The sequence below is a fragment of the Sarcophilus harrisii genome, chromosome 1 (assembly GCF_902635505.1).
Source record: "Sarcophilus harrisii chromosome 1, mSarHar1.11, whole genome shotgun sequence".
NCBI classification, from domain to species: Eukaryota; Metazoa; Chordata; class Mammalia; order Dasyuromorphia; family Dasyuridae; genus Sarcophilus; species Sarcophilus harrisii.
Genome location: NC_045426.1, coordinates 276,387,454 through 276,509,349, shown reverse-complemented (window position 1 = coordinate 276,509,349; position 121,896 = coordinate 276,387,454). Strand labels below are relative to the sequence as shown.

The following is a 121,896-nucleotide window of genomic DNA, read 5'->3' as shown; positions in this document are numbered from 1 at the left end:
TTACCAAATAGGGTAACGCAGTCCAGCGCGCATGCGCCAATGCGAATCACGCGACTCTAGGTCTGTAGAGTGAGGCTGCGCACGGTCTGCTTTCCGAGAGAGTTGGGGCGGAGTAAGGGGAGGGGCGAGAGGAGGGCGCATGCGCCCTGGAAGTTGGTGGGGGGAACAGGGCGGGGCTTGCGCTGTCAGCGTCCGGAGGCGGAAGGAGCGGCTTCTCCTTTTCAGCGCCGGGCTGGGCGGGGCGGGCGCCCGAACTGCGGCGGCTCTGCGTTCCGGAGCGGCGCTGGGGGCGGAGGCCGGGGCCATGCGTGCGGGTCGCGGCTCGGGGATGCTGCCGCCGCTGGCGGCCGCCGCCGTGCTGCTGCTGGTGCTGGAAGGCGGTGCGCAGGTGCGCGGCTCGGAGGACATCGTGGTGGGCTGCGGCGGCTTCGTCAAGTCCGAGGTGGAGATCAACTACTCCCTGATCGAGGTGAGCTACGGGCTGCCCCGGCTGGGGGGAGGGGGAGGGGCGGGGGGGGGGGGGGGCCCCGGCGGACTGCAAGCGCCCGACCTCCCCTCCGTGGCCGTCGGGGGGAGCCCTTAGCCAGCCCCGCGCGGGGTCACACCGCAGGTGGCCGAGCGAGAGATTCGACTCCACAGCTTCCTAATTCTCAAATTCGTGGCCGCCTTAGAGCCCAGGTACCATCGAGATGCTGAAAACGTCCTTCTGCCAGACTCTTATTAAGTTACCCTCCCACCTGCCTCTTGCTACCTGCTGAGGAGGGAATAAGCGGAACGGAAAGATCCAGACCCGTTTTTCGGCTAATTGAATGCATTATGTATAGTTCTTAATGTTTCTGAGCTGGCAAGGCAGAGTTCTACCTCGGTGCCAAAGGTAACTTTTAAAGGTCCGTTTTCACTTTTTTTTAAAGCTTTGTACAGATTTTAGCTAAGTACTAAGCAAAGGTCTTTGAAATACCAGAAACTGCCCTCATCAGCGGTCTCTTTGTGATTCCTGTGCTCAGAATGACGTTTTTAAATGCAAAAGCATAGGGTTGCCCAGGAAATCAAACATATTGAAATGGGAGCTCCTGTGACCAGAGAAAATGAGCGAGATGAGAAGGGGCAGCTGATGTATGGGGGGAGGGGATTAGTGACAGGAAGAGTGAGGGGTGTTTTCAGTTGTTTTGGGAGAAGTGAAGGTGAAAGAAGAGACCTGGAGTTGTGGGAAAACGGACTAGCCAAAATGAGACGTTGCTATCTTTTTGAGAAAAATAACTTTTTTATACTTGGTCAGTTTATTAAGTGGGCACTTTATATGTGCCAGGCACTGCGCTAAAAACTTGGGCATATGTAGAAAGGCAAAAGTCAGCAAGTCTCTGGTCCCAGGACCAGAAGGAAGTCCCAGTATAATGCTGGAAGGAGCATGTGGAACAACTATGTACCAACGACGTCGCTATCCTTATCTATATCTCATATCTATGTTATTTATAAATATATAATTTACCATATTTATATGTATTTATGGAAGTGTGTGTATGTGCTAAATTGGAAATAATAAACACAAGCAAGACGCTACCATTAAACTGTTTTGGTTTTCTTTTGTTTTGTTACTGAGGGAGGCTTGTAGTATAAGAAAACATATATATTTTCATTGTAGCTTGGAAAGGTAATCTGAGAGTAAGTGGGTAGCATAGTGGATAAAGTGCTGGGCCAGAAGTCAGGAAGACTCATTTTCCTGTGTGCTGATATGACCTCAGATTCCTCTGTGACTCTGGGCAAGTCACTTAACCCTCTTTGTCTCAGTTTCCCCATCTAAAAAATGAAACTGGAGAAGGAAATGGGAAACTACTTTAGTATCTTTGCCAAGAATGCTCCAAAGGGGGTCAGTAAAGAGTTGGACACACCTGAATAGCAAAGGTTCTGGGCCATGCCTTTTTTGACCTTGAATAAATTGTCTACTATTTGTCTCGATTTTTCTACCTGTAAAATGGCAGACATGTCAGGAGATAATAAAAATAAAATATTCCATTTTTTTTAAAAGAAGTTATTTATCAGCTCTAGGTTGTAGCTGAACATGGTGAGCAGGTCCTTGGAATAAAAAAAATAAACCACTTGGTTTCAAATCCCATTTCTACTTATTATTTATGTGACCGTAGGCAAATCACACTTTTAGAATGTGTGTTCTCGCAGAGTACAGTGTTTCATTGTTTGTATTTGTATCTTGCTCATAGCATAGTATCTAGTAGGTACTTAATGTTTCAAATTAATTTTTAGGCTTTTGCTTCCTCATTTTAAAAATGGGTTTTAATATTCCTATCTTACAAGGTTGTTCTGAAGTTTAAATGAGAATGTATATATTATGTTCCTTAGAGAACTGTATAAATGTCTATGATTGTATCTCTGGGATCTCTGACCCTAGACCTTTAGCCATTACAACTTTTTTTCTTGAAGAGATACATGGAGAGCTCTACCTAGTTGCTTGATACTTAAGTCAGGGATTCTTAAATTTGTTCCTCTGACAACTCCTTTTTGCCCGAGCAAGTTTTATGTGATCCAGGGCATATAAAATATGTATACAAATCAAACATTTACCGATAATAAATTATAATTTCGCAACTCACAGTTATATGATTCTATATAGAGTTGCAGTTTAAGAAGCTGGATCTTAGGTAATAGCAATATACGTGATGTCAGAATACTTAAATGTACTCCTGCGAGTTTATTTTCAGCATACATATATATTTTAAAATAAAAAATATTTTATTGGATGCAATCTTTGCCAGTAATTCAAAAATATAGTTCCTTTTGGTTTGCAAGTGAGGCAGAAATTTTCTGCTCTGTTGTGGGGAGCAGCAGAATTTAAAGTTTAAAGTTTGTTTATACTTGAACCATATGGAGAGGAATTACCAGCTTGGGAGTCAACAGGCCTTTGTTTTCCTTAGACTCTGCCAACTAGCAGTGTGACCTTAGGCTTTATTTTACCTATTTGAGCCATGCTTTCCTTTTTTTTTTTTTTTTTTTTTTTTTTTTTAAATGAGAGAGTTGAATTAGATGCTTTCTTTTTTTTTTTTAATTAAATTTTATTTGTAATTTGCGGAATAAAACAAGCATTTCCCCATCAATATAATATAATAAAAAGTACAATAAAAAGATGATTGCACATGAAACTGCAAATTTATGCACAACCTGCCATTCCTTTCAAATATCCAACAAAATTATCATGCAAATTACTCCCTCATCCCCCTTGGCTCCAATTAGACACAAATGGGTGTGTTGTGGGATGTGTGTATATGTATGTAAAATTATTCTATACATTCTATAGAATAAAATGTATTCTATACATTCTATACATCTTCTATTATCAGTTCTTTCTCTAGAGATGCAGATAACATCTTTCTTCGTATAATCATATTTATTTAAGATATTTATAATGATCAAAATAACCTAGTCATTCAGAATCATTCTTAAAGACAATATAGCTATTATTGTATACAATATTCTTTTGGTTTTGCTCATTTCATTCTTCATTATTTTGTATAAGTTTTTCCATGTTTTGTTAAACTCAATGAGCTTACCATTTCTTAAAGCACAGTAATATTCCATCATAATCATACATCATTATGTTCAGCTATTCCTCAAGTGATGGGCATCCCTGCAATTTCCAGTTCTTTGCCACCACAGAGTGAGCTGCTATAAACATTTTAGAGTATATGGGTTCTTTTCTTTTTCCTTTAATTATCTTTAGAAATAGACCAAGTAGTGGTATGGCTGAGTCAAAGGATAATTCTGTAGATATAATCTCCAAAATTTAAAAAAAAAAAAAAAAAGAGAGAGAGAGAATTAGAATGCTTTTCAAGGCCTTTCCTGCCTTAAAATTTTCTTAAGTTTATGTGTTTCCCATTCAGTTGAAAGCAAAAAATGATAACTCTTGAAACAGAAATTCTCTATCTTTTCTCACTAATCTGAACTAAATGACTTTATTATTACTTATTAAGTTTGATGTGGTTACTCTTGTATGTGTTTTTTTTTTTTTTTTTTTTTTTTTTTGTTAAATTGTGAATTGGTCTATATTTTTATGCAATAAAATCAAATGATTTTTCATTTCAATCATTGATTTGGTTCTGTTCTTTTCCTAGTTTTTAAATACAAACATACATAGTATTTATGTGTATAAATGTATACATATATACATGTATTCTTTTACATATTTCATGTTTCTTTAAAAATCCTTTACGTGGCATATTTAATTACTATTATGACTGGGAATCCCTAAACACTCTTATTCTTCATAATATCTATGAGAAGTTAGTTAACATAAGATTAATTTTCCAAGTGAAAAATTAAACTTAATGAAAAATTAAAGAATCCAGGATTTACAACATGTATATATGTATGTATGCATGTATGTGTGTATACATATATATATATATATATATATATGTATGTATGTATATTGATTTAGAGAATGGCTTTCTACTTGGAGAAGATTTTTATTGTTTCTGCAAGACTTGTACTGTGGACCAATTAATAAACAAAACTGAAGGGTATAGACCCATAGTGAAGTGGTTTGTATGAAATGGTATATGTGATAGAAAAAAAAAACTATGAAAGTATTTTAAGTTATGGAATGTTTTACATAGGCTTTAGATTGTTTCTGAGCTGAGCAAGATAAATTTAATTCAGATTTTTGTGTCATCAGAGTATCAGTGCAACTTTTTTTCCCCTTTTCCCATTTTTTTTTATCTTTGTATAGATTAAGTTATACACCAAGCATGGAACTTTGAAATACCAAACGGACTGTGCCCCAAATAATGGGTACTTTATGATTCCTCTGTATGACAAGGTAAGAGGTGAAAATGTTTCTGTCTATGATAGGAAGCATTGTGCCACAGGATTGATCATAGTAATAGGTGATTATTGGTTTTGACTTTTGTGACATTAGACAAGTTTTGCAAGTTTATTTTCTTAATTATATGTAGATCATAGCAGTTTTAAATAAGTATGATAACTGACAACAATACTAAAGCCATTCATTTAATTTTAGTTCTTTAATAGATTCTTGATTCCTTTAGAAGAGACCTCTTTCCCATTGTCTTATATTGTCCCCTAAATCCATCATAGAGGAATTGTACATTGTTCTGCAGGCCTTACCTGGGAATGCAAATGCCTAAACATATAGATTATTCATTTTATTCTTCCTCTGTGACTGACTTAACTCTTGTTTCCTTATAAGATAGCTTTGGATTCTTGAAGGTGATACTGGCAGAACACAAGTTTTGGCTGGTTTTGCTAAGTTGGAAAAGTGACAGGTGTGAGCCTAGCAAGACACTATTGTTTGATACAGTAGAAAAAGTACTGTCTGGGGCGTCAGAGAACCTCCATCTGTGGTTTACATCCAGTCTCTTGAACTATCAGTTTGATTTTCACTAAGTCAGTTACTCTTTTGAGACCTCAGATTCCTCATCTTTATAGTGAAGGATTTGGACTAAATGTACAACTTTTAAGTTCCATTGCAACACTCAATCCGTGATCCTGTTACCAGAAGGTTGCTCATGATAATGAATGAATGGAAAAAGTATTGAATGTTCTTACTATATGCCAGGTCTTGTGCTATACAAAATAATTCCTGTTCTTAAAGATTTTACATTCCAATGAGGGAAGCAATAGCTATAGTTATTGGGACTAGGAAAGGGCATTTTGGGCTCAGAAGTCCTAGGAATAGTGCGTAGGAATGCTAGGGCAATCATTTTGATTGCTATTTTCCAGAAGTAGTAGTCTTGTGTATTGGATTATAGTTCTGTAGCTTCTAGTAATCTCATCAGTCAGGAAAAACCAGCCTAACTCCACAGCTCTGCCTCCTAGGGTGTGGTCTTTGGAGATGGGAGGAAGGGTACAGCAGCCCAGAATAAGGGGTAGAGAAGAGGAAAAGGGAAAATAGGAACCTACTAAGTCTAGTGAAGTTCATTCATTCATTCATTTATTGGAAATTGACAGGTCATTTAGCATTAGCAGTAAAAAAAAAAGTCAAAGAAATCTGGGTACTTGATTCAATGGCTATAATTTAGTACAAGAATCATATTTTATTTTTAAAGAATTTATTGATCCGTTTATTCAGCAAGTAGTAAGAGTCTTGCTTTGCTCAGTTCAATGTATAAGGCAATAGAAGAAATACAGATGTTTCTTCCTGTGCTCAAGGAAACAGGTCTAAAAGAGTAAGTAAATTACTGTGTCAAAATAAGTGACAGAGACAGGTTTAAAAACAAGATTCCAGATCCAGAGCTCTAAAACATAATACAAATTAAATAATAAATACATAAGAAAAATGGTGAAGTGTTGTAGATTAGATGAGGGAAATATCACATCTGACTGAATTGAAGTAATTTTTTTTTATTATATATAGTGATCTTGTTACTAGATAAATGATTACATGGATATCACTTATTTAGCAAATAGTTGTAAAAAATCTAAGAGGTACCAGTACTTCTGATATTTTATATCAAAATTGTACCATATGTTAAGTCCAGTACTTTGTTTTTTGCATAGGGTGATAGAAGCAAATAATTTGATACAGTTTTAGAGTAACTGGTCTGAGTTCAGATTCTATCTGATGTTTATTCTCTTTGTGATATTCTGTAAGTCATGTAACTATTATAAGTCCAAGTTTCCTCATCTGCTTGATAGAGGAACTCTGAGGTCCCTTCCAAGTCTAGCTCTATGGTCCTATGTTGTTGCTTTTATATTTTCTTTCATGTTTAAAATTTTTTGGTTGAATTACAGCATTAAACCTGACAGTGTTATTGAAAACTTTTTTTTTTTATACACATAGGGGGATTTCATTCTAAAAATTGAACCTCCCCTAGGGTGGAGTTTTGGTAAGTAAAAGAGTGAAGAGATGTCTTCCGTTACTGAATAATTATCTCTACTGAATCTTCATGAAAAGGGGACTTGAACTGCTTAGAGTGCTTAAGTAGTAAGGATTCATTTCTAGTTGTAGTCATCTTTTATTTGAAAGCTTTCTATCAAGTCTGTTATGGACAAGCCAACTCCACTAGATAGCTTGGCAACTTTAGCTACTCTTCCATTTCAGTGAACTACCTTTTCTGAAAAAAAAATTATGATTATTTCTACACTTTTTCTCTCTTCTTTTTCTTACTTTGAGTGACTAGAGAAGTAGGGAGCGCTGGGATGCCTTTTTATATCTCTAACATTTGTGTGGAAGAGGAAAATAGATTTTCTTCCAGATATAGTTGGAATAGCACTTTTGGGGACTATATTGCTCCCACTTTTCAGTTTAACAGTGAGACATGACTATGGCTTGTTGTAGTCTTATTTTTATAAAATACTTGATACCCTGTCCTGTAATGAAAATTTGGGTTTAGCCATTTTGAAGGGATATATTTCAAGGACTATAATGAAATTGCCATTTGAAAATTCATTGTTCTCTGACACTAGACTTTATATAAGTTCAGAATCTGAGATGGTGACATTTTCCTCTTTTATGCCTATAAAGGTGCATTAATAGTGTTTTTCCAAAAGAGCAAGAATCAGATCTATTTGAAAAGTAGAGTTGAATCTTGTTTAGTGTTGAAAGTTTCTGAATTCTAGTGTACATAAAGTTTTAGTACTCCAAGTGGATTCTTTGGTGATGTTTACCAAATTGCAAATGATATTTTGATCTAAAACTCAATATGAGAGACCAGTTGACATTTTACTTAGGAAGTTTTTTTTAATATATTAAAGATATAGAGCTGTTCTGTTAACTTTTTTCTTATCACTTTCTTTGTTCCCAGAACCAACAACTGTGGACCTTCATGTTGATGGTATTAATGATATCTGCACAAAAGGAGGCGACATTAACTTTGTATTCACAGGATTTTCTGTTAATGGAAAGGTTTGAGTTTTTGTTGTTTTCTTAATAATATGCAGTGAACTCCTCTTTTGCTCTGAGAACATATGTTGGATTAATGTGTGTTTTTTATGGCAGGTACTCAGTAAAGGGCAGACTTTGGGACCTGCTGGAGTTCAGGTTATGTTAAAAAGTATTGGGAATGAAGCTCATATACAATCTACTGTGACTCAGCCTGGTGGAAAGTAAGTTATGCCTTTTTTTTTTTTTTTTTGCTTTGTTTTCTAGGTGTATAAACTTTTCCTTTTTTAGCTTAGAAATCTTTTGCAATTTGAATCAGTCAGTAAGCACTTGTCAAATACCTACTGTGTGCTAGTAGTAAGCTACCTACCTAGTAGGTACTAGGGAGACAATTTAAAAATGAATCGGTTTCTATTCTTATTCTCTTCAGAGTAGGAAATGTAGAATTTTGATGTATGTGCTTCCAGTAATATATTGAATGACTTCAGGAAGGTTTTTTAAAATAATTTTTAAATTAGAGAGGTGTTTCTTCCTTGGAATTACTTTTAATCTATAATGGTAAAAGTGTTTTGAAAAAAAGTATTAAATACATCAGTAGCTCTTGTTTGGCCTTTCTTACTCACAAGAGATTTTCTAGTCCAAAATGTAATGTAATTACTATCATATCCTTTTTCAAACATTCTTTCAAACATTACTGTTTTGGAACCTTTGGGTTCCTTTTGAATGCACATAGATCCTTAATAAATATTTAAATGAGATACTCCAATATACAGAGGAATACAAAGTGCAAACAGGATATAGTCTGTGCTGTCTTTGATTTTATGATTTAACAGTCAAGAAATGATGTCAGAGAGCCCCGCTTCTAATTTGTTTTTTTCCCTTGGCACCTTTGTTTTAATTCTGGAGCCATAATTTTGTGAGGAAAACCCCTTCTACCATTGCTGACTGATAACTATTCTAGAGCTTAAAGTCTTAGTTGATTGCATCACTGAGAAGTTAAGTTTCTCATCTAAAGTCACACAGACAGTATGTATCAGAGGCATGACCTAGCTCAAGGACTTCCTCACTCTAACCAGCGCGAATTTAGCCATCTATCCTCTAGCCATGCTGCTTCCTACTACCACTTGTGTGACCTTAGACACAATATTTCATCTGTTTCCTCATCTATTAAAAAAAAAAATTAGATAACATCTTTATTATCTCTTAAACATAATATAAACCTAAGATTTTTATGGTTATTGCCCTAATACTAGAAGTACTTGAAGATGAGTAATTGTTTTTTCTTTTCAGCATTTGGTATAGTATTTTGTTCACAATAGGTGTTAAAGCAATTCCTGCATAGTTACTGATGGAAAACTTGTGAAATTGTTTTTTCATGCTGTCAACATGATTGCTTTCTCTGTGGTGAAGATTGGGAGGTATTATTGAGAATTATTGTGGTGTAGTGGAAAAATCTTGCCTGATTTCAAATCTTGCCTCATCTACTTAGTAGGAATATGATCATTGGAAAGTCTCTTAACCTCTTATGATATGTTTTCTCATCTGTAAAATGGGCAGAATAACACTTATTCAGCCTACTTCCTGAGTTTGTTGTGAGAAACTTTAAGATGTTATATACAATACAAGTGTATTCATAGATTAAGAAAATGATAAATATAATTTCATATTTCATAGGTTTGCATTTTTTAAAGTTCTACCTGGGGAATATGAAATATTTGCATCTCATCCAACCTGGACATTGAGAGAAGTAAGTATTTTAAACATGTGATTTAAATGAATAAATGAAAAAAAAAATTTGAACACTAATGGGAAACAACATACATAGGGGAATGATGACTAGGGAAGGATAAAGTTGCAGAGATGTTGAGTGAAGGCAAAGATACTTTATCTGGAAGCAGTAGTGGTATTGAGTTGATCATTCTTCTCAGAGCAAAAGATGGAAAGAGGATGATTTTGTATGCTAGAAAGATATCATTCAGGCAAGGGTGAAGGTAATATAAGGAGTTATTTTCATTGAGCACAGGCTCAGAATAAGAATTGGGGATCTTGGCAAATGAAATTGAATAATTTCTACAACAGTTTGGATTAATAAGGTTATTTTGTATAAATTTAAGAGCATTTGAGTTAAAAAGGGAATTTCATTTTTTTGGGAAGTCTTCTCTAGATGAAAAAACAAACAAATATGATCTCTCTCGAGTAATATTTAAATGGGTACTGTCTAGGCTCTAAAAAAACTTTTCTTTAGCAGTGGTATATGTTATTTGTTAAAGCTTGCAAGATAACATTCTTTTTCCTGATGCGAAATGATTCTCTTTTTAATTGGAGCTGTTTAAAAAAGCAAATATTTCACACACTGCACAGAATGTATACAATTCAGTTGTATTTCTCTTAAGGCAAAACTAAAAATTTAGAACAATTAAAATATATATATGTAATATATATATACATTTTTTTTTTCTCTTCCCATAGCTATTTAGGTTACTTATAATAGAATTTAAAACAAATTTGAAATATTCCAATTTTTGTTTTTGTTCTGATACCTCATAGCTTATCTGTTAAGAAAATCATTAGACAAGATTGAACTCAGATTTATGTCTATAAGTTTTTTGTAAATGTAAGTTATGACATACATAGGCTTAATTTGACATCTGATACTGTTGTGTGATATTTTAAGTTTTGAATGTAATTATCTTATGATAGAATGCTTAGTTTTAGACTTGAGTTCTTTGTTTTGCATTCAACATGTACATTTTGTTAGAAAGAGGAATAGGATATTCAGATACAGAATAATTTTTAACTGTGTTGAATATGTTGTGCTATAACTGTGTATACTGAAAAATGAAATAGAACCATTAAGTTTTTCTTTTTCTTTTAGGCTAGTACTACTGTTAGAGTAACTAACTCCAATGCTTATGCTGCTGGTCCCCTAATAGTTGCTGGTTATAATGTTTCTGGTTCTGTTCGAAGTGATGGGGAACCTATGAAAGGTGTTAAGTTTCTCCTCTTTTCCTCTTCAGTAGCCAGAGAGGTAAGGAAAAGTCTGACACTTAGAATAACAAAGAAAATAAAGGAAAAATGGAGACTAAGAAAATAATGCTCATTTAAATTTGTAGATTCTATAACTGTCACTGAATTACTATTTAATGAGAAATCTAAGGTATATATATGTAGGTAATTATTTATATTATCTCAAGTTTTCTGGAAATAGTAATACTAAGTAATAATTATGATATTCTATAATATCCTAGTAATTGTGATGGAGAAGGAATTACATAAATTTTTTTATAGTGACTTATGAGTTTTGGGATATAGAAAAGAAATAATTTTAATTTTTTTCCTCCACAGGATATACTGGGTTGCAATAGTTCTCCAGTTGATGGATTCCAGTCTCAGGATGAGAAATTGATATTTTTATGCAGTGTTATCTCAAAAGAAGATGGCTCTTTCTCTTTCTTTTCATTGCCAAGTGGGAGATATACTGTGGTAAAGGAAGCTGAATTTCATTTATCTTTTTTCTTTAAGAACTTGATAAAAACACAATCTGATACTTTAATGTTAAAAATAAATTTTTTAATACCTGGTTTTGTATGCCATTTTCTTTTTCTGTTATTTGTAAATAGATATGATGCTCTTTGTTAATGGCTATTACGTTCATGTTAAAAAAATGTTACAATGATTTCTCTGCCTATGTAACTCAAGAAAATTTTTTTTCCTGAGTTACTTAGGTTGTTATTCTTGGTACTGAGTAGTAAAGTGTGTGTGTGTGTGTGTGTGTGTGTGTGTGTGTGTGTGTGTATGTATGTATCTCCTTTTTACATCTGAAACATTTCTCTTGGCAGCATTTGTTGCTATGTTGTGAAGTCTTTCAGTCCTTTCCCCATTTTCAAGTTGATAAATAAGGTTGAATGTTTTTGGTGGCCATGGCTTTTTAGAAGTAAAATTTTGTGCTTATGCTAAATTAAAAACATTACTATTGTTTTAGGTTCCATTCTACAGAGGGGAGAGGATTACTTTTGATGTGGCTCCTTCTAGGCTGGACTTCACTGTGGAACATGATAGCTTAAAAATAGAGGTGTGTAGTTGATATGTAATTTGAGAAAAAGTCCATGGATTAGTCTTCCTTCGGCTTTGAGTGCTTAAGTGAATAATGAATTTTCTGTCTTTTCTAGCCTGTTTTCCATGTCATGGGCTTCTCTGTTACTGGCAGGGTTTTGAATGGCCCAGATGGAGAGGGTGTTTCAGATGCTATTGTCATTTTGAATAATCAAATCAAAGGTGAGTGATGAATGTTGGAATCTGATAGTTTCAACCAAATGAAGAAAATAGAACTCATAAATGAAAAGTTATTTCTAATTTGTTATATGAAACATGGAAAAGTTTAATTGACTGTCATTTTCTTAATTTGTGCAGATTGTGTATGCACACAGGATTGATTTGCTTAATTTATTTTTCCAATGTATTACAGTAAAAACCAAAGGTGATGGCTCTTTCCGCCTGGAGAACATAACCACGGGAACATACATGATTCATGCTCAGAAGGAACATCTCTACTTTGATCCTATTACAGTCAAAATAGCACCTAATACTCCTCAGCTAGCTGACATCATAGCCACAGGGTAAGATTGTGATTCATTTTAGTGAAAAATATTAGGGCAAATAGTCTTATATTTGAAGAGTTTTTAATACCGAAATAGGAATTTTTAAGGTGCTTTTTTCTGCATTGACTTTTGGTTTAGGTAGTTATGGAGGAATTCAGGATGAATTTCAGTTTTGAATATTAGTCTAGCATTCTTTCTGAAAAAGTAGTCATTTATTGGATGCTTTATAAACAATTATTTGGCCCCAAAAGTCAAAATAGGTTTGATTATGTAAGTAAATTGAATAACATTTTGTATGGCTTCTTCCTGTGACATTGAATGTAAATTGGCACTTCTATAAATGGAGTCATTTTATAATCTCTCTAAGTAGCTGTCAAATACAGAATTATGGTCAGTGTTTATTTAACCTTTGTGCTCTTCTGAAAATTATACTGTTGATTGAGAAACATTGTAAGGTGTTTTTGGATAATTAGATTGGGGTTATTGCACTTTGTTCTGCTTTGTCATGAGGTAGTTTCATAGTTACACTATCACATAATTGAACTTAAATAACAATATACAAAGGATTTGTGATTTTGTTAGTATGGGAAGCTCCTGCTATGGGAACACATCAGCAAAGATTGCAAGCCATCTGTAATTTAATAGACAGGGAGATTGAAGTGCATGAAAGCTAAGTAAATTGTCCAAGGCCACAGGGCTAATAACCCATGGCAGAGGCAGGATTTGATCCTAAGAATACCCCATACTCTATTGATGATGCTATCTTTTGGACATAAATAATAATTTGAAAAGTAGTCACAAGTAAATTTAAAGAACTCTTGAAAACAAAAACACAAAGAGGTTACCTACTTAAAGACTTAGATTGTACATACCTATTCTGTACCAGGATGCATTTCTCAGAATAGAGTTGCCTAAACTCATCCTATTTCTTCTGATTTGGTGTATAATTTTTTGTTTTTGTTCCTAAATTTCCATTTTTAGTACTTTAACTTCAGCTCTGCCTCCTTCATTGTTAACTTCTTTGAACTTCAGACATTTTCAGTTTCTTCATTGAAAAGAGAAATTAAAAAAAAAACAAAAAACTTCTTGTTTCCACTGTGGATTTACCAATTCCAGGCTGCTTTATCCTAATGACAAAATGTCATAGAACCAGATTTCTTTATTTTCTTTTGACTCTAAATTCTTTATGCCTTTTAGCACATTATGTTTAGCAGTATTATGTTTTGTTCTCCATGTAATATGCCTGCCCCAAATTCCTTTGTAATATTTTGGGAGATTTGTTAAACTACTTAAAATCAAACTAGAATTTTTTGGAATTCTTTTACCAGTAAGTGAAAAAATTAGTGATTACTAATTTGTCTTCTTACCCTTAGCCCTTCTTACCCTTATACCCTTACCCTTGCTTTTTGGTGGTGGTGGGATGTGATTCTAGAGCGGTGATTTTACCTAGATGAGGAAGTCCTGGTGAAAAAACTCCCTTCACCATTGCATTTCAACAACTGTTTTGTAGCGTGTAGTTGTGCCTTTTTAGGGCCCCAAGCAGCTTTCTAGGGGACTGTTATTTAAAGCCCTTTATGATCTTTTTCTTTTCTATCTTTCTAGTCTTAAAACATTTCTTTCTTTATTGTACTCTGTGATTCATTTGAATTGGCCTATCTGCTTATAAACTCTCCTTCCTTTTCCTTCTTTCCCCCTTCTAGCTTTCCTGGCTTTCTTCCTTTAGGATTTAGTTCATATTTTTCCATTTAAAAGAAGGTTGTGCATCCCCTCTCACCTTTCCCTCACTGCTTCAAGCATCTGCCCCAGTCTAGTATTTTTTCTGAGATTACCTTTCACTTATATATCTGTCTTACAGGTACAGGTACAGGTACAGGTACCTAGTTATTTGCACTTCGGGAATCATGTTTTTATCTTTCTTTGTACTCTAGCACCTAGCATAATACGATTTAGAAGCACTTAATAAATGTTTGTTAACTGGCTTTTAGACTTTGATACTAATTTTTTCCTCATTGGCATCCTGCTTCTATGACCATTCCTTTTCAGTGTTTCTTTGCTAGTTTTTCTCTATATACTGCCTCTTTTGACAATCTTGCCTACTTTCATTACTTCATATATCATCTCTATGTAGCTGACTTGCAAATCTATCTCTAGGCCCCATTCTTTTCTTAGAGAGCTCCAATTCTGTATTTCCAGTATTAACTTGACACATCTTAATTAATGTTCTGATTGGTCAGCGTGCACCAAATTGAATGCATCATTTCATTTCTCCCTCTTTTTGGTTCATTGAAGGGTGTTCATAATCTAGTTCCACTTAGCTTTCATTTTCTGCCAGCCTTGGCCAGGAAATTTGGTTCTTTCAGTTATAAAATGAAGGGATTAGACTAGGTGATATATATGTTTTCTTCTTGCTCAGAATTAATAATTCTGTCAGACCTCAGTTTAAATCCTGGTTTCTATCACTTATTGGCTGTGTTGACCTTGACTGAATCTTTCTCTCCTTTAGTTTCATTCTTCACCTGAAAAATAGGGTTAGTAATACCTATTGCCACATTGTAGGTGTGAGTATTTATGGCTATGTTTGTAACTAGAGTCAGTTCTTGCAAGTAAATGTTAATAAATGATACATCATATATACAGATCCTGACAGCAATGTTCCCAGAAAAGAACATATTTTTTAAGCAGTGTAAATTCTGAAATTAGCAATTTCAATTTGTCATTCTTTGTGGTGATGTTAACCTTGCTTGGAGAACTGCGTGCTATATTATTTAGATGTTACTCAGTTATATTCCCTTGTGTTTTCCAGCATTTAAATATTTCCTGTAGGCTACAGTTCTTTTGCAAATAATACTACTAAATTTACTACTTATTAATTATTAAATAATTTTTAGATATGCATAATAATATAAAATATAACAATGTGGAAGAATTTTAAGAAAAGTAAATTTAGTCTCAGCTCTTTCAAGAGATTTTAAAAATCATTATTACACTATATTGGTTTGTAATAATAAGTTATGCATTTATTATCTTTTTTATAGAAAACTTCTGAAACTTTAAGTATAACTGTATCACAGAAAGATGATTTACTATTTATTACTATAGTTATTCATTATTATTTAAAAACACATAAAATGCTTTGAGAAATACAGAGTAATTTATGATTTGGAGAATTTCTGAGCTTTTTCATTTTTCATTCCCAAATCATGACAGTTATTATGATGGATTTTCAAATACTCAAAATATTTATACTATCTGTCTTACAAGATGGTTGTGATATTGTGATGAGATTTTATGTATAAATTGTTTTCTAAACCTTGCTATTAGAGAAGATAGTATTTCAAACTTTATAGGTAGATTGGACTTTTAGCCATTACCCAATGTTATCGTGGCCTCTGTCTGCATTTAGAATCTTAGGCTAAGTAGCATTTTAAGAGACAAAGTGTTTAGAACTAGTAAGATAATTATTTTGCCATATCTATTCTTTACCATATCATACTATATGAGGCAATATTATGGTAATACTGAATGCAATTGAGAAGTTAGGCAATGTTTAGAAAAAGGTAAATGGAGGATAGGGTGGGGAGGACAGACTCAAGATTATCTCTCATGAGATTTGGTTGAAGGAAATAAGGATATTTAGTTTAGAGTAGAAAAGACCTGGAGATTATTTGCATCATTAAGCATTTGAAGGCTGGCCTGAACTTGTACCAAAGGGCAGAATATGAAACAATGGGTGAAAGTTGAAAATTTAGGCCTGAAGAGAAATTTCCTTACCATTAGAGTTATCCTTTTCCTTGAAGTTTTCCTCAGTTCCAGCTATCTTCAAGAAAGACATGTGATACAGATAGTTTAATGACTTGGGGCATAGATCTGGATTGATTTCCAGGAAGGCTAGACTAAATTATAGCTCCATCTACAGTGCTTCAATGATCCTATCCTATGTACTTTGTGCATTTTGACTTATAATATAGTTACTTTTGTATAAATTATCTCCTTAATTGTAAATTTTTTAGGTTAGAGGTAATGTTTTTCTTGTTTTGTTTAATCAGCATTTTTGGGTTTTTATCTGGGAATCTTACCTGGACCAAGCAGGATTAAACATTAGGGAAAGGAACTCAGAACGCAGACCTGGGGACTAGTGCTGATACATGTTAATAAGGGGATGGAATCTGACTTTAGGCCCTTATTGTTGGTCTTAGTCCCACAGAGTGACTTGGATCTCTCCTGGGTTTTCTTCGTTTAAGGAATTTTGAAGCTACTGAATTCCTTTATGTTGCTGCTCTAGAAATGCCAGAGTAGGTGAGATGCTACTGGCTCCTCAACTGTGTTAAGACAGAAGTTTCCTGATGCAATTTCCTTTATTCTGATGTAGCTTTTCCTCCTAGTGAAGCTTCGTTCCCCAAGGCAGAAGGTCCTGGATTTTCTGACAAAGCTCTCTGGCCTGAGGCCAGTAAAAAGCCCAACCCTGTTGGCTCTCAGACTTGGTGGATAGACAAGACCATGTATATCATTATGTCTTGATGACAGACATGTTTCCTGATGGGAGATGAAGAGGGACATGTCCAGAGGAGCTAAGTGCCAATGTATCCTTGTTGCACATCCTTGCTGTGTTAGGGCAAAGTATACTTCCTCTCTTGTTAAATTTAAGTTCAGTCTCTCACTAGTACCTTTTTTTGTCGCAATACCAAATCTGAACCAAGAGAGGATTTTAGCTTTAGAACAGTGCTCAAAATACCCAGTGTTGCTTAGTTTTTCCCTTTATCTTGTAAATGAATCATAGGATGTAATTTTTGGCATATCTGTCTCTCTTTGGATGCTTGTGTATGGTACTAGTTATTAATAGTAATATATGTATAAGAGTGTGTAAGCTACACATTACTTTTTTATGCCTTGAACTTGACATTGTATGGTAACTGTTTTTCTTTATCTCCTTTCCACCCCCAAATCCCCAGTGCTGAACATTAAAGGTTGTTATGCCTCCAACATGACATACTAATGCATCTGGGTACACTTAGGTGATCATTTATTAAGCATCTATTATGTGCAAAATCCTCTGCTAGGTGATTTAGTAATTATCAAGCTAAATAAGACATGATCCCTTTCCTTGAGGAGTTCAAAAACTTACCTGTAAGAGAGACAAAAGAAAAGTCCTTTGAGGCTTTTGGGGTGACACGACAATTTCTGACATGGTGGTTTCCTAGAATGAGTGATATGTGGGTTGGCCTTAAGGTGAGCATGAATGATTTCAGTACATAAGAAATCCTGGTGGGAGAGTGTTCCAATAAGAGGAAAAAAAATGAAAAAGGGTGTAATGGTTGAAAAGTACATGACATATGTGGGAAAAGACAAATATCCCAAATTGGCCAGAAGATAGGGGATATGAAAGAATAGTAGAAGATAAAATCAGGAAGATAAGTTGAATTTGGATAGTGGAGGGCCTTGAATGCCATTCTAAGAAGTTTGAGTTTTATTGAGTAGATAGTAAGGTAGGAAAAATGTTAGAGTAGGGTTGTGATATCAAAATAGATTTTCTTTATGTTTTCAAAGATATTCTATTAAATTATAATTCAGATGAGCTTTTGTCCTTTCTTCCCCAACATAGATATATTGTCTCTAGTATCTTAGAAAGAGATTTTATATATATATATATATTTTTTTTTTTTTTTTTTTTTAATTTGAGAGCTATAATATTAAAGCATTATTGATGAATAAGTGACTTTCTGCTCCTCTGTCCCTGGAAAGCAGAGTTCATTTTATTTTATTATTAGTTCTCTTGTATTATCGGGAGGGTCTGTTGCTTGCTGTTATCATTGCTATTTCTAGTTAGTTGCTGATCCTCTTGATATCTACCATCCTAACCCTTTATTTTCATTTTTGTCTTTTCTTTTGCCCATTGTTTCTCCTTACTTACTAGCTTTGGGAAAAAAAAAAAGTTTAGCTTTTTATAGAAATCTTGTTATTAGACTATCTTTATTTCAGCAAGAAGAATTGGCCAGTCATAGATTGTGGGATCTTTGTCACTTCATGGTTATGTTTGTTGGAGTATACATGTGGGCTGCTGCTTCTCTGTTAAATTTTTTTGTGGAGTAAGGGTAGGTGAAGTTAGGATTAATTATTGTGTTTCCTTTTTGAGGGTAGTGTCCAGATAGACAAATTTTGATCACATTCTGAAGCTCTTTTCTTCTGCTGAAGTTGGTGCTGATTCACGTTTAAGATAAACCCCCAGACTTTAACTTAAATTTGTGAAGAGCCCTTAAATTTATGTCTTCCTTGGACAAATATGCTGCATTTTGCCACTTAGGTTGTTATCATTTCTTTTGTAGCTTTGATTTGTTGATAGAATTACTAAAATTGAGTGTGCCTTTAAATCTAAGTGTTACATCATGCCTTTGAAGCTGTGAGTTTCTTTGGAAATGGATTGATTTTGTGATTTGGTGTGATTTCTACCCTCTAAACTCAATTCACATATTGGAATGAATGGCTTTTTTTTTTTTTTTTTTTTTTTTGACAGGTTCAGTGTCTGTGGTTATATATCTATAACTCGCTTTCCTGATTCAATCAAGCAGATCAATAAATACAAAGTTGTCATGACATCTCAGGGCAGGGAAAAGTCTTTGATCACAGCAGAGACTGACTCACGTGGAGAATTTTGTTTTAAAGCAAAATCAGGGAACTATAAAGTGCAGGTAAGATACAATTTTAGTTTTAATTAAAAAAGAATAAAGGAAACGCATAGTTTTTAAAGGCCCAGTTAAGATTAAATTCAGGATAACATACTAGTTTTGGGAGACCCTTGTAAACTTTGTAATACCTTTACTTTTTAGTTTCTCAAAGGTAACTTCCTACATTATTATTATTAGTACAATCATGATTTAATGTAAATTCTGATATGGCCTTAAATGCTTACTAAATTGACAACTAGTTCTCAAAAGTATTATATTTTTGACCCCCCAGTATTATGGATTTATAGCTTTTTAAAAAATTCAAACAATCCACTTTTCTAAAGCTGGAACCATTTACAATTTGTCCACGAACATAATGAGAAGTGGACATTGATTCTTTAAAGAATAGTGGTTTTTTATGTGATCTTTTTCTTATGAGTTAAACATTATTTTTGTGCTTATTTTAAGAACTGCTCAAAAAGAAAAGGACAATGGAAATATTCCAAATAGAATCAGCCAAATGACATTAAAATGCTCTGATTTGTATTTAGTGTTAATGATGTGATGACTAAGAATCATTTTAAGGATAGGAACATGCACTTTATTTTATTTCACATTAGTAAGATGAGTTACATAGTGAACATGTTTTTGTCATTTAATAATAATTTAAGATCATAGATGAGTATGGGTTGTTTATGAATGTGGTTGTGAATGTCATAGTAAGTTCCTTGGAATGAATATTTAGCATTTAAAAATCTATATTATGCTGGGCACTGTCATGTAGTTTGTGATGTACTAAAACTTAACTTTATAATGTTCTGTGAATTTATATAGGTAGTTGTTCCTGAGGCAGAAACCAGAGCAGGACTTTCTTTGAAACCCAAAATGTTTCCTGTTGTTGTTAACAACAGGCCAGTGATGGATGTGACCTTTTCCCAGTTTTTGGCCTCAGTTTCAGGGAAAGTCTCTTGTTTGGGTAAGTTGTGAATTTAGAGACCAAATAGATAATTATGAAAAAGCAAAAGGGTTCTATTTATGAAATTCTCTTCAAATGGGGAAGTATTGTATAATAATGTTCTTAGGAATGATTTAATTAGTACAAGTCAACTAGGCCTTTGTCCCCGAATAGTGAAATTTAAAGATCACTTTTAGAATATATTCCTTTATCTTAGAAACAACTTGGCTTAGCACTTAGCAACTTAGTTAAAATTGGAAGTTATCAAATGACAAATGCTTCCTCTCCCATACTGTCATTCCCCATCTTGTGCTCCCCATCCCTGAATTTATCTCAGTTCATTTTGAGAGTATGTTTTATGAAACTTGCCTTAGGCTCAGATTGTGAAGCTGGTTATGAAAACTACTAGTTTGGGTATGTTCTTAGAGAGGATTTTATGAAATCTTATTTTTCTTAATATATATTGAATAAAGTCTAGTAATAAGCCATTTAGAATATTCTCCAAGGCATTTGTTCTTATCATCTTTGGCTCCCAGGGTTATTGGCTTTGTCTTAATTCTTCAGATAAGCTTTCTGATTTTTGACAGCATGGATTATGCTTTCCTTTGGGATCTTATTGTCTCATTTTTCTAGTCTTTACTAAAATGGCATTTACTAGTATTTGGTTCTACTGACTTGTTTGGTGATAGATTAGAAAAGTATGTGCTAACATGAATTCTAAAGGGATTTTTATACTAATTTCTTTCGAAGAATTAAATTGTCATAAATAATAGAGTGGAAATTTGAAGAGAGAAATAAATGTTTTCAATTTTTGAAACTTTTTGCAAAACTTGACTTTCTTCTTTTGTTTTATAGATACTTGTGGTGACCTGCTGGTGACTTTACAATCCATAAGTCGTCAAGGGGAGAAGCGTAGTCTACAACTATCTGGCAAGGTCAACTCCATGACTTTTACTTTTGATAATGTGCTTCCTGGAAGATACAAAAGTAAGATACATTTGAACTTTTTTAGGTTTAGTTAATATATCTTATATTTTCTTCCAGTCTTATTTTTTTAAAAGTTGAGTTTGTCTTTTAAAATATAATATTCAAAATCCAGTTAAAGTTTAATACCTTTACTTAATTCTTTCTTGTCCTTTGGTGCTGCATATATAATACATTATTAGGCATTAAAGAAAATGTTATCACGGGACGAACTGGTTGCTATCTTTATGTGGGATAATATATCCTTTACCTTTTGATAAGTCTGAATTTCATGTCATTCCATTTCCAACAATAAACAGTGGTTTCATTGTTGTATAAACATTAGGGTGTTAGCTTACTATATTTGTTACGAAGTGACATTGGCTGTTTGCACTTTTACTTTTTCCAAAATACTTATCTTATTGTAGTTTATAACTGTGTTTTTTAAGAAGTACAGGATATATTTTCCATTATTTTCAACTTCTCAGATCTGTAGTTTCATTGATTTACTCTCTTCAGAAACAGATCACATTCCTTCCATGTTTTAGTTAGTGGTCTTCTAGGTAATAAATGAGAATAGATTTACCAACATTAAGTTTAAAGAAATCCTCATGTTAACTGCCAAAGTTTCATGGGTTATTAAGGCTAAAATAAGCCATCAGCTAGTAGCTGGTTTCTCTGAACTTGCAGTCTTATTCTTGTATGTTATTCTTTTGCTGGGCTCGTACTTTGAAAACTGTTTGACTTGGTATGAGCCTTCTAGTTTTGTACTCTGTTTGCATAGCCCTTTTGCATGAACTGTCTCAAGGTTTCAGATGGGTACATGAGGATAATTAGTGGGGAAATGATGCTATAGTTATGAATTTTAGTAGATAAGCTCAAATGTCTTCCATTTCTGAGATTATCTGATGTTTTTGAGAAGCCAGAACCATAATGAGGTATCTAAATAGGATTTTAGTACAATTTAATTAAAATTCATTGAAATTCTAAGAATGATTTTTTTTTTAAACTAGACCAAGTTTGATTTATTTTTTGTTAATTTTAACTACAGAAGATCATTATGCTATTTTTTTTTCATATTCCAATAATCAATCATAAATTCTTGGGAAATAATTTTATATATGATATTGGGTACTATGCTTTTTTTCCCCTTCCAGTAAGTATCATGCATGAGGATTGGTGCTGGAAGAATAAAAGTCTGGAGGTGGAAGTTACAGAAGAGGATGCATCAGGGATTGAATTTAGGCAGACTGGCTATATGCTAAGATGTTCACTTTCTCATGCAATTACCTTGGTATGTTTGGGATGTGGGACATGTTAGAATGGAAAGAACAATGAACTGCTGTTACTAAGAATTTTGTTTCTTTGGGTATATATATTATGTTCCAATATCATTGTCATTTTACGTACTTCTCATAGGTATTTTGAGAAAAAAATTTAAAAAAAACCAGGTTATTACTTCCCATTGTTTTAAACTCTAAACCACTTTACTTGTTCTTAAAGCTTGAGAAAGATTAATATTAGAAATTAATTTGTTTCTGTAGGAATAGATACTTTTTTTTAACATTATAAGCAAATACAAGTTCTTAGGTACAGGTAACAAATTTAATTCTCTTTTCATTGTTTTGTACAGAGTAAAGAAAAGTTTAAAAGGATCAGAGTGGTGCATCTTCCTTTGATGGCCCTAGTTTCTGGACTACTGGGCATTAGTAAATCTGATTCCAACTAGGAAAATAATACCATTCCATTTGTGAAGCTTAGATTGTCCCAAATTCATTAGCTTTTAACATTTTTTGACACTGATAGGTGACAGATAACTGAGATGTGAAAAAAGTAAATAACTAGTCACACCATGCATTGCAGAAGTTGAAAGTGGAAACTAGTATCTTAATTTCTCTCTCTCTCTATTTTTTTTTTAATTTAGCAACACAATCAGAGAGTTATAATGATAGAAATTAATAAGAGTAATTATTAACCCATCATTAGAGAATGATATAGGTGTACAAGAAAAGAGGTTATAAAAGAGTTATATTTTTGTGGGAGTCTATAAAGATGTTAAATTTGGAATTGCTTCAAAAATTTTTGTGATAAATAAACATAATGTAAACATGTATCAATAAATCTTTAATATAAAGAATCTACCTTTCTATATAAACATTATTAATTGTCATAGCGTCCCTCTATCCCCTTGTAAATCATTTTGTGGTTTTTGGTCCCTTAGGAATTCTATCAGGATGGAAATGGACCTGAGAATGTGGGAATTTATAACCTATCCAAAGGAGTGAACCGATTCTGTCTGTCGAAGCCTGGTAAGTTTAGGAAGGGTAATATTGCTACTAGGTAGAATGATTGAAATTAACCAGAGAGTGATCTTAAAGGCAGCTTTCTTAGCTTTGTGTTTTAACTTTCAATTTTCAGTGGCTTTAAGTTTTCTATCTAATTTTTTTTCCTGGAAGGGATGATCCCATTAATAGATTAAATTAAATAATTTGCACTGGACCCTTTTACTTTTATTTACATAAAAATTAGTACCACATGTTTAAATGATCATAATATTTAAGACTAGTTGTATTATTCTTCTAAAGGTTAACTGTACCAATAATTGACTAACTGGTGAGTGTGGCAAAAAAGTAATTTTGATTAATCTTATTTAGGTTTGGGAATTAATAATCAAGAAATTGGTTCTTGAAGGTATAGCCAAGGAGTTGGCAGATATTTTCATCCTTCTGAAATGGGTTTTATTCTTTTGCTAAGTCAAGAATTATATTCTGCTTCTAAATTTTAGAGACTATTATTGCAAAAGCATTTTCTATGGCTATTTACTACGAAATTGCCTACATATTTCTAAGACAGAAAATCTTTGTGAAAAATCACACAGTACAAATTTGTTTTAATTTCCAAGTTAAGAAAAGGATTTTTAAAAGTTGAAATTTCTTTTCAAGTATTTTGCAATAGAAACGTGTCTGGGAGTTATATTGTGTTGTTGTTAAGTTACAGAAAATCAAAACTATGTTACTGAACTATTTAAGTGTTTAAGTCATTGGGAATTCTAGTTAGATAGTAGGGATGATGCTTAGTTGGCTTTTTGAATTCTATTATCAAATCTGCAATATGTTGCAAGTTAGAGATGCTAACTCTGGATTTAATATGTTAACACAGAAATAGATTATTATTTTGGGAAATAGTTTTTTCTTTGTTTTCAAAGGTGTATACAAAGTGACCCCACGATCCTGTCATCGGTTTGAACATGGGTATTATACTTATGACACGTAAGTTTGACTTTCTTATTAAATATTTAATAGTTTGCAGGTATTAAAGAGAAGAACATATACTTTAATTTGCAGTCTGAATCCATCAGCATTCTTTCTGGAGGGAAGCAGCATGTTTCATCATTTAGGAACTGTGGTGGATCATTATGTTGATCAGAGTTCCATCTTTCAAAGTTGGTTGTTATTATTCACTTGTTTTTCAGTTGTCTCTCCTTCCTTGAGACCCCCATTTAGGATTTTCTTGCAAAGATATTGGAATAGTTTGCCATTTCCTTCTCTAGCTCATTTGACAGATGAGGAAACTGAGGCAAACAGGAGCGTTGTTTAGAAACATAGAGCTAGTTAGTATCTGAGGCCAGATTTGAACTCATGAAGATGAACCTTCCTGATTCCAGACCCAGCACTGTATCATATCTTTATAGTACTATTTTTCTTGTATAACTTATTCTCCTAGTTCTTCTTCCTTCTCTTTATACCAGCTCATAAAATCTTTTCAGGTTTTTCTGAAACCAGGTTTTTTTTCCCCTTTATCATTTCTTACAGTAGAGTAGTATTCTATCACATTCATATAGTTTAACTTGTTCAACCATTCCCCAGTTGATGGGTATCTTCTCAGTTTCCTATTCTTTGCCACTACAAAACTATAAATATTTTTGTATATATAAGTCCTTTCTTTTGATCTATTTGGGATTAGATCTAGTAGCAATACTGCTATCTTAAAGGCTAGTCAGAACAGTTTGACTATTTTACAGTTCTGTCAGTAATGTATTAATGTATCTGTTTTCCCACAGCCCCTCCAGCATTATCATTTTTCTTTTTTGTCATTTTTGTTAATCTGAAGAATATGAAGTAGCACTTCATGTTTTAATTTTTACTCCTTCAGTTATTAGTGATTTAGAGCATTTTATTAAATATGACTCTTGATGTTTTGGATTTCTTTTTCTGAAGATTACATTTGACCATTTAAGAACTGGGGAATTGCTCTTTTTCTTTTAAATTATCTGCAGATTTTAGAAAGGATACCTTTGTCAGAGAACTGTGCAAACATATCTTAAGAAGATAATGAGCAGGGTTTCTGTTTCCATTAGGAATAGAAGGAATTGTTTTATTTGCAATAGAAAGAATTTATTTATTTCTTCATTTAAAAAAATATTTAAAATTGTAGAATAAGAAAAAAGAAAAACAAAATGAACACTAAAACAAAATAAAACAAAAGAGAACATTGTTATGTGTCCAGCAGAACATCAGGGAGGATTCAAAGTATATAACAACAAATTACCAGTTCAAAAAAACACATATATATTAGTAGAAGAAATTAGATTTATGAATGTTCATCTTTTCTTCCTGTAAATTGTTCTTTAGTTCTCTACTGCACACCTTTTATATTTGATTCTTTTCCCCCCCCCCTTTCCTTTTTTCTCCCTACCCTCAAGCAAGGTATGGTTAAGAAAAAAGATATATTTATGTATACATATGTAGATATATACATACATCACCTCCCCTTCTCCCCCCTTTTCTATTTCTTAGCTTTAATTCTGTTCCTTAACTTGTCTTGCTATTACTTAACCTCCCCCCATCCATGGATCCCTCACTTGTCTCCTCTCATCCTTTGCTTCCCCACATGCTCATCCCCCTTTATTTCTATATAGATTCTGTATAAAAGGATGTTATATATATCCTTCATTCCTAATGTAAGTCGGTTTTCAGAGCTACGAGCCCTCCTCCCTGCTCTAATACCTCTGTATCTATTCTTCCTCTATACCTCATTTATATAATATAGTTACTATTTTTACCTTAACTTTGCCACAATCTTTTTTTTTTTTTTTTTTTTTTTGAGCTACCCTATTGTTGATGTCAGTGTTAAACATATGGTATACATTTCCCATGTAAAAAAACAAAAAACAAATAATTTGTCCATGTTGAATTCCTTGAAAATTATCTTTGCTCTTGGCTCTTATATGTTACATTTTCTAATAAGTTAGGGTTTGGTTGATAAAAAGTCCTGAAAATCAATTGGCAAGTTCATTGAATGTCCATTTTTTCTCATTCAGTATTATAGATAATTTTGCTAGATATGATATTTTTGGAGGCACATCTAGTTCTTTTGATTCTTGGTAGATATGATTACAAGATCTGTGATCTTTTATTGTGGCTGCTGATAATTGTAGCTCCTGTGTATTTGAATTGTTTTTTTGTTTGTTTCTTGCAAAATTTTCTCTCTGATTTGGGGGTTTTGAAATTTGGCAATAATATTCCTATATGTTTTTCACAAAGGATCTTGGTGAGATGGTGATCAGTGGATTTTTTCTATTTTTACTTTCTTCTCATGTTCTGTTACTCCAGGACAATTTTCTTGCATTATTTCTTGCACTATTGTGTCAAGGTTCTTTATTTTAGTCACAAATTTCAAGTAGCTCAATATTTTCGCTTCTTGATCTGTTCTTCAGATCTGTAGTTTTTCTTATGTTTCACATTCTGTTCAATTTTCTCATTCTTTATAATTTGTTTTGTTATTTCTTGATCTCTCATAGCTTCCCTGGCTTTCTCTTGTCCAATTCTAATTTTCAAAGAATTATATTCATCTTTGAGACTCTATCTCCTTGTTGGTTAACTTTTTTTTTTTATAATCTTGTTTTTTTTGGATAGTTTTTGTTTTTATCTTTTTTAAATTTTTCTTCAGTGTGTCTCATTTGACTTTAAAATTCTTTTTTGAGTGCTTCTATAAATTCTCTCTGGGCAGGGAGCCTTTTCATGATATTCTTTGGAGTAGATTTTTTTTTTTTTTTTTTTTTTTACTTTAGTATTCTTCTCTGAAGATGAACCCTGGTCTTTCTTATTACCATAGTAAATTTCTTTGGTTGGAGTCTTTCTTTCTTGCCAGTTCATCTCTTTAAATAAGAAGTATTAGTGTAAGCACTTTTATTTGTGGGGTGGGGAGATGGTCTCTAGCTTCCCTTTAGTTCTCCCCTCTGATCTGGAACCCCAGACCAAAAGCTCCACCCTCTTGTAAGAGCTTGCAAGCAGCATCGTCCCTGCCTCAGCACTCAGAGATATGCTGATTTCTTAGGGCCTAGGACTCTGGCTCTTTAGCATAGTTCATCCCAATTGGTCAAGACTTCCATCCTCCTGGACTCAAATCCCCAACTCTTCAAGCTGCCAGGGAGGTAAAAGTTTCTGTGGTTCCTGCTGAAGCTCCAGCCAAATCCAGCTAGTCCCTGGACTCCCTACTTGATATTTCTGTGGAGGTTGCCTGGAGGTGTTTGCACTTTACTCGACTTTATTCACATGTTTTTGGGTTGTATCTGGAGGACCCCTGTTCTGCCATAAGTCTTCTTGATTTTTCACCAATCTGTGTTTTCCCTAAGGCACAAATTTTTTCTATTGGTGGGGCAAATCTGGAGAACTTGAAATTTACCAACCTACTCCTCCATCTTCCCAGAATCTTTCACCCAATAGGAAGAATTTAAACCAATTACTGGAGTTTTTCAGACAAGGGTTGTAAGATGTTAGTACATATTACTGAGAAAATACCTTATGAATCTATTTTCTTGGATTTTAAGAAAAGGGTAGAAAAATCTATGAGGCATGGTTTAAATTCAAGCATTTCTTTCCAGGGGAAGATCTGAGAACTTTTTAAGTCTTTTCAATTCATGTCTACAAAACTCACTGGAAAAATCTATTCAGCTCATTTTTTTTTTATGTTTTCAAGTTATGTCTAGTTTTGGGGCTGTTTTGACATTGAAAAAAATTTTGTTTAGAATGCTTTTCATTTTTGTGTTGTATTTCATTTAAGAGAAATTTTATTTTAAACAAAATAAGCCAACAAGATAAGAAGGGACAGCTAAGAAGGATTACTGGAAATGGGTTAGTCTTTCTGGAGTTACTAGGTGTTAACCATTTGCTTCAACTCTTCTCTTTGATTTCTAGGTCTTCACCCAGTATCCTGACACTTACAGCCATTCGGCACCATGTTCTCGGAACTATCACCACTGACAAACTATTGGATGTTACTGTGACCATTAAGTAAGGGTAATATGGAGTTGACTGGTTGGGAGAAAGGAACTGGGGAGTCTCATATTTACAGAATTTTGGGCTGGAAGGGAGTTTTAGAGACAATCCCAATAGCCATATCAATTTAGAAATGACAAAAATAATGCTAGAGAACTTAAATGGCTTGCTATCCAAAGTAATAAGTAGCTAGCGTCATATTAGAATCCAGGTTTCTACCTTCCATATCCATTGTTCTATTACCCTACTTTTCTTAAATAGAATCAACATTTTTTCAGCCATTAAGACAAGTCATTTGTATCTTGTTTCATGTTGAATTCTACTTAATCATGGAATTATACAGTGTTTTCATTCATCTTAGTTCAGATTTTAGGGCAGACTATTCTCTTAATTTTCCTTTCTTTAAATCTTCTGTTTTAAAGCTTGTGAAATGGAGAAGATGACTCCTGGCTAAGGAAAGTTTATGAAAATAAAAGTATAGCTCTAGTTATATCTACTTATCTATGTTGTTCAAAAGGGAACTCTGATTTTCTATTGTTAAAGTATTGATATATAGTCAATAATGCACATGTGATCCTTCAGTTTTCTAGAGAATTTAAGAGCTAGGTTTTTTGTCAAATGAAATTTAAATATAATCTTTTTGTCTTTCTTGGAAACCTGTTTTTGACTAATACTTTATACTTTTTCTCAGTAGTGGTTGTAGTAGCTTTTAAATTCATTTTCACTTCTTTAAAATAGCATTTGTATGTCCTCTGAATTTTTGGTTTTTTTTTTGGGTAATATGAGTTATATTCCAGAAGAGAAAGGTCAAAGTCATAATAAGATGGAAGCAGTGTACCAAAGATAATGATATAATTAAAAATGGATAATTCCAATAGACTTGTGATGGAGAGAGCTATCTGCATCCAGAAAGATGACTATGGGGACTGAATGTGGATCGCAACATAGCATTTTCCCCTTTTTTTGTTGTTGTTTGCTTGCTTTTTTTTCCTTTTCTCATTTTTTTTCTTTTTGATCTAATTTTTCTTGTGCAGCATGATAAATGTAGAAACAATGTTTAGAATAATTGCACATGTTAACCTATATTGGATTACTTACTGTCTAGGGGAGGGGTGGGATAGGGGGAAAGGAGGGAGAAAAATTTGGAATATAAGGTTTTGCAAAGATGAATGCTGAAAACTATCTTTGCATGTATTTTGAAAATAAAAAACTATTATCAAGATTTGTAAAAAATGGATAGATTCAGTTTCTATCAAGTACAATCTAGGCATACTCACCAATATATTTAGCATTTTTTAATGAAAAAATATAATAGAATTTCAGAGTTGGTCTATCCTGTATTTAAACAAGAATCTTTCTATAAAACACCCAATCTGTGATTATCTAATCTATGCTTGAAGACCTACAATGAGGTAGCACCTACTTCTTTTTTTTTTTTTTTTTTTTTTTTTATTTAATAGCCTTTAATTTACAGGATATATACATGGGTAACTTTACAGCATTAACAATTGCCAAACCTCTTGTTCCAATTTTTCACCTATTACCCCCCCCCCACCCCCTCCCCTAAATGGCAGGATGACCAGTAGATGTTAAATATATTAAAATATAACTTAGATACACAATAAGTATACATGACCAAAACATTATTTTGCTGTACAAAAAGAATCAGACTCTGAATTATTGTACAATTAGCTTGTGAAGGAAATCAAAGATGCAGGTGTGCATAAATATAGGGACTGGGAATTCAATGTAATGGTTTTTAGTCATCTCCCAGAGTTCTTTTTCTGGGTATAGTTAGTTCAGTTCATTACTGCTCCATTAGAAATGATTTGGTTGATCTTGTTGCTGAGGATGGCCTGATCCATCAGGACTAGTCATCATCTAGTATTGTTGTTGAAGTATATAATGATCTCCTGGTCCTGCTCATTTCCTTAGCATCAGTTCGTGTAAGTCTCTCAGGCCTTTCTGGAAATCATCCTGTTGGTCATTTCTTACAGAACAGTAATATTCCATAATTTTCATATACCACAATTTATTCAGCCATTCTCCAACTGATGGACATCCATTCAGTTTCCAGTTTCTAGCCACTACAAAAAGGGCTGCCACAAACATTCGTGCACATACAGGACCCTTTCCCTTCTTTATAATCTCTTTGGGATATAATCCCAGTAGTAACACTGTAGCACCTACTTCTCATTCTGCTTTGAGGTAGCTCTGTTTATGAGGAAGTTGCTTTCCTTTCTCAATCACTCTTAGAAAAACCTGTCTACATTCACTTGCATCTACTTCTCTTTTCAAATTTTTCAATATGGTTTCTGACCTCATTGCTCAGTTGAATCTGCTTCTCATCAGCTTTATTCAGTCCTTGTTTCTTAAATTTCAAACTACCTTGTTCTATTAATTTTCAGCTTTTTTGATGTTTCTTCTCTATGGATTTCTGTGATTATTTTCTCTCTAAATTTCTCTTTTACCTGACTACTTCTTTCCAGTCTCCTCTGCTAAATTAGAATCCCAGGTCAGTTCTCCTAATTGTATATTTCAAGACTCTACCCTGGGCTCTTTCTTTCTCGTTATTCTTTGTTTTGGTAATATCATCAGTTCACATAGGGTCAATTATCATCTCAGCAAATGATGCTGAGATCTATAGATATCTAGTCTTTGTCTCTTTTCTGAGGTCTAGTCTTGGTTGGGTATTTCAAATTCAATGTTCGTTTAAAAATCAACATTTACCAAAACAAAACAAAACAAAAAAAACCTTATTATGTATCCCACCAGACCTACCATCTTCCAAATTTCTTTATTTTGATTGCCACCATCCTGCTAGTCACTCATATACAGTCAGTGTCATCCTTCATTGGACATTCATTTACTCAGCAAAGTCAGACCACCAGATCATGTTGTTTTTATCTTCATAGGATCACAGCATCTCCCATCTTATTCTTTTTCAAGTATCTTTCCCCAAGATAATCATGTGAATCTGAATTACTTTCCTGTTTTAAGTCATCCCTCTCTACTCCTCATCCCCTGACCCCCTTCCCTCACTCCAATTTTCCACACAGCTGCTAAAATGCTTTATCACCAAGTTTAACTATATCACTTTCCAACTCTACTCCAATGAGTCCCTACTACCTCTTAGTAACTCATTTGTTACACTTTATAACCTGGCTCCAATTTTCTTTTTCAGCCTTTTTATGTGTTACCTTTCATAGATATATTACAGTTCAGCCAAACTAATCTTATTTTCTTCACACATCCGACATAATTTGCCATTTTGGTTTCTTTGTGTTGGTTGTACTTTACTGCCTCTATTATCTATAATTCTCTTTTTCCTTACCTCTTCTTGGAATCCTTAATCTCCTCAGAATTTCAGTTCATGGGCTACCTTATTTACGAAGTCATGCCTGATTCCCCTTCTCTCTATGTGTCTGTATTGCATATTTTGAAACATATTTGTTATCTGCCCAGGTTAAATTATAAGCTTTTTGAGTATAGGGATTATAGCCACTTTTCTTTATATCCCCAGTATCTAGCATTGTTCCTAGTGCATACATAGTAGATGCATTGTTAAATGCTTGTTGATTGATAGAAATCTTACTTCTTAGTTGTAAAACTGATCAGCAGTCTCTAGCTACTTCTGATTTACCCGTGGATTAAAATTTATAGAAGCAAGGTCCCTAAACACTCTGCTGGTAAGAGAGATTAAATCACTCAGTTTGTACCCTATTCTCTTTCTTTTTTCCAGGTCTTCAATTGACAGTGAACCTGCCTTAGTTTTAGGCCCCCTAAAATCTGTGCAGGAGCTCCGTAGAGAACAACAACTAGCTGAAATTGAGACTCGCAGGCAGGAAAGAGAGAAGAATGGGAAAGAAGAAGGTGGAACAACAAAGCCCCCAGTACAGGAGATGGTGGATGACCTTCAGGGTCCTTTCTTATATGATTTTTCTTACTGGGCACGGTGAGTTGTATTAATCTATGTCCCTGTTTTTCTGCTAAAAGGGGGAAGAAAAATGACCAATATTAATTCTCTTAATTATTTTAGATCTGGAGAGAAAATCACTGTTACACCTTCATCTAAAGAACTCCTCTTCTATCCTCCATCAGTGGAAACAGTTGTCAGTGGAGGTAAAATAAAATCTATTGTGATATACTGGATATATTGCTTTATAGAAAGGGTTGATTCTTTTTTTGAAATTATAATTTATCAAGTAGTGCTAGTAAGAAAAGTCGCCTTTAATTTATGTTCTTAAATTTTTTTCTTAAAAGTGAAGAGAAAATAAATAATTCCTTTTTATGGAAATTTTGTCCCTGTCAGCTACTACTAGTTTCTCTTTTGCTGTTAGCATGTTAGCAATGATCTACCTGGCTGAGGCTTAAGAACTGTATAAATCCATCCTTATTTAATATGATTGCTACATTTCTTAGATGTTATAAAAACATAGAATTATCTTGTTCATCTTTTCTTCCCCTTTAGAAAGCTGCCCTGGGAAATTGATAGAGATCTATGGAAAAGCAGGCCTGTTCTTGGAAGGCCAGATTCACCCAGAGTTAGAAGGAGTTGAAATAATCATTAGTGAAAAAGGAGCCACTTCTCCACTTATAACAGTGTTCACTGATGACAAAGGTAGCTATAGGTAAGTAGCTGAAAGGGAAACATTTGTATCTGTACAGTTTTTTCATGAACTATATTTCCAAAGAAAAGAGGAAGTGGAGTTCTCTTGGATTAGCAAATCTGCATTTTATTTTCCTTCTCGTTTTTTGTTCCTTTTTGATTTGATTTTTGTTGTGCAGCAAGATAATTATTTAAATATATAAATATTATTGGATTTAACATATTTTTGCCATGTTTAACATAAAAAAAAAGATTAAAAGCAAATCCTTATGTTTTTTTGTCTTTAAGTGTTGGCCCATTGCACAGTGATCTGGAGTATACTGTGACATCACAGAAGGAAGGGTTTGTTTTGACTGCCCTTGAGGGAACTATCGGAGACTTTAAAGCTTTTGCTTTGGCAGGAGTAACTTTTGAGGTATTGTTCTGGTTTCTTGGTCTTGACTTAATGTTATAAATAAGTTAGGGCTCAGCTGATATATAGTGTGTTTTTAAGCTACTGAATTCAGAATGTTATTAGTAAAGTGACATTGAATTTAGAATATTTTCTGAATATTTGGAAAGTTTGTCATCTCCAGTCCTTCTGTGCCTTCTAATATTAGATTGTGCTTTGTCCTTTTACTGTAATTTATCTTGCCATTTTAATTGTTATTTTAGTGAATCATTAAATGATTCATTAGCAGTATGGAATAGTAATGTATAGTGATAAATAACAATGGAATAGTAGTATTCCATTATAGTTCTATAATACAATTTATTCAGACATTTCTTAATTGATAAGTACTCTCTTAGCTTTCAGTTCTCTGCCACTACCAAAAAAGCTGCTATGAATATTTTTGTAGATTAAGGTCTTTTTCCTCTTTTTTTTTGATCTTTTTCAGGGTACACATCTAGTTAGTGGCAATATTGGTCAAAGGACAATATGCATAGTTTAATATTTTGGGGGGCATAGTTCTAAACTGATTTCTAGAATGGCCAAAGCATTTTAGAGCTCTACACAAACACATTAATTAGTATTTGTCACTTTCATTTTTTTGTCAGATTTGACATTTTGGTGGATATGAAGGAGTACCTCAGGATCAATAAGTCAGTCAATCTCTGTTAAGTTCCTGCTGTGTGCTAAGCACTGGTGATATAGAGAGGCAAAAGACAGTCCTTGCTGATGAGGAGCTTACAGTCTAAAGGGGGAAGATAAGATGCAAATACATATATAACAAAGAAAGCTATTTACAGAAGGAATTTTAGAAGGGAAGACATAAGAATTTAGAAGGTTGGGGAAGGCTTTCACTAAAAGATGAGATTTTTAGATGGGACTTAAAGGACTAGAAGTAGATGATAGTTGGAGCTGTTTTTAATTTTACTTTTTTCTACTTATTTGTGATTAAGAGCACGTTTTTAATGTGGCAGCCTTCAATTTACCAGCCATCCTTTAGTCTTATCTCAAATACCACCTTCTGCAGGATAACAGTCCCAGCATTCTCAGCAATTAAAGCTTTCTTCTCTTGAGATTACTTTCTCTCTACTCTTAATATATCTAGTACATATATATTTATTTACTTCTCGCCTCATTTTAATGTGAGAGTCTTGAGGGCAAGAACCATTTGCCTTTCTTTTTATTCTTAGCACTTGGCACAGTTCTTGATAGAGTAAGTGCAAAATAAGTGTTTTTTATTTCCTGATTGACTCATTCAGGGATAAGACTGCCCCACAACAATAATAATATCAAAAATAATAGCATTTACATAGTACTTTAAAGTTTGAAAAGTGCTTTACATATGTTATCCAATCCCCAGAATAACCAGATAGATAAATGCTATTAACCTTTGACCTTTGCTTCTGCTTCAGCAAAATTTCCCCATATATTTCTTCCCATTTTCATTAAGAAAGTAGTTAATATGGTTAGTATGGTTAAGTATGGTTGTATGAAATAACATTATTTTGATGTTACTTTATTCCAACAGATAAAATCTGAAGATGATCAACCACTTGCTGGAGTCCTCTTATCCCTCAGTGGAGGTGTGTTCCGATCAAACCTTTTGACTCAAGACAATGGGATGCTGACTTTTTCAAATTTGGTAGTGTATTCATTTATAATTTGCTGCTATTGCCTTTAGGAGAGGATAGGGTTAGAGTATTCATCTTGTAAAAAGAAAACCAATCTGTAGTTTTTTAGGTACTCTGGAGAACAAATTCAATTAGAACATTGTTAGTACAAGTATTTTAGCGGCTGATTCATGTTTCTTGTACATAATCATTGTGTTTTTCTTGCCTTCCACCTGTCACAAAGATGTTGTAATTAATTATCCAGGCCACGGCTCCTTCTCCTGTATATCTCCCATTGTTTCACAGCAGGACTACAATGTTTATGATCTTGAATATTGTAAGGTAGTTATTTTTTGTGTTTCTTTTCTTGAATATGTACCACATATTGGAGAAAAAAAAAAAAACCATGCAGGGGAATCATTAGTGTATCCTCAGAGAGAATACATTTATAGCCATTATGTAAGTCCTGTGAAAAGGACTAACTGTCCACAAAGGTAGGATAGGTCTGATCTTTCTTAGGCTGTTAAAAGCTGGAGGAGCTATGTTAGAGGTAGTTCTGGTCTAGCTGACAGCAATTCTCTTCATTCCCACTGGTTTGAAAATGTTATAGCACTAACTTCCCAGTTTTGGTTGTTTCTTGGCAGAGCCCAGGGCAGTATTATTTTAAACCCATGATGAAGGAGTTTCGTTTTGAACCTTCCTCACAAATGATTGAAGTACAAGAAGGACAGAATCTGAAGATTGCCATCACTGGTTATAGAACAGCTTATAGGTAAGTCTCTAGGCCTCAAATAATGATGGCTAGACTGTAAGACCTGAGTTAGAGTTATGCTCATGTGCTTCTTTCTTTTTCTCCTGCTCTCTCTAGTTGCTATGGTACAATTTCTTCCCTAAATGGGGAACCAGAACAAGGAGTTGCAGTGGAAGCAGTAGGACAGGGTGATTGTAGTATTTATGGGGAAGATACAGCAACTGATGAAGAAGGAAAATTCAGACTTCGAGGATTATTGGTAAGAATCAAAACTACTTTATCATTATTTCAACATTTTATTTGACTAGATGTTTTCTTTATTAATGAAGTATTTTTTTAAGCATTTACCCATATGTAGGGTATTTGTCTTAGGGTCAGGATGCTAATAGAGCATCAGAAATTATAGTTGGATATGCATCCTACCTCTGGAAAGACTTCTCAGATACGGAATGAGGTATTTATTTTCAGATTTAGCCAATATATGGATTTGATTTTCCCCTCTCAATAATCTATATATTTAAATATATGTAAAATGTAAAAATAGTTTTCAACATTCATTTTTGTAAGTATTTGTGTTCTATATTTTTCTCCCTCCCTCCTCCTGAAGACAATAAACAATCTGATATAGATTAAATATGTGTTAATCTGATATAGATTAAATATCCTTTTAAATGTGTTTTCATGTCTGTCATGTTGTGCAAGAAAAAAACCAGACTAAAGGTGGGGGGAACCCAAGAATGAAAAAATGCAAATAATAAAAAAAAAGGTGAAAACAGTATGCTTTGATCTACATTCAGTCTCCAGAGTTTTCTCTCTGTATGCCATTAGCATTTTTCATCCCTAAATCTATTGGAATTGCCTTCAATCACTGCATGTAAATTGGTTTTACTTAACTGTTGAAAGAAGGTTCTATTGCAGGTACCGTGGGGGGAGGCCAATGGGAAATGATGGGTAATTTTAAAAAATAGCATTAACAAAATATTTAAAAAGAAAAAAGAAATCAAAACTTCAGGTGTGCTATTTTGCCCAAGATCATTATGGATGGAGATATGTTGTTCAAAAGCTTTACAAAGAATTGTGAGTTAAATTTATGAATGAAATCAGATTTTTGCTGAATCTTTTTATGAGGCATGCCCTTTGTCCAAGTCTGGAAGACTTTATGCAGTTAGACAGTGTTCGTGAAGGATAAAAGCAAATCCCTGTAGGTTTTTTGAGCCTGGGCCTGGGTACTTAGTGTCTTTTCCTGGCACAAAAATGATAAGGTACCATCCATTCCACTCTGACTTTGTGATAGTATCTTTAAAAAAATTGATATCTAAATATGTCCCTCCTCTACCCAGTGAAGTATCCCTTATAATAAGCATTGAAAAAAGAAAGAGGAAAAAAAGGACAGTTCAGCCAGACCAATCAATACGTTGACAATATGTGAGAGTATATACACAGTATTCTATACCTGTAAGTATAGAATATACCCAGTTCTGCAATGGAGATTACAGTTATATATGTTCTTCAAGTTTTTAAAAATTTCCATTGTTCTAGTTATTCTGTATATTGTTGATTTGGTTTACTTCATTCCATATCAGTTTGTGTAAATGTTCCCATGTTTCTCTGGATTCTTTTTTGTTATTTTTTGGAGCACAGTAGTATGTATTCTATTATATTTGTGTTTTACAATTTGTTTAACTATTCCCCAGTTGATGGACATCTGCTTTGTTTCCAATTCTTTGCTTACACAAAATGCAACTATGAATATTTTATTTTATATCCCTTTCTGTCTATCCACTTACCTATTTTTCTATCTATTGCTTTTGCTTCTGTTTTTGAAGTTTTTAACTTCTGGCAGTTGCATCTGGGTTAAAGAGTATGGAATTTAAGCCATTTTAAAAAGCATTCCAAGTACTTGGGTTGGAACAATTCACTGCTCTTATTGTGGTAGCTTTCATCTTGTTCTTGTCAGAGTTATAATGTTTCAGAATTTTTTTGTTCAAAGATAAAAATAACTATTTAAATGAGACTACTTCATATCCCTGGTAAAGCACAAAATGTGTAACTAGTGATCAGAAATTGGTTGGTTCCGTGGATGGTTTTAAGATAACTTTTCTAGTGATGATAATTTATATTTATATAGTACTTTTCAAAGTTTACAAAGTGATTTCTTCACAACTGTATATTATTCCCAAAGATGTTAAACAACTTTTCTCAAAGTCATCTAGCTGTTAAATTTCTGAGCTGGGATTAGATTGCATGTTTAATGCTTTTTCCACTCTACTGGAGTATCTTTTTTTTTTTTTTTTTTTTTTTTTTTTAATTTAATAGCCTTTTATTTGCAGGTTATATGCACGGGTAACTTTACAGCATTAACAATTGCCAAACCTCTTGTTCCAATTTTTCACTTCTTACCCCCCACCCCCTCCCCCAGATGGCAGGATGACCAGTAGATGTTAAATGCATTAAAATATAAATTAGATACACAATAAGTATACATGACCAAAACGTTATTTTGCTGTGCAAAAAGAATCAGACTCTGAAATATTGTACAATTAGCTTGTGAAGGAAATCAAAAATGCAGGTGGGCATAAATATAGGGATTGGGAATTCAATGTAATGGTTTTTAGTCATCTCCCAGAGTTCTTTCTCTGGGTGTAGCTGGTTCAGTTCATTACTGCTCCATTGGAAATGATTTGGTTGATCTCGTTGCTGAGGATGGCTAGGTCCATCAGAATTGGTCGTCATATAGTATTGTTGTTAAAGTATAATAATGATCTCCTGGTCCTGCTCATTTCATGGAGTATCTCTCAATAGAAGGTTAACAGATTTTATGCAATGGGGGTGAAATGGTATTTTTTTTAGTTAAGGCTAAAAAACATTGCATGCACTGAACTCTTTCAGGATTTGTAATTGCTTTTATTTGTAGCCTGGGTGCATATATCATGTCCAGCTCAAGGTTGAAGGTAATGAACATATTGAAAGAGCCCTCCCTCAGCATCGAGTAATTGAGGTAAGGCATTTAACTCTGTAGTGAATCTTTTAATGATGAGCTCATATTCTAAAAAATTTGAATTAGCTACCTGCATTTCACTTATTTGTGGAACTATAGATCCTAATAAAAGGTTCTCTCAGGATAATATTTCTGTAGCTATAGAATGAAAAAATACATTATCAGCATCTTTAGAACCATCAGTTTTGATAAAAAAATTTGGACAACTGGTCTCTTATTATCCCTCAAGCTGCTGGTTCCTCAGAGAACTTCAGGTATATGTTTATGGAGCTTTTCATATCAAAGACATGAAAGAGAACATCATTTTACATGGTAAAGGATTTTTTCATTGTTGTTATCCAATTTTTCCTTATCCAAATGAACTCGCTTATCTCTTGACTCCTTGGAAAGGTTAATTAGACTTTTATTAGATGGGCAGTCTTTTTGCAAAGAAGGTCATTATTCAAGCTAAATTGTCAAAATATTCAATTAAGTAAAAAACAGGCCAGGATTTTCATATAGGGAATTCTTCTAATCTCTCCTGCTTCTGGTCCTGCAATAAGCCTAATTTGCAAAGTTTAAGAGAATAGTTAAAAGAAAAGTAACTTTGATTTAGAATGGGCCATTAAGATAACATCTAAGGTAACAAAGTAGAATGTGGTACTCTGATTTGAGAAAGAGTGGTGCTAACAGGACATTTAAGTAGTGTTTCATACTCAAATTTTGTACCTTCCCTCTCCCTCCCCCCCTCCCCCGAGAATGAAATAAATATGTTATGTTCTCTTAGCATAAGCAGCTATTTTGGTCTAAAGTAAATTTCAAGAATTCGTACAATTAGAAAAAGTTGTTTTCTTTGATTAACTCTAAGTGTTGTGCATTCATTCTTTAATATATTTTAGGTTGGTAATTCTGATATTGATGATGTAAATATCATAGCTTTCCGGCAGATTAACCAATTTGATTTAAGTGGAAATGTGATCACTTCCTCTGAATATCTTCCTTCATTATGGGTAAGCTCAAGTTTGTTTTTAATCTAAATTTAATTTTGACTTTAAGATGAGTGGGAGCCAGGTTATTAAGTGATGAAGTACTAAGTATATTCTTAAATTGATCAGGGAAATTGATATATAAAACATGACAATAGTTAAAGTTAGGATTTTAATAAGTTTGATTACAGCACTCAGAATTAATATAGGAAGTTACTGAGATTTAAAAAATAAAACTGATCTGATCTCAGATGACCGCATTTGTCTACAGTTAATCTTTGTGCAGATTGTAGAGGAAAGCTGATGAATAATCAATATAGCCTGGGGCTTAAAAGCAGAAAGACAATGTTAATATGATTTAATACCATTTGTTCACTTAGCTTTTCCTCCAAAAGAGCCTTTTCATTCCCTTAGTGTTCTTGGGGGTGTTTATTTAGTGTTTTTGCAGTTTTATAATTGAACTTCAAATTTGGATTGATTAGAAAGGAGTTTTGAGATGTATTTTTCATAAAATGATGAAAAACTGACAGTGTAGGTTTACAGAAAGTAGGCTGCTTGCCTTATTGGATAGGTATAGCTAGAGCCTTCACCGTACTTAGCATCTGTCAGGACTGTGCACAGCTTTTCCTTATGCTCATGTGCTCATAGTTCTGAGGATAAAAAGTGTTTCCTTTAGCCTGAGAAATGTAAATAATATTTTAAAAAACCTATGAAGTGTATCTTGAGGCAACAGAGGGAGCTAAATGCAGGATAGAAGTACTTTTTTTAGGTTTTAACAAATAATTTAACAAATAAGGAGAGAAGAGATTGAACTTAATTTTGAAGCAAAGAGATGAGGAAGCTTTAAATTTCTATGAATCCTCTCCTTGTCAGGGCCTCAAATGATTGTTGAGGGTATTATAAATAACTTGCTAGTCTGAGTATTTTCTCTTTCAAATCTCTATGCTTTTAAAGAATCTTTTCTCTTAAGAATTAAGATATCCCCAGGATGTACAAAGTGTGAGTCCTATTCTGAATTCAAAAGCATATTGAAATGCTTTCCTTCTTTGATTCTTTATTGTTTTTACTCTCACAGGTAAAGCTTTACAAAAGTGAAAACCTTGACAATCCAATTCAGACAGTCTCTTTGGGCCAATCTCTCTTCTTCCATTTCCCACCATTACTTAGAGACGGAGAGGTAATATAGATTGCTTGATTTTAGGCATTTGTTGTTGTTGTTTCCTCTCTTATAAAAATTATTATGATCATAAAATACAAGATTTTATGGTCCTGCTCTTCCATTCCTTTGGATGGGATAGCCAAAGAATTACTGAGTGCTTTGTAATCAAGAGGGTTTGTTATCGTGTTAATATAAAAATATTATTTTTTAATAAGAAATAGGCCACCTCTGGGGGATTAAGAGAATAAACCAAGGAGTTTTGGGGATCATGTGAGTGATACAGACTCATACTTTGGGATCTCTTAAAAGATTCTCAATTGAGGGAGACAGTAATTTCCAGTTGATAAGATCACATTTATTGGCCATTTCCAAAGCTAACCCCACCATATTCTGTGGAATGATATAGTAATACTTTTTTGTATGCAATATAGCTATAAAATAATTTGATAGGTTGGGGAAAAAAGGGGATTTCAGAATGTATATATTCCAAGTAAATATTTTTCTTAAATTAGTGTCCTTGGGACTCTATATACTTATTCCAGCAATACAGCCATTAGTTTAAAACATTTACTTCAAAGAAAAAATTAAATCTATCCTCTTTGGACAAAATATGGCCACTATTAAAGATCTTTGAGAAAATGTGCTGAATGCCCTCTACTTCCATTCCTTCTACTATTATGACCTCTCTGCTATCATCCAAATGGTGTTCAGAGAGACTAAGGAATAATGAAGAGCTGTTGTTGTATGCTAACCCTGTTTTTGTTAAACTAGAATCCAGACCTGGAAAACTTCTTGAAAAGAATATAGAGATGTTAACCACTCTCTGGGTCAAAGGGTTTGGACATTAGAGTCCCATTCCTCCTCATCCTTTTTCTCTTTCTCCCCCTCCTCTTTTTATGCATAATTCTACATTACTTTTTAAAGTGGTTTTTGCCAATTTACAGTTCAGTCAACAGTGTGTTAATGTGCTTGTCTTCTCATAGGTCCTACAAAACTACATGTTCTTATCTTTTGCCATTGTTGCCAGTTTGTGGGGTGTGAAACAGAATCTTAAGACTTGTTTTGATTTTTGTTTCCTTTTTTTGATGATTTAGAACAGTCTCTTTTTATGTTGTTTTAAATATGTTGATAGTTATTGATGGTGTTTTTTTTTTTCTTTTTTCTTTCTTTTTAATGGATAGAATTATGTTGTTTTACTGGATTCTACACTATCCAAATCCCAGTATGACTACACCTTGCCTCAGGTTTCTTTCACTGCTATTGGATATCACAAACATATTACTCTGATTTTTAATCCTACAGTAAGTAAAAAAAGGGAAATTTCTTTTAATGGGAAAGAAAAACATGAAAATGTAGAGATTTTAGCTGTTTAATATAGATTCATTAAGTCTCAAATGAAAATGTTAATTTGTGGGTTTTCTAAGTCAGTGTGTTGAGTTTGAACCTATTATACTGTCATGCCTCTTAGGGAGCCGCTAATATTTTATTTTAAGCCTTTTATACACATTGTCTCTTTTGCATCTTTAAATATCTGTGGGATTATAGGGATTATGATAGCTGTGAAACTAAGGCCCACAGAAGTGAAATAATTTGTAGCCAAGAAGTGTCAGAGGTGAGATTGGAACCTAGGACCCCCCTGACCCTAAATACAGTGCTCTGTTTTCCTTGACTGAGGAGTAGAGAGTCTAATCAGATCCCTAACTTTGCAAAGGTAGCTTTGCAAAAATGAATTGTTTTTAGCAGAGCCTCAAATTCTGGGATTTTGGAAATTGAAAATACAATTTCATCTAAATCATCTAAAAGACATGGAGCTGAAATGTCTAACAGCTTCTTCTCAGTCCCAGCAGTGTTAGAAAATGCCAGAGATGATCATTTAGATAAATTTTTTATTTCTGTCTTCATGTACATCCAAACTCTTGGTGAAATGAGAGGGCCTTTATGAAGTGTTACTGACAGGTTAAGGTTGCAAATATGCTCTAGTGCTTCTTTGCCAATAGAGCAGAAGCAGAATGATCTCTGGAACCTAGGACACTGGGGGAACTGGTGTCAGGTAAATAGAAATAGTTTTTGGTGATAACCCCACAGTCAAGCCCAAATTATAATATATCACCTTTGCAAAGCTGGAAAGGTGAGCCAAGCAAAGACCATCTATAGAAGTGATAGACATAGTAACTAGATTTCTCTATTGTATGAATCAGGTGAAGGTAACTGTGTTAACCTGTTGAGCCCTTAAAATCAGCAAGTATATAACAATAACCAGTATAATATCATAATTTCTTTTAATTCATTCATTTGATTATATTTACTTTAATGGAGGTGGCATGGTTTATATTGACCAGTGTTATTATAAATACAAATTTCTTGGCATTGGGAGATTGGAACCTAATTCTTTTGGCCTTGTCTTTTTAAAAATATGTACTTTTGGGAAATATTAGTTCATTTATCTGAGACTCACTTTATTCGTCTATAAAATGGGGTTGAAAATGTTTTTCACCTGGCTATTTTGAAAAGTATTGATTGGTAATGTCTATACAGGAAATTTCACAAGTCTTAGTAAAGTTTGAACTATTAAAACTTAAATCTACACTAAGAATTTGGAGATATCCTGTATATTGCTTGAAGCTCTTGGAAGGATAGGAATGGGGCCTGAAATTGTGATTTCATTAGAAAATAGGGAACTCATGGATGAGGAAGCTCTCAGTACATTTTGGCACCTTTTCTACAATTAAGTAGGTCTTAGGGACCTACAGCTCTGAATAGGCTCATACAGCCATGCCTTCTTGACAATAAGGCCATATCTCTGTCTGGTATCCATCACACTGTCTATAGGCAGAAGATAAATGTGTATGGTATTATGGATAATTTAGTAATGAACTTTTCTCTTGATGTTTTCAGAGGAAATTGCCTGAACAAGATATTGCCCAAGGTTCTTACATTGCATTGCCCCTAACATTGCTTCTGTTGCTAGCGGGTTATAACCATGATAAGGTAAGAGTTCTTTAATTCATCAAGAGTAGTTAAGTGTGATGGGCTACAGGTTGAGTTAAGGAGAGCTTTCTTTCTCAGTTGCTGTAGAAATATCAGCTAAAAAAGACCCATACTGAATAAGATGTAAAAGTTCCCAGTAGCCTTCAGAGAGTCGAGAATGAAAGAAGTGCACTTGTGTATCTGTGGTTTGTGAATCTGTATTATTGAATGTAAATCTTGGCTGAAGAATTTGGATTCCTTTTAGGTTTTTTATTCCCATCTTTTTCTCTGTCTCCTCTAGCTTATTCCTTTGTTGTTGCAATTGTCAAGCCGACTGCAAGGAGTGCGAGCCCTTGGTCAAACTGCCTCTGACATTGGTGCCCCAGAGGAGGTAAAGAGACAGGCAAAGAAGCAGAAGACTCGGCGGACGTGAAGAAAAAGACATGTTACCTAAATTTGGACCTAGGCCAAGCAGGGGACTGGGGCATTTTGGAAGCAAGGCCTTTGGCTGTATGATGCTTTGGATAAATGATGAATTGCAGAAAACTTGAGAAAAATTTCTGTTTGTTCCACAGCCCTCCCTCAGTACAGCTTACTTTTTCTTCCAATTCTCTATGACTCCTTATTGTTTTGAAATTAAGAGTTACACGAATGGATCTCCTCTCATCTCACTCGACTGAGCACATATTTTGGAATTGAAGATAATTTATTTTTTGTCATGGAAATATTTTAAGCTCTGCTGGTGATGTGAGAATGTAACTCTTATTTTTGGCATTATTTTGCAAGAGGACTTCTAGTTCAATAAATAATATTCTCAGTTTCTTTAAATGTGTAATTTTTTTGGCAGGGGGAGGGGGATTTTTTTTTTTTTTTTCTGAGTTTATTTTACATTTGGGACCTATTTAAGAAATAACCTATCTCCTGTTCCAGGAAGTTGTGATGATTTCAGGAAAATAGTAAATCTGAACTCACCTATTACATCTAATTTAAAATATAATTTTGATATTATTATATAAGATGTATACAGGAATTTTATGTTCTGAAGTTTACAAAACTTTTAATAGCATTGGTCTCATGTTTCTTGGAAAGTAGTTGATTTGTTTTAAGCACAGCCTTATTAGGAGATTAAGATCCAAAAAAAGTAAGGTTAAATATATTTATAGCATGTGAATCAATGGCAGATAGAATAGAATGGAAGTTTTCTGCCTGTTGATGACTCAGTCCACTTAAGTGGCTGTTAACACCCAGTTATAGGCTAGTTTTACATGTTAACTGCTTTCTACCTTAGAAGATCATGAATTATATTCAAAATCTTGGGAAAGATGCAATATATGTCCCATTTCTGAAAGTGTTTTGTTAGTATTACTTCATATGGATGCCCAGAAACATTCCTTTTAAATGTTAATGGTGCTTTTTATTGACATGGTGTAAAGGTTAAGAGCTTTGTGAAAGATACAAGTGAATGAATTTTTTGCAGTTCCTGATACTGCCATCGAGTGGCAGTGTTCAACTTTTTAATGACTAGAAATTGTGCTGGACTTTTTTTTTTTTTTTATACTCCTTTAAAAGGAGAGATGTTTGAATTTGAAAGTTTGAAATTTGAACTAAATCACGTAAAAATTTTCTGCCTTGGGTTATACAAACTTTGATTGTCTTTGATCCTCCTGTCAGAAACAAGATATAATTAAAGATAATGATTATAGATAACCATTTCTCACACTTAGGTCATATATTTTCTTTGTAAGTAACTCCATGAGGTTGGTAATACAAATATTTTAATCCTTATTTTATGGATGAAGAAACTAGATACTCAGGAAAGTGATGACCTCAATCACGCAGCTAGTAAATGTTCAAGCCAGAATTCATACAGGTCTTCCAAATCTTAAGTCTAGTTGTGAATACTTCTTTTAGGAAAATATTTTGCTTCAACAGGAAATCTTGAACAATATCTGCACTCTGATGTATTGACTCATCAGGACCTACTTGTGCCTCTGTGTGTTTAGGGGGCTTGTCAATAGTAAGATTACAATCAGTGTACAGAACTCACTCAGTACTGGTGTCTAGGTTTTTGGAAACAATTCTCAGATGATATACATGCTTCTTCCCTGGACCTCTAGATAATAGGGAACTTTTATAAGGCCTTTTTGTTTTCACTTAATAGTATTTTATTTTTTCCCCAATTACAAATAATTCATAAGTTCTCGATAGCATGATTAAATTCTTTTGATTCTCCTTAGAAAGCAAAAATAACATTTCTTTATTGAGTAATAATTGCTTATATCTTTGTAGCACTTTATGGTTACAAAGTACCTTTCTTATACATTAGCTTATTTGATCCTCCTAACAGCTTGGTGATAAAGTAATCTCATATTGTGTCATTAGGGGCTAAGTGACTTTTTAAGGTTACATTCTTGCAAATCAGAACTTGATTCTTAAGTCTGCTGACCTACTATGTCGAATGCTTTTCTGTTGTGAACTATGGAAAGGGATTGTTACTGACAAAGCTGTTTGCTAAATGTGGTTCTGTTTTTAGAAGTAGAGTCTGGGGTGCTCACTGGTTACCCTATAGATTCTGGACAATATGGCCTCTTATCTCTTTGGGCTTAATTTCCTTATGTGCAAATTGAAGGGAACTCTATTTCCTCAAGATTAATCCTCATCATACCTTAAATAAAAACTATGTACTATTTTCAGTTTCAAAGCTTTCCATTGCAGTTTTACTGGCTACTTGACCTGGCCATAGTTGTGCCTCTAATTTCTTTGTCAAACTATCCCCTAAAGACCTTGTCTTGCTGATAATACTTAGAATATCTGTTTTTTGCCTAAAATACCATTTCCTTCTTTTAAAGATTTGAAATCATTTCTCTGTAAAGTTTTTCCTGATTATGAAGAGATTGTTGTATATTTATGTGGGTTATTGCCTCTTGCCATAGCTTTGTATTTTTTTTTTTTTATGTCAACTTCTAAAAGGGATTTTGTTTCTAAAATTGATGTACAAAATAATGTACTATATTAGTCTGATATAGATTAATGGGTACTTTTGGTGATAGTGATGATTCCTTATCTCACAGAACCAAAGAACCTGTTGGAAGGGAAGTAATACAAATGAAGTTTAGTTCTGAAGTTCTCAAGAAGGCTAGCATATTTACTTTATGATGCAATGATTAGTCTTGAGATTATATTAAAAAATAATTTTAGGAGGATCTTTAGTTTCTTTTCCTGCTGAACTTATGAACATCTCAAAATTGTTGTAGCAAATTTTAACATCTTTAAGGAAAATGTTAAAGGAAGTTGTATCAAATGGACAAGATAGCAGTGATTGTTACTTTTGGTAATTTCAATATTCTTGAAACTAAAATCGATATGACATATCTCTAGTGTATCTACAGAGATCATATTTGTGAGCCTGGATGCTTTTTCTTACCCTCACCGGTGGGATAACTGGACAAAGTAAGGACATTTAATTTAATTTTTCTGTAATTTTCCTTGTAAAAGAGAGTAAGTGTTAATGATTAAAGGAGCAATTTTAGGCAAAGTAGAGATTTGCTTATTTTTATTTCTGACGTGGCCAACATTGGTAGATGTATTGCAAGATACTGTCTTTTAGCAAATTCTCAACATAAAATCCATAGATTACTAATAGTTTTTGTAGTGTTCTCTTTTCTCAAATATAATCGTTCTCTGGGAGCAGGTTTCTTGCAGAGCTTCTGGAGGTAGCCTTAATTTCAGTTTCATGTAATAATCACCTCAAATGCATCTAGCTGTTAAAAGTTCAGTCCTTTATTGTTTCCTTCAAAATAGCCGGTTAGCTTTCCTTGGTTCCGAGAGTTCTTGCTACTAGTCCTTTGTTTCTTCCAGCTTCAGCTTCAGCCTCTGGCTCCCTCTGAATCCTGGCTCCGAATCTCCTACCTGAATTCTGGCTCCCAATCTCCCCAATAGACTCCTGGCTGAGGCTTGTCCTTCTATATGTTCTTTTAGAGATGTGAACTCAAAGGTTGACTCCTCCTCTGAGAGTGGTATTGTGGGAGCTGTGACTTGTGAATCTCCTCCACTGAACTTGTGAATCTCATACTGAATCCTGACTTGTGAATCTCGAAAGCTAATGTATGAACTCTGAAAGGTGTGAAAGGTGTGAACTCTGAACTAGAGAACTGCTAAGCACAATGCTAAATTAGACAACTGACTTATCACTTTGTAAGAATCTTAACAGTTTTTATTTTTGTTTTTTTTTTACTAAATCATTAGAAATATTTGTAGTAGACACTTAATTTTTTTTGTTAAATACAAAATGATAGTGATAAAATCAATCTATCAAGATGGTGCTATCGTAAGTATATGTTTGTACTGACTTTGTAACCAATCATCTTATATAACATTGGACAAGTCTTTTTAACTTATTGAATCTATTTCTTCATCTTTAAAATGGGAATTTAGATATATCTCTAAAGTTTCCAATATCCCTGAAATCATATATTCTATCAGAGGGACATAGACTTGGCACTTTTTTTTTTTTTTTTAATTTTTAAGAGCAAGACTTGGTTTGTCCTAACAACTGTGTTTCCCCTGTTTCCCTGTGTTTCTGCCCTTTGTCCTCCCACCCTCTAGTTAGGGGTCTGTGATGATTGGAGCATAATGAATTAGCTGAAATCACAAGAACTGTGACCACTAATCTTAATAGCACTGTATAAAAACTCAACCAAATCAATAGGGGGACAATGAGTTCTATTCTTATACTACTTTTTAAAATGAAGAGAAAGGAATAAATGTAAATTGTCTAGTAGGCTACTAATCAAAGTGGTATACCACTGGGCAAAGCTCACAACTCACTTTTTGAGAATGAAGTAGATCATTAATATTGAATATTTATAATATATTTGTTAGAGATGAATCAATTTAATTTTTTTACTGTATTTTAAAATAGAACTTGCACATAGCAGGGACCAAGATTGACTCTCTCCATTTGTTTTCTGAGGACTTGGAGCCTATTAGTAATAGGCTGTAATAGAGAATAAGATTTTCAGAGAAATGTATGACCTTGGGAGATCATGTCATTCTTTTGCCCTTTAAAAATTTCTAAATGCTATAAAATAAGATTCCTTTAAATGTGGAGTCAGAGTTGTATAATTGGAAAAGACCCAAATGATCACCTAATCTAAATCCCACATTTTAGATGATAAAACAGACATTGAATCCAAGGCTCTTACATCAATACTTAGAGAATCTTAAGTTACTGGGAAGCTTTGCTAAAACCTAGGTAAATTATGTACAGTATCCTCCTGATCTGCAAGTATTTAGTTGAAAATATGACTTTATATTTGTCAGGTACTTATTTTGCTAGATATTAGGGATTAAAAATTCAAAGAATGAAACAAAAAGCTTACATTTGTAACAGATAAGTTTATATATAAGTATATACTGAATAAATAAAGGAAACATTGGGGAGGGGGGTACCAGTAGTTAAGATTAGGAAAGTTTCATATAGAATAGTGATACCTCAGTCATTTTCAAGAGTGACTAGGATTCTTTGATAGGTAGTGAAAGGAGTGAATACATTCTAGGCATGGAGAATGGCCTGTACAAAAATGGGGAATGTAGTAAGTTCAAGAAAGAAGAAAATAACTAATTATTTGATACTTTCCTTTTCCATTTTCGTGAGGTTTCAAAATTGCATGTGCCATATTCATTAAACTCTTTAATGTAGATTTTAGATTTTTAATTGATGTGAATCTTCCTGTATACAGAACAAAGGGGTCAATCCAGATCACTCTGTGTATGTTTTTATTGTCTAAGTTATACTCAGTTTGGGAAGATAGGTTAATTTATGAAGGACTTTGAAAGCTAAACAGAGGACTTTATATTTTATCCTAAAGATAATATAGTCACTGAAATTTGAGTAGGGGAGTGACACAATCAGATCTGTGCATAAGGAAAATCACTTTGACTAGGATATCAATCAAGAGATTGTTGGAATAATCTGAGAGGTGATGAGAACTCTTAACTAAAGTGGCTTTATACCACTCAAACCAAAGTGATGTGAATACATAGAAAATATAGGCTACAAAAGATGTAGAGGAAGGAAAAAATAAGACTTGGCATCCAGTAGGATATTAGGGATGATAGAGAATGAGGAATATGGGGTAATGATGAGATTAGAAACCTTGGAAACTGGCAGGGTAGATTTGGAAGGGGAGTGAAATTAGGGGAGAGAAGATAAATTCTGATATAGTCATGTTGAGTTTAAGATATCCCGAGGGCATCTAGTTTAGCATGCCTAATAGGTAATGTGGGACTAAAGCTTATGGAAGAAATTTGGCCTGGATATAGAGATTTGTGAGTCATCTTTGGAGATAATTAAAACCATGGGAGATAATGTGACTAAGAGAAGTATGTAGACAGAAGAGAGTCCAGGATAGAAACTTAGGGAACACCCACAGAGTGCTTTATTTGAATGATCAGCCCAGTAAGGAGATTGGGAAGAAGCAGTCAGAGAGGTAAACTAGAAAAGTAGTCTCATTAAGAACCCAGAGATAGTAGGAGAGACTGGTCCAAATATTCCAGAGAGGTCAAGAAGGGTGAAGACCAAGGAAAAACTGCCCCATTGGATTCAACAATTAAGAGATCATTGGTAATTTTGAAGAGAGAATTTTAGTTGGATACTGAAGTTAAAAATCAGTTTGCAAAGGACTGAGATGAGAAGAGAATAAGTAGAAGCAATGAGTATACTATTGTTAGCTGTATTCTCTCTAAGGTGAATTTGGGTAAATAATGGGGGTATGTGATCATTGTAAACTTTTCAACTGATGCTTATCAATTGATGCTTTAAAATCTAATAGGTCTTATGTACTAGTTGAGGATTCACTTGACTACTTAATATTAGAAATGCCATTTCATCTCTCCTGGTAGTTAAAAGGGGAAAAAAAATCATAAAAAAGGAAAGGGACCCACCTGTGTAAAAAATGTATGTAACCAGCCCTTTTTGTAGTAACAAGGAACTGGAAATGAATGGATGCCCATCAGTTAGAGAATGGCTGAGTAAACTATGGTATGTGAATGTTATGGATATTACTGTTCTATAAGAAATAATCAGCAGGCTGATTTCAGGAAGGTCTGGAGAGATTTATAAGAACTGCTGCTAAGTGAAGTGAGTAGAACCAGGAGAACACTACACGGCAACAACAAGACTATATAATGATCAGCTGTGATGGACTTGGCTCTTTTCAACAACGAAATGATTCAGGACAATTCCAATAGGCTTGTGATGGAGAGAGCCATTTGCAACTAGAGAGAGGGCTAGTGGGAACTGAATGTGGATCACAACATAGTATTTTCAACTTCATTGTTGTTTGCTTGCTTTTTGTTTTCTTTTTCATTTCTTTTTCCTTTTTGATCTGATTTTTCTTGTGCAATGTGATAGAGAAATAAGTGAAGAAGAATTTGCACATGTTTTACATATATTGGATTACTTGCCGTCTAGGGGAGAGGGTGGGGGAAAGGGAGGAAGAAAAAATTTGGAACACAAGATTTTACAAGGGTGAATCTTGAAAACTACCTTTTCATATATTTTGAAAATAAAAAGCTATTTTTTAAAAAGGAACAAAATATCTAAGATGAATTGTGATTTATCAGGCATATAAAGCAGAATAAAGTATAATTGTGTAAATCTATATAAAAAAAAAAAAGGATTAGGTGCAAAAGACCATTAACTAACAATTTGCTCAATAGCAGGTAGTGAGAAAAAGAGAACTAGAACTATGATATTCATCACTGGAAGACTTGACAAACTTTGAGAGGTTCTGTGTTTAGCATTTGAGCCCTTTGGGGAACTTTTTAGTGATTGGAAGAGGATGGGAAAGCCAGAGAACAATATACATAAGAAAAAAATGTAGTTTTAGAAGAGTCTGTGTGTTCTTGATCCAGGATGATTGGTAAGTGACTTGTCAGCTATCAGGGTTGACAAGAAATGTAGGAAAATTAGCTTCTCAGGTAAGGAGTCCCAATTTTTGAGTCAATTAAAGTGTGACCCTAACTGAAGGAATTGCTTCTCTTAAAAAGCAGAAAGAGTCCTACTGTGAACTAAACATCAGTCTAGTCATATCTAATTCTTTGCTGTGGATAAGTGTCTCTCTTGTACAAGTTGCTTGAATTTTTACTACCATACTATGCATGCATGAATGCAATACATTCATACCTACCTACACACACACACACACATATATATATATATATATATATATATATACACACACACACACATATATATTTATAATTATTATAATAATAATAATTATTATTTTGCTGAGGCAATTGGGGTTAAGTGACTTGCCCAGGATCACACAGCTAGGAAGTGTTACGTATTTGAGATCATATTTGAACTTAGGTCCTCCTAACTTCAGGTCTGGTGCTCTATCCACTGTGCCACCTAGTTGTCCCCTGTTGTAATATTTTTAAGTTTGATAGTGAAATTTTCTATATTATCAACTATCCATTTAAGGTCAGGTATATGTGAGAGAGGCAGAATGATAGAAGATTCTGTCTTGGATTTCCTTTCAGTGACATTGCTAGAAAAATCTTACCTCAGAGCAAGATATAAAAGTTCTATTTTTCTGCTAGAGAAAATGAGATTTGTTTAGTTCCAAGACTTGTACATAGTCTCAAATTTTAACCATTATGGTATTTTAAGCATCAAGCAGAATCATAGAATACACAGATATCTTGGAGATTTGTGATTGGGAAATTTAGGTCAAGTGAAGTGATTTGCTTAAGATCACAAAATATGTGGAAGATAGAGTTTGAGATTTCTAGACTTATATTCCAGTGCTCTATTATATCAAAATGACCCTGAACTTGCAAACTTCTTGTATTTGTATCACTGTCTTACATTTAACAGGTCACTCCTATGGAATGCCCATATCCATCTAATATGTTACACTTAAATTCTGTTATTCTGTTAATATTATTAGCATTTTATTTTCCCTTTATGTTAATTTAAAAGATTTATGAATTTTTAATACTGAAAGAAAGATAATTTTTTTTTTCAGGTGAAATGCCTTTCTGAAAGAATGAAAATTAGTAAATTCACTTAAACATCATCTCTTGATCTCAAACTTTAAGCTACCTGTGTATAGACATGGACCAGCCATCATGGAGATAGATATTCAAATAGAAACTCCCTTGTAGGTATTCAAATAGAAACTCCCTTGTCAGAGGAGATTCTCATGATAAGGTAGGAGAAGATAGTTTCTGATTTTCTTCTATATCTCAAGATTTTAGATTTCTGTGACTTGTAAAAAGTTAGAATTTTATCTTTTATTACTTTACTGCTCTTTTCTATCCCTTAAATTATAGTTCTGGTATAGAAGTTGTTAAAAAAAAAAAAAAAAAAAAAAAAAAAAAAAGGGTAGTCATTAAATAGAACAAATGATAGATGCCTCCCCAGAGATTTACTATTGTTTATCTCCTGGGAAGGCATCAAGGTTTACATATCACCTTGGAAGCTCTTGTACTTCAATGGATCTGTGGTCATATTGATTGCAACCCATTTCCCCAAAAGTTCCCCACAACGATCTTTTAACATTGCATGTATACAACTAACCCATCACTGACAGATAATGAATCTTAAGAATGCTTCCATATTTCTTAAAGGAGGCAATGCTTGTACCATTCAGTGATTTTCTGACTTTTAAAACCAGAGGCAGTGGTGATGTAGTAGAAAAATTAGAACAAGAAAACCTGAGTTATAATCCTGGCTCTCATCACTTCCTAACCTGTGTGATAGCAAATATTTATGAGTCTCAATTTCTTTTGTAAAATCAAGTGGTTTATAGGTTTGAATAATTGCCAAGGCCCCATTTAGCTCTAATTCCTATCTACTATACTATGTATTTGTGAGAATAAATGATGAAACCTAAATTAAAAACCCATTTCTAACTGTAGAATGCAATGCATATTCTCCAAATACAGTCATTTTCTCCATAGATGTAGGGAGAAAGTCTTTAGTCAGACTTTTTTCTTTTTATTAAATGCTTTTCATTTGCTGTTTGTCTGAAAAAGGAATCATTCCCTGGGATTGTGTCTACTGAGAGGATGGAGATGTTGATATTTTCTTCCTCTCTCCATGAGCTGATTTTCTGGGGCCTGTGTTGAAGACTGGGACCCACTATGTGCTGATGGGAACAGGACAGACAGGAAAATCATAGCATACTATGAGGTGCTAAGAAAATACCTTAAGAGGCCAGGAAAAGCTACTTCCCTATCCTGTAACTTTGATTGCATTCCTTTTTTTTTTTTTTTTTTTTTTTTTTTTTAAGGAACCTATGGGTTAAGACTAGAAGTTGAAGAGTTTTTAAAACTTGATATGTGACTTGATTTTTTTTTTTTTTAAAGAACTATAGAATCTGAATGAGTTGGCAGGGACAATCTCACTTTATTGTTGAGGAAACTGAGGCCTAGCAATATCCAAGGTCATGAAGGAACTGTTAATAAAATTCAGAATTATTGACTCAGTCCTTTCTGCTGAACCATGCTGGCTGCATCCATCTGATTACATAAAAAATGAAAAATACCCAAAGAATAATTACAATTAGGATTTAATATTTTATAGAATTTTATTGTTGCACTTTTTTGTTTTCACACTAGTCTTTCCCCATTACTTTTCTTTTTGCCTTTTACAATAATACACACTGAACCCCTCCTAAAATAAAAATAAACAGGCAAATTCAACTGATAGCCACTCTGTCATTGTCTGTAGTCCTTGCTTTTCTATTGAAAGAAAGAAATTTATACTTGGGACTTCAGAGTCCTTGGAAAAGTAGACTGGAGAACAGTTCTAGACTTTTTCTAGAACAGACCCTATTAGTTTTTTAGGACCTTGGTTCTTTCCTAGAAAAGATCTTGGGCTACCACCAAATACTTGATGGAACAAAACTTAAATGAAGCAATGTTCCCTGATCCTTAGTATGGAGAGCAGACTTTGGCTACCTGAAGGCTAAACTTCTAGAACGCAGGGGGCTAGTATATTTGAAGAGACCTCAAGTTCAAACCTGGCAATGGATCTTATTCACATTAGAGGGATGACTTCAGCAATTTGGAGAGATTCTTCACCAGAAAGTTGGCCAGTGAATGGTGAATATTTTTGACCCACAATAACTCATTAATACAAAGCAGCTAGGTGGTGCAATGGAATAGAGTGTTGAGAGACTTTTCTTCCCGAGTTCAAATCTGGCATCAGACCCTACTAGCTGTGCCACCCTGGGCAAGTCACTTAATCCTGTTTGTCTCAGTTTCCTCATCTGTAAAATGGAGACACACCGGAGAAAAAAGTAGATTCCCTACAGTATCTTTGCCAAGAAAACCCAAAGGAACTCATGAAGAGTTGGACATGACTGAAAAGTATTAACAATAACATTCATTAATGTTGTCATGGTGTGGAGGTGATTGTAGTTTGTATTAGAACCCATGCTGATGATTTTCTCAATCCTCTACAATATTGAAATCTTCACTGAGCTCCTACTGTGTTCCTTGCACCATATACTATTTGGGATAAATTCTAAAACCTATCTGGCTTCAAGGAGAGCACAATCTAGTTGGGAAGACAAGAAAGCATAATTAGCTGTTCAGTTAAATGATTTAAATTCTTAAATGCTTTGGAATTTGGAGGAGGAAGAGATCTGTGGATTTGAAGTAAGAGGAAACTATATATAGGATAATCTGCATTTTGGAGGATGAGTAAGATTTAGATGATAACAATAACACATTTATTTGTATAGCCCTTCACAAATCATGACAAATGCATTGAGGGAGATAGTACAAATATTTTTCTCCTTTTGGATATGAGGAAACTGAGGCCTTGAAAGGTTAAATACAATGCCCATAGTCATCTAAGATGTTTCTGAAGTAGGATTGTTAACTCCAAATCTATTTCCAATATACCAAACCATTTCTCAGGAATTATGGAGGAGGCATTTTGTTTCTATTTAGTCCTCACTGGGGATTGAAATCCCCATGTCCGAAATGGGGACAGATCCATGCCGAAATAAGCTACACAGAATCCATTGTCTTCTCCCAATAATATTGATATCTATTGTAGAAGACACTTTTGAAATGTGATGGTGGAGATAGAGAAAGTGTAAATTGTACCACCAGTTATTATATGGGCTCATCACTATCTTTTTGTTACATCACCTTTACATCTGTCTAGGGTCATTCATCCCCATTAGCCCTGGGCTCCCTTTATATTGTCCAGTTGACAAACAAGTTTGAAAAGTAGCAAATTGAAGAATGGGAGTGGTGAGTGGGGCATGGTGGGAAATCATTTTTGGCCAGCCCCTGAGCCATATGGGTTTTCCTTGCTACTCTCTCCCTTTTAGTTACTCAGAACTGAGTTTTACTGGCTGGAATAGCTATCTGATTTAGGGAAATGCAGTAAGCCCTAAAATAGCCATTGTCTATCAGTAGTTGAGCTTTTCCCTCTAGAAAACCTCATAACCAGAGTGCTCTGAATGATAGATTAGAGAGAAACGTGAGTTGCTATGGGAAATAGTATAAAATCTCTGCAGAGTGTAATTGGGAATGAGTCGGATTTGAATTGTAGCCTATGCTGATCATGCGTTTCTATAAAATGGCCATGTCCTAGGCTCCAGGAAATTTCCAAAGGGTATGGAAATGGATTCCTCATGATTTGGGAAATCTTGAGGGGGAGAAGGAAGAATAAGAGAGAAAAGAGGGAAAATGAAAGTAAATGAAAGTGCTACTATAGTTTCTGTAAGATTTTGGGATGACAGTTATTCAGGAGCTTAGAAAAAAGTTTAGTTCAGATAACTAATAACCTTTAGGAAGATAGCTATTACTCTCTCTTTAAAATTTTATTTTTATTTTTCATCCTAAAGTCTTCCTTTCCTCCACTCATTGAGAAAACAAAGAATATGATACTTCATTCTTATGAAATGTGAGATAGATTTCCACATTAGCCATGTTAAAAAAAAATAAAAGAAAAAGGAAAAATAGTCAATCTGTATTCTGTCCATAAGTTCACTATTTGGAGTTGCATAGCATTTCTCATCATGAGTTTTTTGGATTTGTCATTAAACAGTGTTTTAATCAGAGTTACTAAGTCTCCCACAATTGATTATCTTTGATATTTTTGTTACTTTTTAATTCTCCTGATTCTATTCATTTCACTTTACAACAGTTCATATGTATTTCAAGATTTTTATGAAACCATCATTTTTTATAGCACAGTGGTATTAAATTGCATCCATATACCATAAATTGTTCAGACATTCCATAATTGAGCAGTATTTCCTCAATTTCTAGTTCTTTGCCTTCACAAAAAGAACTACAGTCAATATTTTTATATAGAGACATTCTTTTCCTTTTCCTTTGATTTTTTTTTAAGGCATAGTAATGATGTTGCTGGGTCAAATGTTGGGCATAGTTTTATATTTCTTCAGACATAGTTTCAAATTGTTCTCTAGACGATTGGACTAAGATCACAACTCTACCAACAATCCGTTAGTGTCCCTATTTTTCCACATCTCTATCTAGAAATTGTTATTTTCCTTTTCTGTCATCTTTGTCCATGAGATAGATATGAAGTGGGACCTCAGAGCTATTTTAATTTACATTTATATAATTATTTGTGATTTTGAGCATTTTTCACATGACTATTGATAGCTTTTAATTTCTTCTGAACATGACCTGTTTATATCCATTGATCAGTTATTGAGAAATTCTTATTTTTATAAATTTGACTCTGTTCCCTATATATTTGAGAAATGAGACCTTTATCAAAGAAACTTGATATAAAGTTTTTCTTCTAACAATGACTGCATTAATTTTGACTATTGGAGAGTGTTTTAATTTTATATCATCAAAACTATCCATTTATCTCCTATGAATCTCTTCATCTCTTGTTTGGTCATCAACTCTTCCTTTATCCATATATTTTGCAGGTAATATCTTCCATGCTTCCCTATTTTTATTTATGAGATCATTCTTTATGTATAAATCATGCACCTATTTTGAACTCATCGTGGTATTTGGTGTGAGATATTGATATGCTAATTTCAAGAGCTATTATTCTCATATAAATTACCTTAATATATGAGACTTTGCTTTATTCATCTATTTATTTATTTTGAGAGTCAATTAGGGTTAACTGACTTGCCCAGCATCACATAGCTAGTAAATGTTAAACTTCTGAGAGGAGATTTTAAACTCAGATCCTCCTAATTCCCGGGCTGGTGCTCTATCCCTGTACCATCTAACTGTCCCACTTTGCTTTATTTTAAAAAATATCTTAGAAAGAGATTTGATGATATTCTTTGGTAGCCTTTTCCTAACTTCCTGTTCTGGATAGTCACAAGTTTTTTTGTTTGTTTTTGGTTTATCTAAAGTAAAAACTATTTCCATTTTAATTTATTTCTTCTTACTTTGGCTTTACAAATGTCAAAATAAAGCTAGTTAGCATTGCACTGATGATGGTTTTTAATAACAAACACCTTATAAGGTCTCCAGATGAATAGTCATCATCATATATTTTCTTTCCTGGAAAGAAGGAAGCAACTTAATAATGTAGGGACTTCATTGTCTGAATAAGTCATAGCCTATTCATGACAGACATACTTCTGGGACTGTAACTAAATCTAGTGTTAGCTAGATTATTTTCCAAGCAAGACTTCCTTTCTTTCTACATCTTTGTTAGCACATATCAAAGAACTCGTGAACTTGCTGATGTTCGAAGGTTATTCCTAGCTGACAATTTCTGTGCCCTGTGTGAGCTGCCAGCAGATGGACAGAAAGCATCAGGAAATGCTTGATCAACCATGTGATAGTCTCCAAGTGGTCCCTGATAAGGGTGCAATGATCTTATAGCTGGCCAGCCAGTAAAAGAAAACCCAGAATGGGTTACTTAATATACTCTCATAAAGATCAGAATGGAATATTCAAATCACATGAGAGACATAAAATCCTTATGTTACCCCTGGGTTCCTGGAGACTGCTTTCTTCTTTCACAGTGGCAAGAACACCATAGATACTATTGCACTTTTATAATACATAGAAGCTGAATTTAAAGATTGAAATAGGTTTTAATGATTCACCACCATTATTCTGTGGAAATCTATGAGTAAAGGATAGTTAAGATATTCAGAGATCTATCATTAATTTTTGGAAGATAGCATGCAAGGCAAGTATAATTATAAAACTAGTGCCCCTTCCAGACACTCCTTCAATATTCCTCCCAGTATTCAATAATATGATCCAATCTAGTATTTCTATAGTTTTTATATGATATTCAATGAGTTGGTACATTGTTTTGACAAAGAAATAGTTGTTTAAGTTGGTCCAGTATCAATGTATTCAATCTGTTACATATGTCCCTTCTGATTGCTTGTTCATTCTTCAAGTACCTTATTCTGGCATAGAGTTCTGTTGTTAAAGTCCACTGGAAGTAACTTCCGTTTCAATCTGTCCATCATCTGATTCCTATGTGAAATTGTTAGTTCTGAACTCTCCCCAGAGACATGATTATTCATACTCTATCTACATGGACAGGTAATGTGTCATGATGTTTAATTTGCAAATGGCCAAGCAGAGTTCTTTGTCATTTGAACTTAAGGCTAGCTCTCAAAACAATTCTTTATTCAGTAACATTTTGCATGTGATAGGAAACTTTTCAAAAGTTGTTTACAATGTTTCACTTAATTTTCACAAGAATTTTGTGGGCTAAAGAAGGAGGGAGATACTATTTTTTTCTAGACATCTGAAGAACCTGAAGTCTGGCAAGACTAAGTGATTTGTCCAAGGTAACTTAGTAGGTTGTGATAAAACTCAACTACTGTAATATTCATTCTACTGTATATGACAATTTTTCTCAATTTATGCCACTTTCCTTTCTTTTAAATTCATACTATTTGATTTTCCCAAATACATACAAATAAAGTTTTTAACATTCACCTTTGCAAAACTCCAATTTTTTCTTGCTCTTCTTCCCCTCCCCCACCCCAAGACAGCAAGCAATTCAATATAGTTAAATGTATGCAGTTCTTTTTTTTTTTTTTATTAAAGCTTTTTATTTTGAAATCACCATTGACCCTTACAAAACCTGTGTTCCTATTTCCTCCCTCTTTCCCCCAACCCCTCTCCAAGATGGAAAGTAATCCAATATATATTAAACATGGTAAAAATATATGTAAATTCAATATAGGCATACGTCCTTATACAATTATCTTAAGCAGTTCTTAAAAACTTATTTTCGTATGCTTCACAAGATAAAATCAGATCAAAAGGGAAGAAAAAAATGAGAAAAAACTCAAGCAAACAAACAACAACAAAAGGTGAAAATACTATACTTTGATCCACATTCAGTCTCCATAGTTCTCTCTCTCTGGATGCCAATGCTTCTTTCCATGACAAGTCTATTAGAATTTTATTGTTGAAAAGAGCCAGGTCCATCACAGATGATTATCATATAATCTTGTTCTTCTGGTGCTACTCATTTAGCATCAGTTCATGTCTTTCTAGGCTTTTCTGAAATCAATCTGCTCCTCATTTCTTATAGAACAATAATAGTCCATATTCATATAACATAACTTAGGCATTCCCCAACTGATGGGCATCCACTCAATTTCCAGTTCCTTGCCAATACAAAAATCACTTATGCCACTTTTCTTCTGGAAGTTTGGTGGCTATGACCCAAGAAACCTCAAGGTTTTGGTCTACACAGTAAAGATTTAATTTTGGTAGTCACACCAATCCTTTCCTGTAACTTTTTGACTTCATTTGTTCCCAATTAAAAATTCCCCCAGGATGTCTCATAATATAACATATCCAGATCTTTACAGGTATGAATATATACATAAATATATATTCCAAATGTAGGACCATGTTTATTTCACTCTACAAAAAAAGGACTAATAATAAATTATTTTTTTTATTATAATAACTTTTTATTGACAGAACCCATGCCAAGATAATTTTTATCCCTTGCACTCGTTTCTGCTCTGATTTTTCCCCTCTCTCCCTCCACTCCCTCCCCTATATGGCAAGCAGTCCTATATATCTTGAATATGTCATAGTATATCCTAGATACAATATACGTGTGCAGAACTGAACAGTTCTCTTGTTGCACAGGGAGAATTGGATTCAGAAGGTAAAAATAACCCAGGAAGAAAAACAAAAATGCAAACAGTATACATTCATTTCCCAGCTTTCTTTCTTTGGGTGTAGCTGCTTCTGTCCAACATTGATCAATTGAAACTGAGTTAGGTCTCTTTGTCAAAGAAATCCACTTCCATCAGAATACATCTTCATGCAGTATTGTTGTTGAGGTATATAATGATCTCCCGGTTCTGCTCATTTCACTTAGCATCACTTCATGTAAGTCTCTCCAAGCCTCTCTGTATTCATCCTGCTGGTCATTTCTTACAGAACAATAATATTCCATAACATTCATATACCACAATTTACCCAACCATTCTCCAATTGATGGGCATCCATTCATTTTCCAGTTTCTAGCCACTACAAACAGGGCTGCCACAAACATTTTGGCACATTCAGGTCCCTTTCCTTTCTTTAGTATCTCCTTGGGGTATAAGCCCAGTAGTTGCACTGCTGAATCAAAGGGTATGCACAGTTTGATAACTTTTGGGGCATAATTCCAGATTGCTCTCCACAATGGTTGGATTCGTTCACAACTCCAATAACAATGCATCAGTGTCCCAGTTTTCCTTCATCCCCTCCAAAAATCATCCTAATAATAAATTATTAAAAATGTATACAATTTTCTTCCCTCTCTAATTAACTCAAACTTTTCTTTTTCCTTCCCATCTCTATGAAATAGGGAAAGCAAAGACCACACTACCACTCATCCTTCATTGTGAGACTTAAGGAGATGTCTTTACTTTAAATGAGATATACCTAGATATATCTTAGTCTTCTCGATAAGATTGTGAAAAATGATGACCTTATCTTTTCAGAGGAAGAGGTAATAGAAGCTTCTATCAAAGTAAACCTCAGAAGGTGGAGTCAAGATTGCAGAATAGTAGGAGTTATAGAAAAGCTCCCTTCCTCTATCACATCTCTTTACACATCTAGAAGATGCACCAGACTTGAATCCTGTTAGAAATCCAAGAAAAAAATAATCACAGTGAATCATTTTTCCAGACCTTGGCAATATAGGGAGACAGATTTGCAGAGTTTGTGAACAAAGTCTAGCTAGGGATCATTCCCTCAAAAGGAGAAGCTATTCCAGATCCAGTATACAGGGACTTGACCTTGTGTAATCTGGTGCCAGTGAGTTGTTCTGTTGCTCACTACTCGATTCGGGGTCATGGATCTCTTTTAACCAGAGGAAGAAGTAAAAATAGAAAAAAAATCCATCAGTCACCTTCTGAAAGAAACTCTCAAATGAACACTCTCAGGAATATTACAGCAAAAATTCAGAGTTCCCAGGTCAAAGAAAAAAAAACCACTACAAATAAATGTAAGGAGCAGAAAAGTTATTAAGTGCCTCGTTCTAAGCACTGTATTATGTTTCATAAATATTATTTGATACTAAAAAACTCTTGAAGTAAAATGCTATTATTACTTCCATTTTATAGTTGAGGAAACTGAGGCAGACAGAATTTAACTTGCCTAAGGTTATGCTGAAGCAAGATTTGAATTCAGATCATTTAACTCAAGACTTCCCACTCTATTCATTGCATCACTTGCTTCCAGAAAACTAGGAAGAATTCAAACACTGAGGAGTAAATAGAACAGATCACACAAGGTTTAGAAGTCAGTACCCTATAGGAGTGGAGAGCTTGATTATATTACAGAAAGCAAATAGGAAGTATCTGAAGATTACCTGTCTAGAGCTGGAAGGGGCCTAATCTAACATTCTCATTGTATAGATGAGAATAGAGGCCTCAAAAGGGTAAATGACTTGTCCAAGAGCACGCTGTGATAGACTAGGAATTTAAACTGAAGTCCTCTGACTTCTAATCCATTTGTAGCATGCTGCCTTTTCTATTATTTTTGTAGTATGCTCTCTCACAGGAGATTGCAATGGTTTTGCAAACATTTGATTAGTTATTTGATGATGGTTTCCATAAAAACTTTTCTATTGACTCCCTCCAAACAGATGTCTTTGGGCCTTGATTCTTTACATATAATGGGGAAAAGCCAAGTCCTTAGTCAATCTGACAGAAAGGAAGAGCATACATAAGTATACTTATTCTATTGCTACACAATCCTTTTTTCCACAGTCTTGTTTTATGTACGAGATGGAAAACAGAGATAAAGACAGAAGACATACAGAAGACTCACACGTGCGCACGCACACACATACACACACACACACAGAGAGAGAGAGAGAGAGACAGAGAGACAGAAAGAGAGAAAGGGAGAGAGAGAGAAAGAGAGAGAGAGAATGAGAGAGAAAGGGAGAGAGAGAGAAAGAGAGAGAGAGAATGAGAGAGAGAAAATGAAAGAGAGAGAGAGAATAAAAGAAAAAGAGAGAGAGATTCTTTGTAATGGCATTTCAGGTACTTAATATTATTTTGAAAACTAGATGAGTTCCCAGAGCTGTTGATTATTTATTGATGTTTTAAGGTGGTTGACTAATTTCATTTAAATTACTCCTATTGCCAGACACTATTAATCCTTCTCATTGGCAGATATTGTGGGCTTTTGTTTTACCCTCATTGCCAACTGTGTAGATTCTATTTGTTCTCATTGGCTCTTGTCTATTGTTTGTTGTTACTGGTGATAATTCTTCACAGAAACTCAGAAGTATAGCCTTTTTCATAACCCTTTGATGTGTGATAGGCTTTTTTATTTAGCCCACAGGTGAGAGGCTTATATTTAGGTATTTAGGGGATAGGAAAGACCTTTCGTTGTGGAGAGAAACAATAAAGAGTCAGCTAGAGAAACCTTGATAGAAGAACAGTGTAAATATTTCAACTCATCCTAAATGGTTCCAAAGATGGCATTTCATTAAGATGATGAAGCTGTGTTTTGTAAAGGATGGACATTTCAGTGTTTGTTTCTGGTGGGTCTCCACAGGATTCCTCCCAGTGGCATACTCCTTACCTCCTCACCATGGTTAATTCCCATCTGAGCATCTTGAAGAGTAAAGAAAAAAAAACAATGAATTTAGGCAGGTGATATGACTTCCATTCTCTGCTCCTTGGTTTTAAAATTTCCTGGGATAGAAGTTCAGTCCTTTCCCTTACTACTGGATTAGCCTTCTTTCTCTTCAAGTCACACATTCCCAACCCCCCTTTTTTTTTGCTGAAGCAATTGGGGTTAATTGACTTGCCCAGAGTCATATAGTAGGAAGCATTAAATATCTGAGACCAAATTTAAACTCAGGTCCTCCTGACTTCAGGACTAGTGTTCTATCCACTGTGCCACCTAGTCACACATTTCCTTAATGGATTTTTAAATCACTTGTCATTAATGATGACATCCAAACAAGATTATTTGCAGAGGTCTTTTGCATCTCTATAATCCATAAGTTCTATGGAAACATAATTTGTTTATTGTTTACATACACAATCAAACATCATCATTATCACTAATACTAAAAGAAGATTTTCCATCAAGTGGCTTTTTTTGGTCCATAGCAATACATAAAAGAAAACGCTAAGTTTTTAAAAATAATAACTTTTAATTTTCAAAATATATGTAAAGGTAGTTTTTAACATGTAACCTTGCGAAATCTTGTGTTCTGCCTAAGAAAAATCAGACCAAAAAGGGGAAAAAAATGAGAAAGAAAAAAAAAAAGCAAGCAAACAACAATAAAAAAGGTGAAAATACTATGTTGTTATTCACATTCAATCCCCACAGTCCTCTTTCTGGATACAGATGGTTTTCTCCATTACAAATCTATAAGAATTGGCCTGAATCATCTCATGGTTGAAAAGTCCATCACAGTTGATCATCACATAATCTTGTTGCTGTCTACAGTGTTTACTAACTTCACTTTATTGGTGAATATTGGCAATATAGGGAGATAGATTTGGTCCTATTAACTTCACTTAACATCAGTTCATGTAAGTTTTCCCAAACTTTTCTGAAAGCTTCTTGCTGATCGTTTCTTATAGAACAATAATATTCAATAACATTCATATTACCATAACTTATTCAGCCATTCCTCAACTGATGGCCATCCACTCAGTTTCCAGTTTCTTGCCACTACAAAAAGGACTACAACAAATGTTTTTGCACACATGTGTCCTTTTCCCTTTTTTATGATCTCTTTGGGATATAGACCCAGTAGTAACACTGCTGGATCAAAGAGTATGCACAATTTGATAGCCCTTTAGGCATAGCTCCAAATTGCTCTTCTGAATAACTGGATCAGTTCACAATTCCAACAATGTATTAGTGTCCCAATTTTCCCACATTCCCTCCAACATTTATCATTATCTTTTCCTGTATCATAGTGTCATAGCCAATCTGAGAAGTGTGTAGTGGCATCTCAGAATTGTCTTAATTTTCATTTCTCTGATCAAGAGTAACTTAGAGCAGAAAATGCCAAGTTTTCAAGGAAATTGTGACCTTTGTAGGTAAAGTACACATATCAATGAAATCCCAGTTCTTTTAAAGCATTGTAGTATATATATAGAGTGTCCTAAAAGCCTAGACTTAAGACTAAAAGTCTTTAGCACTTGAAGTTTAGTATTAAACTTTAATGCTTGAAGGTCTACATTTTAATAATGCAAAAGTATGAGCTTTAAAAGCTTAAAACTGAACTGAGACATTTGGAATACCCTATATTAGAAATTTATTTCCTCAAAGTTAGATACCCTTTTTTCTTTTTGATAAGTAAAACATTTATTTTAATAAGTTTTTTATTGATATGTTTTGGGTTTTTTTCCTTTTCCAATCCTTTCTAGAGAGTTATCCCATAAAATATAATTTTTAAGACAAAGAGGGGAAAAATTAGCATAATTGATAAATACATGAAATAGTCTGAAAATATGTGAAATGTGCAACTTTTGTGAACTTCCCATCTCTGCAAAGGGATAGGATGAGGGTGATAGAAACCCTTCTCAATGTTGTATTTGACACATTGTTTTTAGCTTTACATCTAGTTCTTCACAAGGAAGGGAACATGATTGTGACAACTGAAGACTGAACCATCTTTTCTAGAATCTTAGCAGGGGTAAGTATTAAGAAGAGGAAGGCATCTATTTGACTTTACCTTTTACAAGTGAAAGAAAGATTTGGATTTAGAAGATTTGGATTCTAATTATGACTCTTCTACTTAATGTATGACATTGAATAGTAACTTCTTTCTAGGTCTCAATTACTTCAGCTTTAAAATGGGAGGGTTTAGTGCCATATTTTTTTTTTCCTTTTTGTTCTCTTTATTTTTTGAAATTAAATTTTGATTGTATTTTATTTTTCCAAATACACTCAAAGGTAGTTTTCAATATTCACCTCTGCAAAACCTTGTGTTCCAAATTTTTCTTTCTCCCTTTCCAAGACACATCAATCCAATACAGGTTAAATATGTTCAATTCTTCTAAACATATTTCCACATTCATCATGCTATTTCAGATCAAAAGGGGTAAAACCATGAGAAAGAAAAAAACAAGCAAACAAAACCCAACAAAAGGTGAAAATACTATGCTTTGATCCACATTCAGTCTCCATAGTTCTCTCTCTGGATGTGGATAGCACTTTCCATCCCAAGTCTATTGAAATTACCTTGAATCTTCTCATCATTGAATACAACCAAGTCCATCACAGCTGATTATCACATAATCTTGTTGTTACTATATATAATGCTCTCTTAGTTCTGCTCACTTCACTCTATCAGTTCATGTAAGTTTTTTCAGTAGTGTCATAATTTTAAAAGATCTTTCCAAATATAAAATATATCTTCATTATTAGGTTGATAAGATGGCAGAATGTCTTTTTTTCCTACATAACTCTTTAACCCCCAAATCTCAAGAAATATTTGCTAGACATGGGGAAACTAAAGCTAACTCCATAAGATAAGAAAAGAAAAACACCGTACAAGATGTAAACATCAAGAAAAAACATTACACAACTGTTATATTTAGAGATGGATATATTCAATACACCCATTCTTCAACCCACATTGGATATATTCAACCAGCACAAGCAATTTCAGAGTCATGTGCTTCAGAGTATAATTGTCAGAATCCCTTTCAAAAAAGGGGAAAGGGGGCAGCACTAAAGAGCATGTCCAATGAGGGAAGGTTTATGATAAGAGGAAGGGATTTAGATAATACATTTTGTTTGATTAGAATTTGTATATTGGGAAGCCATCTTTTTTGAGTTAGTTTTTGGAGGACTAGAATTGCATCCTCATCCAGGACAGGCAACACATGAGTCCTAAAGGGTAGCAAACATCCATGTTGTAGGGAGAATATAGAAACAGAGATAGAATAAGCTAATCTTAGGAATGTTGATGGTTATGATAAGGTAATAGGTAGAATTTGGCTTCATGATGTAAAGCAACTCCCACCATATATTTCTATACTCTTACATTGCCTTCTTCATGAATTAATATTTATGAAAGTGAGGCATAACAGAAATTTAAAAAAATAAGGTAAGACATTAAAATAATATAGAAATGGGATGGAGGTGGTAATCAAGTTTACTACTTCAGAAGGTACCTTCATGAAGTACATAATAGGAATCATGAAATAATACAATAGGATATATATTATAAACTGGAGAATAGAATTCAAGGTAATATAAAAACAAAAAAAAATAAAGATAAGGGAAAAATAAAGGAAAACTTAGAAAAAATGCTTTAAAATATTCTTTAAAAAGTTGGGAATAGGAGACTGAAGTTTTTGAATTAGGTGTTTAGCTGAGTGTGGAGAGAAAGGGGTTATAAAAAGGAGACAATTAGATAAATAAAAGGGAATTATAATTTAAGTACATATTAGAAATTTTAGATAAATTAATTTATAGAGCAAGGAGGGAGATCACATTAGCACCAAAGTAATGGAAACAAAACTAATTCCACAGACAGATTGCTGACTTAGAAGATAATGCAGATGAAAATCAATGAATAGAGGAAGATACAGAATAATAATTATAATTTTGTATATGACTACATTAGATAATCCAATATTGCCACATTTTATTCATATCCTTTTTTCTTTTTGATAGGTAAAACATTAGCTATCAAATTTTGATATTTAAATCAAATATCTACCTTACTTGAGTGAGAGAATGGACAGAAAACAAAATCCAAAAATGTTATTTCAGGAAACATTTAAAAATGACGACACAAAGAATGAAAGTGAGAAGCTTGGGTAAAATTTACTGTTTTCAGATAATTTCAGAAAAGAAGGACTTACAATCTTGTTTATCAAAGTAAAAATATAAACTCATAATGCCAAGGGAGATAAGTAGGGAAATTATACCATGATCAGAGGTACCAAAAAACAAACAATACATTAAGTTAATCATATGATTCATTTCCAAAAATATCCAACTCCATAGAAATCAGAAGTGGAAGTTGGATTAGGAGAAGATCCCAAAAGCCAGGCAAGATAAGGCTTCAATGAAGTCCAGAATTATTTTCTGAATTGTCCTTCATTAATCCAATGGCCATGGTAATGATAGGTTATATCACTTACTCAAAGGTGAATCATATTTGCCAAACATCCACAAGATTCTTGACCAAAGCTACAGGAATGTCTTCAGGACTGGGGAATGGATATTGACTATATCCAGAAAAAAGTTGATGGTTATAATGGCACCTTGAGTAGTGCTGCATTACAAAGTATACTCTATCATTTGATTCTCACAGTTGAAGAATAATCACAATTTTGCAAATGAGGAAATGGATTGAGACAGAGAAAGTGATCTGATTAAAGTCACATGGCTAGTAAGTGACAGAACGTTTCATGAGTTTATGTGATGTTACACTATGAATGTTGATGATTAACTTATGGATAGAAGGCTCTAAAGAGCCACATTGTAGAATGGATTTCAGTACTCATCTCCACCTTCCAAACTTTTGAAAGAAGCCTGGAAAGAATGACTGGTTAAAGAGAGGAGGGAAAAGAGTTTCACTTAAAGAAGATGAATATGGCTGCTTAAGCCTCAGAATATTTTTCTCCAAGGCATTAATTGCCATCATTTAAAAGGGACCACTAGGTGATGCAGTGGCTAAGTGTTAAGTCACGAGTCAGGATGATCTGAGTTCAAATTTATCCTCAGATACCTACTAGCTGTATGATCATGGGCAAGTCACTTAACCCTGTTTGTTTCAGTTTCCTTATGTATAAAAGGAGCTGGAGAAGAAAATGTCAAATCACCCTAGTATCTTTGTCAAGAAAACTCTTGGGGTTCTGAGGAATTGGACAGAACTAAAATGCACGAACAACAAATTAATCTCTATATTTAATTTTTGGTTTGTTTCACACCAGGGATGACTTCTATTGTCTAGAAATATTCACTGATTATTCACTGGAAATAAAGTCTCAGAAAGAAAGACAGATCATCCTGACTCATGACTCTATACTTTGCTATTAAGTTAACTAGGCATGTGATTTTCAACATGTTGCTTAGTCTATGTGTACTTTAACATCATCTATAAGATAGATAGAATATGACAACAACAATATTAATAATGAAAATGGTAGCTAAAATAATATAAAGCACTTTTAGGTTTGCAAAATGCTTTTATTTGGTCCTTACAACCACCTTCTGAGATAGGTATTATTATCCCCATTTTATAGTTGAGGAAATGAGATTAAATGACTTGTTCAGGTCACATGGCTAGTGTTAGGGGCAGGGTTAAAATCTCAGATCTTCCTGACCTCACATTCAACACTCTGCAGTATGCAGTGCTATCTTATGTTATTCGCAGAACAAGATGAGAAGCTACAAGGAGACAGAGGATGGGGAATTAAAGGATCTTGAAACAAAAATAATGCCTTTGAAAAAGTCCATTTGCCTTGACAATATCTATTTATGACAAAAAAGGGTTTTTCTTAGAGAAGGGAGAACTGCAGTGGGAAATAATGAATGATGCAAAACAAAGAGTGTTAATGAAACATGAGAGCTGTTAATGAAACAGAAGAGAGCTGAAGGAAGTTCAGAAAGGACTATGGACAAGAAGAGCGGTAATGGTTCTTCCTTGAAGAATACTTAAAAAACTCCAACCATCTGAGGATAGCATACTCATGATTTCATGAGTATTCCAATTTTTTTTGTCATGCTTTATATATGGAAATGTTTCTACTTGTTGATGACTCTGAAGTTCACAATGTTAAAATATACATCTAATCTTGGGTTTAGTACCAGGTCTTCCCCTGATTTGTGTGATCTTGTGCAAATAATTAACCTATCTTGGTGTTGGTTTCCTCATTTGTCAAGTGAAGGAAGTTTGATTAGAATAAAGGATCATAGATCTGGAAGGATGTTGACAGACAATTTAATCCAACTTGTTTATTTTATAGACGAGGAGACTGAGGAGAGGGGTTTGAACGACTTGCTTCAATTCAATTCAATTTAACACACAATTATTAAATGCCTACTATATGCCAGGAACTGTGTTAAGTATTAGACATAAAAAAAATAAACAAAAAACCGCAACAACAAAAAAAGGGCAAAATTCAGCTTCTGCATTCAAAGAGCTCACAATCTATTGAGGAAATCAACGTGCAAACAAATACATACAAATGAGCTACATACAGGATAAGGAAGAAATTATTAAGACAGGGAAAACACTGGCTTTAAGAAGGGTTGGGGAAGGCTTTCTGTACAAAGTAGAATATTAGTTGGGACTTATAGGAAAAGAGAGGAGGAAGAGCATTCCAGGCCTGGGGACACAGCCAAAGAAAATACCCCAAATGGAGAGATAGAGCACCTTGTTTATGGAACAGCCAGGAGGTTAGTGTCACTGAATTGAATGTGATAGGAAATGAGATATAAGAAGACTGGAAAAGTAGGAGAAGGCAAAAGTATGAATGCCAAACAGAACACTATAGGGAGTTTATTGAGCTTAATTTCATCCTGGAAGTATGGATGACATTAGTTGTAGAGGGTCACAGTCAGTGGAGAAACTTGGATAAGGTATAAGACCTTTCAGCAGGAGAGAACCTGCTAACAATGTCTTTTTCGGCTCCTGATCTCCCCTAAGGGGTCTCAGTCTTCCTGAGAGAAGTTATGGGGCAGTGACAACCTGTGTTGAGATTGAATTAGAGTGATATGAGGTGGCAAACTATTTACAACAGCAAGTTGTTTATGTGGTCCTACATGCTCAGAGTTGTTTTTGTTACATTATAAAAAGGGGAAAGCCCTTGAAATAAACGTACTCCATTTTCCCACCATCCTTGGGAATCCAGCCTCATCATTTCTCCACTAAGAAGGAATATTTTAATCATCCCAGCCTGGGGGGCTCTAGAAAGCAATGTTATGTTTTGTCACCCCAACTAGGGGGCTCTAGAAAGCAGGACACGACAATTAGTCATCCTGATGAAAGTAGGATTTGAAGTCAGATTCTCTAATTTTTAATCAGTGATCTTTTATGGCTTTTCTCTCTGAGGTATCTTTCAACTCTGAAGCATGATGGAAGTACTTTCAAAAGGTAAAAAGTATTATACAAAGGTTAGAATTTGTTATTAGAAAAATCCTGTTTTCCCTCTTGTTTGACGAGGATGAATGTGACTCATTTTGTAAATTTAGAATTGAAATTTAGCCACCGGAATTCAAATGTGAATATCTAGCTGAGTGTCAAGTAGAAAATACCAATAACCTAATTTTAATTAAGAAAAATAGCTGCTGCTCTTTAAAAACTTTCCTTTCTGGTATTTTTGTGGGATTTTGGAATCCACTAAGGTGAGTGGCTGCAGGCATGCTAGATGCTGCAGAATGCTTGTGCTAATACACTAAGTTGAAGAGCATTAGTCTATGCATGATTTTTTAATTTTATCACCCTGGTGAGACTACAGCTTAGTTCTTCCCACCACCACTCCTGCTCAGAGATGTGTGCTATCCTGGGCAACAAGCTTGCTGATTCTCTGTTATCTCCCAGAGGCATTCCTATTTTTGTCTTTTAAACTTTCTTCCTTACTTATTCCATTTTAGCTAACATTGAGACAATTTTTCATAAGGAGGGGAAAAAAGCAACCAAAAAAAAAAAAAGAAGAAGAAGAAGAAGGGAATGAGGAACTAAGTAAAGGGCAAAAACAAATAATTGAAGCTTGGTTTCTGAACCTGAAGGAGGGGTCCAAACTCTTCTCTTTCTTAGGATTGGATGTAGGCTGAGACCATTCAGTGATCTTTAAATGAGACCATTTAAATCTGAGGTCTTCAGAAATCTCAAAGAAGGCCTAGCTCCTTTGACCTTTGTTGAAAAGAAATGAATAGTGAAAAACCTCCTACCAAAGAATCTCACATTTGGAGTCACAAAGCTTGAATTCAAATTTATACTCTTACTACCCAGCTTCTTAAACCCCATATGGGGTCCTGTAACTGAATGTGGGAGTTGTGAAATTATAATTTATTATCAGTAAACATTTAATTGCCTGTCTATTTTTATATACATTTACATATATATATATATATATACATATATATATATACATATATATATATGTATATATATAGATTTCTTTGGAATCATGTAAAAATTTGGGCAAAAAGGGTAGTGAATGGAAAAAGTTTAAGAAGTTCTGCTGTACTATTGAGGGAGCCCCGAAACTCTCACTCTCTCGGACTTTGGGGGGGGGGAGCTTGGGAAATTCTCTCAGAGAAGCTCTCTCCTGAGAGACCCGCCCCAGGGAATCGAGATAAAGTGGTTTCATTCTGTTATCTGAGTGGGACTACTTGAGTCTAGGACCTCTCCTACTTAGCCTGAGCTGGAGATCTAGATTTCTATCCCACCCTATTGAGTTGGAGATTAGTCCAGGGACATTCATTCAACTGGAAGATTCTCTATTCTGATTTCAACTTAAACTGCTTCCAGCCCCCACCAACAGCTGCCCATATAACAAGCTTCCTTCAGCCCAAGACATCCTCTTTTCAGTGTTACTCCCTCTTTATCTTTCCTCTATTTCCCTAACAGGACTCTATTTACCTCTGTGTCATGATTTCTCTGCTAGATCTTTACTTCTCTGTCGGGATCTGCCACTAAGGAAGTCAGCCTGCAAAAGCTGACTTCACAGTTCTAATAATAAACTGCTTTTGCCAGTTTAACTTTTCGGGTTCATAAATTCATTTATGAAGGACCTGCATCGACCAGAAGGGGGTTCCCACAACTCCCGGCCCTGTGCCGAACCTCATCACTACTACATAGTACCTGTGTAACTAATCAATATCACTTCACCTTAGTGGACCTCAGTTTTCTCATCTGCATTTGGGACTACTACTGAGGTCTTTTTTTTTTTTTTTTTTTTTTTAAGCAGGAAATTCTATGATTCTTTCCCCATCTGTGATTATATAGGACTGCTTAGGCAATAGTTAGACAGGTGGCTATTTCAGTCAATAGGCTCAGAGTTGCTGGACTGAGAATATTAGAATGATAGGGCTGATGAGAGTAATTTGTTCCAATGGGCACAAAGAGATAGCTAAAGGAGGTGCTCTTCTGAAGAGCCTTTAGAGCTTGATCAAACATTAATGACACTAAGGACATCCACTGCATCCTGGCCCATCACCAGTCATCCTGACTTTTGTCTTGCCACTGCACTTGGATGACTCTGGAAGAGAGAGTGAGGCTGTTTGTGCAACTCTGCCTCAGATCTGGATAATCTGTGTTCTGGTCTTAAATATATCTCTTCCTGGATATCTAGTGTCAGGGCAATCACTTTAGGCAGCAAATAACTCAGTGGAGAGGGCATTGGGATTGGAGGCAGGAAGACCTGAATTCAAATTCAGCTTTAGACACTTCCTAGCAGTGTGACTCTGTGGCAAGATACTTAGCTTCTGATTGTCTTATGAAATGGAGCCATTGGAGAAGGAAATGCAAACTACTTTGACAAGAAAATCTCAAATAAGGTCATGAAGTGTTGGTCATGACTGAAATGATTGAACAACAATAGCAACAATCACTTAACTTAAGGAAGCTCAGTTTCCTTATCTGTAAAATGGGTACAATAATACCCATATGACTTACTTACCTCAGTGGAGTTTTATAAGAATAAAGTAAGATAATGTTCTGAAAGTGCTTTGAAAATTATAATACAGCATACTGTTTTATTGTATTATATTATACTGTATAAATACAGAATAAAGAACTAATATTAGAATTGTCAGGAATAAGGCTTATTTTCTTAGCTACAAATACTTCTAATTTCCAAAAAACCCAAGGGCACAGCTTGGTTTTCTTTAAGTATAAAATAAGGATTAAGAATGAAAGAAAGGAGGCAGCCATTGTTGATGAAGAGGATGAATTGTGAGCTAATGTAAATTTATCTTTCCTCCTGCCAAAACAGCAACTGTGAAATGTAACAGATTACACAAATAAACACAGCACTTAGGATATTTTGAAACTAGTTGTTCCTCAGTGCCTGATTAATGCGCTAGATGTTTCTTCACAGATCTCTTTCATATTTCATTCCTACAGTCAGGTAGAATGGGATGATAATGCATGCTAATCTCTCAGCTGAGGGAAGCTGGGAGGGCTTTCCTCTTTAGTCACTCATTAAAAGTTTATATGCACTTCTAAAGGAATTATGTACAACAACAGCTGGAGTGGGTGTCAGCTCTCCAGCTGGGAGAGGTACCTTGGGGCAAGTAATGGACCTACCTTCTTTTTTTCTTTTGTTGGGAATGATGACTTTATAGTATTTTTAAAATAGATCATATTTTGTTTTTAAAAATCATATATTTTAAAATATATATGTTTAAATATTATATCTTGTAAAGAAAATACAGGGGCAGCTAGATGGCACAGTGGTTAGAGTGCCATGCCTAGAGTCAGGAAGATTCATTTTACTGAGTTCAAATCTGGCCTCAGATCCTATTTGCTGCAATTTCCTTATCTGTTACATAAAGTAGAGAAGAAAATGGAAAACCACTTCATTACCTTTGACAAAAAAACTCCAAATGGCGTCACAAAGAGTTGGACACCACTGAAATGATTGAACAACAACAAAATATATGTGATTCAGGAATTTCGAGAACCATTCCATCTCTTCTAATGAGTAACAATGAACACTTAAAATATTCTAAGGAAGGGGATGGGAACGTGAACTGGGAAAGGCTTGACCATTTTAGTGGTTTCAATGTATGTTAATCTTCTGGTTCTGCACATAAAGTGAGGTTTAGAAATAGGGTTCACAAAGGAAGCAGGTATTGAGAAGATATCTCAACAGATGCTTGGATTCTGAAAAAAGGAAGATATGGGGGAACTATTTTTTTTTTGTCTAAAAGATATGATAGAATACTAAGAGTGTCCAGGTAAAAATCGGGGTTATTAGGGGCATTAAAGGGTAAGACCAGCTTTGACAACCACCTAATGAATATGTTTCAGAAAAACCAAACAAGGTGAATTTCTTTCTGTGCTATTAAATCACTCTTTTTGGCTATATAGACAACAGAGTGAAATGGGCTTTTAGGAAGCTGTTAGCCTAGTAAATACGCCAGGACCTGAGAAAAGTGATAAAAATGGTAGTTTGGGAGAAGTTCAATCAATAGACCTTTTTAACATTCTCATTCAATGGCCTCAGAAAATATTTACAATTGACTGTGGTTAGAATTAATCTATTGGACTTTAAAAAAATAGTATTTGGTTGTGATTTAGTCAGAAGTTTATACTTAGTTGTAATTTGAGTTTTACAAATTAGAATGATATGGGTAGCTAGGTTGATGAAGACCTAGGTGCAGTTGGCAGAGAAAGAATGAAATATTGATGGAATTGCTTCTTGGCTTAGGCAGGGAAGGACACTGATAGGAATCAGTTTAGCATCCAGGGAACCGCCATCTGTGAAGGTGATGGGTAGCCCCAGCTTGCTATATCTGGTCAGAAAATAGAGTTATGTAAAAGCCCTGAGGTTAGATTTCCCCTATAAATCTGTGCATGGGTCACACCATGTTTGCTGAATACCTTTTGGGGTTATAATCCATTACAGCACTTTGCCTCTTAGTGTCTTTCCCTGTACCTCTCCCCATCCCACATGGTGTCTCTCCTCTCAACCCCACTAAGCCTCATGATGTCTTTGTCCTTCTTATAGCTAACTCACTCTTCTAGAGTTACCTTTTCTATTGATTTAGCCTGTCAACTCAGGTCATACGCCAATCTCATGAGGTGCTCCCTTTTCTCTAGTTAATTGTGAGTTCCACCAGGGAACTTGTCTTTTTCATCATTAATTGTTAAAATCTCTTTCCTTGCTAACTATACACTCTTCCAGTTTTATTTCATATTTACCATTCCAGGTGTCTATTGTATCTCTTCATTTTATCTGTAATCTCTTCTAAATAAACCTGCCTTTTGCCAAAGAGAATGGCCATTATGAATTCTTCATATGGCCAAACCCCAACATTTGGTGCCAACAATAATCTCATCATTTGGAGCCAGGAATTGCTCTTCTAGATCACATCATTTGGTCTCCTAAACCATCACATCAGATAGTGTGATGTACTAGGCCAGGAGTCAGGAAGAACTGACTTCAAATCCAGCCTCAGACACTCACAGTTGTGTGACCCTGGACAAGTAACTTAACTCTCTTTGTCTTGGTTCCTCATCTGTAAAATGAGCTGGAGAAGAACATGACAAAGCACTCCGGTATTTCTGCCAAGAATACCCCAAATGGGATCATGGAAAGTCAGACACTACTGAAAACATCTCAAAATGATATGTTTTGATGAAATTGATTTTATAGCATTTAAAGCAAATGTATCATGACTTTTGGTCTTTCCATATTATTTTGTTCATGCAAAGTACTTGAAAGAAGGACTGTTATCCAGAGTGGATGCCCATCAATTGGCAAATGGCTGAATAAATTGTGGTATATGAATATTATGAAATATTATTGTTCTGTAAGAAATGAGCAGCAGGATGATTTCAGAAAGGCCTGGAGAGACTTACATGAACTGATGCTGAGTGAAATGAGCAGGACCAGGAGAGCATTATATATTTCAACAACAATACTATATGATGATCAATTCTAATGGATGTGGCTCTTTTCAGTGATGAGATGAACCAAATCAGTTCCAATAGAACAGTAATGAATTGAACCAGTTACACCCAGTGAAAGAACTCTGGGAGATGACTATGAACCACTACATAGAATTCCCAATCCCTCTATTTTTGTCCACCTGCATTTTTGATTTCCTTCATAGGTTAATTGTACAGTATTTCAAAGTCTGATTCTTCTTGTGCAGCAAAATAACTATATGGATATATATACATATATTGTATTTAACTTATGCTTTAACATGTTTAACATGTATTGGTCAATCTGCCATCTTGGGGAAGAGGTGGGGGGAAGGAAGGGAAAAATTGGAACAATGGGTTTTGCAATTGTCAATGCTGAAAAATTACCCATGCATATACCTTGTAAATAAAAAGCTATAATAAAAAAAAAGAAAGAAGACTGTTATCAAAATAACTTCAATGTAAGCTTCAAAGTCTGTTGTGGAGGAAGAACTCAATAAAATAATCCAAATTAAATCAATATAGTCTTTAATAGTTGATAATTTAAATGCATATGAATATAGGAAAAGATAGCGAAAAATAGGCTGAAAAGCAGGTTTCTGGAGGTAGAAATGAGAGAGATCTATAGAATATGGAGAAGTCTCTACACAGGAAGATAGCAGGATATAGAGGAAAGGGTGCTGGATTTGGAGTCAAAAGTGCTGAGTTTGAATCTTGATTCTAAAATTTATTAACTGAATGATCTTGGGCAAATGATAACTCCTCTAGGCCACAGTTCCTTTAGCTGTAACTTTCTGTTTAACTATGGTCAACTTCATTTTAGTGGACCTCATTTTCCAGAGGGGTGAACCATTATGGTCTTTCTTGTTCTAAATTTATGGTCCTATGATCATGAATATGTTGAGAAAAGAGTAAGGAGGAGTCAGACATAATGAGCAGCAAATAACAATATAAAAATGAAATCTGTTGTATTTTAATTGTAGAGTACGGACTAGCTCCCTGGAGGGCTTCAGGGTTAGCCAGAGTCAGGATAAATTAAAGTCCTTAGTCTTTAGGGGGAGAAGTGAAGGAGGCAGACAAGTTGCCACGAGGCTTGCCAAAGATGTATCCTGGATCCTGGAGTCTGGAGTCACCAGCCTCTCTCCTCCTCATCCTGCTGCCAAGTTACTGTCTCCGCCCTCCAATCCATGCCTATGATTATCTTACTAGCAAACATTCAGCAAGCACCAAAGGTGAGGAGAGCCATTATCCAAATATATGCTAATAGAGCCATTGTCTCACATTGAATAGGTAATTAGCCTTAAGTACTCTGTATTCTCAGATTCAAGTTCACCTATTCAGAGTTTCAATCCTCTAAATATTTTAATAGATAGGAAATGATCAGTTTCAAATGTAGGAATCTAATCGAAGACTTTGTATAGCCAGATCACTAGCTTGGGAGAATAAAGATAAAAGTCAATTTTAGGATAGACTAAAGAATGAAAATAAATTATTTTGATATTGTTTTGCAAACCCTGAAGTGCTTTATAAATGCTAATTGTTATTAATTCTACATTAAGATGTGGCATACATTTGAGGCAATGCTAATCTGACCTATTTACACAAGCAGCTAACATCAACAAATGGCTAATGAATAAAAGAATAAACATAAACACAGATGATCATTATTTGGGAGGATATTTGAACTCATAAATTCAATTACCTGCAACAATGGTTTTTTGGTTTATAATATCCTAGAAACTGGCACAATTAGACTTGACCACCTTGTCAAAGAGAGATACAGCAGAAGATTATGAACAACATAAACTCATAAAACAGTGAAAGAAGAAAGAGAGAAAAACAAAAGTTTAATGATGCTTGATCAGAGATCCAAACAAAGAAAATCATCCCAAGTACATTTAGGGATGAAACTGGAAGGCAACTAATAAAAAAAAAAATAAATGGCAAAGATCTACAAAGATTTTTTATTTTATCTTATTTTAATGATTATATTATTATTTTAATTCTATTAGATTCTTTTGTCCATATTTTATCTTTTTAGTTTGTTATTATTATTATTGTTATTTTATCAGACTCTTCTTCATAGTTACAATGGCATCATTATTTCTGATGTCCTTTGTGAAGAAATAGAAAACAAAGAAAGGAAGAATAGCTGGATAAGAGCAAATGGATATAAAGGAGGGCCAACTAGGAGGTGACACAATTTTGGAGGGCCAGTGTGAAGGTAACACAGTGGGATCAATATTCAAAACACAAAAGAGAGGTGGAAACTTTTTTTTTTTATTTAATAGCCTTTTATTTACAGGTTATATGCATGGGTAACTTTACAGCATTAACAATTGCCAAAGAGAGGTGGAAACTTAAGAAAAAACCTTCAGTTACTGTTACCAAAAAACTCTGAAAAAATATTAATATTAATAACAATAACCATCAGTTCATATCTCTATATCCTTGCATCTATAAAATTTCCATGAGAATTGTAGATTATTATTTATACCTGGGAGAGATAGATTGTTAAGTGGATAGAGTACCAGTGAATAGAAGACCTGGGTTCAAATGCATCCTTAGATAATTACTAGCTGTGTGATCTTGGTCAAGTTACTTAATTCATTTTCCTCATCTGTATAGAATGAGTTGAAGAAAGAAATGGTGAATGACTCTAGTTTTTTTGCCAAGAAAACCCAAATGAGGTCATGAAGAGTTGGACATGACTGAAATACAAAAATCTATACACATAAAGGGTGTCCATGATGAAAATATAAGAAGGAAACAAGCAAACTCTCATAAATGATATTCTATAGCAAACTATATCTTTTTAGTTTTATACTTAATGAAAAGGAATAGTGAGTACAGATTTTCACTGTGATTATTGCTTTTGGACTACAAAAAAATCTGACTCAGTGGAGCCAAAGCCATTTTAATGAAGTATCTTCCATAAATATATAAAAATCCTTATAACTCATTCCTGGGGATTCTATTGTCCTGACTGGTCTCATGGTGGATTTCAATAGCAGGTCAAGTAAATTCTACCCATTCCTCACTTTTCTTCCTAGCCATATCCCCATTAACCACCTCACTATCAAGTATATACTATCTGGGCTGACCTTTCTAGTTTTAGAACTGTATTCAGATCAGTATTACCAGTACTATGAGAATGGGTATGTCAATACAGTTTCCTATAGTTCTATCACCATCCGCATTACTTTCCACTCAACTCCAAAACCTTTTAAAGTCATTTTTCTTTTTGTATATTGTCATATACTGTATGTATTCTTCTATTAGAATGTAAGTTCATGAAAGGCAGGAAAGGTAGGATTGTATTATAAACGCTTGAAATGAAATACTTTTTCTTTCATTTCATTATTCATGATTCATTGTTTAATGATACTGATTGTTAATATCAAATGAGGTATACAGGCAAATGGGGAAACTTATGCTCCCCAAAGATGTTAGGTGCCATTATGGAAGGTGTCTGTGAGTCAAATCAAAGCATGATTTCCTTTACATGCTGAAACCCTTTAGATTTTCTTGTGTGGCAGCTGATGTGCTCACTGCATCAAGTAACAAAACATTTCAGAGCTTCATGAAATTCATAGACATTTACTATCTGTATAGTCTTGGGCAAGTCACTTAACCTCTATTTACCTCAGTTTCCTCATTTGTAAAATGGGTATAACATTAACACTTGCTTCCCTGGGGTGTAGTGAGGATACAATGAGATAATATTTGTAAAACTCTTTGCAAAAACTATATCCCTTCTACATTGTGACTTTTTCCATTATAGTTTCAATATATTGTGGGGTAGCATAAGAAATTAAATGGGAATTTTGGGGGGAGTTTTGTGGAAGCTAATTATTATTGAAACATTCTGGTTTTTGGCTTAATATTTGGTTTCAATCCCAATTCCAGAGTAAATATAGCAATCTCACAGTGAAAAATTGAAGCCAGTCAAGAGAAGCAAATATAGTGCCAGTTTTCAAACTTTGATATTTTCCAAGGAAATTTGATCAAGGACTGCTTGAACCTCCCCTTCCTTCAGGTAGCTTGTTTGGAGGAATGGGCACATTCAGTTTATCAACAAATTAATCTTTATGATTAATGTAGTATGTATCCATTCTTAAATTTTATGGTTTACATAGAGGAAGTGGCCGTGTTCTCAAGGAGATCCTATTCCTCTTGAGCATTTGTTGCTTCCCCAGAACCCTATGTTGTGTCCCTTGATATTATTCAGAAGCTATTCCAAAATGATTCTGCTAATTTCTGTTTCTTTAGTCTAGGGGTTGCAGAACCTCAGCTCAGGACACCTAGATGGCATAAAGGACACAGTGCTGAGCTTGGAGTCATGAAGACTTGGGTTCAATTTTGGCCTCAGACATTTACTGGTTCTGTGACCCTGGGCAAGTCATTAAACCCTGTTTGCTTCAGTTTCCTCATCTGTAAAATGGGCTAATAATAACACCTACCTCCCAGGGTTGTTATAAAGATCTTAGCTTAATGCCTGGTATATAATAGTAACTATATAGATGTTGTTATTATTATTATTATTTCTCCACATATGACTCAGAGATCTGAACACTAAAAGCAAAAAAAGATTTACTGGCAAAGTGGGAGGACATAAGATTGAATTCCCAATCCCCTCATTCTCTACCCCCTCTTCATCTCTTTCCTGCCTTCTGTCTAATGAGATAGGGCATCTTTGTTTTATTTGCTATCCCTTTTTTGTGCTGAGAATTGGGGTCAAGTGACTTAGCCAGGGTCACACAGCTAGGAAGTATTAGGTGTCTGAGGCTGGATTTGAACTCAGGTCCTCCTGACTTCAGGACTGGCATTCTGTCCACTGTGCTAGTTGCCCTGCCATTCCTTTTTTAAAATTTTTTAGTAACAATATGTTCTGGTGCATTGGAAAGTATCTTTCCTCTTCCATTCCCATTTTGTGCTGCATGACTGTTTACTTTAAAAAGAACATCTGTCAAATGTCTTGTTGAACTTGGCTGGATAGATGTTCTTGTAGGATTCTTTATTTTTATATTAATTTATTTTATTATTATAGCTTTTTATTTACAAAACATATGCATGGGTAATTTTTCAACATTGACCCTTGCAAAACCTTCTGTTTTTTAGGATTCTTTAAATGTCTATAAAGTGCACAGTTAGAACATTTGTCACTTCAAATATTTTTGGTTCTTTTTTCTTTTATGCTATCTTCTTGGGATGTCATTGGCTTGGTGTGGGTTTTCTCCTCTTTTTTGATTAATTATAGGCCACTTCACTTACGTGGCCTGAATGGTAGAATATATATCTAGCAGTGCTTTGGAATGTCTTGGGTATCCTGTGAGGGTCGTTTTAAGAAATAGGAATAATTATAATAATTATGCTTTATAGGCCCCAGATAGAGTGATAAGATCAAATTAATTATGGGCTGCCTGGGTTTCTTGTTAACGAAGCATATTATCACCAACCACCTCAGCTTTTAGTAGAAAAATGCTTTTCAAAACCAAGGCAGCATCTTGGTACTGCTCTGGCATCTAACTGGCTTTTATTGTCACTAGTGTTATGACTAAAACTACAAGCAAAACTTTAAAAAAAAATCTTTGCCCTTGTGGGAAAGAGCTGCAAAGAGACTTCCCGTCTAGAGAATTGTTTTTGGGGAAAACCCACCTCACCCGATTGACACTTGAAGGTTGGACCCTGAGTGGGTTTTAACTACCTCAGTTTCAAAGCATTCATGAATTCCCACTGATTCACTGCCTTAACATTCAACAATAGCTTATAATAAGCTCAAAGCCAAGGCTTTGTAAGAATGAATGAATGATAAAGCACTTTAAAGCATGTATTATTTGCCAAATACTATCCTTGGGAATATATACTTATAATATGCACATGTCATAAGCATGTTATGAGGATATGTACTTATAACATGCACATGTCATAAGCATGTAGTTATGGGATCTATACACATATTATACATGTGTGTCAAAATATGTAGTTATGGGGATTTGTACATACAGTGTACATGTGTGTCAAAGTATGTAGTTATGGGGATTTGTACATATATTATACATGTGTGTCAAAGTATATAGTTATGGGGATTTGTACTTATGTATATGTCATAAGCTTGTAGTTATGGGGATTTGTACTTATATTGCATCTGTGTGTCATAAGCTTGTAGTTATGGGATTTGTACTTATATTGCATCTGTGTGTCATAAGCTTGTAGTTATGGGGATTTGTACATATATTATACATGTGTGTCAAAAGCATGTAATTATGGGGATTTGTACTTATAACAGGTATATGTCATAAGCATATAATATATGCACACACAAATATATACCCCTATGTTCTAATATGTGTGTGTTTGTGTGTGTGTGTGTGTGTGTGTGTGCGTGCACATATTTGTGTGTATCTAAATATCACCTAGGTGGTAGAATCACTAAAACTCCAAGCCTGGAGTCAGGAAGACCTGAGTTCAAATATGGCCTACGATGCTTACTACGGTGTGACCCATAATTTCTGTAGCCTAATTGAAAAAGGAAATAGCACCATTCCAGTATCTTTGGGGCCACTAAGAGTGAGATGTGATTGAATATTGAACCACAAAATAAGACAGTTCCTGCCTTTGAGTTTCCATACACATATACAAACATATACAGCATACATATAAATATATGCATGCATGCAGGTATGTCTACATATGAATATGTAGTATATGAATATGCACACTTGTATGTGGGTGTTGTTGTTCAGTCATTTCAATTGTGTCCAATTCTTCCTGACCCCATTTGGGTTTTCTTGGCAGAGAGACACTGGAGTGGTTTCCTTCTCCAGCTCATTTTACAGATGAGGAAACTTAGTCAAACAGGGTTAAATGACTTGCCCAGGATCACAATTATTAGTAACAGTGGGAGGCTGGATTTGAACTCCTGTTTATAAGCTCAATGTTCTATCTACTGCCACCCAGCTACTCCTTAGGATCCCTGGCTTCCTTCAATTCTCTGCTCAAATCTTACTTTCCCTAAGAAGTCTTTCACAGTTCTCCTTACTCTTAGTGCCTTGTCTCTGAGATAACCCTCAATTTATCTTGTATGTGTATACATAATTGTTTACATGTTTTTTCTTTGTGAGCAAAGACTGTTTTTTGCTTCATATTTTCAGAACTTAGTATAATGCCTGGTACATAATAGATGCTTAATAAACACCAATTGATCGAATAAAACCAATAACTTTTCTTTGTCTCTAGGCTGTTTCCCTTGAACAGGTTGCTCAGCTGGGCTTCTTGGGCCTGTTTTTCTCTGCAGTTCAGCTTGACTAGACACCATTCTGGGTCTGCATGCCCTATGCTATCATTTGTTCTGTTGAGGATTCTATTTCTGATGGCAGCAGAGAGTAGAGAGAAATCCTCTACTCATATTATTACATACTGGAGGACATGCAGAGAAAAGACAAAGGGAGATTCCCTTTCAAGAGCTGGATTCTTCCCTGGAAGCTTGCTCACTTTTCTGCTGTCAGATATGATTGCTTCTGTGCTGCCATAGATGATGCCTGATAAGTATGCAGAACTGGCTAGCTTGCTTTTTAAAGGCCAATGCCTTGCTGCTTTATAATTCCACCAAGCTGATAGAGGGACTTTTTCATATATACAAAGGGAGCAATAAGGTGTAAACATCTCTTTACATTTTCTTTACAATCTTTGGATAGGCCATTCAGTGGTAGCCGCTCAAGGTCTCATATCCTTGGGAAAAAGTTTGAAAAATGATACAAATATGAAAGAATATGCCTTTTACAAGGCAACAATAGTGACTATTCCAAATCTGACAGAAGCGAAAGCTTAACAACTTGTCTCTGTTACTTGCACATTATACTAAGCAATTTAATCATGTGACCTGTGGAGACTCAATTGATCAGGACTGCTCTGCTTGTCACCCTCACCTAGTAGATTTGGACGGACCTTAGAAAATCTATCTTTAATAAGGGCCTTTCTGCAATAAGGCATGCCTCAAATCTCTGGGTTGATGGCTTTATGCTACTATCCTGCATCAATCATGAGACTTGAGTTATGGTTCTCAGGGAAGGGAAGATAAAAATTCACGTAGAGTACAATGATGTATTTGTCCTTGGTTTATGGGAGAGCTTGAACTTAAGGGAAGAGCTTAGTTGACTGTTCACTATGGGCAGGTTTTCCAGTTATCTACACCTCATTAGAAATATGGAGTTTTTCTCCTCCTCTCGCCACCAATTGCTAGGCTCTGATTGGTCCCCTGTTGCCCTTCCTGGCCATTGCTCAAACTCCCCACGCCTCTTTTTGGAGGTCACCTCTATGCTTCCTCAATACTCACCCCCTTTTAACAGTCTTTTTAATGCCATTTCTCCCTATTAGAATCTAGGCTTTTGAGGGCTGGGGATAGCTTGTTTGTATTTGTATTCCTAACACATATAGAATAGTTCCTGGCACTTAGTAAATGGTTAAATACTATCTCCCTTCTTTTACATTCCCCCCTTTCCTTTCTTCCCCCCTCTTTCCCTCCCTCTTTCCCTCTAAGTCCCTCTCTTCCTCTTTTGCTCCTTCTTTCCTCCCTCCCTCCTTAGTTTTCTCATTTTATAATGGAAATGATACTTGTTTTACTTACTTTGCAATGGCTAATGAGCTAAAGAGTGTGAAATGCTTCTATCAGTATAAAGTCAAGACTTTGAAATACTAAAAGCAGTATATAACTAACTGCAAGGTAGAAATATAGTCATAGAATATTAGATCTGGGAGGGACATTGATAACCTTTCTGGTCCTGTCTAACTCTCAATCTATTATCCTCTGATCCTATCATTTTGTGCCTTTCCTGAGATGATGAGAGTATCAGTAATTTTAGAGTCTGCTTTGCCCTGTCTGACAACTGCCTAACCTCTTGGGGATTTTTCTGCCTGGCTCTTGCCGAGGTCATCTCCCTCTTTTTGTCCTTTGATACAGTAATAATTGTGACAAGTCCCATATAACTCCTTAGGGCCTGATCCTCCAATTCTGATGTTTTAGGATTGAAGTGTCATTAACTTAAGTACTTGGAATGTTTGCATAGTTCTCCTCTGGGCCTCCAGGGATTGAAGTAAGGTCTGCCTATGATCTATTCCCTTGAATTTGTCAGTGGTCCTAGAGTCGATCTTGTATACACGGCCAGGATTTATTGGTTAGGGATCTAAAGGAGGTAAGAAACAGCTAGATACCTGCTATATTTCAAGTGCTAAAACAGTCAGAAACACTGGGAAAGAAAGTTTAAAGCTAAGCTTAAAAGAAAAAAAAATATCCCTGGGGGTTGCTGGCTCAGGCGACAAATGGTCTCAGAAAGCAGCTCTGAAGCCAACGAGAATGATGTCTGGAGGCTTCTGAACTGGAGTCAGCAATTGGAGCCCTTGAGGTTGAGCTCAGGCATAGATGGTGGTGATATATCTGAGATCAATAGGGAAAGGAACAGCACTGACATAAATCAGAGCACTGATGCTGGAATGGACCTATTTCTGAAAAGGAAGGAGAAGAAGGAGGGGCCATACACAGGGCTATGAGGAAGAAATAGAGTCAAAGAAGAGACAGGAGAAACTTAGGCTGAAATAAGCAGGGATTGGTTTATCACTAAGGGCAAAGAATTTCATTTCATACAATAACTGTGTTGTCAAAATTGTAAATTGAATCTTTATAAAAGGAATCTTTTTTCCCCTAATGGATTTTTATTCCATTTTAATTTTTTTCTTTATATATTTGTGATCTACCTCTGTAGGAAGCTTGTTTGTAGTACTTCAAGGACGTAATGTTTGGAAGTTTGTTAATTGGATGAAAATCACACAGTTACCTTGTTGTTGTTCAGTCATTTCAGTCATGCCTGCCTCTTTGTGACCCCATTTGGGGTTTTCTTGGCAGACATATTGGGGTGGCTTGCCATTTCCTTTTCCAATTTATTTTACAGTTGAATAACTTGAGGCAAACAGGGTCTCACAGTTAATAAGTGTTAGAGGTTGGATTTGAACTCATGAAGATGAATCTTCCTGTCTTCGGGCTTGGCACTGTATCCACTGTGCCATCTTAGTGAATGATGATTAAGTCCAAGTATCCATAATATCTGTCTATGCTTCTTTTGGCAAAGGAGAGAAAAACAGGGAAGTGAAGAGTTTTAGATCTAATAGGTTTCATTTTCCCCATCTTGGTTATATTTACTGGAGTCCCAAGCCTAGAGCAATTCACTTAAATTTCAAATGAATTTGTGATCTCTTAGATTTGGGAGTTTCTTCCAAAGATGTTATTTGCACCAATTTGCACCATCTCATGAGAGCTTTGTCCATACTCTTCCAAAAGTTTATTATAGGAGAGACCCCTAACATGCTGCAGGCCTCCCTTCCTTTCTCTCAACATCATGAGGGTATGTATCCAATGTAACCTTCTGGCCATCTATTTATTATCCCTTACTCTCATCATGTGTCATATAGTTTGCTGATGACATTCTTGACTTCCCTGTTAGTCGCATGTTGCAGGCTGCTCACGGCTACCATTAGCTTTCCCATTGTCGTGTGATACTCATTTTTAGTTCTTCAGAGACAGTGGAATTCTAGGTCTCTGTATCACATAGAAACATTTACCAAATGTTTTTGTTGGAAAGATGGTCATTTCACCATTATGGGAAATTTGAGGTCAGTATAAATGCTTTACAATTTCCCCAAACCAATCTGACCTATTCTCCTCCTTTTTATCTTGAGACTTAGCTCTTTGCTCATTCATATTGTTTGTCATGAGTACTCAGATGATAAGCTTTACAAGGCATCTATTTGGATATATATGTTGAAATCTGGATAGTAGACATTCTTCATCCATCTAGTCTTTCTTATTGGATAGTACTCTGAACTATTACGGGTCTCTTAAATGCCTTTACAATATTTTATGACTCGATGTAGTTATCTTACAGCAGTTTAAATGGATAAATATTTTGCAAGTGGTGATCCTTGAAAAATGTATGTCTAAGGCTTGTTCTGAGATTTTGAATACAGCCTTAGAGAAGCCTTTCTACTCTTTATTACCACTTGAAAAACTGAACTGGAATTTTGCCACATCCAAAAGTTAATAGTCTATTAATTATGGAATCTTTTCCTGGTAAGAACAAGTGCTGGAAAGGAGAAATCTAAGACATATACTAGAATTTTAGAATTTTCATTCTTCCCCCTCTTCCTGCCTGACTTCCCTCTCCTAGGTTGTGGAACAATGTCTCCTGTCTTTTTTATTGAAGATTCTAAAGATATGAATTTGTTGGATTATTCTTGGTTAAAATGACAGTTATTAAAATAAAATTTCTGTGGCTGCTGACAAAAAGTCTTTTGAACTATCCTTCAAAGTTTCCAGAGAATCCCAAAGGAAAGGTTAGCAACAAGAGAGCTGCCAAGTACATATCTAGCTTTTAAATACAATTAATAAAAATGGAACTCCCTAAACAATATTGATATACACTCCACAATATCTAGCACACAGTAGGTATTAAATCAACACATTTTTAATTGAATTTTGCTGAAGTTTTTAACAGGTGGAATCAAAGTTCATTTTATCAGTTATGCTATGTTTATATATATATATATATATATATATAAATTAATTAATTTATGTTTGATTCTTCATGATTTCATATGGGATTTTTTTGGCAAAGACCCTGAAGAGGTTTGCCATTTCCTTTTCCAAATCATTTTATAGATGAGGAAACTGAAACAATCAGGGGTATAGCTGAGGTCAGATTTGAACTGAGGAAGATGAATCTTCCTGACTCCAGGCTTGACACTCTAGCTACTATACTACCTTTTATTAATATATAGTTATTTATTAATATTAAGTAAATTTATTAATATATGATTTTTTTGGGGGGGATACTTGACTTTTAAAATACTAACAATGCAATTATGTAATAATGAAATTCTACTAGCCTTTCTTCTTCTCCACTAGTAACCTGGACTCTGCCCTTGAGCCTTTTGGTTTTAGTTCTGATAGTCCACTTTTGCCTTATTTTGCCAATGCCTAGGTCTCCTTAACACTTTCTTTCCTCACTACATACCACGCTACATTGAGAGAGAGTTTAGAAGCTCTGGGAGTGATTGGAATAGTTAATTCTAACTTTTCTGGAATTATGAGAAATATAAAAAGGGAGAGTTGCTCTGATCATTGCTCTGCTGTCTTTTTCCTTCAGAATGTAAACTTCTTGATGGCAGAGATTATTTTGCTTACTTGTGTTTGTATTCACAGTGCTTAGCATAATGCCTGCTAATGCTTAATAAACCTTTCATATCTATCAATTTATGTATCTCTTATCTATCATTATTCTTTATCTTTCCATCTAGCACTATTATTTATATGTCTAACCTCTCTATCTACCTTGTCATCTAGCATCATCATTATTGTTTTTATCTATCTATCTATCTATCCATCTATTGATCATCTATCTATCTCTCATAGATGCCAAAGTGGGCTCTCTAAAGACCTTAACATCTATGAATGTGCTTGCTCAAATTTTCACTTTCTTTTTACAGATGAGTAAACTAAGGTCCACAGAGCAAAAATGAGTCATAGGATTTCAGAGTGTTATCCTGGTGAAAAGGCTTAGACAGGGCTAATTAAGCAAGGGGTAGAAACAGAAGCCAGCTAAATAAGCGACTAGAGCTAGGATCAGGAGGGGAGAAGTTAAGAACAAGTTCAGAAGCCAGGAAGTCAGATAGCTATAGAAATAAGTAAACTGGCTTTAAGTTTTGAGATAGGCTGGATCCAGAGTCTAGGAAGTGCAAATAAATCAGATATGGTGCCATATCTTAAATTATACCGGTGATTATAACACAGAATTAAATGTGATCTTAGAGGGTGCTTATACTCTGGTTTCTTTCTACTTCTTGCTTAGGGTGGGTAGTCTTAGGTCATAAAGAAAGTAACTATAACTAAGAGAATTGTAGGAGAGATTTAGAATATCAGAGTGTTAGAATAGGGACATTTAACCTTTCTGAAGGAATGAGAGGAGAGCCCCTACTTTCTTTTAGATGCCAATAATATGACAGATTGATTAATCCATGGGTATTTAGTCTTGAACCCATGAGCCTTATCTATATCATCTGTTTTGTTGGTAGGTTAATTTTTTTGGCTTTCTATAGGGCTTATTGATTTATCCTTCCTGGCGTTGTTTCCTGTTCATCATTTTTTCAACTATCTTATGTAAAACATGTAAGGGCAGCTAGGTGGCACAGTGGATTGATCACTAGGGCTTGGGGATTTGGAAGGCTCATCTTTATAAATTTAAATCCAGCTTAGGACTCTTACCAGTTATGTGACCCTGGATAATTCACTTAACTCTGATTGCCTCAGTTTCCTCATCTGTAAAATGAGCTAGAGAAGGAAATGGTAAATCATTACAGTGTCATTGCTAAGAAAATCCTAAATAGAGTCACAAAGAATCAGACATGACTCAAAGATGTAAAACATTTACAATACTATTCTTTTTGTGAGACTCTCAGTGTCATACACTCATTAGTGAACTATGTACTGCCTGGCATAAGGGTACAATTTACTGTACCCTTTATTAGCTGACTGGTGAGCCAGCTGATTTTACATTTACATTATATTTTCTCTGCATCTTTCTTAAGAAGAGGGAATAGGAATCAATTAGCTTTATGTCAAAGTGTTTTTATTTTTGTTTTCCTTGATCCAACCCACTCACTGTGCTACCTCTAGTTAGTCCCTTGTAGTGCAAAGAAAGGAGAATGTGGAGTCCATTGGCTGACACAGATCATGTCCTGTGCTGATAAATTTCCATGGAGATTGTGGCACACATTCCGCTGGCTAGTATTCATCTTTAGTGAAATTAGTCCTGGTGCAAGAGTTGAAAAGTGTGACTTTTAGTCCTAGTTCAGTGAGACTTTGGGCAAAATACTTTGCACACTTTAGAGATATTGAAAGTTTGGTACTAGGCTACCACAATAAAGTGACTATTTCAATAAAGCAAGTCACATGATTTTTTTTGTTTTCTAGTGTATTATAGTTATATTTACACTATACAATAATCTATTAAGTGTGCAATATTATTATGTATAAAAATGTGCATACCTTAATTAAAAATATGAATTTCTTAAAAATACTTACTCATTTAGATAAAAAAGGCAAATGCTTGCCTTTATCAAGTCATAATCTTTTTTGCTGGTGGAAGGTCTCGCTTCAGTGTTCATGGCTGCTTATTGATCAGAGTAGTTGCTGAAGGTAAGGGTTACTGTGGCAAGTTCTTTAAAAAAAAAGCAGCAGTGAAGCTTGTCATATTGGGTTGACTCTTTCATTTGAATGTTTAGTCACTATAGATTTATTAATTGGTCTATTTTTAATATGGTGTGTATCAGAGAATAGGAGGGAGACTGAGAAGAAAGAGATGAGGAATTGATTATAGATGGAGCAGTTAGAATACATAACATTTTTCTATAAGTTATCTTATATGGGTGCAATTTGTGACATTCTAAAACAATTACAATAGTAGCAAAAGAGATTACTGAGAACATATCATCATAATATATAATAATAATGAAAACATTTGAAATATTGTGAAACTTACCAAAATGTGATGCATTTTGACTCTATGTGAGAACACATTGTTGGAAATATGTCACTGATAGACTTAATGTAAGGTTGCTACCAACCTTTAGTTTATAAAGTAACGCAATATCTGCAAAGCACAAAATAAATAAGATATACCTTTATTGGTTTTCTCAGTTATAGAAAAGAAGGGTAACAACTGCTTTGTCTATTTTACAGAATTATCATATGCATTGAATGAAAAAGGTATAGGAAAGCACTTTGAAATATATAGGACACAATGTAAACCATAAAGGATAAGCTATATCTCAGAAGTAGGATTTTGAATAGGTGTTTTTGGATGCTAAGTAATTTGGATGCATAGTAAAGGACATCAGGCCAGAGTCAGGATCACATCCTTCTCAAAGTCTATACCACAGAATGGAGTTATTGTAGACAGGATATTATTTTGACTAATTCCTTCTGGTACTGTCAGAGATGAGCTCCTATGGACCACACTCTGAAAGTGGATTGACTTTGTATCAACCTTCATAGCCTAATGCGTTATCTTCTTCCTGAAAGATAGATTAGCACAGTAGATAGAGAGGCAGCCTTGGAGTCAGGATGAACCTCCGTTTAAATCCTGTCTCTGACATAAGCAGGTTATATGACTCTGGGTAAATTATTTAACCTCTCAGGATCTAGGCAACTAAAACAAGATGTTGCTGACCTGAATTGGGAGAATATCTTCATGCAGGAGTTTCCCGATGCCAGTGAAATCACAAATCTATTATCCATACCTATCTTCTTACTAAATATCAAAGTACTTGTAAAAATGTTTCCCAATCTATGTTATGTAAATGCATATTACATATAAATTCATAGATATACATGTGAATACATCTTATATGTGTGTATTATGTATATATATATAGAGAGAAGGCAAGAGACAGAGACAGAAAGACAGAAGAATGAGAGAGGAAAGAGAGAAATAGAGAGAGGAAAAGAGAAAGGAAAATACTCAATTGTTTGGCATTAGTTTTTTGGGGGATGATAGTAGCAGTAGTAGTTGTGTTGTATATGGAAATAATTAAATACTTTTTGTTTTCAAAGAAGCTGTGCTGTATGCTTCTTGTCTACCATGACAATAACACCTTTTAGTTCTTTGTGATTAAGGTCAGCATGGCTTCTGAAACTGATTTCCTGGTTGTTCATTATATCCTTAAACATACTATGAGGTTGGTAGAGATTGTCTCATACACCTTTAGTTACTGTTAGAAATTTCTATCTCAGAATGATGATAAAGGTTCACAATCTTGGGAATTCCTGCTTTATCTCTGTCCCTTTGATTAATCTGTGCTAGCTGTGTTGGACCTTTGGGTGAAATCATGTAAAGATCATGAAAGAGATCATCTAGCAGGTAGTTGCTAGTTAATTTTGCTTTGAAATTAAAACCTATCCTGTCTTCCTCACTTGGCTATCCTGTGGTTTTTCTATATCACAAGAATAAATAAATAAAAGCAAATAGAAACAGAGGAATACTAATGAAAAAAAACTGGCAATGGAATCTGAGAAAATATATTTCTGTAATTTATTATTTATAATACATACTGGGTTGGTGGCAGTAGTGGTGGTGCACTGAAAGACATGAAAGTGTCCAGACCCTAATTCAGTTGAGATTTCAAGCTGAGCCCAATTTGCTGAAGGTGAGTGATAGAATCTAAAGGTGAAAACAAACCAGTGGGTTAGATAAGGAAGAGATACTTCCCCTGTAATGCCAGGCAGGGGAGATGAGCTTGAAGCAACTGGCCATTCCTTGGTGACCCAGGGAGGTTCTAATGCCCTTCACTAACTCCTTTTGCACTTATTGTTGATACCCATATGATTATCATTTTATTTGTGGTCAGGTGCCTTTTGTTCCTTGCCCAATCTCTTTGAATTGTTTTCCTCTGTGCTTGAGATGATTCACAGAGAGAGAAAGAAAGAGAGTCTGGCAGAGCAATTTCCAATGATCCTAGCATGAGCAGGAATTAACCATTCTCTTTCATCTGGGGCTCTTATGAATCCCTCCTTCTCCCCACTTTGTCTGTGTCTGCCTCTCTATCTCTGTGTCTGTCTGTCTGTCTCTCTGTGTGTGATAAGACAGAAGTCATATAGAAGCAAAAAGGCCTCTCCCTATACTTTGTGTATACTTTCTTTTTGTCTTCCTTCCCCAATCTTGGATAAGATTCTTTTTTAAAATGGAAGAAAAGAGGTAGAGGAAGTTGCTTGGAATTCCATGTGTAATGGTAGAGAGCAGGAGTATGCTTCTTTTTATTTTTAATTTTGTTTATTTTATGAAATGAAACAAGCCTTTCCATAACATAGTAGAATAATAAAAAGATGATTGCATGTGAAACTGCAAATCTATTACATACAACCTACTATTCCTTTTAAATATGTAATGGATATGTCATGTAAATTTCCTCTTTTTCTTTCCTCCCCTCTCCCTGAGATGATTGTTATTAAATATAATATGTATGTATATATGTATGTGTAAGTATGTATGTGTATATGTATGTAAAATTATTCTATACATCTATACATTTATTAGATGGCATTTTCCTTCATATGTCCTTTAGATTTTTAATTAATTTGGATATTTATAATATGGATATTTGGATATATTTGGATATTTACAAGTCAAATATTTATGTCATTATATATAGTCATGTATAATAGTCATATATTATGGTCAAAATGAATTAGTCTTTCAAAGTTGTTTTAAAAATATTATTGCTATTACTATATACAACATTCTCTTGGTTCTGTTCATTTTTCTTCATTATTTCATGCATATCTATCCATGTTTTTCTAAAATCAACAAGTTTATCATTTCTTCTAGCACAGTAATATTTTATCCTACTTGTTCAGCCATTCCCAAATTGATGGGCAAGCCTACAATCTCTAGTTCTTTGATATCACAAAGAGAGCTTGCTATAAATATTTTACAACCTACAGATTCTTTTCATTTCCCCCTATTCATCTTTGGAAATAGACTTAGTAGTGATTTTGTTGGGTCAAAGGATATAGGTAGCATGTTTCTAATGTTAGAAGCTCAATCTCCCATTCTTGTGTGTTTTTCCTATTTTTATCAGTTAAGAATCAGTTTACTCTGCCAGACTAATGTAGTTTTTAGAAAGAGGTGGTATGGTAAGAACAGTGGCTACAACACATTTTCCTTGAAGTCTATGAAATACTCTCCCACAAGAACATACAAAGTCTAGTCAAAAGTAGACTGCTAAGAGAGCTCTAAAGTAAAAGCATAATTCACAACTACTGGTTGCTAGAAATCCTTTTCTTTCCTCTATGGGGCTGCTTAAAGAGTTCCCTTAGACATGATCTATTTTCTTTGTGGACTCATTATGGTGCTGGGATTCTACTTCCATTCTTTCCTTGTCTCCCAAAGCAGACATTGCCATCAGATGGGACATTGATGAAAAGATGGGAAGTACAGAATTGTCTTGTTCTTTGGAATGCAGAAATGTCCTCTTCTGGCTAAAGGCAGTGGTGAAAGGGAGGGAGATTTAGACCAAGGCCAAAACCAAAGCCTTCCCTTCTTCCCTAAAAGTAGTTCCTCTTCTGGGATTTTATTGAAATGCCATGCTTGTCCAAATGTCTCCCAGATGACTCTAATTCTAAACCTGCTTGATCATGTACAGATGATCATTAGGGCATGACCAAATTTGACCAATTTGAACATGTTCCTTTGTGTCATTCTATTCTCGATAAATCCATAATTGATTGATTAGTCTCACCTTTCTAGATGTCAGAAGGTTTGTATTTATTGTTCAGTCATGTCTTACTCTGACTCGACAGTATGGAATTTTCTTGGCAAATATGTTGCCATTTCCTTTTCAGTGTGTGTGTGTGTGTGTGTGTGTGTGTGTGTGTGTGTTTAGTCCATTCTTCCCCCTAGCTGAATTAATCTAATAAAACAAAGTTTAGATAACGGAAGTAATAAGATGCTAATTTCAATAGGCCTTAACAATACTCAATTGGAATACCTTTTTCTGATAGAATTAAAGGACATTTAACCATGGATATGTAGAAAATAGGGCACATCTTTGAGAAACATCAAGAAACTAAGTTACTAACTGTAGGTAATTCAAGCTGAGAGCTGTAAGTGCCAGAACCTAGCTCTTGTGAGGGAATCATTCAGGTATGGAAGGAGAGGATACTCTGTGGTTCTTGTACCCTCCTCAATTTTTTGTATTCCTTTGGAGGGGAGTACTTGACCAGTAGGAAGCATGGCATTTAATTAAAAAAATAGATACACACATTTCAAAAAAACAGTACAGGCAGTCACTTGAGGCTGAATGCAAATTAAAGGAGCAAGGACTCCAGATTTAAAAGAGTCCTAACAGTTCTTGAGTGGAAGAGTAGACTCTGGGAGACAAAATGAACTATTTAGCAGAGATGCTGCACTAATAGTAGGTGGGTGGGTTGTATGAAATCAGTACTAAGAGATGAAGGGTTAGGGTCCTATAGTATTATAGTTGTGAATCATTTTGGCCATATGTATTCCATATGGAATTGAGTGCCTTATTCCTATTCTACTTTAAATTTGTATCAATTCTTTGAATAGGCATTTACTATTCCATGTTAATAAATGACTTTACTTATTGCTAATCATGTCTACTGGCTAATTGTTAAAATGAAGCACATTAATGGAGGTTTGTGAACCTATAGTTTTAGAAAAGGATACCTACTTGGTACTCTTTACTCCTGAGAATAGGTAGTCTCTTGGGGATCCAACCTGCAAACCTGAGAGTACAAGTTGGAAGAGTAACCCAAATGCAGTGCAACATAAGGATGTTATAATGGAACTGAGTTGGTAAGAATAGTATAATTATACTGGTTGCATTGGAACTGAGCATAGCAGAAGTATTTTTTAATTATCAAGCTCTGTTCTGATGACTTTAGAATTCTTTCTTTATGCAAATAATGATTCACAGTAGTTTTCCCATTAGTGCTTCTATTCTAATTTTGGAGAGTAGACAACTCTGACTTCTGTTTCTAAAATTCTCTCCCTTTGCTAAAGCTTCCTGTCTTTTTAAGCAGTCAATGGAGTAATTTGAATCAGGGTTCTAGAGTCAAAACATAAATACTATGACCCAAAGTGGAAGCAGCAATAAGAAATTGAGAACAGGTTATTGGGCTAGGGTCAGGAATTCAGAGAATAGATAAGGCAGAATAGGCACCAAACAGGGAATAAAAGTCAGATTGCAAGACCCAAGTGACAAATATGAAAGTCATATTCCTAGGATAAGTAGACAGAAGATTAGATCAAGGAGTTCCTAACCACCTATCCTTGGCACTGCCATTTTAATGATGAATCTGGGAGAGGGTGAAAGAGGAAACCCCTAAGTTTCCATCAGTTATTGAGTCTTTTATACATTGAAATCTCTTGGGTTGCCAGGGATTTTTTTCTGTAGTGAGAAAGATATTCAATGGGAAATATCACACTATGGATTATAGAGGAATTTTTAGCTTGGAGAGGAACATTACCAAGTATATGGACAACTTGAAGAATCATAGTTCAACAATGTATAAATCTACCAATAATGACTCTTATATTATTAAAAAAAAAAAGACTGCTAAGCGGTAATCCCAAACATATAAATCACACAGTTATTTCTACAAACAGGATTACAATGAGTACAATCAATATTTGTCTTAACCTCAGTAGAGCTTGTCTAGATATCAGAGCATGTAGACTTCTCATTTCCATTCTCTCTCTCTCTCTCTCTCTCTCTCTCTCTCTCTCTCTCTCTCTCTCTCTTTCTTTCTCTCTTTTTCTCTCTGTCTGTCTGTCTGTCTGTCTCTCTCAAACATAGAAAGAGGGAGGGGATGAAGAAAGGAGGACAAAGGGTACAGATACAGAGATGGGGGAGAGGCAGAGAGATAGAAGGAGATAGAGAGAATAACAGATGTAGAGACAGAGACAGAAAGAGACAAAGGCAAAAAGAGACAGAAATCCATGGAGGTACAGACAGAAAGAGAAACTGAAACAGAGATACAGAGACACAAATTAAAAGATAAGAGATAGATGGACAGACACACACACACACACACACACACACACACACACAGAGATAGAGACAAAAATAAAGACAGAAATAGAGGGAACTTTCCTTCTCTTTCATGATTACCTGGAAAAGGCTTGGGCACAACCCAGATGTTGTTCTCTTTACTAGTAACCAGAGAAGACAGAAGTGGATTCAGACTTTTGTATCCTTGGGGTAGTTAAGAAAGAAACAGAAAAATGTGGTTCAAAAACTGAACTCTAAAAACCTGCTACTATTTAGGGTCAAACTCAATCATATGGTTAGCTACATGTCAATTCCTCAGATTTCCTTCAAAGGATGAAGCAATTCCTCTCTAAATTAAAAGCATTGGAATTAGTTACTTTGAAGTCTGGTCCCTGCTGAGTGGGAAGTCACCTTCTTACTCCAATTTACATGACTCTTCAGGAACCACATTTCTAGATTAAGAGGGTCCTGCCCTACATCTAGCATAGAAATCTGCTTAGTCAGTCCCCATAAAGGTTCAGGGACCAAATATGATCATATAAGGAAGGTGGAATTAAAGACATATCTATAAAGTAATGATGGTTTTCTGATAACAGTAGAAAGAGAACTGGTTCTGGAGTCAGAGCACTTGGCTTTAAATCCACTTCTGACAATTATTACCTGATTCTCAATTTTCTTTTCTATATAACTGGGTCATAGTGATGGTCTGTGAAGATCCCATGAACCTATGTATTAGTGATTAACCAGGTCATTGACAAGTAAAATGGGAAGTTGGAAATACACCACAATATACCCTCCCCTCATAAATGCAAATTATAATTTTATTAATTTTATAATATAATTATAATTGGGAGGTGTTTAGGATTTGTAATAAGAAGCCTGATCTGGGTTTATAGGTTACTCTCTATTTTTACTACAAGTTTTCTGGGAGAAATAGGATTTTTAGAGTAAGAAGGTTAGCACAAGTCCTCTGGTTCTATGCTACCTGAGAACCAGAGGTATCTTCCTTTAACCTGCTCCCAATTCAATCCCAGTGCACTATTTAGTGACTTTTTGTTCTGTTCCTTAACATATTGAAGAATAGAGCTTTAGTGGAATGTTTTTTTTCCCTTTGGTTGTCTGTAAGTTTCTTTTTTTCTTAAAAGAAAGTCTTTGAAGAGTAATTTTTTTTTATGTCAAAGAGCAGAGAAGTAATGCTTTTAAGCATAATGAAAATTGATCACTTTGTCAAGTCCAGCTTTCCTCTCATTGCCTAGTAAAGGGAACAGAAAGAAGGCTTTGAAAAATACTGATGCTCATGTCCAAGGTTAATTGGAGTATAAACTTCTTGAGGGAGGTGCTTCAGTTACTATTCTGAAGCAGTTTCTTCTGCTTTTCTGACATCAAACACTGTGCCTGGATTTGGATGTGTATGCATGGAAGGAGCTGGATTCTCCACATTACTTAAATATCTTGTCTATCCAATATTTGGAGCTCAAGTAGGTAAGTGCCAGGAGAATCTTTTAAGCACAGCAGTAGGAATGCTTTGGGTAGGTCATGGGCTTGGAAGACTGAATACATTTGACTATTGTTGTTCAGTGACCTTAGTCACATCTTCCCTACTTATTTATTTTGTTACTGCTTTTATTTGAAAAACTTGGACAATTAACTCTTTTGTTTCATGTAGTTATGATTTCTTGAAATATATCTCTGAATAATCAAGCTTTGATTAAAAAAAAAACTATTGGGATTCAAATGGAGTTATTTGATTATACCTTTAAACCCAAATCACCTTGGTTCTCACTTATTATTAGCCAATAGTAGGTCCCACCTCAAGCCTCATTTGCTCATTATTTGGGTTTTGATAGTTCAAAGTGATATAAGTAACAATTATTTCTGTTTGGGTCAGAAACCCTGAGAGTTTTTCTTTCCCATATAGATTCTTTCACGTAGGCCAAAAAAAAGCCACCTTTTGCTTTAATTCTTATTTAGCTATAAGCACTAAATGAATGTTGCTTCAGACAAACTGATAAGTGGGAAAGATCTTAGCTTAAAAAGGCCAGAATCTCCCACTGCATCCTTGTCCATTACCGGTCATTCTCACCTATGTTTTGCCACTGGACTTCTATGACTATAGGAGAATATGAGGCTGATGACTTTGCACAGTTAAGTCAATACTTTCCTTATGTCACTGGTCCTTTTCTAGCATGATGAAAGAACAGCATACTTTGACCAGGGAGAGGAACTGTTTGCTAAAAATAGTCAGTGGCAGAATTGGACCAAGTTCACATATGGAACTGTTAGATGTCTCAACAAAGGGCATATGTTTGGGAGCATGAAACTGAAGGCATTCCTTCAGAGAGGAGATATTCTGATCACAGTCAGAAGTAATAAGACAGATCAATGGATAGAGAGATAGGTAGATAACACATTTAGTAAGTGCTTACAATGCCCCAAGTACTATTCTAATTGCTGAAGATATTATTAAGCAAAGACAATCTTTGGCTTCAAGCAGCTTAAATTATAATGGGGAAGACAACACATAAAAGGGAGTTGAAACGTAAGTGGAAGGTCACCTTTAAAGAGATAAGGCTGTTGGCGAGAAAGTGGATAAATTGAGAGTATATGGAGTAGAGCTAGGAGTGAGGTAAACATTTCTAGTTCCTTCATGAAATGGTAGGTTAGGTCAGGGACTCATCAATCTGAAGAGAGGGCCACTAGATAAAGGTCTCTCCTGGGTGAGAAAGTTGCTAATGAAGAGGTGAAGAAATCCAGGTATAGGTTGAATAGTGCCCATTCTCCTATTCCACTCATGCCCCAAAGTTTATAGGATCATAAGTTTATAGGATTCTCTAAGGGATCCAACTTTCTTTTACAGTATAGAAAAATTGAGATTCAGGGAAGTTGAGTCACTTATCCAGGATCAGAGTTGGGATATGGAGACATCTGGCTTGAAACACAGAACATAATATACATATTCTAGGAAATGAGTAAGTGGGCTTAGGTGGGTTGTAATGTTGTATCAATAAGTTACATGGTTTTCAGCAATGTGTAAATGTATAAGCTCCTTGAGGGCAGATTATTTTTACAGAGTATCAGTATTAAATGTTTGTTGAATGCAATTGGTAGAGTACAGGGTGCATAAGCTGAATCCCCAAAATACATTGGTTCCAGAACTCTTCCCAAATGGACCACCAAATGTTGGGGTGCGGGAGTTGAACCCCCAAATATATTGAAATTTGGGGTTGGTGCTGTGAGGTATCTCAAAAGAATTTGTAGACTTAGACCTGTAAATCAAGAGACAAAGATTTTTTTATTATGCCATTGACTGGTGGACTAAGTTCCAAAAAGGAGTTTAACAATTAGCAAAGAGAAAGACTCCAGCTAAGTTCCCTAATGGAACTTGAAACTAATGAGGGGAAGACATCATAACAAGAAGGAAAATACCATTATTTCCTAGTGAACTAATCTTTGAGACACATTAAATTGGCTAATAAATTAGTGGGGACATTATGCCATTGACTAGCAGGTTAAGTTTCCAAAAAGGAGTTAGAGAAGAAGGGGGATAGCAGTAGATTCTTTTATAAGAGAAAAATAATCTTGGGGATTGACAGCATAATTTGGCCTTCTGATTGGATAACTCTGAGATCATGATGATTTTTGTCAATGCAAGGAATGCAAGGAATTCAACAAGGGCCAACTGCACCAAAGACCCAATTAAAGACAAGATAATCCTGTCAATGCTCCTCTCTGCTTGCCTCAGGGAGTAACTTGGCTACCATGACTGTTTACAATCATTCAGGGCCTTTTGGGTTAATGCCCCTTACGAAGGCCCATCTAGATACCTTTTCCAATCCATCACAATTGAATGTATTCCAAAAAAGGTGCTATTGTAATGCTGGAGAAACTGAGGCAGGATAGAGATTAGAGAGTTTTTAATATTTTATTTGAAAGGGATAGATTGTGCTGGGACCAAATGGATCCATGGTTTGGTCCCAGGGCTGAATGAGATTATTGTCTCCAAGAATCCAGCAGCCAAAATGAGTTCTCAATGACATATATATATGCACGTGACTCCAAGCTACCAGGGGTAGACTGAGGCAGGGGCTGAGTCAGAGCACTGAGAGTGGGAACAGACTATCAATCCAGTTCTGACAGGGTGGGGGGAGGCACTGGACATTCTGATAAGTAGGGAAGGTCTGGGATCATGATGTCTAAGATAGAAATGTAGAGGGCTGAAGCTCCAAAAAGGTGTGCTTGAATCAGATAACCGAGCACTTAAGGCTAATTACCTATTCAATGTGGGACAGTGACTCTATTAGCATATGTTTAGATAAATGGCTCTTCTCACTGTTGGTGCTTGCTGAATGTTTGGTGTTAAGATAATCATAGGCAAGGATTGGAGGGTGGAGGAACAGAGGCCAGAGTCACTTGGTGGCAGGACAAGGAGGAGAGAAGTTGGTGACTCTGGACTCCCGAATCTGGGATTTTGCTTGGCCGCCTAAAGACCAAAGACTTTAATTCATCCTGACTCTGACTGACCCAAGGCCTCCAGGGAACTAGAATGTAGTCTACATAGAAGGTCTTTCTCCTTATCTGGATCATGATGATTAGGAGGGAGGAGTAGTGTTGCAAAATTGAGCAGAACAATTAGGAACTGAGGCAGAACAATTCAGGAACCTGAGGCAGGACAACAAAAGGGAACTGTGGCACAACACTATGCTTGTCTTGGACCCTGCTTATTTTCAACATTTTTATTGATGCAGTTTGTTTTTATATTTCCAAATGTATTTCTCCATCTATTTTTATTGATGTATTTTATTTATGCATTTATAAATGTATCTCTCTCTTCCCTCCCTTGTAATATAGAATTTTAAAAAAAAGCAAAAATGAAAAAAAAAGTTCAACAAAACATCTGATAAAAAATTTCAAAATTATATTCTCCCACTTTTGTAAGGTAGGAAGGGAAGTAAATTTTCTTTTTGAGGGGGGGAGCATTATAATTATATATTGATCATTATAATTGTTAAAGCATTGAGGGATATTGTTGCTCTTTGCATTGTTGAAGTGTATATTGTGTATATTATTTTTTTGCTTGTTTGTTCTGCATCTATTCATATATGGCTTCCCATGCTTCTTTGCATTCTTCACATGTGTGAGGGATGTAGAAGACCCTTCTCTCTATTCCATACACATGTTTCTTATTGTCTAGTAATATATTTCACTACAATAATTTAACACAATTTGTTTATCTGTTCCTCAGTTTATAGGCATCAATTTTATTTCTAATTCTTTGCTACTAAAAAAAGTGCTGTTAAAAATTCACAACGTTGACTACCATTGACTGTCTGGAAGGCCAAGTAGGCTACATCTCAATCCTTTTCCCAGGGATCTGAGGCTCTCTTTCACCCCAGTTTCCCCTTAACCCATTAATAGATTAGTTTTCATATGTGGGAGACATAATCCTCCTCTCCTTTGTACCTCTTCAATCTTCGTGGAGCAGAAGGGGATTAGATTCACAGTTTAACTCAGGGAGAGTATCCAAGTTCATCCCCACCTACCTATTTCCCCACCCCCATCTTGGGTTTGAGTCCTGGGCACCGTGGTTTTTTTTTTTTTTTTTTTTTTTTTTTTTTTTTATATTGTTGTTGTTGTTTGTTTGTTTTAGGGTTTTCCTGCTGGATTGGCTGACTGTAATGTTCTGAATAGAAAATCTTGGCTCCAATGTTCACCATGGCTCAAACTTCTGATCTAGTGGGGCTTGTCTCTATAATCGAAAATTAAGAAAAACAAATGAAATAGAGTAGAAATAAATACCCTCAAGCTCATTTGTCAGAGAGGATTAAAAATGAGGGAGATCAGAGGAAGTTCTTCCTTGCTACTAGTTCAATTCATGAAACCCTTGCTGCAGATGAATTGCAATTTTCACCCTCTAGACATAGTAGGAAAGAGTAAAGGTTCCTAGGAGCTAGGACTAGTACCTACTGATTTAATTAATTAATCAATAGTAAATTGCTTCTATACATGTAGCTCTTAGGTTGACAAAGGAATTTAATATTAGCTGCTTTTTGGATCCATGCATCCAACAATGTCCTTTTCTTATCCTGAGGAGAATGGTTTATGCCAGGCGCTCACATTGGGGATGTGCCCCAAGGAGCTTTGAAAATGGAGGTCCCAAGCTTTGAAATTTTAAACGTATAGCATTTGCCAAGGACAATTTGGTGAGTTATTATAGCATGTTTGCTCTAGTGTTAGGTTATGCAAATATTTATGGGGAGCATTAAATAATGAATGAAAGAGTCTGCACATGTATAAATCTGTCATATTTTGATTCAGCTGGAAACCTTGATGGCTCTGGAGTTGCTACCCATTCCACTGCCTTTGCCCTCCAGAGGGGAAAGACAAACGATGGTGTTTGTTTACAGAGAGGGGAATCATCGGGCCTTATTAGACATCTGGAAGTGTCAGAAAGGTACAACCATACATAGCAATAGGAAAATGCCATTGCTTAGATGCCAGGACCATTTACTAAAGTGATTAAATATTGAGTGAAGTTGAACTCTCATGATCATGTTCTTATCTCAATAGTATTTTTAGACAATTCAATTACCCACAAGAGGAAGTGAGGCAGATATGCAAGGGTTCTTAGCCTGAATTCTGTGCCTTGTTTTTTTTTTTTTTCTAAATAATAATTATAAGTCAACATTATAGGCTTTCTTTGTAATCCAATATATTTTATTTTATTTATTTAAAAATATTATTCTAAGAAAGGTCCATAGGCTTCACCAGACTATCAAAGGGGTCCAGGACCCACACACAAAATAGAGTCAGAATTGTTGCCAGAAGCAAGGGTTCAAATTCTAATATGTAATAATTACTTGAACCAATTCTTTAAAAATATAAATTGCAAAAGAAAGTGACTATCTGCCATGACAGGGAAGTTCCTCATCTGGAAGTTCCCTATACCAATAAATTCATAAGGACAGTTCTATAATCCATCAGCTACTAAGGCCATGTGGGTACTCTCCCACCACCTCCCTCCCATATCATCTTTTTGTGATAGGGATTCACAACCTTTCAAGACTGATGTGATGAAATTTCAACCCCTTTTCTTTAGGGGCATGAAAGGTGGATGGGCATGAGGAAGCTAACTAATAGCTAACAACTTGTTCTTTTTTTTTTTTTTCTTTTTCATTTAATAAGCATTATTTTCTTTCCCTCCTTCCTCCTCTCTTTCCTATTGGGAACAAAAAGAAAATTAAATCCCTTGTAATAAATATGCATCAGTCAAGTAGAACAAATTCCCATATTGGTCTTGTCCTTGAAAGATTTGTACTTTTGTGGGTGTTTGTGTGTGTGTGTGTGTGTGTGTGTGTGTGTGTGAGCGTGCGCACTATTAATTCTTGGGAATGGTATTGGGGCATATATAGTGCCTGGCACATGATAGGTACTCAAGAAATGCTTATTTCTCTCCATTTTCTTCCCTTCTATGAAAGGTAGCTGAGCAATGGTTCTTGACTAGAAGGAGGGAGTTGGTAGTAAGTGGAAAAAGTAGTTAGTTCTTGAACAAAATTCCAATTTTAGAATGATCAGTAATTTTTTCATTTTGTGATTTAGGAAGATTTTTTTTTCAATGAAGATGCTCAAATTCCTGAAAGGGACAATCTATTTACCTACCAAATGTAGGAGGGAAATCAGGAAGATTCATCTTTCTGAGTTCAAATACAGCCACAGACACCTACTAGCTATGTGATCTTAGATAAGTAATTCACTTTCTGTCTTAATTCCTCATCTGTAAAGTGAGTTGGAGAGGGAAATGACAAACCACTCTATAAATTCTTTGCAAGAAAATCCCAAGTGGGGTCATGAAGAGTTGGATAAGAAAACCCCAAGTGGGGTCATGAAGAGTTGGATACTACTGAAAATGACTGAACAACAACTACAACCAGAAGTAGACTCTACCTTAAATTCTAATATGGCAAGAGCAAGCAGGATAGGAATGATAAAGCTTAATTTTGCATAAACACTGATTTTATGCTTGGGGCAAGAATAAAAATTTTTACTTTCCTAGAGTTCAAATCTGACCTCAGATACTTATTTGTTGTGTGACTCTGGGCATGTCACTTATAATCCTCTTTGCTTCACTTCCTCATGTATAAAATGAGTTGCAGAAGGAAATGACAAACTACTAAATCTTTTCCAAGAAGACCTCAAATGGGGTCAGGAAGTTGGACATGACCGAAATGACTGAACCACAATAAGACTAATGACATACCATACCTAGCTTAATAGGTGCATTTTAAAATAAATTTTCTGAGACCTTTACTTTTGTAAACCCAAGGCAAAGGTTGCATTTATTCTATCCTTGTTACAGCTTTGGTTTGTATAGGACTTTATTTTTTTTCAAAGCACTTAATTCTATTAACTCTAATTGATTATTATGCCCACCTGAATTGGGACAGGAATCATAATCTATCCCTATGTACAATTGAAGAAACTGAGATGAAGAGACCTAAGGTCTAAATTTCATGTTCTTGGTTCTTAATTGCTTTTTCTATTTCTCTATGCTATCAGTTGGGGGCTACCTCAAGCATGGAATAGTCTGTTTGTTGATAATTTTTGTTGTTATTCAGTCATTTCAAGTTGTGTCTGATTTTTTATGATTCCATTAAAGTTTTCTTGGCAAAGATATTAGAGTGGTTTATGATTTCCATCTCCAGTTCATTTTACAAATTTTACATATTACAAATAGGGTTAAGTGACTTATCTAGCTAGGATCACAAGGTTAGTAAGTGTCTGTGACTGAATTTGAACTTAGGTCTTCCTGATTCCAAGCCACAGTGCTCTATCTACGGTGCCATCTAGCTGTCCTCCTAAATTTTAAAGCTATCTAAAAATAGTGGAATGGACTGCTTCAGGGGGCCGTGAGTTCCCCTTCACTGGAGATTTTTTTTTAAAGGCTGATGACTGTTTTGAGCTAATGTTGTAGGGAGGATATTTTTTTCTGGAACAGGTAGGATCAGATGGCTTCAGAACCCTTGTTCTCTTAGATTCTAGGACCTGATTCTGAGTTCTTGCTCTACCATTTTCTACTTGTGGAAACCAAGTATCTATCTCTTTGGGGCACAGTTTCCTCCTCTGCAATATAATGCTTCCTTATAGGGTTGTTGTGAGGGAAGCAGTTTGTAAGCTATTAATTACAATATAAACCAGCTGTTATTAATACTCTTATGTGGTTATAATAATACTAATAATCAATGCCTTCAATTGTAATAACTTAAAGTGATAATAATATTAATAATCTATGCCTTCAGTTGATGGTAGTAACTCTCCTCCTCCAGAATACATTTGGAGTATTTTCTGGATACTTAACTCCCTAATTTCATCACCAAAATTAGTTCTCTGAAACAGTTTTTTTCCTATTGGCTGCTGTCTTTACAGACTATTACTTTTCATGATAATTTGACATTAAGAGGGAAGAAGCTTACAAAGAGATAAATTCCTCAGAAATGTCAATTATTACACATTTATCTACTGTTTCTACTTCCAAGAAAGGGTTTGATTTGGTCACATTTGATCATCAGATGAATACTTCAGTCCTTTAGAAGCCAAGCCAACCTATTATATCCTTGCATTCTGATTTTGGTGAAGTTGGGGTTATGTTTTGCCTTTTTGAGTAAAGAGAAGTTCGGCTTGAAAGAACTGATGTTTTATTATCTTTGCCCTGAGCACTGTTGACAGAAAACAAAGCAGAGAAGGGATGCATCAAGAAATTAAATCATTTCATTTTCTGCTTTGTGGTTAGTCTACTGGGAAATGGGAAAATAGATTCAGATAAGATAACTACCTCCTTCCTTTTCTTCTCTGCTTTTAAAACTCAACTGAAAACAAATCTTTCTAGCACTTAGTCATAATTTTCTATCCAAGCTCAAATATGAGACGGCTACATGACTCAACCAAGGAAATCTTGGGGCAAGAGGTAGTGACAGCTGGGATTTCTCATCCCCTTTTCACTTTTATGTAGTTAAATTTTACTTTTTAAAAATATTTTATATTTTAATAGCTTTTTATTTTTCCAAATACATGCAAAGATAGTTTTCAACATTCACCTTTGCAAAACCTTGTGTTTCAAATTTTTCTCCCTCTCTCCCTCCCCACCACAGACAGCAAGCAATCCAATATAAGTTAAATATATGCAATTCTTGTATACATATTTCCATATTCATCATGCCACATAACCAAAATCATATCAAAAGGTGAGAGAAAAAAAAAAAACAAGCAAACAATCAACAACAAGAAGTGAAAATACTATGCTTTGATTCAAATTCAGTCTCTATAGTTCTCTCTGGATGTGGCTGGCTCTTTCCATCACAAGTTTATTGGAATTACTTTGAATTACCATATTGTTAAAGAGCCAAATTCATCACAGTTGATCGTCACATAATCCTGTTGCTGTGCCTGAGTGAAGGGGCAGGTCAATTTTCCGAAAGCCTCCACAGCTGTGAATCATAATACTTGAAGGAGTTGCAAAGCACCCTTTTATGATATTCCTTGTGGATTGGGAATGAAATAAATTGGAGGCAAGAGGGAAGAGGAGAGAGTTCAGAGAATGCAACTGCTTCTCAGTCTTCTTGTATCATCATTATCCTCTCACACGAAGAGATTCATTTTACAGATCTGGTGGCTCCCGTATCACAACAAATTCATCCAAATCTTTCCAGGCTTTTCTGAAATCAACCTGCTGATCATTTCTTATAGCACAATAATATTCCATTATGTTCATATACCATGACATATTCAGCCATTCCTCAACTGATTGCCATCCACTCAATCTTTAGTTTCTTGCTACTACAAAAAGGGCTTATGGTTGAATTGTAAAACACATAAATGAGATCCTACTATAAGTCCAAGATGTCAAAATTTTGGGTGCTGCTTAATCAGGTTAAAATGTAACTGAAAAATGTTTAATAAAATAAATAAAAATACAATAAAATATAGATAATATCAATCTATGGCTTTCTAAATCAAAATGTAAAGGAAGGAATCTATTTCTATTTGAATTTGATGCTAGTAGTGTAAATCATTCAAGATGGATTTCTAAGCAAAATCTTTGACAAAATTCCTTAGATGAATTTCTTATAGTAATCTATTTAACAAACATTCATTAAGAGCCTACTTTATGCAAATCACTATTCTAGGACTGAACAGTCTCTGTTGGAGCTTTAAAGCAATGGCTTATTTATGTCTTTTGTTTTATACATTACTATCATTTCTGAATAAACCCTCATTCTCATCCTGAAAGTGAATTCTTCGTTAGAAAAAAAGTCAAGAACAATTGATACATTGACTGTGTCTGATAATGTAAGCAACATTCTACCCTTATAGTCCCTTCTCTCTCTGTGAAGAGGAGGGGGACAATATTTCATATCTGTTTTCAATTACTCAGAATTTAGCTCCCTATTAGTGATCTTTGGACATGTTGTTCTTTTGATTCTGTTTTCTTCACTCTCCATCACCTGATACTGTTCTTGCTGTGTTTCTCTGAATTTCTTACATAAATCATTTTTTACAGCAAAATAATATTTTGCTATTTTCATATGCCACACATTTCCCAGTTATTCCCTCTTCAATGAGTCCCCCTCTTTTTTTCCCCTCTAGTTCCTAGAGGAGTTAACTTTCTGCTGGAGCAGATTTTCCTTTTTATATGTATTGCTTAGGTCCACGTACAGTGTAGTGTAGTAACTTCTCCCTTCTCTGAATTTCCATAGCATTTGTAGTTCATTGAATAGAGTTTAGTAATTCTTTAATTATTGGAAATGTATTAGTTCCATCTCCTCAAGTTAGAATATAAATTAAATGAGGTCAGGACTAAGGTCACATAGACTGAAATGAATATGATATGATAAAGAGTTTACCTTAAGGTTTTGATGACTGAATATAATTTTTCTCACCAAGAATTAATTAATTGTGTGTGTGTGTGTGTGTGTGTGTGTGTGTGTGTGTGTGTGTATGTGTATTTAGAAAGAACAATGTTTAAACCAAAAGAATGAATTTCAAATAGTGGAATTTTAAACACCTGTGGCTTTTGGGTGTGATATTTTTGGGATGGGGAAGACCATTCCAGAGCTTTGAATATCATAATAAAGTTTCTAATGCTTACTCTAGTTATATGCAAATTGGGGCCATTTATAAGAATTGTGATAACTGGAGATGATTTTTCTCACTTATAGCAGCAAAAGAACGTTTCAATATTCTAATTCTATTCTATTGCTATTATTCTAATAGAAATTATAGAAATAGGGTAGAGACAAAGATAATATTGGAGAGCGTAGAGCAAGAAAAGGAGATAGAAGCTTAAGAGGAGAAAAAAGGTTAATAACTTTGAGGAATGGACAAGGTAATTGATGAAAGATAAATAAAAAATCAAGGAATAAAAAAAATTAAAGAATAAAAGAGGAAAAAAAATGAAAAAAAATCAATGGAAAGGATATTGGATATGAATCCAGATCTAAATTTGCACCCCAGTTCTGGTACTTGCTACCTGTGAGAACTTCAGCAAATTCCTTAACCTTTCTAAGTTTCAAATTTCTCCATCTATGTAATGAAGGGAATAGAGGCACTCAAGTCCTATATTCTAGGTACTTCCAATCCTAGATTCCATTGTCCTTTGAAATATCAGAGATAGGATGATGCTGCGAAGTAGGTGGGGGCATTGGACATCTGTAGGAAGTGGGTACACTGAAGAGAAGCTTTTTTTTTGAATATTTTTATTCTGAACTTAGCAAACACAAATAAAATAATCATTTTGAGGTACAGTGGAAGAGAAAAGGGGAATTAATCAGGAAACTAAATTACTGTATTATGTACAGTTTGTTTTTATTCAAAAATATAATAAATTCATAATGTATTTCTCAAAGTTCTCCTATTTATTTGTGATTTTTGCTGGCTGAAGACAAAGTTCTGTGTCCTTATTTTTCCAAGACTGCCTTACCTGACTACCTGTTATCCTATTGGCTTTCCTTTTACCCCTCCCCCTTCCAATAAATATGGAGAAAGAAGCTTTTTGCTCTTGTTTACAAGAATTAAAAATAAGCATATGGCACATCCTCACTACAGATTGTGTTCTCTCCTGCTGTTGCCACTGCTGGCTGGCCTTAAGTAATGGGTTATATATTATCTGAACAACAGTGATTTGCTGCACGCCTGTTCTATTGAAGCCAGATGGTGAGGAAGAATGACTCCAGCAGCAATTTGGAAACTCTGGATTGCTGAATCTTCTCTTTGAGTCTGAGAGCAGCAACAAAACTAAATGTGGAGACTGGACTCTGAAGGAAGCAGTTTTTGCCCATTTCTGCTGCCCGAAGGTGGTACCCTAATCTGGCTGGTCTGGGAAAGGTTGAAGGAGATGATTACCACCTGGAAAGTGTCTGCACTGATGATGAGCTGGATGAATGCTAGGCCTCAGGCTGGGGCCAGTGAGAACTGGAGGGGTCTGGCAGAGAAGGAAGGCAGGTGCTGAGCATGGCTGATTAGGAGCAAACATTGGCCAGGCAGACACTCTGTGGGCCCTTGGCTGCTCTCTCAATGTATCTCTGTCTAGACAGGGACCTCTTCATTCCCTGCCCCCTTACTCCACTTATTCATTCCTGGACCTTCTTGAGTCAATGCTTTCCAATCTGTTTATCTCCTGGAAGAGAAGTAAGGAGTGAAGTCAATCACTGTTGAAATCCACCAAGAAAATAACTTTTATGGTATATGCCCTATTGGGATACAAATATATCATTCTATCCCTCACATATCTTACTGGTGGAAAAGAAACATAAAGATATGAAACATGAGTTAGTAATGTGATAACATAAAATAGTTTTTTGTCTATACAGTAAACTGAATGTATTTTAATATGAAAAAGAAGGGCGATATTAGGGCGAGTTGATACAATCGGATAATTTTATGGGATGAGAATGAAAGTGGTTTCTGAAAAATGGGCAACATTTGAGTTTGTGGATATTGTAAGGTTGTTCCATACTCCCAGTGTGCAGGTATTTTCCTCTATCCCTCTTCATTAGGAAGAAGATAAAATGTAATCTTTTTAAAGATAGAGACCATTATGTCTCCATTATTCAGCACAATGCCTTGTATATAGTATGTAGTAATAAATGTGTGTTGATTCTCCATCCCTCCTTTTGATTCTGTACTGATAGAGTAAAGATATATCAGTGCTTCTGAGTTATGTCCACCTGAGGAGAACTAATCCAATATAGTCTGGAATTGTTTATAGGTTCAATCAGTGGCACTTTTCCCTCATAATCTGACCCAGTACCAAATTCCTTTCTGCTTTTCATGGACAATTATAAATTCCATTAGGACTTCTTGCTATCCCAGAAAATAGAATTGAAGAACTGCTTCCTGAGACTCAACCCAAGTTTGCAGGAGCTAAGGGAAATACACCAACTTTGCTGGATATATTAATGGAAGGATTTTCCACATTGCTAGTGTGATCCCTGATAGCATGGTTTTTATGAAGACTTATATTGAAGGATCTACCAATGATGACCAGTCTTGGCAAACCAGACCATAAATAAGTATCTAGATTGACTTCTACCCATTGCTCATTTTTTAAGATCGCAGTTGACTTGAATGCTAAAGGGAATGTATCAACTGATCAAAATCCTCTTAATTACATAACTCACTTATTTTCCTGTATATTGGTGATTTCTTTGTTTAGGTTGCTAGTATTTCCTCTATCCCAGTATGCCCTCTGCAGAATGAAGTATGGTATAGTGGAAAGAGATTTTATCTTGGAGTAAGTTCTGTCTGACACATATTGGCTCTGTGACTGTTAGTCATTTCACTTTTCAGTGACCTGGACAATTCTTGAAGACTTTAGGTTGCAGAGCAGGTGCCCATCTATATTAGTAGAGGTATTTTTCTTACTGGAAATTCCCTATACTAATGGCATCACAGATCTGGCTAAAATTGTCTTGTGTTGGCACATAAACTAGAGAGAAATGGAAGAGGGAGCATTGTGTTTGAAGAACAGGTTGGCTGGATGTCAAAGAGCAGGACTAAGAATTGAGGTACAATGAGATTGGAAAGTTGGTTAGGCTCAGGTTATGAAGGGCTTTAACAGCACAGGGAGCTAGGGAGATATCTATCCTGGATTTTTCTCATTTCTGGCAAAATATTTTGGAAGAATGTCCAAATAGTGTGGATGACTCAGGGGTCTTGGCTCTAGCAGGCATCTGGATCAGGCATGGATTCTTAGCTCTTCTGTCATGTATGCAGTTACTTTCATCTGTCTTCTTTCAAAGCAGCAAGTGTATATGGGGGCAGAGGATTTTTTTCTATTGAGCACAAACATTCTAGATTTCCACTTGTGCAGTCATCTAGAGAGGACATATAGCCCCTCTCAGGTGTGTGAAATTGTTCCCGCTCTCTGCCAAAATCACTTTAGCCTCGCTTTTAAATTGTCCATGCCTTTGGATTTCCCCATCATCCTCTTGTCCTGAAACTTTTGAAAAGGGATGCTCCCTCCCTACATCGAGATGAGAAAATTAAAGCTCAAAAGGTATAGTGTTTTAACCATGATCTTATAACTAATGCCTGTGGTAGGATTTGAACCCAAGTTTTACTGATTATGGACCCGTTATATCTCTCACCAAATGCCAAATTGCCTCCTATGTCAATTTGTCTCTTTTCTTTAGTGATGTCTTCCAGGTAATCCCAAAATGGGGACCCAAAAATAGGATGGTCTACCTTGTAAAGAAGTGAATTCACCTACATTGGAAGAATTCTTTATCAAGGAGAGGTTGGATGACCACCTGCCAAGGACAGTGCAGTGGAGACTGATGCCTGCATAGTTAGGAAGGCTAAATATTTTCTAAGACTTCTTTTTTAAGGTTCTGGGATTTTAAGAATTGATGATGATAGAGTTTCACTTAGGAGAGAATTTCTGTCAAAGAAACCTTACTGAGTTGGTCATAAGTCATAAAACTTACTTTGCCTCTTTGTAAGACTGGTCGTCCCCAATGTCTCCCTATATCTGTGGATCTGCTGGGGAAACCTCTGTCATCAGAGAGGTAGGATGTAACAGGGACAGTAGAAGAACTGACTGGTGCTTCCTGTTCCCCACACCTATTCCCACAGGTTCTTAATAAAGCAAGGACGTAGGAGTCTTACCAGCTGCCTCACACAGATGAAAGCAGCAGTGGGTGGTGGGATTTTGGCTCTTCTACCTCAATTAAATGCTGGCAAATTGCACTAGCCTGAGATCATCTCCAGACATACGTTATTTACCACGAGCTTCTGAGAAGATAACACACCTCAGTGCTTCAACTTGGGAGTACACCAACATTTAATGTCTATAACATACATGTGAAATGTAAGAAAAACTTTTTGCTTTAATTAGATAGCTCTGTGCAAAGCAGTCCCATCAAGTATTGGCAGTTGTTCTTTGGAGTTGATGGCAGAAGCAAAGGTGAAATGAGGTGAAGGAGGTGAAGAATATATATGTATATATATATATATATATAAATTTGAAATAGTTTTAGAAAGAAATTTATTTAGTCATTTGGTAAAGGAGAGTAGAAAGAAGCATGGCTCTCTTCTGAGTCTTTTTGAAGTTGATATTATAAAAAGTTCAGAGAAGAGTACCAGTACAGGAACCACAGCAGTCTAGCCATTTTGTAGAGAGGATGTTTCCCAGGGAAGATATATCTCAGTAAGCATAAACATTCAAATTAATGTTGATAGAGATGTAAGCAAAAACATTCAAGATTGGGGAACCCAAAATACAATTGGATGGATCCTAGACCTGGATCAGAGCTAAGCGTTCCTTGTGGCTATTTAGCTCCTTCAGAGCATCCTGAGATGAGCCTGGTCTCCACAGTAAATTTATGGATTAGAAAATTCATATGCACATAAAGTTAGGTTCAATCAATGATAAATAATAAAGTATTTTTTCACAAGAGTTTATGTAAAAGAGGATGAGAGTAAATTTTGTTCAACAAGATAAGCTTTGAAGCTCAAAGGTCATAGGGGTCCTCAAACTTTTTAAATAGGGGGCCAGAGAAAAACTTTTGTTTTGTGGGCCTTTAAATAAAGAAACTTCATAGCCCTGGGGCTATGATAATTGTCCAAATTATCATAATTACAATTATCAATGTAATATGATAATTGAGGGGGATAATTGTCCTTAGCTGCTACATCTGGCCCGTGGGTCTTAGTTTGAGGATCCCTGTGAATAATAGATCTAGAATTGGAATAGACCTTAAAAGTTATTTAGAAATTGAAGTTCAGAAGAGAGGAATGACTTACCCAAGATCATATTACTAGTAAGTTGCAAAGCTAGATTCAGATTTGGATTCTGATTCTTTTCCCACTGCACATTTTGCAGGAGAGAAAAGGCATTAGATTCTATTTCTATTGATGGGACTTCCATCTCAGTCCCTTAGACTTGGAACTTCAGGCATCTTTGACTCTTCCTATATCATTATTCCTTATGTTCAATTTGTTTCCAAGTCCTGTTGATTCTAATTCTGAAGTTTCTCTCATATACTCTCCTGCTGCCATCTTTGCTCAAGACTTCCTCATCTCTTACTTGCATTGTTGTAATAGCCTGCTAACTCATTTCCCTGTTCCTAGTCCCTTTCACCTCCATTTTTTTTTATCTTTCATCACTGTTAAAATAATATTCTTAATACCCAGACCTGATTACATTACTTGTTCAGAAGTCTTCAGTGGTCCTATGAATACTTCCTGTATCTTTGCTTGTGAACATTATTTCCCTCTTTCATGAGGCTTGGCTTTTATGGAGCTTCCACTATGAGGTCTTCATTGATTTACTCAGCTAGCAAGTGGTTCCCTAAGTAATCAATGTAGCTACACTGAATGAAGCAGGGATACTCCCCTTGCCATGCCAACTTAACAGGACTATGGTGATGAAATAATAATAAATTACAATTGTGGTATATGAATGTTATGGAATATTATTGTTCTGTAAGAAATGACCAGCAGGATGAATACAGAGAGGATTGGCGAGACCTACATGAACTGATGCTAAGTGAAATGAGCAGAACCAGGAGATCATTATATACTTCAACAACGATACGGTATGAGGATGCATTCTGATGGAAGTGGATTTCTTCGACAAAGAGAAGATCTAACTCAGTTTCAATTGATCAATGATGGACAGAAGCAGCTACACCCAAAGAAAGAACACTGGGAAATGAATGTACTATTTGCATTTTTGTTTTTCTTCCCGGGTTATTTTTACCTTCTGAATCCAATTCTTCCTGTGCAACAAGAGAACTGTTCGGTTCTGCACAAATATATTGTATCTAGGATATACTGTGCCATATTTAACATGTATAGGACTGCTTGCCATCTGGGGGAGGGGGTGGAGAGAGGCAGGGGAAAAGTAGGAACAGAAGTGAGTGCAAGGGATAATGTTGTAAAAAATTACCCAGGCATAGGCTCTGTCAAAAAAATTATAATTATGAAAAAAAAGTAAATTACAAACACAATAAGGATCTTAAACTTTACTAAAGAAGGTGATTGCCTTCAAAGTTGGTACTATCAAATAGCTTAGCATCAGAAACATAAAGCTTAATCAATGGAAGTGATACTGAAGAAGACACCTTGCCATCTGCCTTACTGTTGTAATCTGAGGACCATCTTATTTTAGCTGAAGCCTGCTGTGTGTCTTTTCTTTGAGAAAAGAAACTGTCTCACTTTTTTCCTTGTATTCTCCAGCGCTTAGGACAATATTTTGCACATAGTAAATGCTTAATAACTTTTTCATTCTTTCTCCTTTCCCTCATTTTCTTGTTTCTTCCCTTCCTCTCTTGCTCATTTCCTTTCTTCCTCCCCCTTCCTTTCCTTCTTTCCTTTTTTCTTTCTCCTTCCTTCCCTCCCTCCCTCCTTCATTCCTATCCTCTCATTCCTTCCCTCCTTCTTTCCTTCCCTCCCATGCTTTTTCTCTTTATTCCTTCCTTTCCTTCCCTCCTTCCCTTTGAATATTCCTTCCTTCCTTCATTCTTAAACAATATTTGGTAAATTAAGTAAACAAATTTAAATTTTATTATTATAACTTTGTATCCCTCAGTCATTGTTCAGAGGTAGTCCTGGGTTTCTTAAAGGCTATACTGAGAAAACATAAGTTCCAACAGATCCTACTGAGTTGGAAAGACTTCAAGTGTGGGCCCAGCACTTCACTATATGTCTATCTTTTGAACAACCACCTGGATAAGTTTAGGGAGGCTCATCATTTGGTTGGCTGCAGGACAGTGAATTTTCTAGCCATCACAACTTATAAAGGCAACCTCAAATTCCAGTTAGACAAAATTAGAGATCCTTGAGGAACATTTTCTTTTGCCCAGACCTTTAATTTCACCAGCAATTTTTCTGAAACATACAGTCCAAGAGAGTAATCAGAGGCACTAAAAAGTGAAGTCACTTAGGGTCACAGAAGTTCACACAACCAATATATGTCAAAAATGGGACCAGACCTTTCTGAGGTCAAGATTGACTATCTACTATAGTACTTTGCCATGAATTATAGTATTATATAATTGCTTTTAATAATAATGAAATAGAAGTAGCCTAGTACAGTGGATAGAGAGTAAGCCAGGAAGTTAAGATCCTGCCCTTCACAATACTAGTTGTTTGATCCCAAGAAGTTATTTAACCTTTCAGTGTTCTATATCTCTGAGGCAAGTTTTAGTGAATGTGACAATCTACATTGAAGGTAACATTTTCCTTACCTTGGAGTTTCTTATATCATTTTTATCTTCATAATAATAATTACTTATACCTGAGAGAATAGAACTCAAGGAATCCAACTTTCTATCTTGGCCTGAAAGGGTGAACACCAATGGCTTCATAAGGTTGGTTTTTTAAAATTGAAATTGACAGTTATTATTGAACTATGTCTATCTGAACATGTAAAATGATTGCCAAATTGATTGCAATTAGCCAGGATAAATTAATATCTAACCACAGTTGCGTTTGTCCTATTCTTTCATAATTTGCTTTGGCTTTCCTCCAGTGCAGACAGTTTACAAATGCTAGTGGGCAGAATGAATGATATCTTTGGCCCTTTCCAGGTGTTAGTCCTGTAGAAATTAGATTTGTCTAATTCTTAGCTTCCTCTGCTGATGTTAGTATCAGATTTTGGTGGCTGTTCATCATCAACCTAATCTCTTCATAGGACATATTTATTAAAACTGTGTATAGGGTTTCCATCTCTATCTCTGCCACTTCATCCAATCTATGACAATTGACTGTGACATATTTTAAAGTCAGGAGAAGATCAAGATTAGATAGAAAGTATTGCTGTAATCTCTAAGGAGAATGCCTCATGAAAAACATGATTGTTTCATGTAAGTCTGTCAAAGTAGGAGTTGAGACTAAATGAAAGAAAATTTTCAGCTTTTCTGAAGTAGTGAATGCTACTGTTGTTTGATTTAATATATACATAGACCTACAGAACCTTAACATCAAAAGGCACCTTATATCAAGGGTTCATAACCTGAGACCATGAATATATTTTAAAAAAATATTTTGGTAATAATTTGTAATCATAAGTGTTTTATTTTATATATTTAAAAACATTATTTTGAAAAAGAAGGGGTCCATAGGCTTTAATAGGAGGAATCTCTGAAACAAAAAAGGTTGAGAATCCTTGTTTTAGAGGTTATCTGGTTCAGAATCATAATCAACATACACATATCTTCTGTAATATTCCTGTCAAATTAACTGATCTCTGCTTGCATACTTTCAGTGATAGAGAACTCATTACCTAAAAATCAATCTATTCCACATTTGGACAATTAGAATCAATTGTTAGGGAATTCTGTAGATGGAGCCAAAAATCTTTCTGCTCATACACCTTGATTTTAGTTCTGCCTTCTAGAGCAAACAGGGGCAAACCTCTCCCCCCTAACCACACACACACACAGGCCAATGTAGATAGCAATGTGGTATCGTGGAAAGAGCACAATTAGAAGACCTATGTTTGAATCCTAGATCTATTAGCTACTATATGTTTGTAGGTAATTGTGAACATTAGTTTCTTTATAAAATGGAGACAATAGTGTAGGCACTGCTCACCCAATAGGATTGTTCTAAGGAAAGAGTTTTTTAAATTGCAGAGTATTGTATAAGTGTGAGATAATATTCATAACAATACTATTATTATTATATTTATTATGACATGATATTTAGATATTTGAACACGGCTTTTTTCTATAATTCAAGTTCATGGTACAGCACAAAAGTAGATTAGTGAGTCAGGGTTGGTGAGTAGTAATAGCTACAAAGAAAGAACTTTTTTTTAACCTTTAGATAACAACTTTTTTCTTTGTTTCTTTCCTCTTTTTTCTTTGCCTCTATCTTGAAAGAATCTTCCTGGAGTTAAACTCCCTTGACACTGTTTGTTGTTACCCATCCATGATTTTGCCTGATCTTCTCTCTCATTACATCCCTATATAACTTCTCTTTAAGGAATCCTCCTTGGCTCTGCTTTTTTGAACTCAACCCAAGTCTTGTTACCTTTTGAATCAGTTTGGAATTTTTTCTTTCAGACATGCTCATGCTATTCAGACTTGAATAATTATCCTTAATAATGTTGTCAGTCCCATTTCTATAGTGGAGTTGGGATAACACATCCAGGCTAAGCATCCTTAGTTCTTTTAATTATTCTTCATATGGATCACTTTTTATATCCTTACTCTGAATGCATATCTGCTTGGCAAAGTCTTTCCTAAAACATCTTGCCCTGAGTTGCAGATAATAGCACTAAAAAAAGACTTTAATTCAAGAAATACCTATTGCCTTCCATGATTTATATTGTGATTATTAATTGGTCAGTTGATTGGAGAACAAGCAGCTAATTAAATTTTTTGGTTTACTCAGAACTTATGAAAATAATAATAATCTGTCTTACTTCTTATCTGTTTGTTTTCCTCTCTTCTATTTCCTTTACAAATACTCTTGGGATGATGTGGTTTAGTTTTATCTCACATCAAATTTTCAATGGACTACTTTTAGCTTCCTCTTTTTTTTTTTTATTTTAGGAGGTGCTGCAGTTCATAATCTTCTGCCATCCTCAATTATGGCATTTTGCATATACGTATGCCTTCTAAATCTGTTACCTTTGGTTACTGTATCTCCATTTGGCAAGATTCTTTCTGGACTCTTTTTTGATACTGTCCTCCTTCCTATTCCCTTCACAAGATACTTCACCTCCCAATTCCTGGTATTTTCACTGACTGTTCCCCAAACTTGGAATCCTCTTTCTCTTTATTTCTACCTTCTAACTTTTCTGGCTTCTCTAATTTCCTTCTAGCCCCAGCTAAAATATCATCTTCTATAGAAGTCAATTCTTCTTAATTTTTGCACCTTCTTTGATGATTTTTTTGTTGTTGTTAATGATTTCCAATTTATCTTTGTTTATATCTTGTTTGGCAAGGTTTAACGTATTCTCTCCCCTATTAGACTATGATTCTTTGGGAGCAAAGATTGTCTTCTACCTTTCTGTGTATCCCTAGTACTTAGCATGGTATCTGGCACATAATACCTATACTTAATAAATATAAAATAATAAATAAAAATAAGTACATATACTTAATAAATGTTTATTAATTGATTGACACATGATTGTTTTATTCTTTGAAGTTTTTCAGAAGATGGTAATAAAAACAATATCTTTACCCCTTCCCCCTGCTCCCCATATCAGTGATGGCTGATCAGATTTTCAAACGATGATGATCCATTTGAATGTGAAGTTAAAGTCTTGCAATTGAATGGATTGTCTTCTTATTTTTAGCCTTCTAATTTGTTGTCAATTTTGACCTTTGCTTTATTTGCTTGCCTGACTATACACAAAGAGATGGTTATGATATGATTTCTTTTTTTAATCAATTTTTTCAAATTATATGTAAAGACGATTTTCAACATACATCTTTTTTCCCCTGAGGCAATTGGGGTTAGTGACTTGCCCAGGGTCACTCAGTTAGGAAATATTAAGTTTCTGAGGCCAAATTTGAACGCAGGTCCTCTTCAGGGTTGACTTCAGGGTTGATACTCTATCTAATGCACCACCTAGCTGCCCCCACATACATCTTTAATAAAAATTTAAATTCCAATTGTTTCTCTCTTCCCAACTTCCAAGATATCAAAAAATCTTATATGCTAAACTTGTACAATATGTTATGATTTCTTCAGCAGTAATTAGTTGTTCAGTGCTTATCTTGTCCAGTGTATGGACCTCTTTTGAAAGGTGTTTATGACATATATACCATAATCTGAAAACTTTAAACCTCTTTCTCTTTTCAAAATTGAATCATTTTTCCCAACATTGTTTTTGTAATCTTCCTTGTGCCCATGAAACAATATGAAATTATATGTTGTATTGAAGTAATTTTGTACTAAAGTCACCAGGATTTAAAATAGATATTTCCTTGGTTTATCAGATCTTGTTAAGTTCTTAGAATTTCTTCACTTTTTCATCTTTGGTAGCAGATATTGGTACTTAAGCCACATGTATCTTTATATTGATAGTTTTTTTTTTATTATATTCATCATGAAAATGGAGAGAGTACTAAGTGTTTTATGAAATGATTCTGCCTTTGAGTTCATGATGAAGCCAATTCTACCAAATTCCTTTGCTTTTCCAAGAACAACTATGGGTTATTGTTGTCTTTAGCTTTTGTATTTTGGATTTATGATGAGAATATTAATATTGATATGGTTGAATTTTTTTTCAATTGGAAGTCAATTTACTAGTCATTGGACAAACATAAATTGATGTATGAACAAATATATTTTGCTCTTCCAAGGTCACTTATGTGGCTTCTGCTATTCTTAGGTGATGATGAAGAGTGCTAGTCCTGGAGTCAGGAGAAGCTGAGTTTAGAGTTGATCTTAGACATATGCCAGCTGTGTGAGCAAATTACTTAACCTCTATCAGCCTCAATTTCCAAATCTGTAAAATGGAATTTAATGATAGTATTTACCTTCCCAGACTGTTTTGAGGACCAAATAAATTAGCATTTGTAATTTTTAGCATAATGCCCAATACATGGTAGGTATTTATGCTATTGATTATTAATTAGCTCTGTGGTCCCTTTCACCTCAAAACCTATGAAATTATGGTCTCTTTGGTCTTGTTCCTTGCTCTTTTCCTCAGATTTAGAAGAGATTCCTATATTTGATATCATTATTTAAAGAAAAAACCCAAGCTCCATCCCCACCCAAAGTCTTCCCAAATCACCATTATCACTGCAGAAACAGATGGGGGGGTTGAAAAGGAATAAGGGGAGTCAAAAAATTTGTCATCTAATACAGAGATTGTCAAGCTTTCTCTGTCCACAGAACCTTTAGTGTCCCACTATTTTTTCATACCTTCCCTAGGCTGAAGGA

The 121,896-nt window shown here is 34.9% G+C and overlaps 1 protein-coding gene across 1 annotated transcript; it reads left to right on the top strand.

Annotated features, from left to right (window-relative positions):
• The first annotated feature begins 239 nt into the window (after positions 1-239).
• Positions 240-44,618, top strand: LOC100928872 (nodal modulator 1). The gene is made up of 31 exons (XM_031942810.1): positions 240-469; positions 4,736-4,825; positions 6,809-6,854; positions 7,773-7,873; positions 7,967-8,073; positions 9,524-9,596; positions 10,725-10,877; positions 11,195-11,332; positions 11,832-11,921; positions 12,019-12,124; positions 12,315-12,465; positions 18,956-19,130; positions 19,941-20,082; positions 20,917-21,048; positions 22,182-22,318; positions 23,246-23,333; positions 24,230-24,293; positions 28,221-28,316; positions 32,044-32,256; positions 32,341-32,423; positions 32,773-32,932; positions 33,199-33,325; positions 34,869-34,982; positions 35,595-35,722; positions 35,819-35,960; positions 38,616-38,699; positions 39,578-39,688; positions 40,740-40,841; positions 42,005-42,124; positions 43,719-43,811; positions 44,092-44,618. Exons 1-31 carry the CDS (start codon positions 305-307, stop codon positions 44,221-44,223), a joined length of 3,663 nt encoding a protein of 1,220 aa, XP_031798670.1. The 5' UTR covers positions 240-304; the 3' UTR covers positions 44,224-44,618.
• The last annotated feature ends 77,278 nt before the right edge of the window (positions 44,619-121,896 follow it).

Bases quoted from the DNA above. Each gene is read 5' to 3' on its own strand.
- LOC100928872 (XM_031942810.1), top strand. From the start codon at position 305: ATGCGTGCGGGTCGCGGCTCGGGGATGCTGCCGCCGCTGGCGGCCGCC. The intron at 21,049-22,181 runs GTAAGATACATT...TTCCCCTTCCAG, and splicing joins GCTTCCTGGAAGATACAAAA to TAAGTATCATGCATGAGGAT. The intron at 34,983-35,594 runs GTAGTGTATTCA...GTTTCTTGGCAG, and splicing joins TGCTGACTTTTTCAAATTTG to AGCCCAGGGCAGTATTATTT.